At 38.8% G+C, this 144179-nt stretch overlaps 9 protein-coding genes and 1 long non-coding RNA gene across 22 annotated transcripts; 6 read left to right on the forward strand and 4 right to left on the reverse strand.

Annotated features, from left to right (window-relative positions):
* The first annotated feature begins 33080 nt into the window (after nt 1–33080).
* On the forward strand, nt 33081–38068 carry LOC135640732 (auxin response factor 17-like). Its single transcript, XM_065155447.1, has 3 exons — nt 33081–34176; nt 35765–36463; nt 37758–38068. The coding sequence occupies exons 1-2, from the start codon at nt 33118–33120 to the stop codon at nt 36422–36424; spliced, it is 1719 nt and encodes a 572-aa protein (XP_065011519.1). The 5' UTR covers nt 33081–33117; the 3' UTR covers nt 36425–36463; nt 37758–38068.
* Nucleotides 38069–40325: 2257 nt separating this feature from the next.
* LOC135639949 (uncharacterized) lies at nt 40326–41677 on the reverse strand. The gene is made up of 2 exons (XM_065153981.1): nt 41134–41677; nt 40326–40814 (listed from the first exon to the last, which is right to left on the reverse strand). Exons 1-2 carry the CDS (start codon nt 41420–41422, stop codon nt 40522–40524), a joined length of 582 nt encoding a protein of 193 aa, XP_065010053.1. The 5' UTR covers nt 41423–41677; the 3' UTR covers nt 40326–40521.
* Nucleotides 41678–43346: 1669 nt separating this feature from the next.
* LOC135641294 (uncharacterized) lies at nt 43347–43898 on the reverse strand. The gene is made up of 3 exons (XR_010497710.1): nt 43761–43898; nt 43506–43606; nt 43347–43414 (listed from the first exon to the last, which is right to left on the reverse strand). It is a non-coding gene; the product is annotated as an uncharacterized LOC135641294 (long non-coding RNA).
* A 71-nt stretch (nt 43899–43969) lies between these two features.
* Nucleotides 43970–50320, reverse strand: LOC135584369 (uncharacterized). Of its 2 annotated transcripts, XM_065156600.1 has the most exons (10): nt 49880–50320; nt 49680–49800; nt 48734–48819; nt 47459–47870; nt 47270–47370; nt 47002–47068; nt 46176–46403; nt 45335–45784; nt 45046–45118; nt 43970–44508 (listed from the first exon to the last, which is right to left on the reverse strand). In XM_065156600.1, the coding sequence occupies exons 1-10, from the start codon at nt 50260–50262 to the stop codon at nt 44264–44266; spliced, it is 2166 nt and encodes a 721-aa protein (XP_065012672.1). In that variant the 5' UTR covers nt 50263–50320; the 3' UTR covers nt 43970–44263. The 2 variants fall into 2 exon arrangements, with proteins under 2 accessions (XP_065012672.1, XP_065012673.1); XM_065156601.1 differs by lacking the exon at nt 48734–48819 and having other exon boundaries at nt 49880–50284.
* Nucleotides 50321–62470: 12150 nt separating this feature from the next.
* Nucleotides 62471–71610, forward strand: LOC135641303 (polyadenylation and cleavage factor homolog 4-like). Of its 5 annotated transcripts, none has more exons than XM_065156627.1 (8): nt 62471–63053; nt 63758–63859; nt 64169–64432; nt 66336–66580; nt 66686–67112; nt 67969–68961; nt 69040–69575; nt 70893–71166. In XM_065156627.1, the coding sequence occupies exons 1-7, from the start codon at nt 62745–62747 to the stop codon at nt 69571–69573; spliced, it is 2874 nt and encodes a 957-aa protein (XP_065012699.1). In that variant the 5' UTR covers nt 62471–62744; the 3' UTR covers nt 69574–69575; nt 70893–71166. The 5 variants fall into 5 exon arrangements, 4 of the variants coding, with proteins under 4 accessions (XP_065012699.1, XP_065012696.1, XP_065012698.1 ...); XR_010497720.1 differs by adding an exon at nt 71292–71610 and having other exon boundaries at nt 62625–63053; nt 66336–67112; nt 70893–70982; XM_065156624.1 differs by having other exon boundaries at nt 66336–67112.
* A 4402-nt stretch (nt 71611–76012) lies between these two features.
* On the forward strand, nt 76013–78310 carry LOC135641358 (subtilisin-like protease SBT3). Its single transcript, XM_065156718.1, has one exon. It carries the CDS (start codon nt 76013–76015, stop codon nt 78308–78310), a length of 2298 nt encoding a protein of 765 aa, XP_065012790.1.
* A 902-nt stretch (nt 78311–79212) lies between these two features.
* On the forward strand, nt 79213–82242 carry LOC103988173 (polyubiquitin). Its single transcript, XM_065156505.1, has 2 exons — nt 79213–79320; nt 80226–82242. The coding sequence occupies exon 2, from the start codon at nt 80226–80228 to the stop codon at nt 82053–82055; it is 1830 nt and encodes a 609-aa protein (XP_065012577.1). The 5' UTR covers nt 79213–79320; the 3' UTR covers nt 82056–82242.
* A 1114-nt stretch (nt 82243–83356) lies between these two features.
* Nucleotides 83357–98524, reverse strand: LOC135584379 (uncharacterized). 4 transcript variants are annotated; one of them, XR_010497552.1, is made up of 20 exons: nt 98182–98524; nt 97989–98077; nt 97763–97872; nt 97621–97675; nt 94504–94592; nt 92029–92095; nt 91884–91946; nt 91595–91765; nt 91413–91506; nt 91257–91336; nt 91069–91144; nt 90943–90986; nt 90558–90625; nt 88038–88123; nt 87762–87919; nt 86343–87663; nt 85455–85715; nt 84519–84710; nt 84270–84426; nt 83357–83895 (listed from the first exon to the last, which is right to left on the reverse strand). XR_010497552.1 is itself a non-coding variant. In XM_065156039.1 (20 exons), exons 1-20 carry the CDS (start codon nt 98507–98509, stop codon nt 83591–83593), a joined length of 3840 nt encoding a protein of 1279 aa, XP_065012111.1. In that variant the 5' UTR covers nt 98510–98524; the 3' UTR covers nt 83357–83590. The 4 variants fall into 4 exon arrangements, 2 of the variants coding, with proteins under 2 accessions (XP_065012111.1, XP_065012112.1); XM_065156039.1 differs by having other exon boundaries at nt 85429–85715; XR_010497551.1 differs by lacking the exons at nt 83357–83895; nt 84270–84426 and adding an exon at nt 85180–85288 and having other exon boundaries at nt 84573–84710; nt 85429–85715.
* Nucleotides 98525–124373: 25849 nt separating this feature from the next.
* On the forward strand, nt 124374–129645 carry LOC135640114 (uncharacterized). 5 transcript variants are annotated; one of them, XR_010497172.1, is made up of 4 exons: nt 124374–125288; nt 126401–126937; nt 127047–127533; nt 128998–129645. XR_010497172.1 is itself a non-coding variant. In XM_065154254.1 (3 exons), the coding sequence occupies exons 1-3, from the start codon at nt 124392–124394 to the stop codon at nt 127152–127154; spliced, it is 1542 nt and encodes a 513-aa protein (XP_065010326.1). In that variant the 5' UTR covers nt 124374–124391; the 3' UTR covers nt 127155–129645. The 5 variants fall into 5 exon arrangements, 1 of the variants encoding a protein (XP_065010326.1); XR_010497170.1 differs by having other exon boundaries at nt 129060–129645; XR_010497173.1 differs by having other exon boundaries at nt 127047–127512.
* Nucleotides 129646–131810: 2165 nt separating this feature from the next.
* On the forward strand, nt 131811–133342 carry LOC135639597 (uclacyanin-3-like). Its single transcript, XM_065153433.1, has 2 exons — nt 131811–132062; nt 132741–133342. The coding sequence occupies exons 1-2, from the start codon at nt 131894–131896 to the stop codon at nt 133202–133204; spliced, it is 633 nt and encodes a 210-aa protein (XP_065009505.1). The 5' UTR covers nt 131811–131893; the 3' UTR covers nt 133205–133342.
* The last annotated feature ends 10837 nt before the right edge of the window (nt 133343–144179 follow it).

Here is a 144179-nt window from a genome sequence, read left to right on the forward strand (position 1 = left end):
CAATTAACGATGGAATCAAGAGGAATCGAGTTGCGGATGGAGTTTATTAAGATCACTTTTCCATCTTAGGACAAAAGTGTCTTTGTTAGCCAAGGATTTTGCCTATAGATCTATCAATAATTTAAGTCTAAATGTTAGGATGAATTCTATAAGAAAGTTCCCAAGTAAGGAATAAGCCAAGTGCCTTTTGATGATGCCAAGGATATTATAAACTCTATGCTTGACATGTGACAGACTATGTTTATGGAAGAATACAATAAATTCACCCTTATTAATGTTAAGACCTATTAGGGAGAAGTACAACTTTAAGGTGTAGGACAAGTTTTTACATGATTTGGGTGTGATCCTTATATAAATCATGATCTCATCTACAAATACAAGGTGGGAAATCTTGATACTTTTGACCATGAATAGTTTGATTCTATTGTTTCCGACATTCACCTCTAAGAGAATGGATAAGAGTTACTGAACATCTCTTTGACTTCTAAACAATCATGAATTATAGTTGTTCATCGAGCACCTAAACTTAGGAGAAGCAACATAAGCTAAAATCCAATAAATAAATGACGAAAAGTTCATTTTGCGATGCTAGATAAAACAAACCAAGAAAGAGAGTCAAATGCTTTTTTGTAAATATATCTAGATCAAAATGAGAGAATTTTTATCATAGAAATTATATATAGAATTAGTTAATTCTTAAGCAATAGTACTATTATCATTAATGCATCCCGATTAATGAGCTTACATAAAAAAGATTTAATGCAATTATCTAGCACTTTAAGAGGAGCTTATAGATAACATTGCATGAAGCTATAGAACAAAAATCAATAATTTTAAAGGGGCTATCTTTCTTGTGGATGTAAATTAAGTTTGTTTCTCTCCAAGAATCATAGCAAATCTATATAAATACTTATATCCACTCACTTTTGCTTAAATCTATATTTTTAAGGGCATCGTGGATTTCAATGATGGAAAAACTTTTCGTGAAACCTTTCTATCAATCTCTATTGATTTAGGAGAGAGCCAAATAACTAGATTAATCCTCAAAGTTTTTCTAAGATCGATCATCCACAAAATAGAATATTAGTAAGCAAAGATATAGTTGAAAGTATTAGAATCATGTCGACAATTCATATTATCGATATGGAGGATCTTAACAAAGTTGCAAAGCTTCTTGATTCGAACCATGTTATAGAAGTATTTTGTTTTTCTAAAATAGTCCTCTTACAATTAAATCTAGACCACCATTTGATCTAATGTGCTTGTTGTAAAGCCCCCTAAGATATTTTTGGATCCGGGAGGTACTTAATGTCTTTGATCTAGTTTGAGATCAACACAAGGTTCTTCTCAATGCTACTAACATGGGATTTATCTCAAACTGTGAGCTTAGAGCTAAGTTTCCTTATGTTTCCATGAAAGGAATTCATAACATTAAAATTGAAGTCACAAGAGAATTAGTTATCATGAATAATAGGGGTGAGACCAGGATAATCTAGCTAATGAGACTCAAAGCGAAAATGTTTCTTACCCCTCATACTAACCATTTTAGTCATAATTATAATAAGTAATGGGGCATGATCAGAGACAACACAAGGAAGATGAGTGATAGGTACATCATTAATATATAAAATCCAATTATTATTAGTACGAACACAATCGAAATGAGCTGAATTTCAATATTATCTAAATCTATTATTATATCATGTGAAACAAGATCCATCAAAACCACAAGTTCATAAGACTAATAGTGTAAAGAGAGGAGAGAAAACTTCTGTAAGGGTTGTCTCCTAAGCCCGTCAAAAGGAGTGAATCTGTAAGAGGGTAGTTGGCCTTCGCCTATTGAAGGAAGGCTTCTAGTTGACGTCGGTGACCTCGTCGGTGGAGGAAGCCAAAAGTGGAGTAGGTTAAGACTGACCGAACCACTCTAAATCTCTGGTTTGCGTTTATTTTGAGCACTTTATCATTACTGCAAACCTCCTACATAGCTACTGCTCTCTGCGCCTTTATAAGTTTCTAAGTGCTGATCTTTCCGAATCTGCATTCAGACGTAAATCGGTGTTTTCATACATTACAGTTTACGTTTACGTTTTGATTCTGCAAAACTGTCTTCTGCGCTTTTACGAACGAAGTTTCTAAGTTCAGATCCCTTTAAAATTGTGTTTAGACGTAAAACTGTGTTTTAGACGTAAACTACTTTTAAACGTAAAACTACGTTTAGACGTAAAACTACGTTTAGACGCAAACTGCGTTTAGACGTAAAACTACGTTTAGACGTAAAACTGCGTTTAGACGTAAACTGCGTTTAGACGTAAAACTACGTTTAGACGTAAAACTGCGCTTAGACGCAAACTGCACTTAGACGCAATCTGAGTTTAGACGTAAACTACGCTTAGACGCAAACTGCGCTTAAACGCAATCTGAGCTTAGACGCAAACTGCGCTTAGATGCAAACTGCGCTTAGACGCAATCTGCATTTAGACGCAAACTGCAAACTGCGTAAATTGCGCTTAGACGCAAACTGTGTTTAGACATAAACTGCACTTAATCATAAGTAATCTTAGAATTGGCTTTTGCATCAAAATAGTTTTTATCGAATGAACGCAGCTTTCGTTTTTAATCGCTGAAAGATTTCCGCTGCACTAATTCACCCCCCCCCCCCCTCTTAGTGCTCTCGATCCTAACAATTGGTATCAGAGCGGGGTATTTCTCATTTTGGATTTACACCCGAGAGAAATGGCTCTTCAAGAGGGCTTTTCGGTCTTTTGTCCATCGTTCTTTGACGGATTGGACTACACTTATTGGAAAACTCGAATGAGAGTTTTCTTGATTTCTCTAAATCTGGATTTATAGAATATCGTTGAAAACGGTTTTCAACTTCCCTCTAAACCGACGAACGAATGGTCGGATTTAGAGAAGAAGTATTTTTCTTTAAACGCAAAGGCTATGAATGCCTTATTTTGCGCTTTGGACGAAAATGAGTTCAATCGGGTTTCTTTGTGCGAAACGGCTTTCGATATTTGGCGCGCTCTTGAAATCACGCACGAGGGAACTAGTAGAGTCAAAGACTCGAAAGTTAATATTTTACTGCATGATTTCGAGCTTTTTCATATGAAACCAAGCGAAACTGTTGTTGACATGTACACCCGTTTTACGGATGTCGTCAATGGTTTAAAATCACTTGGTAAAAGCTTTTCGGATTTTGAACTCGTTAACAAATTTTTGCGCTCACTTTCTAAAACTTGGGATTCAAAAGTAACTGCAATATAAGAAGCTAAAAACCTAAACAACTTACCACTTGAAGAACTAATTGGTTCATTGATGACTTATGAAATGGTGCACAATGCACATGATGAACATGTTGAACACAATCACCTTCCAAAGAACAGGAAGGATTTGGAACTCTGGACAAATGAATGCCACTTGAGCGATGACTCAAGTGATGAGGACAATGATGAACAAAATAACCTTCCAAAGAACAGGAAGAATTTGGGACATAGAACATTTGAAGACCACTCGAGCATAAGCTCAAGTGATGGTGAACTTAAACTACAAATGAAACGAAAATTAAAAAGCAAAAAGAACGGAACTACTTGCTTTGAACGCAAGAAACAATAAAGTTTTGAAACCCAAAAATCAAAGTATTAAAAGAAAAAAGGGACGTCCACCTAGGTTATCTTCGAGACTAATAATATAATTCAAATCACCACATAACAACAATGGAATATCATATAGATTCAAATTGTTAAGATATAACCAAAGTATTGAAAAATTTATATGCGACATCACATACGCAATGGAAGAATATAAACAAAAATCTTATAGTTCTACCCTTTACAAATCTCATAATTCTAATTTATATCTTGTTAAATATTTATAGTTTTACCCTTATAAAATTGAGAATATCTAATTTATATTCTCAATTATAAAATTAATAAATATGATTTATTATAATTATGATTGAATTTAATCATGATTATATTTTGATTATTTGATTAGATTTAATTTTGATTAAAAAAACTATAAATTACGGTTCACTTTTATAGTTTTCTCAAATGTATTATTGATTATATTTTTACATATGGCAAATAAAATCCAATTATTGTTCTTGGATATTCATTTGGTTATTCACATGTATATATTTGAAATTATGAAATAATATTTATCTTTCATATGAATGCATGATTTATATGTTATCATTGTTTTTATCTCAAATTTTGATGATGAAACCAATTGATAATGTTATGATCTAATTTGCATTTTGAATTATGTAGGACTAGTTTCGATCAAGATAGGCAAATTGATTGAAGCAGGAGGAATCGAATATTGGGCCAGAGTGGAACATGTCATAAGATTGGACGTCGAGTTGGAGGATCGGTCGACATGTCGACAGAAGGCTTCTTGTCGTGAACATACTGATTAGGCAATACGCCAAAGGAGAGAGCGATGTGCCGAATGATCGGGCGAAGCGTCGGAAGAACCAATGACATGCCAGACAACAAATGATTCGTGCTTTGTAATAATTTATCTAGATCAAGTTAGTTTTATGTCTAATTGAGTCGGTATTGGGGTGAAACAATGTCAAATCAATTAGGGGCCATTTGAGTCTGAATCAGGGCTAAATTGGGCCTATTGTTTGGGTCATTCAGTGTACTATAGCAAGGTTTGGCGATGGTACCACCTAGACTTGGCGGTGGTATTGCATAGATACAATCTTCAAAACTATATCAGGCGGTGGTACTGCCAAGCAGTCTTCAAGACTGTGTCAGGCGGTAGTACCTCCAGATTAAGCGGTGGTACCGCACAGTGTCAGTGTTGCAGGTGGTGGTACCACCCAGCATAGGCGATGGTACTGCCAATACCTAGAAGACCCGAGATGAGACTAGTTTTGGCTCCAAGTTTGAATTCATTTGGAGCATATAAATACCCCTCTTATCCCTATTTAACATACACACAACTAAGAGCAAAAAGAAAAGAAAACATTATTATAATTTTGTGTGAACTCCTCTCAAACTCTAAGTGTTAGTGAAGTTTTGTTGGGATGGGGGTCGACACTAAGAGGGGGAGTGAATTAGTGCAGCAGTAAAATCACATCAGTTTAAAACTTTCATTCGATAAAACCAGTTTCTAACATAAAACTGTTTCGTAAATATCTTAACTTGAAACACGTTCATAAATCAATTGAAGGCAGTAAGCACTTAAAGAGGTTTGCAGAAAGGTAATAGCAAGAATAAAATACAAACTAGAGAACACGACAGTTTTAGAGTGATTCGGTCAACGTGACCTACATCCACTTTCGGCTTCCTCCTCCGAAGAGGTCACCGGCGTCCATTAGAGGCCTTCCTTCAATAGGCGAAGGCCAATCACCTTTTACAACTCAATTCTCCTTTTACAGGGTTTAGGAGATAACCCTTATAACCCCACTCACTCCTCTCTCAATCTATTCTAACACTTAGAACTTTGAGAGGAGCTCACATAAGATTGTAGCAACGTTTTTATACTTTTTTACTATCAATACTTATGTGCTTTAACCAGGGATAAGAGGGTTATTTATAGGCTTCAAGTTGATTCAAATTTGGAGCCTAAAACTTTCCCATCCTGGGTTCCCCGGGCACGGGCGGTACCACCGCCTACGTTGGGCGATACCACCGCCTAGGGGCAGTGCTGGGCGGTACCACCGCCTGGCACCCTGCCAGGGGCGGTACAATCGCCCAAATTGATGATACCACCACCTAACACAGTCTTGAAGACTATGCCATGATGGTAAGATTTCTTGGGGCACTATTTGGGCTTCTTATTGGGCCTAACACAGTTCTTACGTGGGCTTAGCTGGCCCCTAATTGTGTTGGCCCAAATCTAAGCCCAATTACATGCTAACTACGAAATCCTAAGACATTTGCTAAGCTAAACAAGTCCCTATGTCTATTCTTCCGACGAGCTTCCGACGAACTCTCGACAATGTTCTTGTGGACTCCGAGCAAGCTCCTAGACTTCACGATGATCTTTTTGGTGAGTTTCGATAAGCTTCTCTCGCAAGCTTCGAGACTTCTCGGCTGGTTCCTCCAGAACATCCGATGAACATCCGGACTTCCGACAAACTCTCGAACTCCCAACAAAGTCGCGTCCTTGACTCTAGTACTTCATTTTGCTTCATGCCTTGCCATCGTAGTTAATTCTGCACATGTAAAAACATACTTTGATCTAGACAATTAATACTAAGCATTAATCATGTTGTCCGGCATGTCATTGGTCCCTCGATGCTTTGTCCGATTCTTCGGCGCATCATCCTCTCTTGCGGCCTATTGCCCAATCGGTCAGTTGACTCTGCAACTCCGATATCTTTGGCGCAATACCCACTCTTCTTGGCCCGACGTCTAATATTCTAACATGTTATCCATGGCCTATTGCCCGAATCCATGGCCCGAAGCCTTCTGTCAATACGTCGACTGTTCCACCGGCCCGACGTCTAATATTCTAACATGTTATCCTCCGGCACAACATGATTTTTCCTACTTTAATTATCTCATCCTGATCGAAGCATCCTGTGTCACTCAAAACGTAGATTAAAGCATAAACACATATCAATTTGTCTCATTATCAAAATACAAGATTCAACAAGTTTAAGAGAGGAGGTTGTGGGGTATAAAGGTTCTCTCCTAGGTTTGTCAATAGGAGAATAGAGTTGTAAAAGGGTGGTTGATCTTCACCCGTTAAAAGAAGATTGTTAGTGGATGTCGGTGGCCTCGACGGAAGAGGAATCGACGAAGTGGATGTAGGTCACGACGATCGAACCACTATAAAAATCTGGTTTGCATTTCTATTTATGCAATTTACCTTTACTACAAACTACATTACTTGCTTTACTTTCTAATTACACTCTTACGAATGCTTTCAAGTTAAATACATTTCCAATATCGATTTTATCGAAATAAAGATTTTTTGAACGGACATCATTTTATTCACTACATTAATTCACACCCCCCCCCCCTCTCCCTCTTAGTGTCGTGATCCTAACAATTGATATCAGAGCCTGGGAGACTATGTTTGGATGGAACCACCACTCAGACTAGCGGTATCACCGCCTGATAGTCTCGGAGACTGAGTCTGGACGGTACCATCGCCTAATAGTCTTGGAGACTGAGTCTGGGGTACCACCGCCTAAACTATCTCGGACACTGAGTCTAGGTGGTACTACTACCTGACATAGTCTCAGAGACTGTGTCACCGATGGTTCCACAAGTTTTGGTCATTGTTTGGACCTTTTACTTGGCCCAACATAGCTCAAACTTGGGCCCAATTGGCCCTTAATTGAGTTTGCCCAATTCCAACCCAATTACGTCTAAAACCTACTTTGATCTACACAATTATTACAAAGCTAAATCAACCGTTGTCCAGCATATCATTGGTTCATCGATGCGTCATCCGATTCTTCAGCGCATCATCCTCTCTTGCGGCTTATTGCCCAATCGGCCAATTAACTCCGTAATTTCAATTTCCTTGGTGCAATTTCTGCTCTTCTTAGCTCGATGTCCGATCCCATGGCCCAAGGTCTTCTATCGATACGTCGACCAATCCTCCGGCTCAACGTCCAATCTTTTGACATATTCCACTTTGGCCCAACATGATTCTTCTTGCTTTAATTATCTCTCCCTAATCGAAGCTTCTTGCGTCACTCAAGACGTAGATTAGATCATAAACACTATCAATTGGTTTCATTATCAAAATATGAGATTCAATAATCTCTCCCTTTTTTATGATAACAATCAATTGATGACGAAGTTAACCTTAACTCCCCATATCAATATGTCATATTGATAGAACCTTAAATTTAAGTCAAAATAAATTTAATCATGAACCAGACTTGGCGGTGGTACCACCCAAACACAATCTACAAGATTGTGTTAGGTAGTGGTACTGCCTAGACATAGTCTTTAAGACTATGTTAGGCGGTGGTACCGCCAGACTCGGTGGTGGTATTGCCAGACTAAGCGATGGTACCGCCCAGCATAGGCGGTAGTACCGCTAGGACCCGAGATGTGACCTTTTTTTGCTCTAATTTTGAAGTCATTTGGGGTCTATAAATACCCCAGCTATTCCTACATGGAGTAGCAAGAATTGAGTATGAAATTAAGTTGAAAAATGAGAAAAAAAACACATGAGAAAAAAATTGGGAAACTTTCTTAGGATTTAGGATCACTTCTTCATAGTATTTAGAAGTTTGTCTAAATGGAGAAGTGATGTCTAAGAAAGAGATGTTGTAAGGGTTGTCTCCTAAACCCGTGAAAATGAGAAAAAGTGTAAAGGATAGTTGATCTTTATCCGTTGAAAGAAAATCGCTAGTGGATGCCGGTGGCTTTGACAGAAAAGGAATTGGGAGTGGATGTAGGTCACGATGACCGAACCACTACAAAACTCGGTTTGCATTTTTATTTATGCAATTTACCTTTACTATAAACTGTCTTACTTGCTTTACTTTCTCATTACACTCTTCCGTACGCTTTCAAGTTAAGCATATTTTCGATACCGTTTTTTATCAAAATGAAGATTTTTTGAACCGATGTCGTTTTTATCCGCTGCACTAATTCACACCCCCCCCCCCCCCCCCCTCTTAGTGACGTTCTTGATTCTAACAATCATGATTATCATATAAGTTTTCTTTTGTTGATTAATGTTCAATAATTATTATGGTTATTATTCTATTATTGAACTGCTTAGCATAAATTAAATTAAAAAATTTTGATGAATATTATTTGTAACTCATCTCCTCAAGTTTTATCTGACTTGTAGCCGCTAAAGTAGCCTAGGATGATAGGCTTTTGTGATGTGAATTACAATAAAAGTTCAATCATTTATAAGATATTTTAAATTATATTTTATATTATTATATTAGTCTTATAGCCACCAAAGTGACCTAGACCAATAACTTATAAAATAATATTAAGGAATTAGTCCTAAATGATATTAAGAAAATAATATTCGTAATGACACACATAATTATGATATTTAGATAATCTCAAAGGAAAATCTACTTTAAATAATTATGTGATGGGGTAGGATGATATTATTTTAGATATCCTTGCGGGTTGTATATCTAAAGATAACAATAATATTCCATAAGGATGGTATTAGTCCTCCATAGATGATCTTGAGTGAACACTAGATATGTCAATATTTCACTCAAAGGTATAATATAGATGATATCAATAGTTCATCAAATTTTTTAAAAACTTAAAGCATTAATGTTATTTTATATTTTACAATGGTACTTCCTTCCATGCATTCGTATGCTTCTAGTGTCCCTATACTCTTTGGATTAAATTATTCAGAATGGTTAGAGCATGTACAAGTTACAGTAAGTGTATTAGATCTTGACTTAGCATCACTTGTTGAAAAGCCCGCAGATTTGATTGATGAAAGTACTATGGAATAAGTTAATGAAATAAAGGCTTGGGAAAGATCTGATAGGCTTAGTTTAATATTCATAAGAATGATGATTTAAAATAACATAAAGACTTTATTACTGATTATAACTAGTACATAGGAATATTTAAAAGTTATTGAAGATAGATTTAAATCTACTAATAAGTCATTGTTGACACACTAATGAAAGAACTAACTACGACTCTATATGATGGCATTCAAGGAATTCAGGATCACATCCTCAATAGGGCTGATAAAGCTACAAAACTTAAAGTATTGGGCATGAATGTTGATGAGTCTTTCCTCGTGCAGTTTATTCTCAATTTCCTTCCTTTTCAGTTTGGCTCATTCATGATTCATAATATAAATAAGGATAAGTGAGACTTGAATGAGTTAACTAGCATAGGAAGAATTAAGATTAAAGCATAAAAGCTTATATAATATCATGACTACTACTCAAAGAGTTGATAATAAGAAAAAAAATTAAAGCATTATCTATCAAAGAAATTTGTCGAGTTTGAAAATGTTAAACAGACTAATAAAAAGAAAACTTTTATAGTAAAATGTTTCTTTTGTGGCAAAAACGAATATGTAAAGAAGGACTGCATTAAACGTAAGACTTGATTCAGAAAGAAGGGTATTAATTCGACCTTTGTATGTTTCGAATCAAACATTACAAAAGTTCCTTCTAACACTTGGTGGATTAATTCTGGTGCTTCAACTAATATCACTAATAATATGCAAGGATTTCTTTCAATTCGGAAACCAAAAGAACATGAAAGATTCATCATTATGGGAAATCGTCTTAAAGCGAAAGTGATATCAGTAGGGACTTATCGTCTTCGCTTAGAGATGGGTCATCTAATTGATTTTGTTGACACATGTTATATTCCTACTATTTCTAGAAATTTAGTCTCTCTATCTAGAATTGATGAGTTAGGATATTATCTTTCTTGTGGTAATGGTAAACTCAATATATTTTATGATTCAATAAAAGTTGGTTATCAAATTCTATGTGATGGTTTGTATAGAATTAATCTGAATCTTGAGTTTGAAAAGGCATTATTGGCCTTGCAATCAAGTGTTTGATTGAAACATAGTTTCAATAATGAAAGATCTTCTATATTGTGGCATAGATGAATGTGGCATATCCCCAAGGAAAAAATTGAAAGATTAGTGAAGGATAATATTTTGGAACATTTAGACTTCACTGATTTTGATGTTTGTATAGATTGCATTAAGAGAAAGTAAACTAAATATATAAAGAAAAATACCACAAGAAGTAAAGAACTTCTTGAGATTAGTCATACTGATATCTACGGATCACTTCATATTCCTTGTTTTAGTGAAGAAAGGTAGTTCATCACATTTAAAGATGACATGTCCAGATATGGATATGTTTATCTAATACACGAAAAGTCTCAAACCATTGATATTCTTGAAGAATACATAAATGAGCTTAAGAGACAATTAGATAGAAAAGTTAAAATTGTTAGATTTGACAAGGATGGTGAATTTTATGACAGATATGATGAATCTGGTCAAAATATTGGTCATTTTACTATATTCCTATAACAACGAGGTATTTGTGCTTAATATGTATTCCAAGTGTGCCATAGCAGAATGGTGTTGTTGAAAGGCGAAATCGTACTCTCATGGATATGGTTATAAGCGTGATGAGTTATTCCTCTATATCTGAGTCGATGTAGGGTAAAGCTCTTAGGACATCTATATACATCTTGAACAGGGTTTCTAGTAAGTCAGTTTCATCAATCCCATTTGAGTTGTGGACTGGTAGGAAACTCAGTTTGAGACATTTACATATTTGGAAGTGTCCTACAGAGATAAGAGTATTCAATCCACATGAAAAGAAATTAGATTGAATAACTATTTTTGGATATTTTATTGGTTATCCAAAAAAATCCAAGGGATATAGATTTTATTATCTTAATCATAGTATGAGGATAGTAGAATCTGATAATACAAAATTCATTAAAAATGACAAAATCAATGAGAGTAAAAAATTTCGAAGGATCAATTTCGATATTGAGATTCAGGTTAATTCTCCAATAGCATCTCCTATTTGAGAGATCGTTGTTCCTTAAATTAATGAGAGCATTGACGAGGGTGAATAACAAAATAACATCGAAGAACTCTCATATGATGTTGATGTCATCGTTGATCTTGTAGAACATGTTGAATCTCGGATTTTGATGATGAAACTAATTGATTGTGTTTAGATGTTTAACTGCATTTTGAGTGATGCAGGTCTACTCGATCAGGATTAGACAGTTAACGCAGGAGGAATTGACGTTGTATCGGAGGAGATCACGTTAGGATATTGGATGGCAGAAGGCTTCGAACATCGGGCATCGGGCCAAGAGCGGAATTGCGCTAAGAATATCGGGGTTGCAGAGGTCAACTATCGATTGGGCAACAAGCCGCAAGAGAGGATGATGCGCTGAAGAATCGGACGAAGCGCCAACCAATGACGTGTCGGGCAACAAAATGTCAATTCGCGTTGTAATAATTATCTAGATCGGAGTAGATTTTTGGCTTGTGTGTGCAGGATTAACTACGATAATGATGAAGACATAAAGCAAAACAAATGTCGGAGTCAAGCACGAAGGATTTGTTGCAAGTTCGAGAGTTCGACGGAAGTCCGAAGGTTCGTCGAGAATGCTGCCAGAACTAGCCGAGAATGAGTAGGGAGCTTGCCGAAGGGTTTTTCGGAAGCTCGCCGGAAGGTTCGTTGGAAGTTCGTGGAGCTCACCGAGAAAGATCGGAGCTTGCCGAAGAAGCTCGTTGGAACTCGCCAAGATCAAATCGTGAAGTCTAGGAGCTTGCCGGGAGTCCGTTGGAAGCTCGCCGGAAAAAGTCTTGACTTGCGAACTTTGTAATAGCTTAGGAAATATCTTTAAATCCGTAGTTAGCACATTAATTAGGGTTAGGATTAGGTGTTAATCCTATAACCCAAGTAGGGACCAATTGGGCCCGAATTCGGACTGGTTTGGGCCAAGTTTGGAGCCCAACTAGTGAGCTGAAATAGTGTAAGCGGTGGTACCGCCAGATTAGGCGATGGCACCGCCTAGAACTTGAGAACTGAGCGGTGGCACCGCCCAGCACCCGAGAGGTCGTGCGGTGGCACCGCCACCGACAAGCGGTGGCATCGCCAACCTCGGAAACCCAAGAGAATTCAAATTTTGGAGCCCAAATTTGAATCCTCTTGGGGCCTATAAATACCTCTCACTTCTTAGCAGAGAACACAACCTTTGAGGAGTAAGAAATTGAGAAAAAGCCTTAGCAAAGTCTTTAGCAAGTCTTGTTTTTCAATTGCTTGAGTGTTCACCTCCTTCTTTCTTGTTGAAAACTTGTAAGAGTGTGAACCACTTGTAAAAGATTGTAAGAGGGGTATTTGTCCTTCCCCTTCAAAGTGATTTGCTAGTGGACGTTGGGAGCCTCTTCGAAGAAGGCTTCGCAAGTGGATGTAGGTCATTTGACCGAACCACTTTAAATTGGCGTGTTCATTGAATGTGTGAGTACTTACCTTTCTGCAACACAGCAGCAAGTTTCTGGTTTTTACTTTACTCAAGTTACAATCAAAGCGAAATCTCCTCGTATTTACGAATTTGTTTTCAAACTTACGAGATTTAATCCGCTGCACTAATTCACCCCCCCCCCCCTCGTAGTGCCGCTCCGATCCTAACAATTGGTATCAGAGCCCGGTATTTCTCAATTCGGATTTACACCCGAGAGAAATGGCTCTTCGTGGCTTTCAAGAGGGCTTATCGGTTGTTCGTCCACCGTTGTTTAACGGATTGGACTATACTTATTGGAAAACTCGAATGAGAGTTTTCTTGATTTCTATGAATTTGGATTTATGGAATATCATTGAAAACGGTTTTCAACTTCCCTCTAAACCGATGAACGAATGGTCAGATTTGGAGAAGAAGTATTTTTCTTTAAACGCAAAGGCTATAAATGCCTTATTTTGCGCTTTGGACCAAAATGAGTTCAATCGGATTTCAACGTGCGAAACGGCTTTTGATATTTGGCGAACACTTGAAATCACGCACAAGGGAACTAGTAGAGTCAAAGACTTGAAAGTTAACATTTTATTGCATGATTTTGAGCTTTTTCGAATGCAACCAAGCGAGACTATAGGCGACATGTACACCCGCTTTACGGATGTCGTCAATAATCTAAGAGTTCTTGGTAAATCTTTTTCGAATTTTAATCTCATAAGTAAGATCTTAAGATCCCTTCCAAAAAGTTGGGATCCTAAAATAACCGTAATACAAGAGACAAAAAATTTAAAGGATTTTCCATTAGAAGAATTAATCGGGTCATTAATGACCTATGAAATGATACTTTTGGAACATTTTAAACCCGATGAACACTTAAACCACCTTCCAAAGGACAGGAAGGATTTGGAACTCCGGACAAATGAATACCACTTGAGCAATGGCTTAAGTGATTAGGACAATGATGAATTTGAACTTCGAACACTAAATCATAATAAGTTCATTAAAAAAAATCTAAAATAAACAATGAACTTGAACGGAGGAAGAGGCCAAAGAAGAGGAAGGCACCCAAGGATGAATCAAGAACTTCCAAAGGTGAAATGGCGAATTAGGCTTTGACAAGCTTTGACTACAAGGTAAGTAACTCAACTATCTTGAATTATTTTGAAATTACTTGATGTTTTCCATGATGCATTTTCTCTTTTTTTTTAATAATTATTTTTCTTGAAAATTGTATGTTTTATGTTAATAGAATAAAATGTTAGATTTAAATAATCATATGTGCTTCATAAGCAAGAATATGTATTTTGATAATTTCCATATTGACTTTCAATGACGATGCATGGTTTTTATATGGAAGGCTTGATGATTTTTTTATGAACCTTGTCTTTGGTTTTCAAACATGATGTATGTTTTTGACATAAGAACAAAACTTGAGCATGCTAATATAAAGTCAATCACATAAATTAAAACTAAAAAAGTTTTAGTTATCTATAAGAATCATTCAAAATTATATTCAATGAAACCATTGCATAATGATGTAATGAAAATACTAAACATTTTGAAACTATGTTTTAGTGTCATGCATAATGATCATGCTTAATAAATTTCGAAATTATGCATGATGAATCTTGTGATTTATGGATTATTGATTTTTACCATAATGAAAGTGCCTTATTAATCTTTGTTGTAATAAATATTGCACTTTCGGTTTTAAACATGATATATATTTTTATTTGGTATAAGTGAAATAAAATCATATGAATTGAAACAACTAAAAAGAGGAAAATATTTTTTCCTTGAAAAATTATTTTTCTCTATCCTATTGATCTTGATGTTTATTACGATAAATCTATGTATACCATTTTGAATCTCTTGAAAGTAATGTTGAGATTTTGATGAATTTGACGATTTGAATTTGAATGAGTTTGTATTCAAATTATGATCTTGATTTCTTGGATTTATTACTTGATTTTCTTTTAAAACAAGATCTCTTCTTTGTACTCCTATGATTTTTCTTGATATTTTATTTAAAGAAGATATTTGATAAAATGAATCATGTCTTTTGTAATTCAAGAGGTCTTATCTTTCATGACATATTGGATTTATGGCTTGTATGCTTTGAAATAATTAAAATATTATACACTATTTTGTTCTTCCCTTATTCTTTCTTGTTTACAATGATAAAATGGGAACAAGTTATGATCATGCATGGCAGGATGCAATTTGATAGATTAATACCATGATGATTTGAAATGTTTATGATTTGGAATGATGCATATGTTTTTTATTATGATGATGTATGTGATGTATTGCATATAATGTGTATCATGAATACTTTATTATCATACATGAAAATAGTGATAAATATTTTAAAAATAAATGTTTGTATCATGTTAGATGATTTTATATTTTATGCATGATGAGTTATAGTGATGATTGAAACAATGATTGAAATAATATGCTTGATGATTTATTTTATGAAATTTACCTTTTCATCTTAAATGTTGATACTTGTTTTATTAAAAGTAAAGGCATGCTTATAAGAAGCAAATCACATGAATAGAAATTTATAAAAACGAAATGTGATCCTCTATTTTATCGACTTTTCAATAAATCTATGCTTGTCATATATGAATTTACTGAATGTGACTTTGAGGATGATTTCGGATTTCACAAATGCTTGATTCATACTTATGACATTAGACACATTTTAAATATGAATCATATTCAATGCTTTAATTATGTTATATCTCCCTTAATTCATTTTGTTCTCCTAAATTTATTTACCAAAGAGGAGAATTTTCTGAATGAATGAAATGATATAAATGAATCACTTATCGATATATCTTTTTGAAATATCCTTTTAATGTGATGTTGATAATTTGAGATGCCTGACATAATTGAGTCCTCGACTTACTCTTTATATGGCTTGAAAATAGATGTTTAAAATCTTGCTTGATGAGTTATTTTATAAGATTTTGCCTTTACGTCTTGAACTTTCATGCTTATCTTGATTTGGCATATAAAGACTAAGGTATGCTTAGATGAAGAAGAATCACTTAAAAAATGCTTTTCCTATCTGATCAAGATTAATGATTTCATGATATTTTATGAATCTCGAAATTGATTTTGATGACTTGATTATGAGTTTCAAGTTAACGATTTGATTTGAATGAATTTTATCTAAATCATAGTCTTGATCTTGCAAAACTAGAATCACAAATAATATCTTTTGGTATTCATGAATTGATAATCACAATATGAAAGTATTGGTATTCATGACTTGAATTTGATTGAAACATTGCATGCTTAAATTAATCATTCTCTTATGTTTCAAAAATTCTTTAAATGCCTTATGTGATGATTGAAAATTAATTTGCTTTATGATGAATTATGAATCATGACTTGATCTATGATATTGATATATTTTAATCATGATCCTTGGTTGTATAATTCTTTTGCTCTATTAAAAAGATTTATCGAATGAATCATGTCCTTCTTGAATTTTCTTGATATCATAACATGATTTTGTAATATGGCTTGTATAATGATTAAAAATTTTTAGCCATTGATTTCTCCCTTCTTTTTGATAATGATAAAGGGGGAGTTCGTTTACTAGCCTGCATATTTCAAAGGAAGGAAAATTTGCTAGCTCGATCATTTCGTTAAAAGAACTTGCTATCATGAACACTACCAATGAATTGCAAATCCTGCAATCTAAAGAGAAGCAAAAAATTGCTATTTGGAAAGAAGCAAAAAAATGTAAAACTTAGAAAACTTGCAATATAATTGCTCTTACCATGCTTTGTATCAAAAATAGGTTGATATCCTTAAAAGCATCATATTAAATTTTTTAGTGTATTGCAATGTATCACATGTATCGCAAATTGAAATTTTTGAGACTATTATCATATCATGTTTAACAATTGATATCTTTCATTGATATGATAAATTATCAATCTCATGATGTATCGCATAATGATATCATGATTTGCGATTGTATCATGTGATCCTTGGTGAATTTTCACATTGATATCCTTCATGAAATGATTTATTTGCATTATTGTCTTGTATGCATATGTGATGATTGAAATATTGATTGATGCAAAGTTGATGTAAAAGTCTAAAGCATCGGTTCCTCTCCTTCTTTTTTTACTTTGACAATGGGAGAGAAAGTTATTGCTAGCTTGCACACTTGAATGAAGAATTTGCTAGCTCGATAATTGTAATGAAGAAATTTGTTATATCAAACATCATAAATATTGTTACTTGCAAAGAAAAGCAAAGTGCAATCTTGCACAAAAATTCAAGTGTTGAATTGCCATGATTGAACTTAAGAATCTTGGTATGCTTTTGTGCTTATAATGTGTGATGAAAATCTAGCTTCATGTTATAAAAACTTTAATATATTTTAAAATAGCTAGAGCTACTTCTCCTTTTTGTTGATGATATAGGGGGAGAATATATTGATGACTCATGTATTGAATTGAATATTTTATATATATTTACATGATGGTTTAAATATTTTTCATAACATGTGATGAATGTTACTTGGATTTGGGATAATCCAAGTGTTCTATCAATGGCATATTGATAGGGGGAGTTTGGTTAAACTCCGGGGAGTTAAGGTTAACTCCGTTAGTCATCGATTAGTTGTCATCATCAAAAAGGGGGAGATTGTTGAATCTCGGATTTTGATGATGAAACTAATTGATTGTGTTTAGATGTTTAACTGTATTTTGAGTGATGCAGGTCTACTCGATCAGGATTAGACAGTTAACGCAGGAGGAATTGACGTTGTGCCGGAGGAGATCACGTTAGGATATTGGATGGCAGAAGGCTTCGAACGTCGGGCATCGGGCCAAGAGCGGAATTGCGCCAAGAATATCGGGGTTGCAGAGGTCAACTGTCGATTGAGCAACAAGTCGCAAGAGAGGACGATGCGCTGAAGAATCGGACGAAGCGCCAACCAATGACGTGCCGGGCAACAGAATGTTAATTCGCGTTGTAATAATTGTCTAGATCGGAGTAGAGTTTTGGCTTGTGTGTGCAGGATTAACTACGATAATGATGAAGACATAAAGCAAAACAAAGTGTCGGAGTCAAGCACGAAGGATTTGTTGCGAGTTCAAGAATTCGACGGAAGTCCGAAAGTTCATCGGGAATGCTGCCGGAACTAGCCGAGAATGAGTAGGGAGCTTGCCGAAGAGTTTTTCGGAAGCTCACCGGAAGGTTCGTTGGAAGTTTGCGGAGCTCGCCGAGAAAGATCGGAGCTTGCCGAAGAAGCTCGTTGGAACTCGCCAAGATCAAATCGTGAAGTCTAGGAGCTTACCGGGAGTCCGCAGAATGGTTTCCGAGAGTTCGTCGGAAGACCGTCGGAAGTTCGTCGGAACTCGCCGAAAAAAGTCTTGACTTGCGGACTTTGTAATAGCTTAGGAAATGTCTTTAAATTCATAGTTAGCACATTAATTAGGGTTAGGATTAGGTGTTAATCCTATAACTCAAGTATGGACCAATTGGGCCCGAATTCGGACTGGTTTGGGCCAAGTTTGGAGCCCAACCAATGAGCTGAAATAGTGTAGGCGATGGTATCGCCAAATTAGGCGGTGGCACCGCCCAGAACTCGAGAACTAAGCGGTGGCACCGCCCAGCACCCGAGAGGTCGGGTGGTGGCACCGCCAGCCTCGGAAACCCAAGAGAATTCAAATTTTGGAGCCCAAATTTGAATCCTCTTGGGGCCTATAAATACCCCTCAATTCTCAGCAGAGAACACAACCTTTGAGGAGTAAGAAATTGAGAAAAAGCCTTAGCAAAGTCTTTAGCAAGTCTTGTTTTTCAATTGCTTGAGTGTTCACCTCCTTCTTTCTTGTCACAAGAGTGTGAACCACTTGTAAAAGGTTGTAAGAGGGGTATTTGTCCTTCTCCTTCAAAGTGATTTGCTAGTGGAAGTTGGGAGCAAGGCTTCGCAAGTGGATGTAGGTCATTTGACCGAACCACTTTAAATTGGCACAGAACAATCATAATCGGTAGTTTTGAGAAGATCTCAAAGAAAAAGGAAATATGTCATTTATGATAATTATGTGATATATCTACAAAAATTAGATTATGATATAGGAATAAAAAGAGACCCCTTATCGTTTTCACAAGCCATAGAAAGTAACAATTCTGAAAAATGGTATGATGTAATGAAAGAAAAGTTAAAATCAATGGTCCAGAATGTTGTTTGAGAACTCCAAAATGTTGTTTGAGAACTCATTGAATTGCCTACTAATTGTAAAAAAGTCGGTTATAAATGGGTCTTTAAGATAAAACGTGACTCAACGGGCAATATCTTACGATATTAAGCCATATTTGTGGCCAAAGGTTTTTCTCAGAAAGAATGTATCGACTATAATAAGACATTTTCTCTAGTTTCTAGAAAGGACTTGTTGAAAATTATCATGGCATTATTAGCTCATTATGATCTTGAGTTTCATCAGGTGGATGTGAAAATAGCATTTCTGAATGGGGATCTGGATGAGAAAATCTATATTGAACAACTTGAAAGATTTATAGAAAAGAAAAAAAGAAAGTTGGGCTTGTAAACTTAAAAAATACATTTATGGCCTTAGACAAACTTCTAAACAATGGTATATAAAGTTTCATAATACCGTTACTTTCTTCGGATTTAAGAAAAATACTATTGATCAGTGTATATATCTGAAGGTAAGTCTATTATATTGGTCTTATATATGGATGATATTTTACTTGCTAGTAGTAATCTTGGTTTTTTTGTACGAAACCAAGATATTTCTCAACAAGAACTTTAAGATGATTGATATGAATAAAGCAGTATATGTTATTGGCATTGAGATATTCAGGAATAGATCTCAAGGATTATTAGGATTGTTTTAAAAAGGATATATTAATTATATCTTGGAGATATTTAATATGCAATTTTGCTCATCTAATAATATACCTATTACTATAGGTGAAAATTTTAACCAAAACCAATGCCCGAAAAATGACTTAAAAGAGAACAAATGAAGAATATTCCTTATAGGTGTGTAGTTGAAAATCTATTATATGCTCAAACTTGTACAAGATCATATATCAGTTTTGCAATTACGATGCTGAGAATATACCAAAGCAACCCAGTAATAGAACATTGAAAAATTGTAAAGGAAGTAATAAGATGTCTACTGAGGATGAAAGACTATATGCTCACATACAGAAGATTAGATTAGCTTGAAGTGACAGGATATTCATATGTTGATTTTGCAAATTGCCTCGACAATAGGAAATCCACTTTAGGATTTGTATTCATGTTGGTTGGTAGGGCAATTTCTTAGAAAAGTATAAAGCAATAGCTTATTACATCATCAACAAAGGAAGCTGAATTTGTGGCATACTTTGAGGCCACAAATCAAGCTTTACGATTGTGAAATTTCATCTAAGGACTTCGTGTTGTCGACTCAATTGCTAGGCCACTGAAGATATTTTATGATAATATCGTAGCAATTTTCTTCTCTAAAAATGATAAATACTTTAGTGGTTCCAAGCACATCAAGATAAAGTACTTGATGGTTAGAGAAAGAGTTCAGAAACAATAAATATCAATTGACAACCTAAGCACCACTATGATGATTGTTGATCCATTGATAAAAGCTTTATAGTATAAAATATTTAAAGAATATATTCTTAGAATGGGGCTTGTGATCAAGTCATAAAAGATATTGTGGTGTATGTTTAAGTGGATGTTATAATTGATATTTTTCTTGTTTAATTAAAGTTATTTATTTCTACTACCCTATTTAAATTTATATTTATGCATATTATAGTTGAATGTAATAACAAGATTGTCTTAACAAGACAAATTACAGAGGTTATTATGGACTATATTAGGAAAGACTAACAATGTTGTGGTACATAGAATGGAGTATGATATTAATGATATATAACCGCTATGACTCGCATTGATAGTTAGACTTAATATAGTATTATTGTGTTTATTGGACTTATTAGTTTATTTTAAAATTCATGGTTATGTATAATTTTTTAAAAAAATTCTTTGGAATCCAATTAGGTAAAATTATTTTTAAACAAATTTTATTTTGTTTATTTTGATTTTGAATATCTTTTTTTATATCTTATCAATTGATGGGCCAAGTGGAAGAATATTAGATTTTGTAACCCTTTATAATTGGATAAGATATATATATAATATAACTAATTAGATTCTGATGATATATATTGGCCAATAAAAAAGAAGTCCACTATGATTCCTTAGGAGATAACCTTGATGGGAGAAACTCTTTAATTACTTATCCTAGATCCTCTACTCTTGCCTATAAATAGATGTGACCTCTAGAGAAAAAGAGAGGTTACGCATCTCACTTAAGGGATTACAATCTCTCTCTCATCTCTTCTCCTTAACCATCAAATCAATTTACGTGGTCCTGTGAAATGATAGGAAGAGAGGAAAAGGATCTAGTTCATTTGCAGATTCATAGTTTCATATGGCATCAAAAGGTACATATCGTAAAATCAGATCTAATTATTTAATTTCAATCTTGGTATAAAAGATTATTTTTGTATTTAATATAGCATATTATAGATTTTATGCTTACATGTCGATCGTAACAGCAATCTGGAATAGGATGTTAGGTTAGATAAATTCAAGGAAAATTCTTAGGGAATTGAACCTAAATAAAAAAGAACCTCACAACCTTAAAGAGAGGTTAGAAGCTCTGATGAGACTCAAGGCTTGCCCCCTCTAAAACCAAGGACCACTAGTTAGAATAATATCTTTCTCATCCTCTTATTAAAATTTGAAATAGAAGAATCTATATCTTTCTTAACTTGATAGAATAGATTGAATCTGTATCTTTCTTAACCTAATTTGAAATAGATTGAAATTTTAAATTTCAAATTTGAAATTTGAAATAGAATAATATCTTTTTTAACTTGATAGAATCAAGCGAAAAAGTTTTACTGAAAATTTTACTTAATCTCCATGCTTGCCTTGTTGCGTCCACTTCCTTATCATTCATATTAAGAACCAGTTTGGAGCTAGTTTGGATTCGTAAATCCTCTCCTATAATACAACATTAACGAAAAATTCCTCTCCAAGATAGGGGAGGTTTTGTAGTAGCATTTTCTTGGGCTAGAGTTGTTATTGGTTGACTAAGAACTAGTAATGAAGTCTATGGAGATTAAGGGGTTGCCACCACTTTATTATCGGTGCCCTATAAGGTTTGGAAACCTTCAATGAGTCAGGAGACTTTGTCAGAGGATTGGGAAGAAAGGATGTATTTGATGAAAAATTTTAAAAATGAGGAGACGATGTATCAAGAGGCATCTTAAGGGATGGGACGATGGAGTTTCATGTATGGGAGTTGTAGCTAATATCATGATCGCTTAGGGGAGTTGCAGTAAGTATAGTCACCTTTCTTGATACTATTAGCATGCTATGGCTTAATGTTGGTTTGTCTATATAGCACTCATATTTAGGAGATTATTTTAACCTTATGCATTGTGGAAACATCTCAATAGCTAATAAGCAAGAACATAGACACACTAATGTCCATTGTGGGACATGTCTATGATAGCCTCTAGAATCATATATTTAATCTTTTATGTAGTGCCACACACGTACATTAGCCTTCGGATTGGGCACCACATGTTTGGTTCTTTGCACAAGAGGGTTCCCAATTATGGGATCCCAATGGTTGTTATTGGATAGGTAACCTGCCCTTTGCTTGCCCTCGCATTGGCCCAATGTACATGTAGCTCCTCTTATATTTCTGTCTTCTAACATAACCACATAAGAAGATAATAAACTATGAATATTTTATCTAAAAAAACTTTTCTATTAAATGGTATCCCTCACTATAATGAAAATATCCTCTTATAGCCTCCATCACTACTATTGAGAGAGGTATTTTTGAACCCTATGCTATCGCAAATCTAGACTTCCACCCTTATGACTGATGGTAATCTCACCGGTAAAGTCCTTAGGTAAGTAGGGAATTGCATCAAGTCTATACCATATACTTACTCCTTAATCATGTACTTTTTATTCTAATCTTAATACATACAATCATCACATCCTAAACTATCCCATTTTACGAATGTCATATTCATGTTTTCGTTTAAAGTAAAAAACTCTCAAAGCATATCGGATCATTGTAGCATTTACTTATATTCATTTAGTTCTTTGATTGGATTTCATGAGTGGTGTTACCGTAAGGGGGGGTCTGAGGCATGGCTTCGGTTTTAAGGAACTATCTCTGTCGAGCGAAGGCCGGTTCACCGCCCAGGGCGTGGGAATCTTGGAGCTTGGCAATTGAGGAAGGTCGGATGTGCAGTAGCGGCGTTGGGCAGCGAGTGGCCGAGGAACCTCGAAGAATGACTCGTAGGTCAAATTGGGCTCGACCGTAGGGGTGGTAGCCCCCTCGGGCGAGCAGGCCACGTGGGTGGGGGCCTCGGGGCTCGGGAGAGCCGATTGCGCGGGTGTGGTCATGGGAGGGATGGGGCCGAGAAGCACGACGCAGGCAGTTATGGTCGAGGAGCTGGACTCGAGCGAGCAGGCCGCTCAGGTGTGGTCTCAGGTGGCATAAGGCCGAGGAGCACGACGCAGGCGGCTGCGGCCGAGGAGCTGGACTCGAGCGAGCAGGCCGCGCAGGTGTGGTCTCGGGCGGCATGAGGCCGAGGAGCACGACGCAGGCGGCTGCGACCGAGGAGCTACTTCGATTAGATCTGTTACGCTGTGCTGCGGGAGGCGCGGGTGGCCAAGTAGCCTTTGGTCTGCTCGGGAGTCCAAGGGACGAACCTTTTCGTGAATCGCCAATTTTCGAGAAGTCCGACGCTTCGAGCCTGTTGTTTGCCACGCGTAGCGCGCCTATTGGCTGCCCTGCCATGTTGCATTTATGGTGGAATGACGTTTGGTCATCCCGACGCGACATGCCTCAGGAGAGGAAGGGTCGCTGTTTTTGGCGGGATTTTGTTTATAAATAATGCACGGCTAGCCTCTTGAAGGTCTCCTCACTCGTTTTATTCTGCCACTTCGGACTCCATCATTTCGTTTGCGTCAATCGTTCTCCTTCCCTCACTGAAGGTCAGTAAGGATGGTGTCTTCTTCCTCTTCCTCTTCATCCTCTTCTTCGGCTAAAGTTGGGCAAACAGCGATTTCGTCGAATCCTAACTCGTCATCCGACGAAAAGGCGGCTCGGGCCCTTGAGGCCCTGATGTGGCCACACGACCTCGACTCCACCGTGAGCGAGTCATCGCTCAGTCGCCTCCGGGATCTCTACGGCATCCCAGAAGAATTTGTCCTTCTTGCTCCTAAGCCCGGCCAACGAGCGTACGATCTAATTCCCAAGGGTTTCGCCCTCACCCTTAATGCTTTTGAGGTCGGGCTACGCCTCCCCTTGCACCCCATTATAACCTCTTGCATCTCATGGTGGCGCATCTACCCGTCTCAGATGGCGCCCAACTCTTGGCGCTATCTGGTGGCGTTCCTAGGGGAGTGCCACTATGCCAACATCACCTCGACCCGATCCCTCTTCCTTTCTTGCTTTCGTCTTTCCAAGGGGTCGGGGGGCTACTATCTGTCTGCCCGAGCGGGCTTCCGAGTGAGCGGGGCTCCTTCCAATAATAAGGGATGGAAGGGGTGCTTCTTTTTCGTCAGCCGCTTGGAGGACTAGGGGTTCGGGCTCTGGTGGGCGGCGCGCGTGATAGACAACACCCCCCCTGCTTTGGACGATGAGGAGTGTCGAGAGCTCCGGAGGCTTAAAGAAATCCTCCCAGCCTCAAGAGTCATCCGGAGTATGTCCGATCAGTGGTTTGTCGAGGCGGGTCTTAGCCCGATGCCTCGAGGTATGCCCTAAGGGGTAGTTTTAGGGTTTCTTTTAGGGATTATCTAGTCAGCTGACCAATGTTAGTGCTTTTGCACAGAGATGGTGGTTCTCCGAGCCCTGCGTAGGGGTAAGACCTCGTCGGCTCCATCCACCTGTTCGCCGGCCGAGGCGAGGGCTCGCTCGAGGGAGGCTCCAGTGGATGTCGAGGCCGGTCGTCCTCAGAAGAAGGCGAGGGCTTCCTCAGCAAAAGCCTCTGGGGAAGCTGTGGCTCAGCCAACGGGGGCCATCGTCGCACCGGCCGGCCGCGCCGGGGAGAGCCTCGGGCGAGGAGAAGCCTGCTCCAGTAGGGAGGCGGCAGGAAAGGCTCCTCGAGAGCCCTCCATCCGTGAACTTTGTCGCCTTCCGACCGGGGGGGAGGATGAGCCCTACTAGACGCGGGCGATGGGTGACCTCCCGCAGGGTGAGACCTCCGACCCGCTGGGAAGGCCTCACCCGAGACAGCCGGGTGTGGGTCGACGGGGATTCCGCGGCCGGGTTTGTCCGCGGAGGGCTCCATCCCGACATAGCTCAGGACTTGTATACTCTGCCCTCTGAGGTCCTTCTTGGCAGGTCTGTCAAGTCGTTGCTGTGGGTAAGTGTCATTCCGCCGATTCGGTTGCATGTGCTCGGATAGTTTTTGTCTTAACTTGTTTGTCTGCAGGGCAATCATTATGCCGCGGTGCTGATGGACCGCGTTCGCGACGCGGGGCGGGTCATCGATATCCTAATTGACCACAATGCCGAGCTCCGGAAGCAGGTGGACGAGGTCCGCGCCGAGGCGGCTCCTGAGGTGGTCGCGGCAGCCGAGCAGCACGCCTCGGATCTGGATGCGGAGGCGATGTGCCTCCGATATGAGCTCAAGGCATCCGAGGAGCGAAATAAGGAGCTTCAGACGCATCTGAAGGCATCTGTGGCCGAAGCCCGTTCGACAAGGGGGGAGTCGATCGAGCTGATCTGACGGCTGGAGGAGGCGCGCGCCGAGGTGCGAGGGGCTTCCGAGGCCCTTGCCGTCGAGATCCGTCAAAGGCCAGAGAAGGACAAGAAATTGCTCGAGGACTACAAAGATTCCTCGGGCTTTCAGCTTGGCCTTGTTCGGACTGGGCGGGTCTCGTACGAATACGGGTACCGGATCGCCCTTGCCCACTTCATGGCTCGCCATCCTAGCCTGGAGGTCGCGGCGGACCCTTTCGACTCCTTCCCCGAGGACATGAGTGTCGATATGCCGGACGAAGTCCCTTTTGACGACAGTCCCGACGCTCCTAAGGAATAAATGTAGGCGTTTTTGTATTTTTCTTTTTTGTTTTGTTGTTCGGGTGTTGATCACTGATGTAATGCGCTTCCCAAAATAATATAGTTGCTTTCACCCTCATCAGTAGTCTTTTTTTCCTTTGTTGTTTGCTGACCACTGATGCGATGTGTCATCTGATGTCGTAATACAATTATGACTTTTGCTAAGTCTCTGTTCATCGCATTATGGAAAGAACATTTTGAGATTTTGCGAGTTCCAAGTCCTTGGCAAAGCATGGCCCTGCATCATCGCGAGTCGGTACGTACCGACCCTAACAACTTCGATCACCCGATAAGAGCCTTCCCAATTAGGGGCTAACTTACCACGTGCTTGGGTCGGGTCACTAACTTCGGCCTTGCATAAGACCAAGTCACCCAGCTTAATAGGTCGAGGTCGTACCCTGCGGTTATAGATTCTAGCAACGGCCCTTTTATAAGAGAGGTCTTTCAGGTGCGTGTTAGCACGCCGCTCCTCGAGTAAATCGAGATCGGCTCACAGTCCCTGGGTCGATACCCGTTCGTCGTAGCTTGCCGTCCTTGGGGTAGGAAAAACCATCTCGGGGGGCAAGACAGCCTCGGTCCCAAACGAGAGGTTGTAAGGGGACTCTCCGGTTGCGGTCTTGGGGGTGGTCCGTAGGGACCATAGGATACTGGGGAGCTCATCTACCCAAGCTGATTGGGCCGTTGATACTCTCCTCATGAGTCCATCCAGAATAGATCGGTTAGTTACTTTGGCCAACCCGTTCGTTTGGGGATGGGCCACAGAGCTGAACCTCAGCTGAATCCCGCAGTTCGCACAGAACTCCTAGAACCGAGCACTGGTGAACTGGGATCCGTTGTCCGTGATGATGGCTTTGGGCAAGCCGAACCGAGTCACAATGTTCTTCCAAACGAATTTCTCCACTTGCCGCTCCGTGATCATTGCTAGTGGCTCGGCTTCTCGCATCTCGGGACATGGTGGGCCAGTAGTATCCTTGACGAAGGATTTTGTAGGCCAAGGTCCGACCGGCAATATGCCCCCCGCAAATCCCCTCGTGGACCTCGATCAAGACCGCCTACGCTTCATCAGGCTCGAGGCACCACAGTAGAGGTTGTGAGAAGGATCACTTGTAGAGCCATCTGTTCACCTTGGAATACCATGCCTGCGTTCGGTGAATGCGCCGCGCCGCGACCTCATTGTCGGGAAGAATCCCATCGCATTTGAAGAGCAGCATCTCCTGTACCCACGTGGCGCGCGCCTCGGCAAGAGTTATAGCCGAAACCGAGATGGCGCGGAATGGGAGCTCTTTAACCTCGGAGTGGTTTACGTGGTCTGGTCCTAAGGCCATCTTTGCCAACTCGTCGCCTCATTCATTTTGGCTCCTCGACACCCTGGATATCGTAAAGTGGGAAAATTTGGAGGCTAGGCTTTTTACCTCCTCTAAGTACTTTGCCATGGTTGGTTCCCTGGCCTCGTATCCGCCGTTGAGTTGCTCGGCCACGAGCTGCGAGTCAGTGAAGACGTGAATGGCGTCCACCTACATTTCAAGGGCTAGCTTGAGTCCTACTAGGAGCGCCTCGTACTCGGCTTCATTGTTGGTTGCTTGGAACTCGAAGCGGAAGGAGCGTTCTAACGAGCGTCCGTCGGGGGTCGAGAGTACCAACCTTGCACCTGCACTGCTAGAGGTAGCCGAGCCGTCCACGTGCAGGTCCCACGCCTCCTCTGGTTGCTCGGAGCTTCCATTTTCGTCTTGAACCAGTTTCACGATGAAGTCGGCCACGGACTGGGCTTTGATAGTCATCCTCACTACATAATGTATGTCGAATTCTTCGAGTTCTACCGACCACTTGAGGAGTCATCCTGCAATATCAAACTTAGATAGAACCTGCCGGAGCGGTTGGTCAATGATTACCTCAATCGGGTGAGCCTGAAAGTAGGGGCATAGCTTCCGGGATGCCAGCACGAGCACTAAAGCGAGCTTCTCGAATGACGGATACCGCTCCTCGGGCCCGTTCAGGACATGGCTGATGTAGTAGACCAGTAGTTGTTCCCCAGAAGCCTCTTTGGTTAGGACGGAGCTGACCGCGTGCTGGGAGGCGGCTAAGTAAATGCTGAGCTTTTCCTCAAGAGTAACCGAGGCAAGGTGGGGGAGGTTGGCCAAGTGCCGCTTGACTTGTCCAAAAGCCTCTTCACACTGCGCCATCCATTGGAAGTCCTTTGGGTTCTTCAATGCCCGGAAGAATGGGAGGCAACGATCACCAGACCGGGATAGAAACCGGGATAAGGCAGCAAGCCTTCCGTTTAGTCGCTGCAAGTCCTTGGCGGTCCGAGGGGCCTGCATGTTGATGATCGCCTGAACCTTTTCTGGATTCACGTTGATTCCTCTTTCATGAACGATGAATCCAAGGAACCTTCCTGAGCTGACGCCAAAAACGCACTTCGCCAGGTTTAGTCGTAGGTCATACCTCCGGAGTGTGGAGAATGTCTCGGCCAAGTCGGTCAGGTGGTCTGCCGCCATGCGACTTTTCACGATCATGTCGTCGACATAGACTTCGACGTTTCGCCCGATTTGTGCGGCAAACATTTTGTTCACGACCCTATGATAGGTAGCGCCCGCGTTTTTGAGCTCGAATGGCATGACTTTGTATAAATACACCCCTAGATCGGTGATGAAAGTCGTGTGCTCTTGGTCCTCGGACGTCATTCTGATCTAGTTGTAGCCGGAGAAGGCGTCCATGAATGACAGGCGGGCATGCCCGGCAGTTGCGTCAACCAGCTGATCGATCCTTGGGAGGGGATAGCAATCTTTTAGGCATGCACGATTGAGACTGGTATAGTCAACGCACATCCTCTAGCTCCCATTAGATTTCTTTACCAGCACTACATTAGACAGCCATCGCGGGTACTTGACTTCCTCGATGAAGCCAGCCGCTAAGAGTCGCTCCACCTCTTCGTGGACGGCGAGTTGCCTATCAGGGGCTTGGCATCGTGGTTTCTGTTTTACTGGCCGGGCATCGGGTGATATATTCAGGTGATGCTGGGCGGTCTTTGGGTCGACGCCCGTCATGTCGGATGGCGACTAGGCGAAGACATCAGTGTTCTCCTGCAAGAAGCCGACGAGCTACTCTCGTTCTTGCTCGGGGAGTTCCGACCCGACCTAGACCGTCCGATCCGGGCGATCCTTCACCAACGGTACGTCGCAAGTGGGCGCCGTCGACTCCGGGTGTGGCGTCGGCCGCTTCTTTTCTCTCGGGTCCTCCAGAGGTTGGTCGGTCTTTGCCCTTTTGTGCAGCGAAACCACCGTCAGGTAGCATCGTCTGGACTCTTGGGGGCTTCCCCAAACTTCCCCTGTCCCAGCGTGGGTAGGAAACTTCACCGTCTGATGATAGGTGGAGACTACAGCTCTGATTCTGTTGAGAGTGGGGCGGCCAAGGATGGCGTTGTAGGCAGTAGGAAGATCCACCACCAAGAAGGTGGACATCACCGTCTTTGTTCTGGGCGGCGCTCCCAACGTCAGGGGCAAGGTAACAGTCCCCAATGGTGAGACCGAATCACCGGTGAATCTCGTGAGCGCCGAGTAGATAGGCTTCAAGGATTCTTTGGTTAACACCAACTTCTGGAAGGCATCCAGATAGAGCACATCGGCTGAGCTCCCTGTGTCGATCATGATTCTCCTCACCTGGGCGTTAGCGATTCGAGCCATGATTACCAGCGCATCGTCATGCTCCGGTCGCTAGACGTCCTCGGGAGGGAATGCGACCTTGGGGTCGGGGTCGCGTTGGGGAGCGTCGGTCCTGGCGGAACGGGCGTATGCTTTCCTCCCGGACGTACTGGTTCCCCCAACCGTCGGTCCTCCAGTGATGACATCGATGTGGCTCTCCACGGGGCCCTCTGGGCGAGGTGAGGGCTCCATGTTCTGTCAGATGTACCGACTGAGGTGACCCCTGCGGACAAGCTCCTCGATCTGCCGTTTCAGTTCGCGACAGTCTTTGGTGTCATGCCTGCTTTGCTTGTGAAAGCGACAATACTTGGACTGGTCAGCGAGCTCTCGCGGGTTTTTCATCGAGACGGGGGCCCTGAGCAACCCTCTCTCCTTTATCTGGAGAAATATCTCCATTCAGGACGCGCCCAGAGGGGGCAGAGGAGGCCTCAAAGCGGGCGGGTCAAATCGGTCCAGCCTGCACCTAATCACGACAGGCTGGTGCCCGCGAGCCGGCTCTGGCCTGACCCTCGTGTGCTCTTCCCGCTTTCCGACCATCCAAGCCTCAGCCGCAACGAACTGGTTCGCCCGCTGAAGCATCTCAGGCACTGCGGTGGGGGATCTCTTAACGAGGGACCAGAAGAATAGGGAAGGTCGCAGTCCCGCCATGAACGCCTGCATCAACAGAGAGGGGTGAGCATCAGATAATCCCTGGATCTGCATTGCAAAACGGTTCACAAAGTGGGAGAGGGACTCGTCCTCCCTCTGGTGTAGTCCGAGAAGCAAGGCAACGGACGGTTTCGGTCGTGCGCTAGCCAGGAAGTTGAGCTCGAAGTCTCTGGCGAGCTGGTCGAATGAGGCGACCGTCCCGGTCCTCAAGCCGCTGTACCACGCGCGGGCTGGTCCTCTCAGAGTTGTGGGGAATGCCCTGCACATCAGAGCATCAGAGGTTCCATACAACGCCATTTGGGCTTGGAAGGCTGCTACATGGTCCGCTGGGTCGGTGGAGCCATCATATGTGTCCAGAGAGGGGAGACGAAAGTTTTGTGGAACTGTCTGATCCCATATTTCAGGGACGAACAGGGATCCCTGATGTACGTCCTCCCCGAGCTCTCCTCTTGACCTACGGACCTCCTTCTACACCTCAAGCCGTTGACTGTCAAGGAGCAACTGGGCTCGCAGGGAGTCCGTCGAGGCCGAAGAAAGGGCCTCGAGTTTCGCGTGGCCTCTCCGGTCCGCCGTCACTCGATCCTCGAGCGGGGACGACGGGACCCGAGGCGAAGCGGGAAGCTCCAGGGGCTGCGCATGAGCCTGAACGGGGGGATCCTGTTGTCGCACCGGTTCGACGGCCAGCGGGTGCAGCATTCGAGAGACGAGTGGAATGATGGACTACACCATACCGGTCAGAGATTGGACTTGATGGGTGAGGTCAAGAAAGGCCTCGGACGAGACGGGCGACGGTTCGGCAGAGGGGGCGTCGGGCGACGACAAACCCGGGTCGTTGAATATCCGCCAGTAGCACTCTAAAGTTGTGGTGGGGTGTTCGTTACGAAGACCCGCCCGTGGGGAATGTTCCCCCGGAGCCCTGATCGGGTGCAACCCCTCAGCTACGGGATCGACCGAGTCGGTATGGCGATCCCTCGACATTCAGGGTCCTCTTTCTAGCGTCAAAATATTTGTGTAAACTACCTTGAGCCGTGGCCTTGGGGCCGACGCGGCTCAGTTCGGGTCTGAATGACGGGGGATCTCTCAAGGGGGTTTCTTGGGATTGCTGAGGTAGCCGGCTCTGGTCGGTTCGGTCGTGGAGGTGGGTCGTCGTTTCCTTCGGGAAGGAGCTCCTCGTCAATGCGTCCGGTGAGTGGCGCCTCGCCTTCGTTCCTGCACACAGGTCGGGTCGGGATGCTCGACCCGACCCCTCCGATGATCAAGTTAGTCAGGAGTTGCTGGGGGTTTTTCCCGTGTTTATCTCTCGTTTTTCCCCTCCTCCCACTTCATTTAGAACGCAAGGGTATTTATAAGGGAGTTTAGTGTCACTTGACGTGCCTGCCCACAGGGAGCAGGATCGTGCCTTCTGATGACGTCTGACATCGCTGTTGGCGTGGCGTGAGGAATCGAGTCTGAGCGGTCGTTAATAGCCTTGGTTGGCGTTTTGGCCTGTGTCGGCCAGGCGATGCCAGCCCGACAAAGACGTGGGGTGTTAGCTAATGTCACGCAAGTCTTATCGTAATTACCACCCTCATCAAGTGGATACCTGGTTTTAATCTCATGGCAAACATCATCAACATATCTCACCATTGCTACCGGTTACCAGATTCATTCAGTTCTTTGATTGGATTCCATGAGAGGGTCCCTTGTCTTAATCTCATGGTAAGACATCACTAGCTTTGGGGCTAATTACATATTACTCCCTTATAAAGCTGATTTTAGCATCCCGATCCTTATATTTTAGAAAGTTACATTGATATTTATATAGTTATGAAAGTGAAACATGTAACCCAATTTATCCTCACGCTGTCGACTCTATTGACGGAAGATACTACACGTGTTATCATGTGCAGAAATAATGTGAAAAATAGGAATAAAAAAATAATTTTGCTATCCTCATCATGCGTCTAAAAGATATTGATTCTGATAACTTATGTAAAAGTTTCGGTATCCTCCCTTCGACTTCACTATCCTTCCAAATAGCCTACCCAACGATGACATCGGAGGTGATCCTCATCTCTTACATATTCACTATCCTCCCAGATGGTCTATCCAATAACAACGTCAATGGTAGAGCTGAAAGAAAGGATAGTAAAGTATGTGAAATGGGATGGTGCATGAGATAAAGATCGCCAAACTGGAGGGATTGGGTAGAATAACAAAGTAAGAGAAATGAGATGGTACAAGAGATAAGGATCATCATCGATGTTGTCATTGGGTAGACCGTCCAAAAGGATAGTGAAGTTGAAGGAGAGGATGAAACCAAAGGGAGAATAGCAAAGTTTTCTTATAAATTATCATTCTACGAAATTAATATCTTTTCTTATAGTAAGAATAACAAAATTATCTTTTTATCTTTATTTTTAATTTTATTTTTATACGTGACAACACATACAACATCTTCCCGTGTAATTTTCTCCGAACCCCGTCCTCTTCGTTCCGTGCCTGATCCCCGACCTCAATACGGTACTTACGCCTCTCTCTCTCTCTGTCTTGTTGTAACTTACTCTATCTCTTTCCCGATCTGCCCCTCTACCATTATAAGTATCCCCTCTTCTCCCCGCCTCGATTCAAATCCATCTCTGTCGCTCTCTCTCTCTCTGTTTGCGATCTCGAACCCTAATGTCGGCGGACGCGGCGGTGTCGTCCCCGAGGGAAGTGCGATCGGTGGACCCCCAAGTGTGGAAGGCCTGTGCCGGCTCCTCCGCGCGCATCCCCGCCATCGGATCCCGCGCGTGTTACTTCCCCCAGGGGCACGCCGAGCAGGCCGCGTCCCCGCCCGATTTCTCCGCCCTTCCCGCCGTCCCTGACGTCGCTCTCTGTCGGATCTCCGCCGTCCGCCTCCTCGCTGACACTGAAACTGATGAGGTTTTCTCCAGCATCAGCCTCGACCCCCGGCCGTCGGTAGCCCTCTCCCCCTCATCGTCCTCCTCCTCCTCGTCTCCGCCAGGGGTCGCAGATGGAGGCGATGGGTTCGTTTCCTTTGCCAAGATCCTCACCCCCAGCGATGCCAACAACGGGGGCGGTTTCTCGGTTCCCAGGTTCTGCGCAGACTTGATATTCCCTCCCCTCGATTTCAATGCCGATCCCCCAGTGCAGACCATCTGGGTGTGCGATGTCCATGGGAGTTTGTGGGACTTCCGGCACATCTACCGCGGGACTCCACGGCGCCATCTCCTGACCACCGGATGGAGCAAGTTCGTCAACTCGAAGAAGCTCATCGCTGGTGACTCGGTGGTCTTCATGAAAAACCAATCCGGCAAGATCTTCGTCGGCGTCCGCCGCACCAGTCGCTCCTGCGGCCCTGTGGACCACTCGCCCTACATCCCCCAATCCACTACCCTGGTGACGATGACGGAGAACTTCTCCGGCAGTGTGGGATTCTCTAGGAACGTTAGGGGTAGAGTTCCGGCGGCATCAGTGGTGGAGGCTGTAAGATTGGCTGGGATGGGCCTCCCTTTCGAGGTCTTGTACTATCCAAGGGCTGGATCCCCGGAGTTTGTGGTGGCGGAGGAGACGGTAGAAGCTGCGATGAGGGTGCGTTGGACTAGTGGCATGCGGGTTAGGATGTCGCTGGAGACTGAGGACTCGGCGAGAATGACTTGGTTTCAGGGTACACTGTCTTCTTTGGGGATGAATGACGTGGAACAGTGGCCACGATCACCATGGCGTATGCTCAAGGTACTTGTTTTATTTTTCATCATGTCTTTTACGTACCTGTTAGTTTACGGTGGTGTTTGTTTATCAATTTGCTTCGGTGTCCAACATGGATTGAAGAATATCTTGTTTGCTTATCCTTGTGAATTGTCACTCCCCTTTGTGAAACTTCGTCGTGAGTTTTCATGCCGGAAAAGTATCAAACAAAGTTAAACGTCTGATGCTAATGTCAGAAGGAATGACAAACCAGTCTGGCCCAGAGTACAAAAGAAATTTTCACCATGCTTGTCACTTATGACAAAAGATCGGAAACATTGGTTAGCAAAATAGATGTTACATACACCCATGCATGCCCTTGTGCCTATAATATAATATGAAATGGTTTGCATGTTGATCGCTGATTTTCTGAAAAAATCTAGCTTAGAGTCATTAGGAAAACAAGAAATGTATGTTTCGTGATACTTGATAATAGCTTAAGACTTTTTGTTATGGCAAGGTGTTGACAGCATGGTGGGGAGGGAGTGTTGTGGTGAAGAAACAATAGGGAAGATTACAGTGAAGGGGGGGGAAGTCGTCGACGGCTATGGCAAAGAAAGGGGTGGGAGGTGGCAATTGCTACAAAGGACAAGGTAGTCGGGTTTTGGGAAAGCTCGGGTGGTAGGGGATGGAGGTAGTTGTAGCTGTTGAGTTCTAGGGAGGGGGCGATGATGGAGGGGAGAGGAGGAAGAGAGAGATACCTCGAGGAAGACATCGTCTGATGAATAGGAAGATGCTGTTGTCATTTGTCGATGGAGAAGAAGATGCTAATCACACTTTTTTGTTCCTCGATTAGGTTTCTGAAGGGGGTAGGGGCTCGTACGTGCACTTGGGGAGAGAGGGTTGCGATGAGAAGGTGTCGATATGGTTCAATCAAACCAAAATCAACGAATAGGATCAAAGAAGATTCCATTTCAATTCGGTAGGTGCTTGGCTTGCTCAATGCTTGGCCCAAGTGCATGCCTAGGTCTCATCCAATTGAAGGCACTTGCCTAGATTTGTTACCAGGCGCTTGGGCCTCGCCTTGCCTGGGTGCCTAGGTGTGTGCTCGAGCGCCTTGTGGCTTCACCACGGCTAGTTTGACTGATTATGGGCAGTTTCAATCTTAATTTACATGGTTATAAATTCTTTTCCTCAAATGATATTATAGCGATATAATTGAATACTTGGAACTATTTGTTTTTAGAAATTTTGCACTTGAGACTCTCTAGGATTTGGAATCATGGATTTAGCTTTTTTGGCAACTGTTTCATTAGGATTCTTCCTAAGAAATTACTTATGCCATCTATGGATTAGATTGGAGCGTGAGCATTTTCCTGTGATAGTATTTTCGTTTTTATTTAGAGATGCAATTTATTGTTCAATATGCTTGCACTTGGACCTTATATACGAAGCGTGCGAATTATATTTTTTATCATTTTGAGTAACCAGTCTAAAAAAATTCATGATTTTGTCTTTTTCCACCCCTTCAACCCACACCTTCAACTTCTTGTTACCCCTTCAATTATTGTCAAAATAGCATTGGTTTGGCATCATGATTTGCTTTCTATATTTTTCTTATTTGTTTTTTCATCAGGTTAATTGGGATGAACCAGAGGTTTTGCAAAATGTCAAAAATGTTAGTCCTTGGCAAGTGGATTTGGTGTCTGTTAGTTCTCAGATAGAAACTCCATTTTCTGTCATAAGGAATTTCAAGATGCCAGAAAATTCAGAATTTCTTGGGAATTCCACGGGGAAGACACTCCAGATGACAGGAACGAAGAGTAAATCAATTGGCAGTGTATCCCCCTTTTTCAGTTACATTGTTCCTGCTGGCATGCAGGGAGCCAGGCATGATTCCATCAGTATACCCCATTTATGTGATTCTGCAATAAATAGAGATAAAATATTCATCGATGGTCCACATGGTGTTAGCACGTTAGAAAAGAATGATGTGTCCGTAGATCAAAGGATCGGTACCACTTCACTAGGAGGTTCATCTCAACCTAGCCAGGATAGCATCCAGGTTTTAGACAGAAGGATTCTCGAAACAAGAAGTAATCCAGTTAAAAAACCTAGTACGGGATCTTTCCAGCTGTTTGGCCAAGTTATCTATATAGACCAACGTACTAATGATGATAACGACAGAAAGTATGAAGACACTGAAGGTGACAAGCCCGGTTCTTCTTTGTCCAATCAGCACAAGCAGTTGGTTGTTCAATGTCCAAGAGTTTCTGCTGTTGGAGCTTGTCAGTGAAAAAATGGTGCCTGTAGTTCTATGATGCTCCATTAACAGGTATGTTAGACCAACTTGTGTTTTTGTCTTTCTCGTATATAGCTAAAGTTTAAATTTTCTTGGAACTATATAGAGTAGACAACATATGACTTTGAAACTCAAAAAGCTTGAATCAACCACATCTTTTTTCTACTTGAGACTTAATAGTATATCTAACACATCCTTTGTGTTAAGATTGAAATGATGAGATTTGGGAGTGTCTTTCTGTTTGGTCTCAAACTTAGATGGATTGTTCATATATTCATGTGTTATCGAGTGACTCATTGTTTGTGCGTTACCCTTAAAGCCAAGATTCCACAGTAAATCATGGTACCTATTACAACTTGATGTCTAATGAGAAAATAACATTTAATTAGAGAAGTATTAATCTATTAAATGTTAAAAATATCTAAGCGCAAACTGGATTAGTTACCAAGTTAGCTGATACGTTAAGATAGTTCTCCTTGAAAATGGACTAATTTGAGCCAAGATTAATAGACATAATCAAGCTAAGATATATGCTTATAAAGAAATGCATTTATCTTTGTTTGCACATATACAGAGAGGTACCAGAATCCTGGGAACTGACCTGTGCAGCTTTGTACTAAACTAAAAGATCACCTGAGAAGGTTAATAAGAAGAAACCATGAGATTTTGAATATATTACAGAATCTGATGACTAACTGAGCTTCATTACAATTGTCATTATTGTTAAATACATCTATTATGATATTCATGTCTTATGTATCCTGTTTACCGAATTGGATATACATATTCATGCATGTGTCAGTACCATGATTCGTACAGAAACTAAACATGAGCAGCTATATTTATTTCTTTATAATACAAATATTTAAATCTGGATTAAGTTCAAATAAAATTATGATGTTGAAGGGAGAATCCAACTAATGAAATAAATCAACTGTCTGATTCTCATTTCATAACAAAAATATTGTGGCAAATAACACGAATTTGAATTCCTTGAGAAATTCTTAAAGATTATGCATACAAATTATGTTGAAATTGCATGAGTTCCATTTTCGTTAGTCAAGAGGTTCTTTAGGCAAATTGAATGATGGACACATGAAAACAATTGTAATCCTAATTCTCTGAGCCATGTTACTACATCAGTGATTGTTGAATTTTCGTGATGGTTTTGAATTGAATAAGTTGAACAATTTTCTGCATCAACAGACTAGTGTTGCTTTTATTGTTATTTTGCTTGTTTGATCATGATAAAATTACTTATTGTCGCTAGCTCAAATGAACATTTACCATAGGTTGGTGCTTGACATTTCCTGTTATTTCTTCACAGGTGTGCTCTTTTGATGGTCACGTCTTACAAGTCATCTCAAAGTGCTGCCCGGACCTTGTCATCTATGCGGATTAACAACCTGACTGACTGCTTCCTTGACTTCTTTTTGATGCTTTGAACCCCATCGTCTTAGTTATGTTGTATTTGCTTTCAGGAACAAGTTGTTTGAAACAGTTTAGCTTAGAATATTATGTTTCCTTGGCTTCTTTTTATGCTTTAGATGATTAAACTTCACTGTTGGAGGCATCTTTACTTTTGTAGAGACTTTTTGATCCACATTTTATCGACTTACTACTGTCTTTTTGTTTGCTTCATCTGTCTGTATATGTTTTTTTTTTTTAATTTCAGAATGACATTTTTGATCCACATTTTATCAACTTACTGCTGTCTTTTTGTTCGATTCATTTGTCAGTATATGTTTTTTTTTAATATTTCAGAATGACAATTTTATTATTTTAAAATATTGTTTTAAGTACAATAATAATTATCAATAGTTAATTAATTGATTTGTTTATATAATGCACATGTTTTCGTTTCTTCATTGAGGCACACTCTTCTTTCATCTCCACAGCTGGGATGATTAAATCATCTGTAATCGTGGCTCTGAGACTTTATATGGTTTACTACTACGTTAAAAATGCAAGCATATGATGATGATAGCTTATTTTTAACTGGTTTTTTATTTTCTGAGAAATCATTTGACTTGCTTCTTGAGTTCAAATATTTTATTTTGACACACTGGTCATAAAGAATTATCCTCATATATGTTGAATGATTAAACTTTAGCATTTTTGCATATTCAAATGGTCTGTATCCTCTAATGTATCTGAAAATTTTTTGCTAGTTCCAGAAAATTGTTTTCAGAAGTACTTCAAAAAAACCATTTCTTTTATTATTATTTTTTAAACAGGAAAAGAAACCCAATCAAACAGGCACAGGACAGTGGCCAGTCTGCCAAAATCTCCTTTCTGCCTCATTTTTCTTAACTAAATCTCTTTACGAAGGAAGAGTTTCCCACTGCCATGGGGCATATGGACTTAGCAGATATGTCAGACGGTTTCAAAAGATCAAAGGTTGTCAAATGATCAGAAACATTTTTAACATTGTCAGAATCCAACTCACACAACATTTGCTCTTCTGTTTGATGGAATGTTGATTTAACAAGTGTGATGTATCCACCGTCTTCAATTTTTTGATCTCTTCTGCCTATAATCGTTGTATAGAGACAGATTCAGCTACTGTTGTGACTTACGCAAGATGTTCAAGTATCATCAGCCTTCAATCTAGATGTTGTGTGTTATTGCTCTCCCAATGCACCATTATCAGGGAGGACCATGACCAGGGAAAAAGCAGGAGAAAAATCTATTCTGGAAGGTGCGGAGGATACATCAGAGAGCGATGTATCGGCCCAGACAGAGGAGCCATTCCACATGGTTAAAGCTTTGTCCTAGCGTGAGATTACCGGAAAAAGAGATTCACAATGTGAGCCCTACATATGCCCTTCCAAGTATGACAAATCTTCTCATGAAGTGGACATCATCCAACATGCTCCCCCCCCCCCCCCCCTCTTCTAAAGGCGACAGACAATCCGACGATGCCCCCAAGGGTTCGTTCAGACGTGAAAAAGGTCGTGCTCTTTTCCCTGCTACCTGCAACTTCAATACGATAATAATTAAGTTTAGCTGCTAACTGCAAATTTTTCGTCTCAAATTTAGCAGTTTATATGACCGATCATCTAATCGGTTGTTTGCTAGAGAGAGACAGAGAGAGAGAGAGAGACATTGCTTTGTTCATTGTTGGCCAGTCTAAGCACGGAATGAAGCCGATACCGGGGAAACAACCAGTGGCTAAAGTGGGAATTAGCATTTCAGGTTCTGAACTATATAAATTTTCTTCCACCTTTCGAAAATGCTGCTTCATATGCTCCATGAATTCATGTTACTACTCTTCACTAGCTTCTTCCGTATGCATTGATGATACCAATTTCACTACACTCATATAAAGTAGTAGGCTTCCATATAGGATAGGACACATGAGAGTTGCATATCTTATGTTCTACGGATATATGCTACATAGTCTTTCTCTTCATTAGAACCCAAGAAATCATCAGAGATCTGTTCTTTGCTTGCATGATTCTTGAGTCAATCAATCCTCAAAAAAGAAGCGTGCAACCCATTATGTGATGCAGAAAGTGAAATGGACCACTTAAAGGAAGAGTGGTCTTCTTCCCCACATGATCTGTGTCCAGGCCTGCACACGTGCATGTCTCCTTCTACCTCCCCGTGGTAGGCCTGCACACGTGAATATTATTATTACATTGTCGTGTGTTACAGCTGAAACATATTTTTCATTCTTCGTCTCTAATTTTTGTGGCTTTTCTAACCCCCCCATTCCGTGAGAATGTGATTAGCGAGCATTCATCTTTTTCATGGCTTTCTTAGATAATTCATGACTTTTTTTATACCATTCATTTCTTTGATAAAAAGTTATGCAAATCTATTTGGATGTGATAATACTTCATCATTATCACATCGTATGTTTTGGGTCCGTAAGAAAGTGAAGATGATATGCATGCCAAAGCAGCGAGATATATGCATACATACGCATGATTAGGAGCAAAATACTCAACTTGGATGGAAAACAAGTACTTACCTCCTCTCTCTCTCTCTCTCTCTCTCTCTACACAAACACACACACACACACACATTCCTTCTCACTCGAGTCTGTGGTAGTTTTCCTCCTTGTGAAGCTTGTTGTTGATCACCTAGAACCCATCATCCACCTTACATCCAAATCCCACATGGCTCGTGCTTGCCTTGTTGGACCTCTTCCATCGTGCCAGGTGGAGGAGACGACCGATCCTCTTGCGCCACCGCAGCTTCGCTCCGCCGCGCTTCTTGTGCTCCGCTATGCTGCTCACTCCCGTTCTGTCCTTTCCCATGGAAATGCCACTGCCACAGGTGATGCTTGTAGAAGGTATGGTCGAGTCGATAGCCCTCTTGTTAGGCCAAGATGTCTGACCGCTGTCCTCCTCGAACTTGAATGAGATGAAGGAATCTGCAAACAGAAATCATATTTCGAGTTCATCAACAGCTTACTGTCACCACCGTCAGCAGAAATGTAGTCTTTGCACGGTCAAGTGGAGATTAGCTTTTTACCAGGTCAGATCCATAGCTATCAGAAACCGATGCACGCTTATAGAATTCATTCTTGTCTTTAGGTTATTCATTTGTCCCTAAGACCGCTGCTAGAGACAATAATTCGTCAATCATACCCTCGCTCTCTCTCTCTGTCTGTGTGTTTAGATCTTCTTCATCTTCCCTAATCTTCTTTGTAGCATACAGAACTAGGGTTTGAGGGTTAGGGAAGTAAGTACCTTCAAGGCTGGCGATGGAGTCTTCACCACTGGAGGTATCTTTGCTCCTGTGGTATCGATTATCGAGTAGCTGCAGGAGAGAGCCCAGCGCAAACACATTGCGCAGGTTGACGCTGGGTGTTCTCTTCAGCGTTCTCGAGGGCCTCTTTGTGCCACCGGGTTGTGGAAGTCCGTTTTGTTCGGAGGCCAAAACCAGGAGCCTCTCCTTCAAGCAAAGAGCACAGATTCCTACCACCACTTCCTTGGGGTGGCAGTAGCAACGTGGGTCGTCTTCTCCATGGCCTCTCATCTTCGCCGGGCAGCAGAAGGCGATCGGGTGAAGCAAACCGACAACGCAGAAAAGAAAGAGGAGAATTCACAAGAGTTGGGTCGGTCGCTGAGGAAGGGGACGGAGGGTGGTGGTGAAAAGAAGAGGAGGTGAGAGAGCATGCACGACAAAAGACACCAGCAAAGCTTGGAAAGCAGTATATGGGGTTGATATGATAAGAGTAGTTGTGCTGGTATGTTTTCTCACGTGCAAGAAATAGTTGCATCAAATTTGGTGATCCGACTTATTATTTTTCCGTTTAGAAAAGTTGTTTTACCATTCAGAATTAGAAGTGACTTCTCCCGATTGAAATCTTTTTTTATTGAAATTATCTTAGTTATCTGATTTTAGTTATCTGATTTTGAGACTGATTTAGAAGAGTCAATTAAAATCATTCTTTACTTTTGTCTCGAGATGTTGATCGATTTATTCGCATTCACCTCACCTCCAAGCTGTCTCGAAATTTATAATCTGCATCCAGGGCATTCCCAACAAGGTCCCATAGAAGCTTAAGTCTGTAAAGAATTTCGTTAGTTTTTTTAGTAGAAAAAAGGTTTTATCTTAGAACACACCTAAAAAGCTATTTTATAATGGGCTTCGAATATAGTTATCTCCAAAAAGTACATGTCAATTATAAAGAATGTGATGCTCTTTTTTTCTAAGTGACAATCATAATGTGTCGAACTCGAGATATGGTAATATCCAACTCACTTAATTGCCCAAGTGTTCAACCATGTGACATCAACATGTCTTACATGTTAACCACATAATACTATGATATCTTATCAATCATATACCGTCGAGATATTAATCACATGACATCGAGATGATGATCATATAAGGTTCCATCTATCATTATTCCATATCACTTCCAATCTTAAACCACAAGAGATACTTCATCCTCCCAATTGGAATCTTCCAAGTCTAGCTTTTGCAAATTAAAGATTTGCGACTTGTGTGTTTGGCTATGGACTCGAGTGATTTTGACATATGAGCTTCCTATGAGACTCTATTTAAGTCGATCAATCTCTAAAGCAGTAGTATTGAATGCGGAAGGAAGAGAGATACTATATCCTTACGCTCTATCAAGAGAGACTTTAATTTATAATGCGATAACTCTGATGTGTACGACTATAAAAAATAATTTATTTACTGTATGATTAAATAGACTTTTGGGACAAACTATGATTCACGTGTTGTGGAGAATGTTTAATGTATCTATTTAGAAGCATCTATCGAAAGTAGAGATGTAGATACAATTAATAATATGAGGCTTAATCGGGGTTAATTACATATTAATATTTGGACCTTGTTAATATCATAATTTTTTTTATTAAAAAATTATATTTAAATCCGTATAATTTAAAAAATAAAATAAAATAATTTATTTTAACACCGTAAACTGTTTTGATAGAAAACACAACATGTGACACCATATGTTGGATCAATATAAAAATGATATATAAAATAATAATTTTAATATTTCTTTCGTTTCCAATGATTTTACTAGTAAAAAGATAATTTTAACATCTCCCGTGCTGAAAACGAAAAGGATATTGAAATTATCTTTTTTTCTATCACTTTCATGTCGATCCAACACGTGGTGTGACGTGTTGTATTTTTCATCAATATAACGGATAACGCTAGGATAAATTAAACTATTTGTTTCACCTTTAGAACTATATAAAAATTTCAATATAAACTTAAGTATATGAACCATGATGTTAATAAGATTCAAATAAAAAAGATAAAAAAGATATCAGTAAGTAACAAATGGGTGAAAAAATAATCAACAAGATATGTTTGAAGTAGTGATTGGTATACCAAGTGGACTCCATGCGGATCATCAAAGTCATATGTGCAACGAAGTAAGAGATGAAAACAAGGAGGTTTGGGGATTTGTGTGTGATCAATAAATCCTTTCTTACCGAGTTTGATTGAATCTTGCGTCGGTATTTTTCATAACATCCCAAACTGTGGCATAAACGATGAACAAAGAAAGAACAAAAAAGGAGTCAAATGGTGGTGTGAAGGATGTCAAAAAAGCGAGCATTCGGAGAGCAACCTGCACATGGGGGGTTGGAGATTTCAGTCAAGGAGGAGTGAGGCGTTCACGTCATAGTCCAAGATGAGGTCGGAGGAAACTTGGCTCCAATGATGTCCTTCCTGCAAGGGAAGGATGGTAAGTATGACCCACTTCTTGCCAAATTCACAGAAAGCGTGTAGAGATTTCAGTCAATCTATTTACGTAGTACTCTAATTAATATAAAGAAAGGACAGTCTTACCATTATATTTAAAGAGATTGTTTTGGAGACTCACTTGTTTCTCGCAGCAAACAAGGCTGCCATTTGTTCGTAGTGGAGGACCATGCACATAGATTTAGCTTGCATTCTGCTCCAGGAAGTTGCAGCAAACCGGCCGGTTTCTGGCTGGTTCACAACTTGGTATCTGCAATATGGTTAGGAAGTTCTGAATCAGTTCACAGCGCAGGACTCAATTCTTGTTGGAATCTGAAGTCTCTGTTTCGGTGTCCTTCAAATCAAGGATAAGCCTAAATGAAGAGAAACCGAGTACAAAAGAAGGTTCCTCAGATATACAATTCCATTCTTCAAGATTTTAAGAACTTTACACCGTAAGAAAGAAGGTTATATGCAGAGCTTGTGTAGATATATATCAGCCTCCTGGCACAGTTTATCTGGCCTGCAATAGGTTATTGATTGATTGGTGGTAGGGAGACTAGTAACCAGTAAATCTCGTATGGGACTGGAGAGATGCCAGGAAACGAAGGAAAGGATATACAGATCGACAGACATCAGGTGACTCTACTCCACCCAGTTGATGTCCAAATCCTTCAATTTCATCAGCCACTTGTGTGTATCTTGTGCGATGAGTGGTTTGTTTGACATCTTTTCTTGACCATTTGGTTCATCGGATGCCTTGAGATCATTTTGCCCTTCTTGTTCAGCATCTGATCTTCTCCTGGGGTATCTCAGTTCAAGGGATAGGAGGCGAGAAACCTCCTGCAGCCCTCCCCATTTTTCCAAAGCTCGAGCTATGTCATAGCGTCCTATCAGTGAGCATTGATACAAAATAAGAATCAACGAGAGAAGAAACCAGCAAGTACATCAGAGTCGAATTCTAATATTAGAACCACAATTGCAGTAGCAACAATAATCTACAGCAAAAATTTTATTTGTCTTGATTATGGGAAAAGAAACTGGACAACCTTAACAGGAAATAGATATGGCAGATTTACTTAAGGATGTCTGCATATGCAACTTAGTCACCATAGATTGAGGTCATTTATAACATTCCTGGGAAGGTTACAAGAGGTAAATGGAGCAATTAAAATTTTTTTGCCATTTATCTGTGTCAGTTAAGCAAATGACCAAGCGGATCGCAAAACTACTACCGTGTGGTGTTTGCATGACTGATAATGAGGGCCATTGGAGAGTCGCACTGTTACAAGGAAGATAATCATTGCATGACCCACTTGGTCAAACTACACACAAATTATAGGGTAATTTCTTTTGGTCTCCATTTATCTAAGTTTAATCTATGAAGCCTAAAAAAACATCAGAGGCATATACTGATTGTTCCTGACCTGCACGTTCGAAAGACTTTCTTGTAGGCATGTAAGCAGGATCCATTCCCCAGTTTTTCTGGAACCGGCTTATCTGCTTGGCAAAAGCAAGTAATTTTACAAACTCGGAACCATGTTTGCTAGAGAAACAATATATCAGAAAAGATGCAGAAGAAGTCTGATGCAAACAGTTGTCATGCCCCTTTACATTGTAGAGGGGGGAAGGTGATCTAGATACTAAACAAACTATAAATGACAATTGAAAAAAGATATATACATCATGGAACTGACGTATGAAAATTCAGTTTACCTCCTCTTGTAAATTTTCCAGGTTATCCCAGTAACCTTTTGGCTTTCGTTGTTTATAGGCAAGGGACAAGTCCATCAAGTCTGCAATCCTTCTGAATCCACCCATGCGTGTTATTGCCTTCTCTATATCCACTCTTCCGTGCAAGCGAAGCTGCTTTCTCATTGGCATAAACCCATCTTGACCGTACTTTGAAATAAATGCTGCAAGCTCTGATTTGAGGACCTCAACATCTCTTTGCAAACCAGGAACCTTTGGTCTTTGTCTTATAGTACACACAGCATTACCATTTGGAGAAGGTTCATTTTGCCCACTCTTGTCGTCATGCAAAGGATCACTATTTGATCCATTGTGCTCATCAGAATAATCACGTTGGTCATTCTTAATACCTACTCTGTCTTCAATGGCATCACGGATGGAACATAAATTTGATGGTAGATCTTCATAAATAACCTGAAATAGAGAGATCTGTATTGGTAGAATTCCAAGATCACATAAGTCACATTAAAATGAAAAAGCCCCTCCCCAGTAATGTAATTGAGATTCAATTTGTGGCAGAAGACCAAGAGAGGATGGCATGTAAACATTGTGGACAGTTAGGCATCAAGTTCAAGTGACCAACATGGGGAAGTGAAACTAAAATAATCAAGCATTTCAAAAGAATTGCTTCAACAATTTCAGATTACCTTCTGCCGAGAATGTGTTGGTGTCATTGATTTCGACATTTTAGTTGACAAAAAAAGCCTCATAACGAACAATAAAGAATTTTCATCAATTGGACCTGATGTTCACCCTGGTAGTACAATTACAGTATGTGAGCACATATAACAAATATAACCCATACCTCTTCCAAAATAGCTTCTGAGAGGAAGGTATCCTTGTGCATTCTTGATTCTACAACATACTTCAATAAAGTATGCTGATTTCCGAGCTGCTCTAGAAGCCATTTCCCCTTAAATGAGTCAAAGTCCCCTTCAACTTGCTCAAATTTGATTTCATGTTCAAAGTCTTCACACAAATCCAATACCACACGTGCATGAAGGACCATATACAGCAGGCCTTTGCACCCCTCCTGAAAGCAGACTTCACTATAATTCCAATCTTTAAACACTGAAGAAGATGCCACTAACGTATCATAGAACCTATATGAGAGATTGCTTGAAGACAAAAATACGAGTAAAGAAGGAAACTAGAACATTTTCTGTAACAGTTGAAACACAATTGTGACATATTATGCATCAGACCCAACATCTAGTGGCTTTGCATCTTATTGTTTACACATTTAACTTTTATATAGTTTTACTACCTGAGTTACTATACTAATGGCAATTTTATTTCCTTCTAACCAGATAATGAACAACAGCAATGAATTTACTTGCATAACCTCTAACATTGCCCCATAGGCAGGCTCTAAGTCTACACACAATATCTTCACAAGACATGAATGTTATTGATAACCTTCCTTTTGAAACTGTTGCAGCACTAATTAGCTTGAAAAGCCAATTAACAGTGATGCTGATTCAATAGATATTTTATCTAATAAAGAAAGCATGCAAGATTGCGAGGATGAGCAGTACCTAACTTTGTTAAGCATAACAATTCTTAGCAAATGAATGATAAAATTTAAAAGGCACTAACACGACCACTACTATGCAAGATATATGTCATACCTGTAAAACACGGACCTTGTTATTATCCCTTGATAGAATCTTACTGATTGCTAAATTAGGGACGATCCTGAAAGAAAAAAGCTTCTTTAGGTGTGAGGTAAAGAGAGAAAATAAAAAAAAAGGGCAAAATAACTTCACATTTAGTAGACTTATGCAAACTAGCAAGGAAACAGTGCACTCAACACTGATATCATATTCTGGAACAAAAGTTAGCCTAGAACATATATTAGTAGATAAACAGTGAAAGTAAAGAGATAAAGATCCTCACTCAGGTAATGCCTCATATGCAGTTAAAACATTCCAAACTTCTCGAACTGGTGCCTTGATGGTAATACTAGCCATGACACATCGATGGGCCCCTTCATTTTCCTTCATTCATACGGTTATTGGACAAACTAAGATATGAAACAATCTGTGATATGTATCATTGACTACCAGTTTATGTTAAATAACTTACCAAGAGACCGTCAAATCTACGGAGATGAATTTCGTCTACCATGCATTGGTTATCAAGTCTGCATGCTTTTCCATAAACACCCCATTTTGCATTAACCTCGGTTGAGGGTGCAGAAAGCGTAGCACCAGGAGGCTTATCATGGTCTTCCTTGAACTTGTTGGGGAGTGTCTCAATTTCAGATGCAGAACCAAACCTACCCAAGGAAGAAGCACACAAGGTCCTAAAGGTTGCACTCATGCCATTCATCTTCATTATTGTCTTCTGATTTTCTTCAAAATTTCTCTCAGCTCTACAGGCCACGGCTCGTAGGTTCACAGGAAGATCGGATCCGATAATCCTCTCAAGAAATATTGCTGGGAAGTTAAATCTGGGCACGACGGTTACTTCATATGATAAAGTTGCCATGGAAGATCTGTGAACCAATGAAATGGATCATATAACTACAGATTGATTATGTTATAGGTATGCTGATATACAGCATATACTTTTTAACAAATTATGTCCAAGAACAAAAAAAAGAGGAAAATGACAGTGGTCTTCAAAGATCTATATAAGCACACACTGATGCACCAAAACAATTCATATGATGCTTCCATAGGACCATGAATAAGCAGAGCTAGGACATTACAGCTTGTTGTTTCATCACTTACATGGACCATGTACAAGCAAAGCAAACATAGTCATAGTATTTGTTTATCTAGTCCCAAATGATAAAGTATAAGAAATTCACTCATCATACAGGCCATTAAAATTTAAAATACTTCAATGACTAGTTCTCGACTTGGTGGCAACTCTCTCATGCATTGGTGCAAAGGTCCCAGGAAGGTTACAGTGGTGGATAAGGAGCTTAGAATTGACGAATTGACCTTTGACTGACCAATTGGCAAGAAAAAAACATTATAGGTGATGGTTCAGCCATCTAATTTGCAGAAATGAAACGTAGCTAGCCATACACGCCCTGAAATGAATGTCTACAAGAATATCCAATCGAGGGCAAAAGTCATGTCCATGAAGCAGATGAAATCCACAGAGCCTAGTTCCAGTCTCTATATTATGGAGCAAAGATGATTTTAATAGTTCAACTGAATTAATGTCATTGTAAAAAATTTACTTGATATAACTAAGATAAAAATTGGATGTAAAGTCAATAATATCTGCAGCTTCACCAACTTATTCAAAGTTATAGGAAGTGGAATTACTAGTAAAGGAAAGGGTACTTAATCACCCTGCACAACTAATGCAAAATCAGATGAAAGCAATGTTAGTCAGACCTACCTTGGGCCAGCTTTTACAGTCCATTTTCCTTCAAACTTACTAAAATCCCCATCAACCATCGAGAAGTGAAGCTCACTCCCATTAGCCTAGACACAAAATCCGGTTATACTAGTTACATTGTTAGTTCAACAAGTAAAATTAGATCAAATATCAAGATGACAAAATTCAAATCAAGAGATTTTTCATCAACCACAGGAGCAAGAACCCTGATTTCATGCAGAAACACTACTGTAATTCTTTGCATCATGAACTATATAAGATGAGCCAACTGAGATAAGTATCCGGTGCAACCTTAAGGAAGTCTTTGCAAACACTCTAAATGATAGATAGAAAAGTAGAAAAATTGAAAGATGCAAGAAAGGCCAGAAACCAATATAAAGCAGCTTTGTCATTGAAACATGACTAAATGAAGAAGTAGAGAAAGTTCTAATGAGCAATAAATATGAAGACTGCTCGATCATGTTATTTCAGTGACTATAAGCAATCTCAACACATGTTACCAGTGTCTAACACAGCTTTTCTTACAGGAAAATAGATAGTCCGATGGGCAATGATAATTTAGTGCAAAGCTAACCACTCAAGATTGAAGAGATCTTTTTTCTCAACAATTTTTTTTTAAAATATTTGTAACCAACTAATGAATCTATTGATTTTAAGAAAATACAGAGAAAATTTTCATCAACCAGAACCAAGAATTACATCAGATAACTAGATAATATATGTTGGTACAGCCATTGATAATATGTTGATTCTTTTAATCTACCAACTTCCTCACATTCATGGTATGACCACTAATGCCCGATTCGACTTAGTTTGCAAATTTACCAAGAATTAAACACTAACAGAGTCCAATTGTAACACCTCCTTCAAGATCAATCCTTTAAAAAAATTTACTTAGGTCATGGAACAGTACAATCTTTGCTCGATTTTTCATAAAGTCGCATACCGAGTTTGGGAACTCCTGAAGGTCCAACACGACCCGAGCTTCGATGTGCCAATACAGCGCACGCTGCAACCCTCGCTGCTCCAACCATATCCTCCCCTTGTGTGGACAAGGGATTCGCCCACTAAACCCCAAAACGTAAGCACTCAGAGGGACAAGTACCAAAACAACAACTAGAGAAACATAAAACCAACAGGGATTACCTATAAACAAGATTGGGGACGAAATCGGCAAGTCGTTCATAATCGGTGAGGACGCTCCACACCGATTCCACGTCCGCACTGACGAGGATCCACGCCCGAACTCGCCTCTCGCGCCACGAGACCACGTCGACCTCGCAATGCACTTCCTCTGCTCCTCCTCCTACTCTTTCTCCTCTTCCAACCCCTTGCTCTTTCCTCTTCCACTGGTGAGCTCTATCCCTGTGGGGGTGGTTCTTGGGGCTCGGATCGGTTCCGGCGAGCGATCTGGAGGCAAAAACCCTGGGATCGGCAAGCGAGGTCGGCGGAGGTCGGAGGAACACTAGGTTTCTCCCGGCAGACAGGTGCGGCGAGGGAAGGCGGCCGAGACAGGCGGAGGCTCTCATGGGCAGAGCTCGGCCGTGTGGACTGTGCGTGCCGTTAACAACAATTCGATCCCATTAATAAACATATAAAGATATATATATATACATATTTATTCGTCCGTGATATTTTTTGTTTATTTGTTTTTGTTTTTGTGTTTTTTTGTTTTCTGTGGCTCTAAAGGAGCGTGGCGGGAATGGAAGCTTCAGAGCCACTCATGACACGTGAACGCCATATGCTTTGCTGCAACGTGGCGCGTTCCGAGCCATCAAGTCACTAGTATTTCGACAACGTTTACTACCTTGTGGGGCCCATAATTGCATCCGTAACCAAGGCCAGGGTGATCAAACGAGTAACGCATCCGTCCGTAGCAAAGTATTTTGAACTCGGATTCGGGTTCCCTGTATGGTCATTGGAACCGAATCGGGAGACGGTCGGGTCGAACCGCGGGTCACTGGTTGGACCGGTGAACCAACTAATTTGACCTTATGTTTGATTTAAGATACTTTAAAATTTTAATCTTATATATGTATTAAAAAATAATCTTAAAGATAAATCAAAGCCAGATTTTTTTAATATAAAATAAGATTAAAAAGAAAAAATAACAATCAATGTTGTAAATATAAAATCTTTATCCAAAGAACAAACAATAATATTTAAAAATTAATTATATTATTTCAACCTAAAACAAAAAGGGTTTTATTCAACATAGTAGTAATGATAATAAGAATATGCATGATCCTAATTTGAAATTGATATAAATAAATATTTTTCTAGATGGTATTCCAGTAACCTTGATTATCTTATAAAATCAGATCGATTTTGTTTGATTGGATCACTTAATTAAAGTATCCAAAATGTGATTGAACCATTTGGTTCATTCCAAATTTTTAACAAAATTAATCAAGTAAAATAGATAGGTCGGTAGCCCAATTTTTTTAATGTTTTTCGATCTAATCATTTGGCATTTGAATCCAATATGTATGATTTCAATCATACTAGCACAAGTTTTAACCAATCAATAATATATATATATATATATATATATATATATATGTTAGTTTTTGCTTTTGATAGATTCAGTATGTTTAATTTAAACCTAGAGGGATAGATATATAATCACTGCTTTCAAAAATATAATTTTATACTTTATTGACTACTATTTTAAGATTCATATATGAATTTTTTTTAATCAAATAATATGATTAGTCAAAGAACTAATATGGGTTGGATGGATGGACTTAGTTGAGCCAATTTAGTTTGACTAGAAGATCAAGTTTGTTTGGGCATCAACTACTAACCAAATGAAGCTAAAACTCTTTAGAGGATTATTTGATAGATATTATCTGAGGAGGAAGGTGGAGTATCTCTATTTGATAGAGTGATTATAAAAGACTAATATATAAGAGTATCAAAAGTAACATATAAGCTCACTTTTGTTACTAATATATAAGAGTATTATAAATGTGGTTACATGTTTAATTGGGTCAATGTTATCATCAATAGTCTCTAAGTTGGAGAGATAAAGTTACTAAGAACAACGTTAATTAAAATGAGTAAGATCCACATGATCGGTTCTTTCTCGAGTCAATTTTATTATAGTAGTTCATGCAAGATAAAACTCATCTAATCACTTAGCCTATCTCGAGTTGGTTATTAAGATACTTCTTCATTTCTTCATTTATTGTAGCAGTTCAGGACACATCCAATTACCTCGGTCTATCGCAATTTGGTTAGGGTTAAATAGGATAATTATCCGATTACTTGCATGATCAATCAGAGTTTTCTATGTGCTTACGACTAACTCTGATTGGGGACCAAAAATTATTTTACCACTATTGTATCAATTATGAGAGAAGATGGATAATATAGAGTATCATCTTATAAAGAATTTTAGAAGAATATTGACTTAATCAAAAATTCTATTATAAAAAGAATCTATGATTTGCTGAAAGAGGATAGAAGATAAAAGAATCTATGATTTGTTGAAAGAGGATAGAAGATTGAAGAAGTTTATTGCATTGAAGCTGTTCTCTTCCTATTTATATAATAAAGGATTTTCCTCAATAAAGTAGAGAGATTTTCTCGTACAGTTAGGGAAATCTTATCTGCTATCATGCTCCTACAAGATAGTGCTCATATCAATCGAGAGGCTTCATGCTTCATGCGGGAGTGGAACACCGGATTAGCGCACATATAGGTAGCTCCGACATTATTACAATATATTATTGAAGGAGAGGAACTAATATTGAGTTCCTTGAGCAAATTTGTGACCTAATTGAGTTCTGCAGTGGCAATGGCGATGACACGGTATTCAGCTTCAGTTGTAGACCGTGCGATTATCTTTTGCTTCTTAGAACTTCAACTGATTGGATTAACGCCAAGGAAGATAATATACCCCGATGTGGATGTTTGATCATCAAAGTTGCCTGCCCAATCGATATCAGCAAAGGCATGAAGATGACGTAGAGAGTGTTTACGAAGAAAGAGACCATGATTGAGGGTCCCCTTAAGATATCGCAGGACTCGTTTGACCGCAGACCAGTGTAGAGTAGACAGCCTCTATATAAACTATGATAATTTGTTGACTGCAACGGAGATGTCTGGATGGGTGAGAGCTAAGTACTATAAGGAGCTAATGACTTGTCGATATTGAGTGAGCTCCGTAGTAGAACTTCTATCAGATAATTTGAGGGAGCCACTAGTAGAGAGAGGAGTTATAACCGCATTTGTATCCTACATGTTTATTTTTTATAATAAATCTTGAATGTACTTTCTTTGTGAGAGAAAGAGACCGGAAGAAGTGAATGTAGCTTCTACGTCTAGAAAGTAGTTCAAGGGTCCTAGATCTTTAAGCGAGAATTGATCTACTAACTATTTAATGAACGTTTGGATTGCTATGGGATTGTTGTCTGTGACAATGATATCATCCACATATACCAAAATATATATTGTGTTACTATGATGTTGTCGTAGAAATAACGAGGTATCAGATTTAGAGTTGAGAAAGCCAATTGAAGTCAGAAAAGAGCCAAGTTCTGTGTACCAAGCTCTTGGAGCCTGACAAAGTCCATAAATAGCTTTTTGCAGTTTGCAAACATGCCTTGGGTACTGAGAATGAGTGAAACCAGGAGGTTGTTGCATAAAAATAGATTCAGTTAGAGTCCCTTGTAAAAAAGAATTATTAACATCTAATTGTCGTAATTGCCAGCCCTTAATGGTGGCCAAACTCAGGATAAGTCAGATTGTAGTCGGCTTGACAATGAAATTAAATATCTCAGTGAAATCAACTCTAGGTCTTTGATGAAAACTCTTTGGCAACGAGGCGTGCCTTATATCAGGCAACATAGCCATTTGGGTTCTACTTAATTCAAAAGACCCACTTATACCCGATGATATTTTATGTATGATGAAAGGGTATTAGATCCCATGTTGAGTTATGGAGGAGGACATTATATTCATCACATATGGCGGTACGCCAATGTAGAGATTTTTGGGCTTGAGTGAAGGTTGTGGGTTCAACGATGGTGGATGAGGAATCCATGATAGCATGGAGGTCAAGGACTTGACGTGATTTGAAAATACTACTCTTAGAGTATGTGATTATAGGATGGTTGGAGACTATGGGATCGTGAGATTGTGTTGTTGGAATAAGTGGTTGAGAGTCATTGACATAGGTCGAGTCAGGTGGAGGTACGTTAGTATAACTTGACCGAGAAGGAGGTAAAGATAACGATTGTGTTTCTGAACTAATTACCCTAACATTTGAAGAAGAAAGAAGTGGAGTAGGAATGGAGGGAATGGGCAATTGCTGAACTGGAGGAGTGATATAGTGTGGATCATGAGAGGAGGAACTAGACGATGTCATGGGAGGCTCGTCCGGTTGGATCGGAGGTATACGCCAATGAGGAATGGTTAATGAAGTGGTCTGTATGGTATGATTGGTATGAGTTTGGAAAGGAAAGATAGACTCAATAAAAATAACGTGACGTGATATAAAGACTTTATGAGTGTGGAGATTATAACAACGGAAAGCATTATGTTCAAGAGAGTAACCAATAAAAATGCAAGGATTAGATCGTGATGTTAACTTATGAGAGGCATATGAACGTAACCATGGATAACATAGACAACCGAATACTCTGAGTTTACGAAGGTTTGGGGTTTTGTGAAATAGTGTGTCAAAAGGGGACTGGTATTGTAGGACTAGCATAGGCATTCTATTAATAAGATAGACGGTTGAAAGGCTGCTATCCAAATGTTTGAAGGCATGGAGGCCTGATGGAGAAGTGTGAGCCTAATTTCTACTATATGCCAAAGTTTACGTTCGGCGAAGCCAACAAGTTGAGGAGTATACAGGGGATACTTGAGGTGTTTGATACCACAAGCTGAGAGATAGGATGCCAGGGCTTGATATTCATCGCCAGCGTAAACCGTTTTGATTATAGACTGAAAGTGGTTTTCGACCAACTTTCGAAAAGTGGGAAAGATGGTCGAAACGTTAGATTTATGGTGAAGAGGATAGAACCATGTATATTTAGTGAAGTGATCTACAAAAATGACATAAAATCTGAATTTATCAAAAGACAGGATTGGGGCAGGGCCCCAAACATCTATATAAATAATTTCAAATGGTTTAGAGGAGGAAATGGAAGATGAGCCAAAGGGTTATCGATGACTTTTATTACTAAGACATGCATCACAATGCGTTATAGAACTATGCGATTTAAAAATAGGAAGAGAGGAATGAGAAAGTAATTTCTGCTGAAAAAAGGATGAGGGATGACCAAGACGATGATGTCACACATCAACTGGGGCAACAACGGAAGAATGAACAGTGGGTTGGGTAATTTATGGAGTTGACAGCCATTCGTAGATGTTGCCTCTATTCGGGCCCTGGACCAAGGATGCCCTCGTGCTCAAGTCCTTAACAAGAAAGGAATCAGGAAAGAATTCAATTGAAATATTTTTTATGTTTGCAAAATTAAGAAACAGAAATGAGGTTGTGTTTAATATGAGAAGCACATAAAACATCATTGAGTGTAAATATGGTAGTATCAGAAGTAAGCGTTGTGGAACAAGTATAAGTTATAGGAAGTCCTTTACCATCACCAATGATGACATCTTCATCGTCGCCATAGGTGTTGTGAAAGACAAATTCTGAAGATCAGCGGTGATGTGATAGGAGGCACCAGAGTTGATAATCCAATTGAGCTAGCTAGTCGTCGGAGCAGTTAGGAGATTTGCCTGAGGCCAATGGGACGGAGTAGGAAGGCAGGCTCGAGACCGATAAACTTTAGCGGAGTGTCTGATTTTATCACACAATTGGCAGACGACCCGTCTTTGGTGGCTTGGTGGGGCATGATGCTAAGACGGACAATTATTGGAGTTGCCACTTTACGAGAAGTTATGATTAGGAGGATAAGGGGGGTTTCGCATGAAATCCATAGGATCAAGATATGTATTGGCCAAACCTTTGGAGGTATTCGGAGGGTACCGAGTGCCCTTCCTCTTAGACTTATGACTGACTTGAGTTGTAATAGTCGGTCCAGGCAGTTTATGCTAGTCATATGTGCCCAGCAAGCTAATCACGTGAGTGATGGCACGTGTGACTTGATACATAATCTTTTTGTTTATTATATTTTGGCGTATATCACTTTATAATAATTGCATATGTGCATATATATATATATTGTGATGTCCTTGGATTTGTGCAATGGGAATCGGATCGTGATGAGATCACGATAATGAGATCGATTCACCTTTAAACACACATCCTAAATAATCCCGGTCATAGGTTACTCGAGAGGGACATCGTGATAACCGGATAGACTGGTGTGCTGTATACCCGTCCATATGATGGATGCAGCTGGTCTCATAGTTGCTCGTATAGGGACACTAGGGATACAGTACAGGTGCTCATTGGAGAATGAGTTCACTGATTGATCCGCTTACGGAATGCTGGATGGTTGATGATGCTTTATTGTCAGACAGCGATTCCGTAGTCCTAGTGGTGTATCTGGTCCTTAGACTTGAGATACCAAGGATGTCCTGTATGAGTGCTCCACTCTTTGATACCAGACTTATAGGTTTGGCTGTCCCCAGATCTAGTACAGCTGGTCATTGGGAGTGGTAGTTGACCTTACGAGGGCTATTGAGTGTCAATAGAGGATCATCCACTCTCGGCGTCATGAGAGGAATATCCTATGTGTTCTTGCTCAGACAAATCCCTGGCCAGGGTCATTCGGGTTGAGAGAGAAAGAGTTCTCCGAGAGAATCCGATTAGAGCGAGACTCGAGTAGAAACCGTATGGGTCTGACAGCACCATGCTCGATATACGGTCTCTGGGATATTATATGGATGAGGGACTATAGGTACATGGTAACTGAGGACAGACAGGTCCAATGGATTGGATTCCCCTGTATCGTCTGGGGACTACGGCGTAGTGGCCTAGTACGTCCGTAGTCGATGAGTCAAGTGAATTATTACAGAGATAATAATTCACTCAGTCAGAAGGAGTTTTGACAGGTATGACTCATGGCCAGCTCGATATTGGGCCTAGAGGGTCACACACATATGGTAGGCATTGCGATGAGTGGAGGTTCGGATATGAGATATCCGACGGAGCCCTTGTCTTATTGGATGCAGATCCAATACCCACTAGGGAAGGACCCATTAGGGTTTGACACGGGATCTCTATAAATAGGAGGGATTCACAGCCTCATAGGCTAGAGTCTTTGCTTGCCTTTCCTATTCTCCTCTCCCTCTCCACCTCAGAGTAGGCCTAGAGTTTTGAGGAGCGTCGTCGCAACCCTGCTGTGTGGATCACCGCTAGAGAGGAGGACGCTTGACCTCCTTCACCCTCTCCTAAGGATCTGCAAGGAAACAGGGATATACGATCTCCCTAGGTAACATAATCTCTATACGCAGTTTTGTGTTTTGCGGATTTTTGCGCACCAATCTTCGCACGACGACGAACATCTTTTTGGGAATCGGGGATTTTTGTTTTCTTGTTCTTCCGCTGCGCATATGATGTTGCCCCCCAATGATTTCCCAACAGTTTATCCTCATGCTTCAAATACATCTCATAATCAATCAACTTGTCATATAGTTCTTCAAATGATACTGGCATATCGCATGCCCGAATTGCAGCAGCCAACTCCTTGTATTCGTCTCCGAGACCATTAAGGGTATGAATGATGATCTCATCATCACATAGGGAATGACCTATCAAAGCCAAATCATCGATGATAACTTTGATATTTTGTAGATAATCAATTATAATACTTCCCTCTTGTTTTATCACCATTAGCTTGGACAAAAAACTGAGCTTGCGAGTACGCGAATGATTCGCCAAGGTAGTTTGCAGTTTAGACAATGCTTCGGCAGCAGTCCCACATGAGGATATTAATAGAGCGACGAATCCAGCAACTAAGGCTTGAATAACTTGGAGGATGAGACGATCTTGACGCAACCACAATTTGTGAGTCGGATTTGGTACTAGATTGGGTTCTCCGGGGATATTGATCATGGTTGGTGGACAACTGAAGGAGTCATCAATGTAGCCGAGCAAGTCATATCCAAATAAGAGATTAGAAAATTGAGCCTGCCAGAATGCATAGTTACCACCCTTTGATAACTTGAAAGGGAGTAACGTAGCAGCATTGATGGAGATAAGCCTTGTAGGAGAAGTACTATAAGTCCCTGCAGAAATAGTAATTGGAATATCAGAATAAGATAAGGAAGACATCCCAGACATTTTTTTTCTCTTTTTTTCATTTTTTTTGCTTTTTTTTTTTTTTTTGAAGAGTGATCTTTACAGAAAAGGAGGAGGGAGGGAGAAGGCTTGAGGGATCTCTTGCTTGTGGGAAGAGCAAGAGTAGATTACTGCTGCTGAGGAAGAGGTTGCAGCGATGCTCGAGGAAGCTACAATGATGCTACAACGATGATAGAGGAGGAAGCAGCAGTGATGTTGTAGCGAAGCTAGAGGAGGAGAAATCTGCAGCGATTAGAGGAAGAAATCTGCAGCGATTAGTGGAAGAAATCTACAATCGACGAAGAGGGTGATGCTGTCGGAGAGAGATATCGCGAGAACAATAGCACCCGAGAGAGATGCTACGAGAACAGCAGCACCCGAGAGAGAGCAAGCCATCTAGTGTGTTAGATGTTAGCTTTCTTTCTTTTCTCTAGGTAGTGGTAGCAGAAAGAAGAAAAGAGGGGGAGGAGGCAGGAAGAGTGAGAGACAAGAAGAAGGGACGAAGCGATGGATGGAAGTCGACCTTCCTCTTCCTCACTCTTCTTGATCTCCTCGCTCTGGATGAGGCCTTCCTCTTCCACGTTTGCGTCGGTAGAGATCGGCCAAGTGGAGATGGGACTGGCGAATGGGGAAGCGGGTCTGGTGGGGAAGCTGGTTCACTTCGTTAGTGCATTTCTACTGGAGGCACCAACAATGATGTCATGGACATAGTTTGCATTGATGTAGTCGATGATGCCTTGGAGATATCATTGTCTTCCGGAACTATCTCCGCATCTGCTCCTCTTGAAGACTATCAACAAAGATCACGTTGCTCTGATACCATGTTGAAAGAGGATAGAAGATATAGATTATGGAAGAAGTTGTATTGCATTGAAGTTGTTCTCTCCCTATTTATTCTCTCTCTATTTATAGAGGGAGGTTTTCCCTCAACAGATAAATTTCCTCAAATCAAAAGAGGTCACTGTATTGATATGTGTGTTGGGTTCAAATTTTCTATAATGTTCTTACGACCTCTTAATAACAAATTGATGTAATAAATTTTGATCATAAAATATGATATGATAAAACTGATTAGACTTTAATCAAGATTTATGATCTTCAATCAAAACGAATCTGCTTTTCTCTTTTTCTACATTTGCTTTCTTTTAGATGTTGTCATGTGATAATTTATTATATATATATAGAATATTTTCTAAACTAATTAAATTTATTTGGTTAATAAATTAATTAAATTACTCTTGCATCAACTCTGCATTAATAAATTAAATTCATTTCCAGTGTCATGAAACTTTATTTCTTTCTTCCCAAATGTGCCCAAAGTAAAAAAACATAAACTATATCACCAAATGCTGATATAAGAGACTCATCCTTTTTTTGACTAGTCAAAGCAAGCATCACTTATGTTGTCAGAGTTTTTCACGTTAATCATTGATAATTCCTTTGAAGGTCACTATAGATCGAAACGATAATTGCTTGCTTGCTTTCTCTCTCTCAACAATCCTCTCAAGGTAACTATGATTGAGATTGGATGATAAATTTTTGTTTATATTTCTCCATCGATAATCCTCTTGAATAAATGATGGTGGAGATCTCCGATAAATCCTTCTCTATTTTTTTCTTTCCCAATAATTTTCCTGAGATGGATGACGGCAAGTTATTCCACAACAACAATCTTGTCTTTCTAATTCTATTATTTTTTAGTTAGGAGAAGCTTAACAATACCCTCCATAAATTAGAGGAGTCCAGGGTTTACATTATTGAGCTAACAGCCCATATTTAGCCCGAGGTGGGCTTATCAGCCCATAGCTCACCCTCTCTTAACCTAATCCTAATTTATATTAGGGGAGGGTGTGGTGGTTATAAAAAGATACAGAAATAGACAACAAAGAGGTAGTTTTTGACAGCTCACCCTCTCTTAGCCTAACCTTAATTTATATTAGGGGGGAATTAGGGAGGATTTAGATATTGTGCACAGTGATATAATCCTTGTATCCCAGTTATTCTCTTGTTATTCTTGCTAGGGTTTTGGACAAAAGATTGAGATTTATATATCATTGTTATTATAGTAGATTATCTCTAGTTTGCCTCGTAGTTTTTACCCTTCACATTGAAGGAGTTTTCCATGTATATCTTGGTATTCTATTTGATAGTGGTTCCATTTAATTCCGCTATGTGTTATAGCCTGCTAGTATTTATTCATGTACAAATTTTTTTTTTTATATATCTCATCATACATGAACCTCTATTTTGAGGAGTTATTATTTTCTAATAAATTTGAGGAATCGAAAAATATTTCTTAAAATCTACTAGGAATGATAGTAAGATATCGAACATAATAATCTCCAAATTATGGAAACAAGTCAAAGTAGTTATCACTTGTGTTCTCGATGCATTTTCACGTTAATCATTGTTAATTCCTCTAAAGGTCACTACAATATTGGATTCGTGCATGCACTTTGTGCTTATTGCCAAATTTTTTATTCTATTTAGATTCCGGCAGAACAATTTCCATAATTTGTATAGACCTTAGTGTCAAAATGTCATGTCCAAAGTTCAAGTAGCTCAACCTTAAAATCTTTACTACAACTAAATCATGACTTATTCTCCTCTAGGTCTAGTTAACATCTACTCAAATAGAAGATTTTTTTTATAAAGAGTTGATGCAAAATGTTGAGAAGAACAAAGAGGATTCATTGAAATCGTCGAGAAAGAACAAGTTATATTCTTGATGACGAAGATCCAATCGATGAATCCTTGTTTATTCTTCTCCCTCCTGATCATCCTTTTGAGTTAATGACAATGATGAATCCCAACTTCCTTGATGAATGAATCCTCTCGAGTTGATGATAGTGAAGGTCAGATCAATGAATCCCTCTTTATTTTTCTTCCTCCCAATAATCCCCTCGAGATGGATGATGAGAAGTCATCCCTTACCAAATTGTAGGAGTCAAAGTTATAAAAAGGTTAAGAATACCCTACACAAATTGTAGGAGTCAAGTTTATATCAACCTACCTCCTGAGGAGTTAGTGTTTTTTGATAAATTGGAGGAAACAAAAAAAATATTTTTTAAAATCTACTAGGAAGGATAATCAAATGTCAAATATTATAATATTTGAATTACATAAGCAAGATTTTATCAAGGTAGTAGCTTTACAGAAGAAGTTGACAATAGGAGAATAATAATCTTGTTGTTAGATTTTTATAGTCAATGAGATATATAATATAACTAATTAGATTCCGTTGAAATATTTTAGCCAATAGAATAGAATAGAATTGCAAAGTATGATTCCATAATCTTGATGGGAGGAAATCTCCTAATATCTTATCTTAGACCTCTCGCCTATAAATAGACAAGACTTCTAGGGATTAAAGACACGCACAAACATACTAATATCTTATCTTAGACCTCTCGCCTATAAATAGATAAGACTTATAGAGATTAAAGACACGCACAGACGTACAAGACGGTACTTTGCAGATCAAACAGAAATATCTGAAAATCAAACAGAAATCTTTGAACAGTTGGCATCAAAATTTTAATCCTAGCATAAAGGTTATTTTCGTATTTTAATACAACATATTACATATTTTTATGCTTTCACTTATGTTTAACTATTACGATTAGATTTTATTTTTTGCTAAAAGAAAAAAAATAGCTTCCTAACAAGCTTTTGTTGAGATCTTACCCAACAGAAGCTCTAATATCAAATTTAATGCAGGGCAAGTAATAACAATTTTTTTTGATAATAAAGGAATAAAAAAAGAAATTTAAAAATAATTAAAAAAGATAATAGAAAAATAAATGGATAACTATATATCAATATCAAGGAGTTTATACTAACTAAACTATCTTTAAGTCTATAAGGGGTATGTCAAAGTTATTATATAAATCTCATGTTATTCTTACTATCATAACAATGTCATATATTTCTTTTATTTCTCATCACACAAAAAAAGATTTGACATATGTGTAAATCCCGTAATTGACGAGATCGATTCGATTGTGTTTCATCTTATAAATATGATTATGATTATATTGCACATAACAGACAGATAATAAAAATATAAGTTTCCTCCTTTTGTAATGAATTTTTAAATCAAAAGATAATTATGTTATTTTTGATGAAAACTAAATTAAGTATGTAATGGAATTATTTCTTTTACGTTTCAAGATCAACAAGGCTCCAATGACAAGTTGATGCGGGTCGGATTCAGCAACGACCGGATGTATCTCGATTCCGTAAGCGGGTCGGATCTCCGACATCGGGCCAAACCCAAAAGCCTAGTATAATTCAAAACATTAACCATACGACACGCGGCGTCACTCGCATCATTCACCCGAGAAAAGAATAAGCACATGGCGACTGGGTCCCACAAAGGATCACGTTTCTCGAGTAGCACGAATCACGGAGCGGTCGAAATAGTGTGTTTAACAAAACAATTCATGATCATACATTTCCCCCCACCAAAAGCACTATAAACTCACCCCCTTTTTCTGTTCTGATACTGCGCTCTGCTCTGCTCTGCTCCTCTTTTCCTCTTCTCTTTTCCAGCGAAACGGTTGGGCTTTACTGAAGAAGGGGGTATGAATAAAACAATTAAATATAATTCTCTTTTCCCTCCCCACACACACACACACTCATTTATTCCCCTCTATGGCTTCTCTCGATCCAAACCCTAACCCGAAGTAGAAATCCTATACAGGGAGCGCGAGGAGCGGGGCGAGGGGCAGCGACTCCGGCCCTCCCATGGAGGAGCGGTTCCCGTCCTCGCGGGAGAACCCGAGGGCCGCGGGGCCGACGTCGCAGCGGCCTGTGGCGCCCTCGATCACGGAGCGGTTCGGCGCCATGCTCCGGGATCGGGAGGAGAAACTCAGGGAGGCCACCGGCGAGGAGACGGTCCTCACCGCCGATGACATAGTCCGGTGCTACGAGGACGTCCTCTCCGAGCTCACCTTCAACTCGAAGCCCGTCATCACGGATCTCACCATCATCGCCGGCCAGCATATCCGGTACGCGGAGGAGGTCGCGGACGCCATTTGCACGCGGATCCTTGAGGTGGGATTTTTCATGTCACGTCGGTTTCGACCTCGGATGCCGCTCCTTGAGTTCTTGTAGACGGTTGATCTGATTGGGTTGTGTGTATTGAAGAAAATTTGGGTTCCGGTCAGGTGGGAGAAGGAATAAAAGGTTACTCCTTGATGGGAAACTTGTGGTCAATTCGAGTTTGTTGGCTTGTTTGTTGCGTAGCATTGCAAGCATCTCGTTTGCTATATTTTATTTTAGCATGATGTTCAATGTAACCCTAACTCCAAGATCTTTACTTTTAGTCTTTCGTGCATGCATATGATTGGCCGAGGTTGATGTGACTTCCGTACACGCTTATATCCACTAAAGCGAGATTTTCTATACAATCAATTTAGGACTCCTGTGGTGATGATAGGAAATGAAAATGGGTCCTGTTTCACCTTTAATTAAACTGGGAACAAGCCCTTTGAGCAGGCTTATATATTGCTTGACGTAGGATTCTTTATGAAAAATAATCTTTAATTAACATGGATTCCGTAGTTGGTTCTTGTTATGGAAGCTGAAATTGTATGGCTTAGACTGCTTTGCTGTTCTTCTTCCTAGAATCAGGGCAATCAGGCGAGTTGTATACTATTTTCTTTCTTTTCTCCCAGCTAAAATTAGAAGCTGTTCTCCATTATTCTCATTTTACTACATGTCTAAAAGGGTTTTATGCTTTATGGATTTGTGTTCAGGTAGCTGTGGATAAAAAATTGCCTTCTCTATACCTTATTGATAGTATTGTGAAGAACATAGGACATCATTATGTGAGAATTTTCGCTGCTCGGCTTCCTAAGGTGAGCATCATGGTGCATTTGGCATATCTTCATCCTCTACCACCATGTTCGTCTTAGACTTTTAGCGGATTTCTTGTAGCTTATATCAATCGAAAGAGGGTTATGTTTATCGTGCTGTTAAGTGTTAGGAAATATCTTTGCTGTCTTACTGCAGTTTTCCATGCATTGGTTTAATGGCACACAGTCTGCTATATTTTCTTAATCGATTGTATTCTGAAACTTGCATTTCTTATTCTGTTAAATGATGATCAGAAACAATAAATCTCATTTTGTTTCTCTTTGGCCCTCTTTTGTTGGTGTTTATTAAAGGTTTTTTGTGAAGCATACAATCAAGTCCATCCTACCCAGTATTCTTCTATGCGTCACCTCTTTGGGACCTGGTCACAAGTCTTCCCCAGTAAAATACTTAAAAAGATTGAGGATGAACTTCGATTTTCTCCATCTGAGAGTAAGAGATCATCAGGGATCACAAGTACCAGGCAATCAAAACCTCCATCTCCTCATCACTCTCGTGGTATTCATGTAAATCCAAAGTACTTGGAAGCACGACATCAATTTGAACAATCTGCTGTGGTAAGATCCAAATATCCAATTACTGTTATGCAAATGCAAGCTCAGTGTCATGATTAAAGAGGTAGACAATCTTGACATTTTTCAATCCTTCGATGCATGTTTCCTCCTCTTTGAAGCTTAATGACACAGACACATTCAGTGGACCCATGCAATAATGTGCAGGAGTCTGATTATGAATTGTAATGTTTGGAGGGACTTGCTTCAGAGAACCTTGAAGCATGGTCTGATTCTACTTTAAAAATTTTCTGTGCACTTCTAATTTTTTTACTTAATGCTTTTTCATGTCTCTAATAAATGTGGAAACATTCTAAAATGACTGTTTTAATCTTAGCTGGAGGCTTGCTAACCAAGATTTATGATGATCTTCAATTATTCATTATGCAGAAGTTTGACAATTATATTAATGTAACATATGTTTTCTCCCTCTGTTGAAACAATGTTCCATTATTTGGCCGGTTACACTGTACTGCAAAAGGGAACATAGTTAAAACATAAGAGATAAAATTGTTGGAGTATTGACAAATGACCAGCTTGAACTGGTATTCTGCAAAAATTTGGGAAATTTCACATTTACTTATTGTCAGCATTATGGTTCAGATTATAGGATTGGTTAAGATTTATACTGGCAATTCAAAGATTCTTTGAACTTTGCCAATCTTTTTATTTGTGTCTAATCTCACCATTCTTTTTGCAAGCTTTTGTGACTTGTTTTTCTTACTTCTACCCTATTTTCTTGGATATTGCCTTCTCTCTTGCTCTCTCTCTCTCTCTACATACACACACACACACACACATATATATACTTACATATGTATATAAAGTATCATGGATTTGAATTGCATAAATAATCTCTCCAGATAAAGTTTTGGTATATTTGACCATACCTAAATCCAACCTTCTTGCTTTTGCTCTGTTCTTGATTCATTTTATTTTTTATCAATTTATTACCTATGTGCTGGAGTAGGGAAAACAATATTCTATTTTATGTGTCAGCATGTAAGGATATTGCTTTGTGTAGAGCTCAATGGGGGAAAAGGGACCTATGTAGCTTGCTATAAATAGTTGGGACATTACAGCTTGATGTTGGTGTTGATGGCAACATATGGTGTTTACGAGGTGGATAAAGCTTTCAACCAAATGAATATAAAATAGTTATGATGGTGGTGTAAGAACGAATCAAATGCTTATTAACCGGATGAGAATATGAAGTTTGAGGATTTCATGCCACTATACAAAAAAAAAACTTTCCTGGGTAACTCTCTTGGGTCTTAGCATGAGACAAACTTAAGTACTTTGCTGGACCACTCTGGTCCAATATACTTCTTCTACACCTCTTCTCTTCCTATACTTGTCCTCCTCCTCTTCCTCCTTGTGCCTTCCTCCCATTATCATTCTCCTCCGTCTACTCTTCTACTTGTGCTGTTTCCACTCCTAATCTACTTCATTGTTTTAAACCTAAACCATAAACTAGTTCAAATTTTGAACTGATTTGATGCAATTTTTAAGAGGCTGTTCAATTATGCTATGAATTGCACCAGTATGCCACCTTTTATGGTCTTGGCTTTATACTGGAAGATTTGATTCTTGAATGGAGGACTCTGAAAGAGACTAACTTTTGATTTCTTTTCCAGTTTTCCCCAAACTGGGGCTCTTATTCTGAAATCCCAATTTTGTTTTATAAATTTTCTAGTCCAGATTGTATTAACCAAATGTGGTCAAAAGCACCTCCATGACTGTGTGCTGTAAGCCTGTGACACTGACAACAAGCTTGTACAAAGAGAACAGAGAGCAGTGGTAATTGGACATCTGATGGTCATTGCTAGTTGTTCTAATTTAATCTAAATGTCTCTTTGTTGTTTCCTTTTCTCTGTGCATAATAGAGTCATATTACTTCTCTTTGCAGGGTATACCACATACAAGTGTTTCTTCTAGTTTACACGTTTATGAGCAGAAACCCTCCAAACAGTACAGTGAATCTGATTTTGATCTACCTGAATTGCTACCCCAGGACCTTGGGACATCGGGGGCAGGTCCACCTCAAACTGCAATGGTGCATGCGTCCTCAGCGATTGGAGCAGGAGGGTCAATGCCTCATTTGAAGAACAAGATATCACTGTCATCATCTCCTCCAAGAATTGGTGTGAGAAGGCATGTTTCACCACCTAATATGAGATTTTATAATGGTATTTCTGCTAGGAAGATTGGTGGAATGGCTTCTCCATCTCATTCTGGATTTGTGTATGGACCTGGCAGAGTTAGTGGTCCTAATAGTCGGGCTGACAGGAGCAGGCCATCCAATGAAGATCCTTATCATGTAGAAGTGTCCATGCAGCACAACCATAAATATGGATATGGCAAACAGCATCCAAGAGACTTGATTGATGCATATGGAAATCCTAGAGGAAGAGTTTCTTCCTATGAGAAGTTTCCAAAGGTTCAACGTCTTGATGTGAATGGCATAGCCAGTGAAGCAGCCACCAGAAAATGGAAGAACTCCGATGAAGAGGAGTATGTCTGGGAGAGTATGAGTCCAACTTTAGCTGATCAGAGCAGAAGGAATAGCCTGCCACCATTTGGACCTAGTTCTGGAAGCATTAGCAACCGAACTGGTATATCCATATCTAATCCTGCAATGCTGGAAACAGATTTTCAAAGGCACAGTTGGCCTGTCCAAACCCAGGTTCGTGCAGCCGATGATTCCTCTTTTATTGTTGATGATAGGATTACTTGCCATTGGGGTATTGACCGTAGCATTATTTTCCTTGTCTACTTTCTGTTGCCACTTTAGATTATGGATAAGTCTATATTATAACTCATATCTAATGCTGCCTCTTCTAGTAGTTCAAAGTTCTAGTACTAGTTATACGTGAAGAATGACTATTAAATGTCTTTTAGATGATCTTTTGGCATGTTCAAAATGTTTAAATAAGTTGCCTTTTAGATGAAACAGCATTTGGCTGCAACTGTTTCACCACAATTTGTTTTTGGTTACCTTTTTTATTTTGATCTAGGACCAAAGCCAGTTTCTATGTAAATTTTTGCACAATCATCTATGCAGATTGGCATATTGGTAGCAACCCATAAACCACTGATATGGACCAGGAGGGATCAACAACATCTCAGCACTTTGCTAACCCACCATTTTTTTTTGTTTATAAGAAAAGATCCAAATACTTATTCCTTGATAATTAGATTTTGTTAAACATTGTCTATCCCATTTTGAATATTTAGGAACTGCTGAAACTAACCTGAAATAGTTGACATCACTGATGGTGTGAAAACAGAAACTTGTCTCTTTGCATGAATTTTTTTCATTTGTTCTTTTCCTTGGGAAATGTGATTGCACAATCAAAGTTTACTAGAAATCTGATTACAAAGGAACCTGGCATGCCCTTTTTTCCTTTTCTTTTTTTCCTGCATTGAAATATCTAGTTTTTTTTTTAACACTAGTCCTTTGAAGCTAAGCCTCTTACTAAGTTCATAAAAACCATAAATAAACAAGTATTAATTGATAGTTGGGATTGTACGTGTTGCAGTCTCATCCTGGATCAATGATGAAGTATCTGGATGGTACAACAAGTCAGACTGGGTCCCCCCCTCACCATCAGAAGTCGAACCGTACTCAAGATTCTGGAAAGTTTAGTTGTCTGTTCCCACAGTCTACGCGGCAGAGCCTTAGCCCAAGATCACGTAGCACGGCTCTTGCATTAGGGGGAGTGGCACCTTCTATTGGTCAGAAACTCCCTGTAGCACATGATAGCTTGCCTGACATAGAACTACCACTCCGGAGCTTATCAAATGCTCATGATGATCCTTTGAAAATAAACACAGCCGTGATAGATAGGCAATCAACACTAAGACCATATTCACCTCCTCAAGATATGTTGCCTTCTGCTCATAAATCTCAGTCACTGCCTTTTCTCTCCATACCTCCAAATCAAAAGCTGGTCAATGGTCAACTTGATATTTCTGAACCTAATAAGTTGCTAATGAACCAAGGAGCCGACCCACGTATATTTGTGCCTGAGAAGCAATATGATATTGTTGATAAGTATAGTTCAGAGTCAGTTAAATTTCTCCATTTTCCCTACCAACCTCCTAGTAACACGCATCTGAATCAGCAAAGTCAGGTACAAGGAATTTCTATGCCAATGCGGACTCCAGAGACTTATTATGGGAGTATTCTCCCACCTGCAACAGCCCTGGTTTCATCTTATTTAATGGGCCAGCCTGTAAAGCACTTGCAAACATTAGGAACTGGGGTTTCTGTGGTTTCTGTTTTGCCATGTTCTTCATTTGCCACACCTTCTGTTACAGTGCACAGAACAATTGATACATCATTACATTTACATGGTAGCCTTTTGCCACCTTTGCCTCCTGGACCACGTCCTGCCTCATCACAAATGGGACCTACCCCTCAAACTATGAGTTCCTCAATATCTAGCTCTCCTGCAAGTGCTTATTCAGGCCTTATTGGTAGTCTCATGGAACAAGGGTTGATATCATTGAAGCCATCTGTCCAAAGCCAGGTACATCAATATTTCTTATGTTGCAATCTTTGCCTCAAATGATGTTTCTTTATTGAAGCATGTGCTGTAATTTTACAGGAAACTTTGGGAATTGAATTTGATATTGAACTTCTTAAGGTGAGGCATGAGTCTGCAATTAATGCTTTGTATGATGACCTTCCAAGGAAATGTGCAACTTGTGGCCTACGTTTCAAGGGCCAAGAAGAGCACAGTAGTCACATGGATTGGCATGTAACGAAAAACCGGATATCAAAGAACCGTAAACAAAAGCCCTCTCGCAAATGGTACGTGAGTGCAAAGGAATGGCTAAGTGGTGCAGAAATACTAGGAAACGATGTTGTTCCTGGGTTTTTGCCCACTGAATCAGTTTCAGAAAAAAAGGAAGACATAGAGGTGGCAGTTCCTGCAGACGAAAATCAAAATGTTTGTGCATTATGTGGGGAGCTTTTTGAGGATTTTTACAGTGATGAGACAGAGGAATGGATGTATAAGGGGGCAGTTTATTTGAATGCTCCAGATGGATATATTGAAGGTTTAGATAGGTCTCAGCTAGGTCCTATTGTCCATGCCAAGTGCAGGTCTGAGTCTAATGAATGTTCTGTACAAGCATGACGGTAAGCATATGTTGTTTTACACTGAGCACTGATAGTTATGATTTAAGATGCCATATTTGTAGTACTGGTTGGACATGAATACTGAAGGATGTTAAATCATGGCTGTCCATGTTGTATTGTTACTATGTGCCCAAATTCTGTTTCTGATTTAAGATGAATGTCAAAAAATTTGATATGAAGCCTGTAAATTCCAAGAACTCACACTAGTTCCATTGATAATTGTTTCTGAAATTTGATTACCTGTAATCATTTCTCTCATTGTGGATATGTCTTATCTATTCGCATGGTAAGTTGAAGGTTTTGTTAATTTTTCTAGAAGAAAGAACAAAGCATTTTCCAGTGTTTTACTTTCAATACATATTGTTTTCTTTTTTGCTTTGATTTTCTAGAGGTATTTGCCTTTTGTATGATGATCTTGTCCCCCTTAGTAGTTGTTTAGTTGGATGAATTTTGTTCTTGTAAAATATTTTAATTTGTTAGAACTCTTTAATTAAGTGGATTAGATGTGAACATCTGATGTAGTTATGTCAATTCCATCAAAATTGGGCCATCGATGGTTTCTTCTAGGGTTCCAATATATTGATGGGAGGCATTTGTAATATGCTTGATATTTATGATGAAGCAATATTGCAAAACATACCTACACTGATCACCAGCCTTCACTTGTGAGGTTTCAGATCCTGAACATTAACATATTACATTAGAGAAACATGTGATGTTTAAAACTCTATAGTACAGTAGTGAGTTTGGGACTAAATTATAGGTTTTCTTTGTCTTTTTCCTTGTGAAATTTAGAACTTGGACATTATATTCAACATCTATTTTAAAGGAATCTGGCTTAATCTTTTTTTTGTTATTAGACAAACAACTTTTTAAAATATTTCCACTATTTGTAGTGGTTATAATAACGAAGCAAGTGCATCAAATGATACATGTCAATTGCTAAAGCTCAATAAACTAGTGTTTGAATGAATTATGTTGTAAAAGATTTTGACGTTGAGAATGCTTGAACAACTTCTTCATGGTTGGGGGACACTGATTGTTCTGTCTCTAGTTTTGAGGGAGGTAGTTATGTAGCAGAGCCAATAATGAATATGACTATTCTTTATTTTGCAGAAGATTACCGTTGCTTGAATGGACTTGTTCAATTAGACCACCCAATGATATCCTTTTGGATAGTTCTGTCCTACAACTTCTCCGATTTTCTTTTGAGTAGCAGTGCCTATTTTAGTATTATGAATTAATAGGTCATATGTTATGTGGCTTGTTGAGGATCATCCCGCTATTGTGACACCATTCATTTCTTACTGTAAGCAGGGAAACTGACCCCAGATGTCATCGGCTCACCAAATTGCAGCATTAGGTTATGTAACCTGTAAATAACTTGGAAGAATTGAGGGCCACATGGTATGCAAAGCTTCATCTCTTTCCCATAATGGTCAAGCCAACCTACCATGGCATAATATTCATTACGGTACATGTAAATTTAGATCTGTGTACCGACTGTACCAAAGTCTATATGTTTAATCCATCTCTTCTTTTACTCTCTTGTGCTTTTACATTATATTATGAAAAGCTTCATTTGATGCTATGTCTAAAATTTTAGTGGTGTGGTGATGTGGTCTAGAGAGTAACATTTCTCTTCTCATAATTTGACTTTCTGTGTCATTATTTTCTTCTATTCCCCGTTTCTCTCTTTTTTTTCCTCTTGTACAGTGTTTTGCAGGGAGAGTAAAAAATTTTGAGTGTAGCAATTTACCTTTCACCGGTTGGTGGATGAGGATATGTAAGCATGGACAATGCCTCTGGAACTGTAGCAGCAGCGGCTATGGAACTATCCTTTCCTTCTTTTTTAAACAAAAAAGCCTGAATCTGACAACCTGAATTTGAAGTGTCATGATTTGTGGCTAAAGATATTGTATGTATTTATAAATCTCCACATCCCTGTCAAATCTTTGCATCTTAAATGCCTTGTCAAGTCTGTCTTTGGTGACAAATGCTTAGTTGTAATGGGAAGATCATTGTTCTACATCAATCAGACAGACTCTTTCTGTTACTATGTCAAAGTACGTGATGCATTAGTTTTTGTTCCACTAAAGGTTGTGGAGCTTCCTCGTTCATGTGCCTCTGTGATGGTTATTCTGTTACTGTGACAAGTGTTCTACATGGTCTTTGGCTGCTGCAATCTGGTAACAGTTTTGGTTTTTACCAATCTCATCTGTAAAGATTACTAGTCAGTAGTTTGCTCTATTGTTGCGCAGTTGAACTTTATGTTTCAGTAACTTGTGTGCAATGGGAAGATCGTTGTTCTGCATGAATCAGATAGATTGTTTCTGTAACTATTTCAAAGTACGTGATGCATTAATTTTTGTTTCACCAAAGGATGGTCAGCTTTCTGGTTCATGTACCTGTGTGATGGTTATTCTGTTAGCATGACAAGTGTTCTACATGGGCTTTGGCTGTGACAATCTGGGAACTGTTTTGTTTTGTTTTGTACCAGTCTCATCTCCGAGGATTACCATGCAGTAGTTTGCTCTATTGTTGCACAGTTTAACTTCATGTTTCAGTAACTTAATTATAGTTACATTTTGTTGCACTTGATCAGTGGTCATGTACACAAAATCGTACGGGGTCTATAGAAGGTTGATGTAGGTAACCTTATCTCAGATGATGTTCTCATGTCTTGAATGCTTAATACTCAAGACAAAGTTTGTTTACCTAATGATGGATCTGTTGCTGGTGTGCCTTTGTTTCAACTGTAAAGACTTTTTTCTAACTGTGATGACTATTTCAGGTTCTTCCAGCCACTTGCTCCCCCATGGGGAATGCTTGCTGGTGCGCCATTGTTTCAAGTCACTGTTCAAAATATTTCAGAGGATTTCCTGTGTGGCATTTCTTCCTCAACATCTTATCATCATTGACTTGGTATGTAGTTGTTCACATTGCATCTTTCTTGGCTTACTTGTCAGTGCCCTATTTATTCAACTGCAAGTAGCTCTCACACAATAAACAACTCATCACTATGTTGTCTCCTTGAACACTAAACTGCCTCAATAAAGGATCATTTGAATAGGACCATGGATCATGCTGTGTTGCTTTATTCATTCCACTGGCACCCGCAACGAATAATTATTAAGATGGTCTCTCGAGTCTAGAGTTGGCATGATAGAGTTTGATTCCTTTACTTCTTGTGGATTGGTTAAGATGATACCTAACATACTGTTTATTGTAGTTATTTAATAGCAAATTCTTCTGAAAAAAAGTCATCAAAATGTTGTTTGAAGTGTAACGATTGATCTTACTAAAGCTCCCATTTTGTTTCAATATATTGCTAAATGCAACTAGATTGCACCAACATTCCTCTTGCATCTAACATTGGAAGCAAACCTTGGTTCATGTAATGTTGTTAATGCATTGGAGCAGCATCAAGTTCATAATTTGGCCTTGTTGCTGATACATGGATTCAGTGGTCCTATGACAAATTTATGATTGAAGGTTTAATATATACCAACACCTCAATGACTTGATACAGCTTTTTTTAAGGATATTGGTAGAAGTTGCTACAGAATCTACTTGATTCCTTTTCCAGTCTCTCACAGAATTTTATCAGATCACTGTTTATGTATACATTTTAATCACGTTATCTGTCTCTTGACAAGATGGATAATGTGAAATCACTGTATTTTGTATGTTAAATATGGATTTTGATTTTATAAACAAAATGTTATAAGTGGCATAATGAGCAAGAGACAAGTCTTTCTGATAATTAAGATGAGAAAGATTTTAATGAAGAAACAGAGAAGACTTACCTGATTAGTATAATCCATTCACATTATCTAGTCTATGGTAAAGACATCTGAAGCGATCCAGTTAAAAGGAGGAAAAAGTTATTTTTAGTCAAGAGTTCTTTTCTTGAGGCAAGATTTTTAAGTAGCATTAGGAACTCAAAATACTACTATTCTTAAAAAGATTCAAAATACTACTATACACACACACACACACACATTACTGACCTTTTCTTCTGCATGTCTTTCCCACCATCCATCATTTGCATATCCACAATCAAGAAGAGTTCTACATCTCATGAGAGACTGCAAGATGTCTTCCAATGAGGTGAAAAGATGTCTTCTTTATAATCTCATTGAGAAAAGATTGATAAGAAAAGGGAAAAGCTGTGGAACTTTGATGGAGTAGAGAGATGATGATTTTTGTTAATTACTTCTCACACATTATATTATGAATCTCCATGGGTTCATAGACACATATTAAAAGATTGCATTCACTGTCATATACCTCACTATAAAATTGGTGCATGCTGAGTGTCCAATTTTTTTCATGCATCTTTTATTGATATCCCTTCCCAATACCAGAGATAAAGAAAATTAAATTGAATTTATTTTTTTAACAAAGGTAAGCTTGTACTCTTGGTAGCTACTGAAACCAATTCTTTTGTTAGCTTCAGGATGTAAAACATTTGATGCACTTAAGAAACTCATCAATGCATATGGAATTCCTGTGGCTGTAGATCCTACAATAATAACACTCTTTTCTGGATTTCATCCAAAGAGAGAATTTGACAGAGGCTGTTCACAAGACAAACTAATGTTATTTCTTTGATAATCCCTAACACTATAATACTCTTTCAAACAATGCCAAAACCCTAAAACAAAATCATTAAAAAAATCAAAACACAATATGAATCCTTGACAAAAAGTGGTGTGGCATTAAACTTCAAAAATTAATTTAACATTACCAGAATCTAATATAGCTCAAAATAATCAGGTGTAAACCTCTAGTCTCAAAATAGATTAGCCAGTAATGCATTTTACAGTTGTTATTGTTGTTAGTGCATGTTTAGGGCTGCTGAATCTGCACCTCAACTCTACCCTCTTTCTTTTATCTTTAGCCTATGCAGTTTGTCACACTTGCCAATGGAGTTGAAGAGTGTGATGCGGTCTAAAAGCACTTCACCATAGTGGTAAGATATTTTCTGTTTTGTTGTCATTGGGAGAAGGCTTAGGTCTGGGAGCTCCTCATGCATGCCTTAAGAAGACAAACATGTAGCAGGTGCTTGAAGTAAAATAAAAATAAAAACAAAAAAAAACTGAGCACTTGATGTTTTCTCTTTTGGATTGTAAAGAAGAAAGCCTTATTTTCTTCAGAAAGGCCATACATACTATTTAGCTTTGAATAAGATGATTCTTTCCAATCTACCTCCTCAAAAACATGTGTCAGTATGAGCCAGGAAATTATTCTTGACATTCCTAACATTGTCCCATCTTTACTCCTATGTTTTTGAATGAGGCTTTATCTTGGCATTTGGAAGCCAATTCTCAGTCTTCATATAAGACTATGTTGCTCTTCCTTCATAGGGTAAGACCCACTGTAGTACATGTTGCCAATTGAATCATGGCTTTGATTCCTTTGGATAAAAACAACTTATGATTCATTCAGAAAAAGAATTAGGTTGCAGTAAAACGGGAACAATATAACATAACCTGGTGCTGGTGCCTGTAGAACAGTACAAACAAGCCCTAAATATACTTCTGATTCACCTAACTCTTGTCAGATGTGCAACACTTTTGCTGCCTTATTACTACTATATTTCGGTCATCACACCAAGTATTTGGTACGGTATGCATGTCATGAGGGTGATGTGTGATGAAAATTGAATCCAGTACATGAGATGCAAGCTCATCTGTGGTGTTTGTATGTGATGTGTGGCTATTTGTTGTATTAGAAGCTTGGTTTTAGTTTGGAAGAAAATTTATGTTGACCTATTAACTTAGGTTTAAGATTTTGAGTTATGTGTTTACACTCAATAAATATGATGGAGAGCCTAAGTTAGATATTATAATATTGCCACATCAAAAGTGGTTAATAATATGATTAACTTACAAGGATTTGATGGTTGATCTTTAGATTTAAATTTATTTACAAGAATTTGATGGGTGTTCTTTAGCTACATCAAAAGTGGCTAAAGAACTTGCTTGAAAAGCCTTAATTTTCACAAGAGATTTCATCAAGTCATTAAGAATGTGCATTTACATATACTGACTATTGAACTGATGTTAGAGACTGATTTGTACTACTGTGGATTTCACTCTGTTAAACTTCTCTTCTTTTAAGCTATCACAAACCCCAACTGCAGCCTTGACTTCATAAGCAGCATCAGAATGTGGCACCATTTGATGTGCTTGCTTCACACATTCTATCTGCTGCAGTCTTAGATATGTTGGTATGCATGTGCATAAAGAGATGGTGTTTTAAGCATGGATCTACTCATGCATGGATTCCACTCATCATACCTCAGCTTACTGATGTTGAACAGCTCTCTCCATCTTCACAAACAACTTGTGACCTCTGATCGCTAATTTCCTATAAAAGCCACTGAACTCCACCCCCCCGAAGCCCAAAAACTATAGCTCCTGTAAGCCATGAAGCTCTTCATGGCCTCTTCTGCGCATCTCCTCCTCTTCCTCAACGCATGTCTTCTCCTTCTTCCGCTTCTCCCCACCTCAGGCCAGAGATCCACCTACATCATCCACATGAACAGTTCCTCCATGCCCGCCTCTCAACCCACGCACCATGACTGGTACTCGACCATCCTGGAGAACATGTCGCTTGCCACCCCCAACTCCACCACCTCGGGCCGCCCTCAGCTCCTCCACACCTACCACCACGCCCTCACCGGTTTTGCCGCCACCCTGACTGCCGACGAGCTGCGAGCGATGGAAGACTCCTCCGGCTTCATCGCTGCCTACCCTGACCTGGAGATCAAGCTTCACACCACCCGCACACCTCAGTTCCTCTGCCTCAACCACGACACCGGAATCTGGCCGTCGTCATCCTACGGAGACGGCATCGTCATCGGCGTCATCGACTCCGGCGTCTGGTCCGAGAGCCCGAGCTTCAACGACGGCGGCATGAGCCCCGCTCCTCTCTGGTGGAACGGCACGTGCGATCTTGGCACCCGTTGCAACTGGAAGCTCATCGGGGCTCGATCCTTCAACGTAAGCTCGAGCACAGCCGATGGCGAGTCCGCGAGGGACAACGACGGTCACGGGACGCTCGTAGCCTCCGTCGCCGCCGGCGCCCCCGTCAGCGGCGCCTCCTTCTTCGGCTACGCCAACGGCACTGCCGTCGGGATGGCGCCGCGCGCGTGGATATCCGTGTACGAGGTCGCCGACGCTCGCACGTTGGTGGCATTCACCTGCAACGTGCTGGCGGCGATGGATGCGGCCATCGCCGACCGAGTCGACGTCATCTCTATCGCCATGGGCCTCACTGACCTCGTCCCGTTGTACGAGGACCCGTTCGCGATCGCCTCCTTCTCGGCCATGAAGAAGGGCATAATGGTGGTCTTCTCGGCTGGCAATGACGGACCGTGGAACTACACAGTCACCAACGCCTTCCCGTGGGCGATCACCGTAGGCGGGAACTCCGTCGATCGCAGATTCACCGGAACCCTCACCGTTTATGAAGACAGTTTCACCGGTGTGTCCTTGTATCCCCTGTCCAAACTGCTGGTTGACCTCCCGCTCGTCTACAACGCTACGATCTCGCACTGCAACTCATCCGAACTGATATCTCAAGCCGCCGCGGGAAAGATAGTCGTCTGCCACGGCCTCGGCGGCATCGGCAGTATGCTCTATCAGATTGCGGCGGTCAATGCGTCGGAGGCTGCCGCGGCTGTCTTCGTGACTGACGACGCTCTGTTTCTTGAAGACGGCGAGTTTGCTTGCCCTGCGATTGCTCTCGACTTGGATACCGGCGAAGTGCTTCTAAGATACTTGAGTTCTCTACCCTATCCAACAGCGTCGATGGAGTTCCAGGAGACGCAGGTGAGCGGATTCCTGGGACCGGTCATCGCCGCTCCGGCAATCGGGACCTATTCGTCGAGGGGGCCGTCGCTGATAAGTCCTGACGTCCTGAAACCGGACGTGGTGGCGCCCGGCACGAGAATCTTGGGTGCGTGGCCGACCAACAAGCCGGCGGCCACCGCCGGGGCGATGAGCCTGGCTAATCCATTCGCCGTGAAGACCGGGACGTCCTTCGCAAGCGCACACGTCGCTGGCATCGCTGCGCTTCTCCAAGCGGCGAATTACCACTCCTGGAGCCCCGCGGCGATCCGCTCGGCGATGATGACCACCGCACACCAGCTCGACAACACCGGTGATCCCATCAAGGATAGCGCGACGAACTCGGAGGCGACGCCGTTGGCCATAGGCGCCGGCCACGTCGACCCCAACAGAGCGTTGCACCCGGGCCTAGTGTACGACGCGGGAGAGGCGGACTACGTGAGCTTCCTCTGCAGCCAAGGGTTCAGCCAGGAGCAGATCATGGCCATCGTCGGCGTCGACAGCTACGACTGCTCGTCCCCGTCGCCCCATCTAAACTACCCTTCTTTCATCGCCTTCTTCCCCCCCCAGCCACTGTGGCCTGGACCGCAGTCCTTCATGAGGACGGTGACAAACGTCGACACGAAGCCGGCGGTTTACCGGGCATTCGTGCGGCAGCCAGTGGGCTTCACCGTCAGCGTCCAACCGGAGGAGTTGGTCTTCAACGCTACAATGGCCACTAACACCGCCAACTTTGTGCTGACGATCGTGCAGAATGAAGAGCCAGTGACCGTGGTGTCGAGCGGTTCCCTGACTTGGGTTCATGAGGAGTTTACGTACACAGTGAGGAGCCCCATAGTTGTGGTCGCTGAGAGAGCACCGGCGTTCCCCTGAAAGCTCAAGTCCCATGGCTTGCTTGCCACAACAACTACTACTACTACTGTTTACGTACTAAACGCTTAACTCTATATACGTTATGATCATTGCATGCATCAGTGATTAGTAGATGGTGTCTGGCCTTACACTGTTCTGTCAACTGGTTTGTTGACTGTCTTCTCCGTTGTTCTTCATCAAATTCTAAGCGATGAGCTGCATAAGCAAACTGACATCAGTATAGAGAATAAGAACCACAATCGGAACAATTTGAAGAGACCAAGAACAAATCTTATTTCACCTATCAATTGGCTGTACACATCGCACAAACTTCAAAGAGAGAGAGAGAGAGTCATTAGCTTGAATGGAACTCTTCAAGGTTACACCTCAAAAGAAGATTCAAGAAGGAATTCAAATAAATATTCACAAAGCAAACAATTCAAAAGAGAATTCTGATTCAAACAATCCTTTCCATTGACTATCTCAAATAGACTTTTTAAAAATGTATACATGATTTATTATGATTACGTAATCTCTTCTAAGAATTAGGTTGATTTTATTTTTTACTATTTATGCCTTGACATTGTCGTATATTTGAAATCCTAACTGCGACCTCGATCACGAAACACCGCTTTTGACTGGTTGAAAGGCCGCAAACTTTTCGGGTCCCACAATTAAAGCCAACAGTCGTTGTCTTTCTTGTGTTTCCTACCTCGGTCGCCACACCACGGGGGGAAAGAGCAAAGACCAAAGAGCGTTACGTTACGACCACGTCAGTTAACGGACCCCCAGTCGGCCTAACTCCGTCTTTGGAGTCAAAGTTGATGGCTGTTGACAGCGTCTCATCCGTCGTTCCGTGTGGGATACGTGTGAGGTCACCATCCGCCGAGTCCGTGAGCGGTAACGTTACAGCAGGGTCATCTTACGCATCCAAATCCCTATAAATTTCTCTCCTCGGCCTTCGACCACTCCATCCTCGCTCATCTTAACCCTCTCTCAAGGTCTAGGGATACCAACAAAGGCCGCTCAAGGTATCGCCTTGCTCTTTCCCTTATCCCATCTTTTCCTTTATTCGTCTTAATTTCGTGTTGTTCGTTTAGTTTCTGGGTTTGATTCGTCTACGGGGGCTTTCTTGATTCGTCACCTGCTATTTCTTTTGTTGAAGTATTAGGTTCCTTTGATCTCTACCGGCGTGATGCTCCTATATCAGGTTTACCGATACTTGACAGGATCTTACGTTTTGTTTTTCTTGTACATCTCTTGATCCCTACCGATGAAATTATGCGACGTGCTACGTTTGGGAGCTGACTAGGTCAAAAGATTGTGGATGTTGGTCTTCCTCTCTCCTGTTGGTGGAGATTATGATCGAATCATTAGGTTTCTGTACCACTTTGGTGATTGATTGTCGAATTATTTGATGATATGGTTTGTAGATCTCTCTATATGATTTCCCTCTTCTTTTTATCGATCTAGATTTCGGATTTCTTAGTTGTTAAAGGATCTTTCGTGTTGATGTTTTTAAGATCTGATGTTCGGTGTTGATTGGATAAAGAAAATTATAAACAAGCATCTTCTGTATGGATCTTTATGCGACCTGATGGTGGGTGTTAATTGGATCAAGAATACAAAATTTTGTCTTGATATGTTTGTATTATGCTCAGGGTTTGTCTCAGATCTAAACTTTTATTCGTGACAGATGTGGGGTTTGATCTGGTGACCTGGTTATTTTTGTTGGATATTTAGATTCTTTTAGGAAGTATTTAGTTTCTTTGTATTGCTCTTTTCTTTGTGCAATGGTATATATTTTTTTCCTACTCCTTTCCCTTTTGTCATCTGTTCATGATGCTTTGGCATTAGGTTGTGTTGTCTGTTTGGTTTTGTGGCTTTCAGCTCTTGTTCTGTATTGATAAGCTGGTTCCTTTGCTGCTTGTTTCAGATGCAAATCTTTGTCAAAACTCTCACTGGAAAGACGATCACCCTTGAGGTTGAATCCTCTGACACAATTGACAATGTCAAAGCCAAGATCCAGGATAAGGAGGGAATACCCCCGGACCAGCAAAGGTTGATATTTGCTGGCAAGCAACTTGAGGATGGCCGCACCCTTGCTGACTACAACATCCAAAAGGAGTCCACCCTCCACCTTGTACTCCGCCTCCGTGGTGGCATGCAAATCTTTGTCAAAACTCTCACCGGAAAGACCATCACCCTTGAGGTTGAGAGCTCGGACACCATAGACAATGTCAAGGCCAAGATCCAGGACAAGGAAGGCATTCCCCCAGATCAGCAAAGGCTCATCTTCGCTGGCAAGCAGCTCGAGGATGGCCGTACCTTGGCCGACTACAATATCCAGAAGGAGTCCACCCTCCACCTTGTGCTCCGTCTCCGTGGTGGCATGCAGATTTTTGTTAAGACACTTACCGGTAAGACCATCACCCTTGAGGTTGAGAGCTCGGACACCATAGACAATGTCAAGGCCAAGATCCAGGACAAGGAAGGCATTCCCCCGGATCAGCAAAGGCTCATCTTTGCTGGCAAGCAGCTCGAGGATGGCCGTACCTTGGCCGACTACAATATCCAGAAGGAGTCCACCCTCCACCTTGTGCTCCGTCTCCGTGGTGGCATGCAGATTTTTGTTAAGACACTTACCGGTAAGACCATCACCCTTGAGGTTGAGAGCTCGGACACCATAGACAATGTCAAGGCCAAGATCCAGGACAAGGAAGGCATTCCCCCAGATCAGCAAAGGCTCATCTTCGCTGGCAAGCAGCTCGAGGATGGCCGTACCTTGGCCGACTACAATATCCAGAAGGAGTCCACCCTCCACCTTGTGCTCCGTCTCCGTGGTGGCATGCAGATTTTTGTTAAGACACTTACCGGTAAGACCATCACCCTTGAGGTTGAGAGCTCGGACACCATAGACAATGTCAAGGCCAAGATCCAGGACAAGGAAGGCATTCCCCCAGATCAGCAAAGGCTCATCTTCGCTGGCAAGCAGCTCGAGGATGGCCGTACCTTGGCCGACTACAATATCCAGAAGGAGTCCACCCTCCACCTTGTGCTCCGTCTCCGTGGTGGCATGCAGATTTTTGTTAAGACACTTACTGGTAAGACCATTACCCTTGAGGTTGAGAGCTCGGACACCATAGACAATGTCAAGGCCAAGATCCAGGACAAGGAAGGCATTCCCCCAGATCAGCAAAGGCTCATCTTCGCTGGCAAGCAGCTCGAGGATGGCCGTACCTTGGCCGACTACAATATCCAGAAGGAGTCCACCCTCCATCTTGTGCTCCGGCTCCGTGGTGGCATGCAGATTTTTGTTAAAACACTTACCGGTAAGACCATCACCCTTGAGGTTGAGAGCTCGGACACTATCGACAATGTGAAGGCAAAGATACAGGACAAGGAGGGCATTCCTCCAGACCAGCAGAGGCTCATCTTTGCTGGCAAGCAATTGGAGGATGGCCGCACCTTGGCTGACTATAATATCCAGAAGGAATCTACCCTCCACTTGGTGCTGAGGCTCAGGGGAGGGATGCAAATTTTTGTGAAAACCCTCACCGGGAAGACCATCACTCTGGAGGTTGAGAGCTCGGACACTATCGACAATGTGAAGGCAAAGATACAGGACAAGGAGGGAATCCCACCAGACCAACAGAGGCTGATCTTTGCGGGTAAGCAGCTCGAGGATGGGCGCACACTGGCAGACTATAACATCCAGAAGGAATCCACTCTTCACCTGGTCCTTCGTCTCCGCGGTGGCCAGTGAACTTCCAGCATTTGCTGCTATTAGTGTGATGCTCCTCTAGTCTTCTGGTGTCTGATGTTTATGTTTGAAGTTTAGTACTAGTCGGTCCTGTATTTGGATGGTATGTTCTGATATGCTGGAGTATTGCATCTATAATTAATGGAATAAAAGGTGAACCTCACCACCTTGTGTTGAGGATTTATGATTATTATTACCATGGAAGTTTGAATGAATGCAGAATCTTTTTGTATGTTCATTCTTTGATAGAGCTGAATGGGGTTTCACCTCGAGAATGCCTGAGAATGACAGTTCAATTGAGCTTCGAATCCATGTTGGTTTCTCACATATTTTGATCATAGTGGATGTTAATTTGTATCAAAAGCCTCTTCCTACATCTACCAACTCTTTTGTTTCTTTTTGAAAGGTTAGAAAGTTAAAATGAATGGTCAGCCAGTAGTGTAGATTCTCTACTCTACTGAAATGTGCTGCTGCTGTTTATGCATGGAAGTTTGTATCCATCTTTCTAAGAGGAAGGAATGTATCATTTCTTGGTTGAAGGCAGCAGCTATGAGCATTTGCGAGCAGCCATCTTGCTGAAGCCCTACTCAAGTACTACTTCCCATCGAATGAATGAATGAATGACTGATAGTTCCATTTACCACTCTTCTTCCTAAAACGACTTCGACTCCGAACTGACTTTTTTGTTTTGGATTTTTCTTCATGAGGCATTTCAAGGACTGAAAGATGAGAAGAAGACCAAATTTGAAAGGAAGAGCTCTGGTTTCCCCACTGCAATGGATGCTGTGGGCATTACGTATGGACAAGTAAACAATGTTCACGATTTTAGACTTGTTCTTACTGGATCATGCAGTGTATATCATTTTTTATATATAAAAGCTTTCATGTCTCCGTTTCTGTTTTGTAAACCTAAAGGAATACGGTGCAATGTTCTGTAAAACTAATCACAAATGGTGAAGGTAGAATTTAATTTAGGACCTTATGATGGTCTAATAAAATCTTTATTAACTAAGATTACTAACTACCACCTTTCTATTGCTCAGACTCATGCAGCTCCGAAAAACCTTCTGTAAGCAGAAAAAACAAATGACCCTATTAGTTTCCTCCTTAAGAAGATATCAATTAGTTTAGTTAGTAAAGATGTTAATTGTTGAACCCTGTTCTCACCACATCATTTGCAACGACCAAAAGAATCTTGCACACTTGATAGATGAACATTGTTCACAAGAACTGAATTATGAGTTGGAGCAATTCTGATGACAGAGTAGAAGACAAACCATAGCATTCTTTCCACAATCCAGCAATGCATAACTAGACCCAATTACTATTTTCCGTCAACTCATAAGAACGATGTTCATCAAACCATGGGGAATAACAAAATCCCTATATATATCTATGGCGGCAGTTGACCTGTTGCTTATTTCAAGCCAGTATGTAGAACAACATTCCCACTTTTATGTACAAAAAGAATTAAGTGAATACAATAGTGGTCAGAATTTTTTTCCTGACCAGAACAAAAAGTCCACCTGGCAACAGAATTAAACAAGAGTCCGCAACCTGGTCAACAGAGTTTGCATGTTCTCGAGCTTCTCTGTGAAGTATTTTACATCTGAAACATGTTCGGAGCCGTCTGAGCTACCTAACTCTGAAATAAGCGAAGAGCACTTGGACTGCAAATCCAAAATTTCTACTTCTAACATGGTAATGGTCGATTCCACGCTTTCATTTGGGCTCTCTAGTATTGCATTTGAAGTCGGAGCCCTGGGGGTGAAGCTGACACTGGCAAAACTACTTCGCCTACTCAGTTTTTCTGGTGTCAGAACTTTGTCTATGCTCCCACTTCCTGCAAGCAAGTCACGGTATGATAAACATGAAAATGAAGAGGTCGAAAGAGGAGGTAAATTTTTCATGGGGTTTTCACACTATAAAACAGATTGTGGATCGGTGACTTCACAAGAAAATGATCACAAGACAATTTACCAGTTTCAAGATACGGTTACAAACTAGTCATAACTGTGAAGATTTATTTTCTTGTTTAATCAAGCCTGGATATCAGTAGGATATCAAAATTAAGGTTCGGTTACAAGCTTTCTCTTATTCATGTCGGAATCTTAACATGTGTAAACTATTATTTCGCCCATTTAAAGACCCAGCTCAATCATTCTTAACTAAGAGAAACATATGGGAAGCACATTTTCCAAAAAAAAAATTGCGTACCTAGGTTTGAGAGCTGATCTATAGCACCCTGGCCGAGTGACTTATCAAGCCTAAGCAAACGCAACATTCCTGCAGCGATTCTACCAACCGAATCGACTTCAGACCTGCAAAGAAAAGCAAGGTGCTCCAGTTCCTCCTTTGTAGCAACTGCCTCGATCTGCATGACAAAGCATTATGCACATCTAAATTTCCACCCCCACACAAAGGGAACAAGAGAGAAAAAAAAAATAAAAGTGCTATTTCTTTTACCGGTTGTTTAACTGAAAACTTTACATTCTCCACACTCCACTTTGCCTCCAGATCACTATCATCCTCAGGGACAATTAAGCAGACTTCAATATCTACACCATTATTATTGATGTTGCCGAATGTCAGATCTCTCTCTACTTGGTTAACATCCTTTGGATGTGGCTTCAATGCCTGTAAACCTTCTATACCTACCTGCAATTATCCCAAGCTACACATCAACAAATATAACAAGTGAACAACAAGGGAAAATTTTACCACATTTTTACAAATCAAAGGAAAATTGTTGTCTTCTACGATGATGGCCCAAGCTTAAGTTTATCTTTTATTGATTAATCAGAAGGATATTACTGATTTTGAAGATCCATTGGGATCATGGAGAATGTATACTGGCAGGTCTAGAAAGCACATTCACTTTGAATTACGCCAACCTGTGATATGTGATATAGATCCCAACATATCTTTAAGCCACTCGCTCATTCTGATGGATGCTAAATCTTTAGCACAAATTTCCAGGTGCATGTATGCCTTTAATGGGAAAGGATCAGATCGCTTGTGGGTTATCAGTGCATATGTTGTAATTCAACTTAGATGCTAATATATGACTACAGGCCCTCCATATATTGAAGTTTCTGCGATACGTAATAACACAGATTATGTTTACCTGCTAATTTACTCAGTATCAAAGTCTAGAATTGCTTGGTAGAATGAGCCTGCCATACTACTGGTCCAACCAGCTATCAGATGCTGATATCACACAGTTTACCACTCATCTACCAAAATTGAATGATATTTTTAGGTTGACTGACCATACATGCTGGACAATAACTTTAAATTTGCAACCAATAAAAAAGATAGAAAATATGTGCTATTTTGAAAGGCAGCAGAAAATTTAAATACACTAAATGCTTACCATGATCAATTCCACAGGAAACTTACGTTTTGTGCCCAAGTTCACCTTGTTTCTAAAATTTGGTTCAGAATTACTCTTTGCTTTTACATGGAAACTTTGGAAGGTTGTATGCCAACATCTTTCTTCTCTGCTTAGATTATCACCTGCACACTGCAACCATCCTTCTTCCATCTCCTGTGTTCCTTCTAGAGCAAATAACCAATTGTTGAATGCTATACATACATCAACATCATCAGGCATCCGCATCTCCAAAAGTCTGCCATGATCCTCTTCCTCGGAAGTTTCATCTGATATGAAAATGATGACCATCAATCTACCAAAAAACACCTATCTAATCTATATAAAAACAAAAGATAGAAGCACAAAAAATATAACTGCCTAATTTCACATACAGGATTTAGAGACTGCACTACTCAGGACAATAATTAGTTGCATGCTCCTTAACAGTAAGTAGATATTGAACCAGATCTTTGCATGGCCACATAATAAGATATACAATATTATACAAGCAATACACATTAGTGTCTTTCTTCTGTTATTTCCATGAACAGAGGCATATATCAGTATAGACGAGCAACAAGTTACAAGAGTTACCAGAAAAAAAGAAAACAAATTAAAAGGCACTATAACTCTATATTTTAAGAAGCTCAGAAGTCAGAAGCCACTATGTTAATCTCTTTCTGGAAGACAACAGGATTCTTTATAAGCACTTTATCAGCATCACTATTCCATGGTTAGGCATTTACCCTGATGTTCCAATAGTTACTGTGCTATTGTACAAGCAAAGATGCACTTCAGAATGCAATCAAAAGCTGCACCTAAACATGATAAGCTAGTTCCTGTACTGTATGACAATTCTTTAGGTATCATAGAGAATATGTAAAAATGTATCGTTCTAAATATAATTGCCTTACTTTCTTCCTTAGTGGCTTCAATGGGAGGAGGTGATGTTTTGAAAAGTTTTGCTAGTGGTCCTGAGGATAAATTCTTTAATCCTTTCAAGAGTCCTTCTCCTGGGCCACCATCTGGCCCAAGTATACCAAATCGATGCAGCAACGACTCAGTATAATGCATTCCTCCACCTAGACGTACACCATTGACCTTAAAAGATGCATTCAGACTATGACTTTCTGTATCTTGTAGATCGTAAGGCATCACATGGACCATGGTCATGTCAAGAAATGGAACTGGTTTCTTTTGACGCTTGTTTTGATTATCAACCCAGAAAACAGCTCTCATTTGGGTATATCCATTGCCATTAGCTAGACTGTCATGTTCACTTGGTGTCTGTATGCCATTCTCTTGAGACAATGCATCCATTCCATCCAAACAGTAAATGGAAACAGTCTCCCAGAGTAAGCTAGTTGATACTGCAAAAGCACCACCTAGAGTCCGGTGAGAAACTTTTAGGAACAGATCTTGTCCATCAAACTGAACTAAAGGCATGCCATGAATATCGATAGATGAAGATTCCAAAAATTTAAGGCGGAGATTGTTTATGGTTAAGCTTACTGCAGTATCACTGGGCATCTTTTTCATCATCTTATCACCAAAATAATCACCACTCCTCTGTTTGTTACCTTTGCTAGCTTTTCTTATTTTTTCACTGACACCGCCAAAATAGGCATACAGATCTAAAACGAAGAATAACTGCTCGACTGAAGCGTTTGATATATAATGCTGGCAGAAAACTCCAATTCTGACTACACCTTCTGGAGGAGGTACTTCTATCAAAGGGCCCCCATCTGCAGTTGCCATAGCTGCCTCAAAACATACTTCATGGAGCTCAACGCATCTCCACAAACCAGCATGCCAATCAGTGGAACTTAACTGTATTGTTGAACTATTGCAGGTTTCCAGTGAAACACTAAGATGTGAAGCTCGAGTAGTCCACTTCTTCTGACTAGCATCAATTGGTTGATATTCCCAGAGGCTAAAGCAAGCTGGATCTGCTTCCAGATTTAGCAAAGTACATTTTATTGATGGTGATATAGCAAAATACAGGTCCTCAACATGAAGTCTTGCTCCAGAAAAGGATGCATGAGAACCATAATTTCCATTTCCGGACAAGTTACTAGTTTTTTGAGCTTCTAAAGGTACAGCAAGGTCAAACTCTTTCAGGCTAAATTCAAAGGAGTTCACTGAAAAATCAGGCAGCACAGCACCAGGATTGACCATGATTCCATCAGCTAAGAAAGAGGAAATCCTTAAACAGGATTCTTCCTGAAGAGTAATCTGAAAATAAAGAAATCCTATTTTAATTAACTAACTAAATGTACAAAATAAAAACAAGTGCCAACAACATGAAACCTTATGGTTGGCAGTAAGTGTACCATAAGTGGTTGACAATCAATAACCGTCTGTGAAGCAAACTTTGGAGGGGTAGGTGAAGGATTGATTTGAAGAGAATGGAGAGAAATCAAAGGAATGCCAATACTGAAGTTCATGTGCTGATCTTCTAAAGGATAAATTGGAGGGCAGAAGTTCTGACCTGCTCAAAATATGATGAAAATAATCAGTTTCAAGTAAAAGTCAATGCAACCCTAGTTTGACAAAAGATAGTTGAATAAATATGATGGTAAAATGTAACAATGAATTCAGGTAACAACCAAATGCTGGGACATGTAGAAGTTCCTCTGGTGTAGCCCTCAGAGACGGCTGTATTAATGTGCATGGAGGGTGTGAAAAGGTGTCCCTGCAAATGAGAAAACAGTTTGCATGTTTAACTCAATAGTATAGCACTAGAAATGGCAAAAAAGAAAAACAAAGTTTGACAAGATCTATATAAGATATCAGTTGCAACTTTCAACAGTTGTCCCATATTTTTCATCATGCCTTAAATCAACAAGCAATTTGATTAATACTTTGAAACTCCAACACCTAACCCAGTATCATAGAATTAAAAAGAAATAAGCAAATTACTAATGACATCTGGTAATGATATAAAAAGGATCCATATGTTGAAAAAACAAAGAGAAGTACCATCATGAAATTCAATGTTCCACTGAAATTATTACTAAATTAGCATGGATGCTAAAGTGTAAAATATGCAGGTAGAATTGCTCTAGTATGTCTTATAGTTTACCACTACTCAGTATTCTATTTCTGGCAATATAAGTTTTTCAACTCAAAAGGGAAAGTTAAGAAATGAATGATGACAAAACACTTGAACAATCTTAACAGTTATCTCAGGCATCAGATAAAGCCATGGCATTGCAAACCAGAGAATCAGAAATCTACACATGGATTTTCTCTCTTTCTTTAACTAAAGAATCAGAAGTCTATACCATAGATTTCTTTTTTTTCTTTCATATTCCTTTTCCTGAATAGAGCAGTAGGCTATGCTTAGGAGTTCCATTATCAAAGTCTTGGACTCCGGCATATTCAAGTGGTGCTCAAAATCATGACTGGGTGCTGGAGTAGCAGTAGAAGTTCAGTGTTGAAGGCCATAATAGTAATTTGGCTATGCCAACCAATATTTAGAAAACACGAGGATTGCTTTATCGTAACAGTGATGACTAATACTCCAAAGGCCAGATATAATGTCAATAGGCAGAATCTTACCAACAAGAATCTTTTCATGGCATGAGGTTGTGCTAAATGCTAATAACCTTTTACCATGGTAGCTACCATGCCATGCTGATAAACACCCCCTGTGCCAACCGAGACATGCCAAAAGTTGGAGTGTCTGTGTGTTGACACTATCAACACCAACTAGCACAGCAATCCTTTCCCACAAACACAAGCAATGATGTATTGTACAAAAGAATGCAAAAGATTAATATTAGCATTTGCTTCTATGCAAACTTGTAAACTCCAGAGCAAACCAATAAAACAGATTGTTTAAGTATCAAACTGTGGCAACTGCTCAATTAATCCCAAGTACATGAACGTCATGGAGATGATTGGCTCGAACTTATGGTAGTAGCAATGACACATAGAGCCAACATATGTTCGAGAGAGAGCACTCTTCGGCATGTGCTCTTATTATGAATTTCCATGATGCACCTAGAGAAAATGTTATTTAACAGAAACCAGCTATTTAGAAGCTATACACTGAAGAGTAAAAGGATACCATTCCATTATTGCTTGGTCTAAAAGCAGATTTAGAAAAACTGAAGTCTGCTTTATTTGCTTGTTACAGAAAAAAAATCACATGCTATCACGTCCTGCATACATTGTCTAAAAGCATATACCTGTCGTTTCCCGTAAATATGAGAAAATCTAATAACAGAGTAGGAAGGCACAAGAATCCCAAGCCACTACCACCATTTATCCTTTCAGCTTCTCGGAATCTTAATGACAACTCTAAATACAGAGACTGAGTTCTCTCACAAACTTTAATAGTTCGTGAAGCCAGTGGCATCTTTTCGGAGTTTCTATCATTTTGGACAAATTTTCTTTTTAATTAGAACATTTAGCATCCAACTGCTTCAACTCTCATGATCTTCTTCTAGTCAGTCCTTTTACTTGTCGAAATCGTTCACTGAGTGAAAAGTTAGTAATGAGTAGAAAATATCAGCAATATACTGATACACAACATGCAAACTAACAATCTTGAAACATTTGCCATGAAAATTAAAAATTAGTGCTCAGCTACCAGTCAAGGCAAAATAAGTCCCTTAGATGAAAAGATGAATCCATTATAATCTCTCTTTCAAGGGACCCAATTTCACTTTAATCACCCTCTATCTTTCTCATCAGTTGCCTAACACTCGAAAATAATACCGCATTTCACCTTTGTTAGTCTAACTTATAAAGTGAAACTCAAACAAAATTTAGAATTGCAACAGTATCTCCCTACAAGAGAACTCAACATTTTACATCTAGTACCAAGCTTCCACTTCAAGAACATTAACACAAGACATCAAAACACATTGCAGTTTTCACCTATATTTACTTAATCATGGCATGTCTCAGAACATCTCTCTCCCTCACTCTCACGCACACACATCATTTGCCAGATGTGCCAATTTTTCAATAATGAATATGGTCCACTGATCCACAACTTCCTAAGCATGACCAACTATGGATTTGTTTGAAAGATCATTTTAAAATGTAAAGGGAAAAAATAGATTTCTGATATTGAATGTGTGAGAATTTTTTGGAAACAGAAGCACTGGAATTACCTCAGAAATAGTCCACCGAGCATAATGCGAGACAAGGTTTTTGTAGTTTCTCCATCAGATAGACTAGCCTATTAGACAACATAGCTCCAGATGAGTTCAACAAACATCACAAATCAGGAACACAGAGGTATTAGCATGCTTTAGAAACAGACTTATAAACACAGGAATCAGCAAATCCTCATAGAATTCATAAAATCATGACATTCTTCTTTTTCCTACATCCATGTTGCACACGACATAAAAGCAAGAGAACTGGAAGATAGCATCTATAATAGCCACACAAATTTTGTCCTAAAGCAAAGTGGACTATTATTCTAAGAAATAAGATTTGAACAAGAAATTATTCAAGATTAACCACAAAAACTGAAAATGAAGAAGTTTTTACCCTTGAGAAAAAGAGTGACTGCATCAAAAGTTCAAGTTGGAAGTCTGAAAAACAAGACAATTGTGTGTCTCAGATTCATGATAGCAGAATGGATAACATTCTTACAGATTCTTCAGTGACCCTCACCAGCATCTTTAATACAGAGAAAGATATGATCGATGATAATAGAAACCAGTGAACATCCTGCTGCTTCAGTACAACGCTGCCCAAATGAGATTGAGGTTTGAGGCTCCTTATTATATTCCAAATGTCTAACTGTATTTCAACAAAATTTCAGACTATAATAATAAGAAAATCATAAAATTAGTAGAAACCTGTTGAGCCTTTGGATCCACATCTCCCCTATTTAAGCAAACATAGAAACCAGTCATAAAACGGAGAAGAGCTCGTAGGCCTGCTCAAACATAAATATGTCAACAAAATAAGCACAAATTAAATTATAATTGAGCTAGATAATGATCATTCATCACCTGGTTCACTTAAAGCAGGACAAACAGCTTCAGGAATATGCAACTGAACCTCAAGCCCTAGTGGACTATTATGTTCTGTCCTCTGCACTGTGATCTGAAGTATAATGAATAATCAATAACTTAAGAGTGCCATTGTGGTCCAAATAATTTAATTTTATATCTAGAAAATGATATTGCATTACATGAGCCTCTCCAGAAATTCCTTCTAGGAACCTTTCACCGCCAAAAAACAATCGCTTTGCGCCATCAGCATCTCGCTTATTCCCTTGGTTGCTAGAAGACGCCATACGTGCATCCATGAACATATCTGGATGTGGTAAAAGGTCCACCGAAAGTGATTCCCATTCCAACTTCTGCAGTACATAAGAAATTATGATTTCAGTGCAAAACAGGAAAAAATTTTCTGACTTGCAAATATAACAAACATAACAAACTGTGGAACAAGTTGTCTATATCAGCAATAATGAAAACCTTGAAAACATATATGAATTTCTTGTTATTGGAAAAATCCCGCGCTTCCTTGAGATTGACTACCTGTTACCAGGAAATGAATGAAATGGAATTTAGTCATGCAACCTTAGAATAAATGGATGCTACATCATTCTAGAGTTAATACCTGCCAGCTTTCGTTTGTTGTATATAGCAAAAGGTTGCGGATGGTAATAGATGCTAATGGAGATGACCTAATCAGAGAGACAGAAATCATAAATTAGTTTTGCACAAGAACCAATGCATAGAGTCGGATAAATTTTGCGAGGAATAAGTAGCATTAGCTTGACGAAGAACCATTAATTCTTATATGAAACTGATCAGAAAATGTAAAGCTTGAGGATGCCGAAATGCAAACATCCTTGATAAATTACTAGAGTACTGGAAGCACAGGAAATACAAATATGAGAAACTACACTACAAGAATGGTCATTAACTAGTCACTTATTTCCTCCCATAACTACAAACGCATTGGTAGTCCAACATTTCACTATGCTTGCTCAGGTTATGTATCATGCTTTGATGAAATATAGTGGTCATTACAAACAATCTTCACATTGCCCATTTCATGTGAACATTTACACACTGAAATTGTATATATATGAAAATATCCTTATGTGGCTCTATCTTCAGAAAGGACTAAGGTTTGAGGATCTAGACGAAACTCCAAAGTTCATGTTTATCTTTATTTATGACGAGCCTATGATTTCTGTTTTGAAGTCTTGGTGACCATAAAATGATTTCAAGGATTTTTTCGGGTCAATTAAGGGGATTGATCCTAATCTTGAACAGAGTGGGCTGATATGCATCCTTTTATTTCTGTGTAGGAAGGTCCTTAAGGAATCCTTGTAAGAGCTGAATGTAGAAATCAAAATTTCATAAACATGATTGATAGGATTGTCTTACAATACTTAATAATGAACATCAAATGAGGAGTTTGCTTAATGAAAGACAATCCTTACAAGTCAGATGGATTCTTTCTGATGGTTTCATAATTAACATTGGCTGCCTAAGCAATGAACCTAGGTCATTTAGCTACCCCCACAACCTATAGGTGTGGGATTTTTTTTTTGTGTCCCAACCCTAGATGGACCCTAGGAAGCTTAAGACCTTAAGGCCCACTTTTTCTTTTAAGATGTAGTTTGTTACAAATAATTAATTATAAAGAATAATAATAAACTAAAACATATAAAAAAACTCTGATTCTTAGTAACACAAGGTGCAAGTATATTTTTAATAACAAGATACAAGCAAAAACAATTGCTTTACACACTTGTGCAATGAACCATAACAACAATGATTCAGTGAATATGTTGTTTTGGTAAATCTTCTATGTTATGCTTGTTTTTTCAGCCCTGATGCACACCACTATATCTTAATTGCTATAACATAATTTGTTTTCTTATTATGGTTACATTAGTATTTTAGGAAGTATGCAACACTTGTAATGACACGATAGAGTGAAAATTAAGTCTAACAATTATAATTAGGATATCCAATATGAAACAATGATACCTACTTTATCTGCTCTTTATTTGAATATTCAATAAACAATGATACCCAATATGAAACAAAATTAAGTGCATATGATTTTTGTATAATTCATGAATCATTGAAAAACTACTTAATTTTACATGTCTATGAATTTATATTAGTTTTATGGTATTTCTTTCATATGCTTGCACATATGCAAATAAGCCTTTTGCCTATACCTTTCAAGGAGTTACCACCTAGGTGTTCTGGTTCTCTCTCCTTCCCCCCTCAACTTGACTATTCCTTAGTTTTCTCTTTCCATTTAGTATATACCAAAGTTTGCCGTACCGAGACATAATGCTCGGTATGGGTAGTACATACCGGTTCGAAAAGGAATCGGTAGAGGCAGTACATCGATATGCCCCATCGTACCATGTGTTAGTACACTTAGTATGGTTCAGTACGTACTGTGCCAACAACTGGTCGGTATACCAGTACAGACCGATAAGGCGAACCATGGTATATACCTTTTATTTTTCCTTTAACTTTCTATATGTCTTTTATTTTACCAATAGTTTTACATTTCCTCCATAACATGATCAGAAAACCTCTTGTTGTCAAGACTTATAGTCTATTTCAATTATCAATCACTGTGGCCTTGACCACAACCACAAAATCTATTGCTATGGTAATCAAGTGCCAGCAGGCTGAAAACTTTATAATGAAGAACCTAGTTATACAATCACTATCAAAAAGCAAGTTATTCTGACTTGTTAAGACAGTGGGAAACCATAGAAAAAGAACAGGTAAACAAACAGAACTGAAGCAGAAATCATTGCATGCAAAGTTTAGACCAAAGCTAAACAAGGAAGAATTTTGATACTCCTTAAACTAAATTAAGCACAACAGTGGGAAAAGATTCACGTAGCCAACCCTATGTAGTGACAATATAGCTTCTTCTTTTTTATGTCAATTGATTTAGATGATTATTATCACTGCAAATATCACGAAGTACTGACATGAATTAATCCTGAAAACTGTTCTTCCACGTGAAAAGTCTAAAGGTGGCAATATAAATGCAAATTTGCAACATATACACTTCGAACAATGAGAGAGACCAAGAAATTACCAAATTGCACCTCCCTGCTGCCTAGTGCCACCACGTGTCTCAATCATAAGATTAACAGTACCTACTTCCAGAGTCATTCCATCTGCAATCTAAGACACAAATTAAGAATTACATCTAGTCAAAGATCGATAATCGTCCATCAATGTAAGTTAAATGAATGCCATGAAGGCAAGCTAATGGCCTAGTCTCATCCTGAGATGATCCAGTACATCCTTTGTTAAAGCCCATGGTAAACAAGATAAAGATCCTCAGAAATGAATGGCTCACCGTATAGTTAATGTCTCATAGCTTTTACATTATTAGAATATCTTTCAACAGTTAAGAAATATAAATTCTTTACAAGCAAGGATGACATAAGAGTCTCTCCTCATGATGCTAGATTTGTTACGAGATATTAATTATGCAATAGAAGTTATTCTATTTGGAATTACTAGCCCACAGGCAAGATGAGCAAAAATATGGCAACTAGCTATTTTGAATATGCACAAAGTTGTTTGCCAAGAGATAGTCCATCATATATATGTGTGTGTGTATATACAAATAGTCCATCATACCAATTGCTTAAGAAATAATTATGAAGCATTTAACTGGTTTCAGTTACTTGCCTATTGATATTAATAATTCTAGAAAACAGAAAAAAATAGTTCAACCTAAATAAGATATTTTCAAGAAGTTATATATATATGTATATATATATATATATATATATATATATATATATATATATATATATATATATATATATATATATGTATATTCTTTTTAAATGGTGTTTATAGTGCATCTCCTAAAAATATATGTACCATCTCATGAAAGTCTCCACTAAAATAAGTATTGTATTAAATCTGGCTTCCGACCAAATCTTAAACCCTTCTAATATGTGACAGTCAATTACATGAGATGCACATGGAAGCTTGCCTACTTGCATCATTAAGTTATCCAGGGTTCAAGCATCTTTTCAAGAAGGTGCAGATAAATAAATGATCGATTATTGTGTATGAGGAAACCAAACAAGCTGATGATGGCATAATATAAGCCATATGTTTGGACACCAATACTTGGTCAAACTAGTAAATATCGATTGACACGAATTAGTTCGGGAGGTATGCAAAATTGTGCTTCACATAAAACACATGCTTCTTAAATTTTTTTAAACATAAAGTATATAGTATAGTGATTAACTTCGATCAGGTCAAAAAACAATATATTTTATATATCAATAAAGATTTGTGCAAGTATTGAAAATTTATGCCTTCAAATTTACCATGTCTTGCAAGTTTAGGTAGCCATGTCTGCAGTTTAAATTCAAATTCAAACTTATTGGAGCATATAGCAATAAGCATTTTCATCGGACATTCATATTATTCATTTACAATGTATTTACATGATTTCATTAACTCTCAAGGGGGAAATAGGACTTTACTTGATAGAACATAATAGTGTCTTCTTTGGAGAAGGAAAAATTCATCCAAATAAAAATACCATATTGAACCTTAGAACAAGAGTAACAGTGGGCCTATATTTAAATCTAGATTTATATGAGGAGGCTATAAACTTGTAGGACTCTGATATTTGGTTTTCCTCTCATTATAGTTTATTGCTTTTCCATGCAGTTGTCTAAAACCCACCCTGATAACTGCTAGTAACTCAGTATGGTATTACTAAGTGTGCTTTCACCAAATTATATTCACCTACTTGTATTTTTTAAGATGTCAATTACTTAGATGGTAGAACTTCAACTGTTAACTACAACATCCTGGATTCAATCCTGCTTTCACGACTTACAACTTGAGAGAGAGAGAGAGAGAGAGAGAGAGAGAGAGAGAGAGAGAGAGCTTAGTATGCTATTCATACCTTTGTCTATAGTGTCATATTTATAGTTGTAGATGACACATGTAAACTCTATTTGGAGCAAAAATTCTCGTTCATTGTTTCTCCCAAAACCTTAACGTAACATTTTGAGTCTGACTCACAGTAAGGACTAAGCAGATGAAAGAGAGAAATTTAGAATAGCTAGAACATCAAAAGTCCTCCTATGACTTGTATATTAACGTGCTCAGGTTTCACCTATGAGATCTTCCCTATCTATCATCATTCTACTTATTGTAGAACTCCATAATGACACTCACTAGTTGCTTTAACATGTCCCTTATTTCATATATAGTGATCCAAATCAAGGTATGCAATTTCGTACCGTTCCGGAGTTTCGATGTTTGCTCGGTATGGTACAAAACTGTATACCGAGCGGTATACCGCTCGGTATATATGTATATATATATATATATATATATATATATATATATATATATTTTTTTTTTTTTTTTTTTTTTTTTTTTTTGGTTCCGTCTAGTAAGGGATGGTCTGTGTACCGGTAAACTGACGAACCGGTACGTACCGGACGGTATTATTCAAAATTACATACCTTGATCCAAACCATCAATGTCGGATTTTACAACCAAGTCATACCAAATTCCTTACACTTCCAGATATCTATGTATGCTAGGAATGTTAAAGCCTCCTTGTCATGGGAGTCAAAAATACTGGATCCTGAAACAATTTGACCAAACTCGAAAAGGCAAGAAATCAATCTAACCATGTAATATATGCTGATTTTAATTCAGAAATATGACCCCCAATTGGGAAGCTCAGAAAGCAAGAAACTCAATTGTGCATGATTCTTTTCAAATTTCATATACTTATCTAGAATTACTTAGAATCCCTTCCTTCAGCCAAAATTAATATATATTTTACTTAGAATCACTTCCTACAAAGGGAGGCCAATTTGTCTTCATTAATTTATATTTTAATTTCTCCCACTTCTTGTTCTTATGTTTCTTCTCTCCCTTGTTCTTTCTTGTGTGTGGCCAAAGGCTCCCCTAGGGCAAGAGTAAGAGATGACACATGTTCACAAACAAATAGGAACAATGACCAGATTCCATCTTGGCATGAAAACCTCATAAAATTTCCTTCATAATATTCTTCCATTAAGCTTTAAACCAAACCACCAATCACCAATCACCAACACCAGGTAGCTCAGATCATAATATCACCAAACAAAATAATGCTAGAACCAAAGTATAACCCAGAAAAACGAAACCAACAAATTAGAGCCTTTACCTTATCTGCAAATCCGTATCCACTGCCTTTGGATGAGCTAGTTGAGGCTGGAGCACTTCAAGAAACACGAGGAACATGAAAATTTCGACCAAGATTGAACATATCGATCAAGAATTCAAGCCTTAAAACAACCAAATATCACCTTTTTGGGTTCTTTGAGTTATCGGCGTCCACATTCTCTTCAAGAACTAGATCGAGCCTGTCGATCTGGACCAGAATCGGCTCATATTGCACATTTGAAACAGACGGTAGCTGGACCCAAAAAAAAAAATCCAACAACCACAATTCAGCAATAAATCAAATATTCCAGTCAACAATTCACCTCTCAATTCCAAACATATAAATCGTAAAGGCCCCATCTTGATCACCGTGATCTCAAGCTTGCCGACTCTAGCAGTGGTCACATCTAGCGCCGGCGGAAACCCAACGCTCGCGTGCAGGGCATCCCCATTTATATCTTAAACAATCAAATCCCATTCAAAGAAACCCAATCAACAAGGAGGAATTAAATTAAGGATTATTCAAGATCCAGTTCTCGAGGAGGAGACGAGGGATCCAAACCAAGGTTAGAGAGCTGAGCAGTGTGGCCTTGGAGCTTGAACTGGTCGCGAGAGAAGGACTTGAGCCAGTACTTGAGGGTGTACTCCAGCGCCCGCGCCAGAATCGACTCCATCGCTGTCACCGCCGCGCCGCGCCGCCGCCGGAACGGAGCCTTCAAGGATCCTCTCGTGCCTTCGAGATCCGAACGAAACCCGAAGAGATCGATCTCGGCAGTAGAATTCTCGACGACGCCGACGACGACGAAGAAGAAGAAGAAGAGGAGGAAGAAGGGAAAGCGGGAGGCGATGCTTAGAAGAGGAGAGCAAAAAAGGGGCAGAAAAAACAGCATTTTTCCCTTTTTTCTTTTTTATTTATTTATAAGCAAATAAATATATATGCGGACCTTAAGATCGACCGTTCCTTTCGTCAGAGGAATCTCATCTCAGCCGTCGACGTAACGAGAAGCAGAGCGCATAGGAATATGAATGCGGTACAAGTCGTTGGATCTCAAGGAGTACGAATCCGAAGGGCGTGTCCGGCGACACGTGACGTCGGTCCCACCTGCTGCGTAATTGCGCAACTAATCGGGGCGGAGTTGGAACGGACGGTAGAGTTTTGGGTCGTCGGACATGGGGAAGACTGATGTGAAACCCGACCTTGGATTAAGGCCGCAGATACAGACTGTGAGATACGTTCGACGTGACGTACACTCGATATTGCACATGCATTGCACGTGACGTACAAATGTACCATCAACAGAACTGCACTCTGTTTATGTTCCAAATAAAAAAGATTATTTGACATGGAAATTACACTCGATAGTCCACGTGTCATTTTCTCCGGCTGTCACCTTCACTGTGAAGAGAACCAAATCGACTCACATCTTAAGGATCATATCAGAGATTCATCAATGCTGTGGTTTGTAAATAAGAAAGGTTTTACAAAGCTGATGCGTTCATTCAGCAATCACCAGCGAACCTTTTCTGCTTTCTTTGGGAATCCAAAGTCAGACGATGGGCGGTGTGCCGGCCATGTGGTGGGGCAAACTATTTTCTTGTACATTTCTTCCCATCTCGGCAACTTCTGTGGCTTTTTCTTTTGGTGGTGGCTGTAATATGTACCTCTGCTTCATGTTTTCGTACTGCTCATCCATGCAAAATGTTCCTTGAGGAGGAAAAAGGGACACAGGTGGTAGATCCAATACTGTGGGCTGTGTTCTCCAGAAAGTAGGATCTGTGTTCATCCAACACTCATGAAAGGATTGGGATTTTGACTATGATCTTAGTAGCTGGAGATTTGATTGAACTATTATCAATAATGAACCAAATTAATGGATATTTATCTGTAAAAAAGATGGACATATGTACATGTATGTTACTGGTCTTTAAGATGCAGAAGAATGCACTCTGAAGTCTGAACATACTAAACTGATTCTTGTATTATGTTTCTTCACTGCAACATGAAATCAAAGCCAACATGATATAATTAATTTTGATTATTACATATTCTGATATTAGAGTTATTTGATATCATCAATTTTGATCGTCAATCCGATGTGTCAAAATAAAGATAATATAGATGTGAATATGTGTCAAAATAAGTATGATCAAGATACATGTGCAGTGATGATGAAAACATCAATCATTCTTTCCTAAGAACAAAGTCTGCTGAAATCAAATTAAACTGCAAATGCCACTACAGCAATTAGGAATGATTACAAACATGATATGATTAATTAGGAATGAACATGAATGATGTGCCCGTTTCAGTCCCATGAACAACACTTGGCATGTTCTACAGTATTAAGCACTGCATCCCTTTCTGATGGTGCTGAATTCTGCAGCTTAAGTACGTGGTAAAGAATGAAATGTTTCCCAGTCAGAGTCTGCACATAACTGATAAAAGCAGATACCAATTCAACAAAGAACTCGAAGACAAATGTAATTGGAATATGTCATAATGAACTATAGAAAAGTTTATTTGCCTTCTAATAGTTGGCATTGGATCACTACAGAAATCTAATAATCAGCCATATTTAGATTGCATTCTATCTAGAAATTTAGCTGCCAATCTTGACAGAGTTATCATATTTAAATTCCTTCGTACAACCAAATTATGAATATTGTTAACAGTAATGAGAAAGCATATATATACACCTTCATGTTATAATTAAGTTTGTCGAGGTATCATACTGATACTGAATTGTATTAAGAGGAAAAATATATTAAATGCTTATAAAAGAATAAATCAAATTAACTATTAATTCTTAAAAAAATCTTAGAATTAAAAGAATGATTCATATTAAATATAATAAATATAATATATCTATATGGACTATATAAACCTGGGTAATGAAAGATAAAGAGTTTTTGAAGCTAAAGAGTGTTTTGAGTGAAACATGAAATACTTTGTCTTGTCCTACTTAGCTTTGTATGATAGCTCTATTTCTTCTACCTATTTAGTTTAATATTTAGTATTAAATCTCAGGTTAAACTAACCTCTTTCTGAAGCACCATCTAACTTCGAATTCCTATATTGAGAAAAGAATATTATGATGCATGGTGTATCTAAATAAAGGTCCTTTTAAGCTCTCAAGATACATAGGAATTTGTAGAAGATATATTTGTTGAATCAAGTTCAATAGAAGAAGAAGCAATCAATACAGAAGTAAGAAAATAACTTAAAAGGAAGAGGGAGAAAAAATTTTTACTCATGATTTATTATGGGTTTGATGATACAATATTCGAGATCATTGACTCTAGTAAATACTTCAAAAGAGGCTTAAAAAATGATTTAAAAAGTATTTGGTGGTGTGAAGAAGGTAAAAAGGCTTTGCTTATAAGTTTTTAGAGTTGAGTTAAAAAAATTATAGTAAAGTGCTTCTAAAAAATCATATCTATTGTTCATCAAGATGAAATGGTAAACAAATAAGTGATCAAGAAGTAATAGAAAAAATATTGAGATATTTAGATCCAAAGTTTTATTATTATAATGATTGAAGATTCAGAACAAATATCTTTAGAATAATTAATGGGTTCTTTTCAAGCTCATAAATAAAGACTTATAAAAGGAAAAGAAGAAAAATTCATTGAACAAGCACTACAAACCAAGCTTATTCTTAAAAACAAAAGTGAATCAAAATCTTAAAGATGAAGAGGTCGTAGATAAAAAGAAAAAAGTAACAAAAATTAGACCAATAAAAAATTTCAAAATAATAAAGGTGATAGAGAAAATTTTAGCCAAAGAGGTCGAGGCCATGAATGTCATAAAATTCTAAAAGGTTTGAAATATAACGTTATGTTTACAAATATATGGATACTATTCCTTTGAATGTTATTATAATCCTAATAATCAAGATTATAAAGTAAATTTTTCTCAGCCTAACTAAATTCTCAAATTTATTCAAAATAATTTTTCTAAATGTCATATGAACATGCTCTTTATATGAATTTAACTTTGATGGAAATATCTTATTTTATACGTATATATGGATGATATAATTTTTACAGGTAATAGTATCTCTATGATTAAAGATTTTAAATACTCTATGAAGGAGTTTGAGATGTCCGACTTGGGCCTAATGACTTATTTTCTCGGTATCAAAGTTATATAAGACAATGAAAGAATTTTCATCTAACATAAAAATTATGCAAATGAAATTCTAAAGAAGTTTTCCATAGAAAATTGTCACAATATAGATACACCTATGGAATATAATACCAAGTTGATCAAGAAAATGAAGGTAAATCAATTAATCCAATTTATTATAAAATTTTAGTTAGATATTTAAGATATTTAATATGTAATTAACCTGATATACTATTTGGAGTTAGTTTAATTAGTATATATATGGAAGCTCCTAACATATTTCATTTAAAGGTCGCTAAAAGAATTTTACAATATATTAAGGAGACAATTGAGTATGAAATGCCCTATTCATAATCTAAAAGGTTGGTGTTCATTGGATACAGTGATAATGATTAGGCGAGAAGCTACGATGATAAAAAAAGTATAATCAAATTTGTATTTTATTTTAGTGAAACTATATTCATATGGTCTTAAAAAAATAACACATCGTTGCTCTATCAGATTGTGAAGCAGAATATATAATATTATCTTCTTATGTTTGTCATGCAATATGGCTTAAAAGACTACTCCAAGTACTTCATATGTCATAGGAGAAGTCAAATGAGATTTATGTTAATAATAAATCAATTATTATCTTAACTAAGAATCCAGTTTATGTTAATAATAAATCAATTATTGTCATATCAATACAAAATTTTATTTTATAAGAGACTATGTCAAAAACAAAGAAGTAAAGTTTTTTCATGCAAAGACAAATGAACAGGTAGTCGATATACTTATAAAACCTCTCAAATTTAAAATATTTTAATAACTTCAAAAGAAATATGATATATTAGATAGAACAAGTTTGAAGAGAGAGAATATTGAAATTAAACTTGTCAATATATATATGTTCATTATATTAAAATGTGAAATATATTAAAGATCTATAAAAGGATAAACAAAATTAACTATTGATTCTTGAAAAAATCTTTTGAAAAAAAATTATATTAAATATAATATACTTATGGGGACTATATAAACCTGGATCACGGAAGATAAATTTTTTTAAAAGTTATAATTTTTTAATAAAATATAGAATATTTTATCTTATCTGACCTTTTATCTATCTTTTGTCGTTATCTAAGCAGTACATTTTTCGATGTTGATGGTTAAACATAGAATATTTTATCTTAACTTACAGTTTGTGGTGCTGATGGTGAAACATAGAATATTTTATCTTACCTTACTTTTTTTCTCTATCTTTTCTCGGTATCTAATTCAACACTCCACCTTCATATTGTTTTTGCAGTACAGTTTGTGATGTTGATGGTTAAACATCGAATATTTTATCCTGTCTTGCGATTTTTTCCTATCTTTTCTCGTTATCTATTTCAACACACCATTGATATTGGTTTTGCAGTTCTGCTTGTGGTGTTCATGGTTAACTATCAAGTGTCAGACTTCATCCAGTCTTCACCCATTCCAACCTGAGAATATTACTAGCTTTGGATTGGTAAGGCACGGAGTGGCAAGTCTGGTCTCGAAAAGGCTACTACCTTGTGATGACCTAACAGACCTTTGGGTTGGTGACGATCAAATGCAGATGGAGTTGGATGCTCGATCGAACACAAATGCTTGATGGATAAAGATTGAGATCGGATTCCCCGACAATAGATATATCGCGAAACAAGTAAAGGAATCTCAAATATGTATATAGAGACGCCAAGGATTAGCTCATGCAGCCAGTCCTCATAGCGCTTGAACGCAACAAACAGGGAGAGAAGAAGGCGGAGCAGTCGCAGGTTTCAGTTACCTTTCCGGCCCCAGCATGAGCTCGAGCAACTCCTCTGCTGCCACCAGCAGGCAGCACCATCAATCATGCATCACGACGCGGTGCCGGTGCGTGCACTTGACGCTGCGGAGGGCGCGCGCTCCAGCCGATGACCCCGTTTGCGTGTTGCAGAAGAGGGTCGCCTACAGCGACAAGGACAAGGTGCAGCATCGCCTCCTCCTGCCCAAGAATCAGCTCGACAGGCTCGTGCTGGAGCAACGCATGACCGCGGCGGAGAAGACGCAGACGAGAAACAATGCCGGGTTGCCGGTCAAGGTTCTTGGTCGGTTTGGAAGGGAGTACAACCTCATCCTCAAGTTCGTCACCTCCATCGATGCCTACCGCGTCATGGGACGCGAATACATGTGGCTGGGGAAGGACAACGGGTTCCAGATCGGCCACTTTCTTCACCTCTGGGTGTTCCGTACCCAGGAAGCCGAGGGAGCATCGACGAGCACCAACCCCGGCGGGCTTAGGATGGCCATGATAAACCATGGGAAGGCTGAACAAGAGGAGACGGTAGATATGGACGATGATCCTGAAGTGCTGTTAGCAGCAGAAACGCTACTGTGGATGAGCCAGAGGCACAGGCAGTCTTCTTATTCGAACTGTGGTCACTGATGTCAGTTGCAGCCATGGCTCCGGCCCCAGCGTGAGCAAGAGCACGAGTACCTCCTCTGCCATCGTCAGCGAACAGCGCCGTCAACCACGGGTGATGCCGCGACAAGGAGGCCACCAATTGGCGCTGCAGCCGATGGCAGCTCGAGACAATAACCCTGTTCGCTTTCTGCAGAAGAGGATCGCCCACATCGACGTTAGACGTAAGCAGCAACAGCTCCTCCTGCCCATTATATATATATATATATATATAAGAGATTATTGAATATGGTTATGATGTAGAAATCAAAGTCATCAAAGAAATGATTTGTATGTCCTTTATTCACTTCAACAAGCATTTGATGAGGCTATCTTTTCTAGAATTTTTGCTGCAATAAATTATGAGGCTTGGGTGATGTTGAAGTACAAATATCATGACAACTTTAAGGTATTGATTATTAAACTTCAAACTCTTTGAAGAAAATTTAAAAATTTATTTATGAATGAAAGTGATACTATGCAAGTTTATTTTTCAAGAGTTTTGGAAATAGTAAATCATATGGGAAGATATGGAGAATTAATTTCTAATAAAAATTATTGAAAAATTTTAAGGAGCCTATCAGATAAATATAATCATGCAGTTGCTATTATTGAAGAATCAACATATCTATCTAAATTATATGTATGCAAATTAATGATTTATTGAACAATGTTTTGTATGTGGATAGTGGTTATAGTAGTCATATGATATAAAAATCTTAGCACTTCAAAATCTTGGGACAAGTTGGTGAAAAGCCAAGTAAAGATAGGGAGATGGTAAAGGCACTTTTGAAATAAACATGATAGGTTTTAAAATATTTGAAAATATTCTTTATACTCCTGACTTGGATTCCACACATAAAAAGTGTTTCCTGTCAGTATTGTTTCAAAGGTCTTGATCTACTATATAATAAAAATATGGTACATGGATTACCCATGATTCAAAATAATGACTCTGTTTGTGAAAGTTGTGTAAGAGGAAAGCACCATAGAGATTCTTTTCCAAAACATAGAAATTGACAGCTAAAAGAACCATTAAAATTGGTACATGCTGATATTTGTAGGTTGATGTAGACACCTGAACTTAGTGAAAATTATTATTTTATAGTATTTATTGATGATTTTAGTAGAATGACTTGGGTTTATTTTATTAAAACTGAAGTTTTTAGTGTTTTTCATAAATTTAAAAAAATTATGGAGATAGAAATTACTTTTAAAATTAAAATTTTGCATACAGTTTGAGGGGGATAATTTTTTTCTAGAAATTTTGAAAAGTTTTGTGAAACTAAAAAAATTCAGAAGTAATTGATGGTTAGCTACACACCTCTTTAAAATGGTATTATAAAGAGAAAGAACAAGAGTTTATTAGAGATAGCTAAAAGTATGATAAAAGTAAAAAAAATCTTCCTGATAAATTTTGGGCTGAGGTATGATATACCTTGAATCAAAGTCTTACAGAAGTACTGAATCATATTTCACCTTATGAAGCTTGGATAGGTTTTAAATTGAAGGTAAAATACTTTTAAAATATTTGGATTCTTAGGGTTTACTCTTATTCCCTCACAAAATAGACAAAAATTGGATGATAATACTGCTAAGTGTATCTTTGTGGGCTACTGTAAAGAAAAAGTAAGGCTTATGGATTTTATAATCATGTCAATAATTCCTTAATTATAAGTCATGATTCTATTTTTTATGAGTATGAAGCTTGGGATTTGACTTCATCTTCAAATACTTCCTAAGTATTTATTTGTCCCTAATTATGTGCATACATAAACAGATTATAAAGGCTCTGGTGGCAGTTGTTTGAGCATTAGTAGTGATTTTTTATCACCTTAAACTTCACCTATTTCTTCATAAGTAACTCCACCAATAAAGGTATGATATTTAGCTAAAATTTATAAAAAAAATATAAGTTTGTTCAAGTTATTGAATCTCATAATTTTGAAGAAAAAGAAATTGAATTATTGAAAAAGAACCAAACTTGGGGCTTTGGTAAAACTTCTATAAAAGAAATAAGTTATTGGATTGAAGTGGATTTACAAAATTAAATACAAACCAAATAGTTGTAGAGTCAGACTTGTAACAAAGAAAAATTTTGCAGCAATAATGTATTGACTTTGAAGAAACTTTTGTTCTAGTTGTGAGATATATGATACTCTTACAATTTATAGCTACTTATAATAATTGAAAAGTTTATTAATTTGATGTGAAATATATTTTTCTTAATGATTATTTGGATGAAGAAGTATATGTTGAGCAATATTTTGATTGTTTGTTTATACAATTGATTTGATTTATGTTGGAAATAATCAACACCTAATTGATGAATTTAAAAAGAGCATGATTAATGAATTTAAGAAGATTGATCTTAGCATGTTGAGTTATTTTCTCCGCATTGAAATGGAATAAGTTAAAAGTAAAATTTTTATCTCTCAGAAAAGATATATATATATCTTATTTTCTTCTAAAGTTTAAGATGAAGAGTTACAACGCACAAGATGTTTACGCTCTCCGGTGACCTCGCGATCTGGACTTTGTACGACAGCGCCGACAATGATACCTACGCTCGGGGCTTCATGTCGATGAATGAGAGAATGCAAGTGATCTTCCATGATGTTGGGATTGAGGAACGACTGGCGTGTGGACTGCTGTTGGACAAGGAGCTCTTCCCATCGATGCCCACGAGAGGTAAAAGTTGGCTTATTCGGGTGGTTCGCCGTGGAGCTGGTCGTCAGAAGAGAAAGCAGCAACACCTAGGTTATCAAAACCATTAGCAACCGGCTCTACGAACTCAACTTTGTGGTGGGCAATGCCGAGAACGGTTGCCATGGATTGATGATGGCGGAAGCTTTCCCAAACAATCAAATGGGGAAGGCACGATTCCAGCCTCAGGGAAAAGGTGGATACGAAGGCTACAAGCTAGTGGTTTATGGCACCGGCGAATAGGAGTCGGATCACATTCTATGCTACGACGTCCTACCTCACCAGCGTCAACTATCGAGTGTGGGCCATTTAGATGTTGAGGGGATGAGCAAAGGTGCAAGTTACTTGCGTGTGGCTTCAACGTCCTCGACGATGCATGGTTTGAGCTGCATATGAGTTGGAGTATCAGCTTAAAACTTATATTAAGTGTGACAACTGAGGAGCAGTTCACTATTTCTCGATCCCTCAATCATGTATCTTTTCTCCATGGAACTTCCACATTATGATCTCTATTATCTACATTTGTATTCAAAGTGTTAAGTCCACGTTTAATCTTTTTTTTCTTTTTTTTTTTGGGTTTAATGTTTTGAATATGGGTTAATGTCGAATGACATGTTAATAAATCACTTGTAGAAACAAGTCTATCATTATGCTTGTAGCCTTTGTTGCATTCCAGCCGAATTCGATGAACAAATCAGCACCACGAGCAAAGAAGACAATTATGCATGCAACTAAAGAAACAAACGGAAGAAGGAACAAACCTTTCTCTTTGTTTTGGTCTCGCAAGGGTACATACCAAGAAGAACAATGCACTAGCGAATTAAAGAGCCCATGCAGAATCTAGAATCCAAGAAATCGATGTACGTATTCGAAGACACATGCAAGATCTCAACGGAAGAACACCGAGAAGAAAGAGTTCCGACACAAGAGTTCCAGAAATCGAGAACAAGAAGGACAACTACAGATGCGGGCAAAGAAATCGAGAAAAGAAATGAATCAACCCGAAAGCACACAAACGATCCGACACGAGTTCCAGAAACGAGCAATCGCGAACGTAGATAGCGAAATTAATATCGCCAAAACAAGAAGGACAACTACGGATGCGGGCAAAGAAATTGTTAACCGGAGGTTAAAACCGGAGGCCGGGGCGGCAGCGGGAGGAGCCGGAGCAGCAGAATCTCGGCAGATCTCAGTGGCGAATGCGTCGACCGGGTTCCCGCAGGCGGAAGGGAGGGAGAAGAGGCGTGAAGAGTCGATCGGCTTCCCCAAGAATGCTTTCTGACTGGCCAGAAGGCATAGGCAGGCGGCGTCGGGACCTTCGATGGCGGCGGAGAAGGCCGCGCAGCATTGTAAGGTCGGGGGAGGGAAGGCGTGCCAGAACAGAGGACGCGACTTCGCCAAGTGGGGCAAGCAAAATCGCATGGCCGCCATCGCACTCGGACAGGGATCCGGAGGAGGCAGCATTCTAGCTGAGGAGGCTTGGAGGCGCAGGCAAAGGAAGACGAAGCCGAAGAGGGAGACGAGCGGGGAGAAGGAGAGCTTCATCTAACAATGTTTGTAATGCGGACAGTAGTTATAATTATTGGACAAGTGAGTGAAAAGCCTAAGTAAAGATGGGAGGGAGATGGCTTTATACAACAAGTTCATGGTAAAGATGCTATTGAAATAAATATGTTAGGTATTAAAATAATATAAAAATATTTTTTTATTCTCTTGATTTAGATTCCAATTTATTTAGTGTAATGATGGATATTCACTTGTTTTCGAAAATTTGAAATGCTGTGTCTTTGAAGATTAAAGTAAGCAAAAGTTACTTTTTAAAGTTCCTATGACAAAACAAAAAAAAAAAAGTGTTTCCGTCAATATTGTTTTGAAAATTACTTTAGAAAAACAAAATTGGCTATGGCATTATAGATACGGTCATCTAAGTTTCAAAGGTCTTGATCTACTATATAACAGTCAAAGTGAGCCCATACTTGATTTATGTTGGAAATAATCAGCACCTAATTGATGAATTTAAAAAGAGCATGATTAATGAATTTGAGATGATTGATCTTAGCATTGTTGAGTTATTTTCTCAGCATTGAAGTGGAATAAGTTAAAAGTAATTTTTTTTATCTCTTAAAAAAGATATATATCTTATTTGTTTCTAAAGTTTAAGATGGAGGGAGAGTTGCAATCTTAGTACAAAATCCAATGGGTACATATATGAAATTTTCCCTGAAAGATAGTGAAGAAAAAGTTAATGGTAATCTATACAGAAGTTTAATTGAAAGTTTACCTGATATAATATTTGTAACATATTTATTATTATGATTTATACACAATATACTTTGAGATGTAGCAAAAAATAATCTTTTGTAGCACTTTCATCCTCAGTAGTTGAAATAGTTACTACAGTAGCTTATCAAGCTATCTGGATGAGATGAACTCTAACATATTTGAAGCATTATTAAAGGGAACAACGATAATTTATTTGACAATCAATTATTATGGGAAAGAATCCAACAAAGCATTATAGTCAAACAAAGCATATCGAGCTACGATATGTTTTGAATTATTTTGATTCGTTCTTTGGTACTTGGTGTTTTTTTTATTCTGGTTCTTAACACTACAACCTCATTCGACAACGAGTTTTAGACGGGTCACTTTCTTGCTCTCTGGGTGCACCGAGTGGGGCAGCGAGGGATTGGCGGCGGCATCGGCATCGCAGCCGGCGAGCTCGGGATGGCTACGATAAATCATGAGGAAGGCTGAAGAAGAGGAAGAGTACGTCGGAATGAGGGAAGATGATCGAGGGTGCGCCTCGGCCGACGAACCAGCAAGCACAGGACAGGAGGCAGCGGCGCTTCCATCGGTCTGCTACACCAGCCCAGTAGTGAAGAGAAGGCGGCGGCACCCGCACGGGAGAGTCGCGCTGATGTGCATGCCGCACGAACACTAGTGGCACCAGCCAGGGGAAGTCGGCTTGAAGACATTGTGGTTCTTGAATCCCAAGAGTCCACGTAAGTCAAGATTATGTGTGCAGATAAGCCCAATCAATCACACTGGCAGAAGTTGACAGTAAAATTCAGATCTTATCCGATAAATAAAGGTTTTTTCCTTTACAATTTTGCATTACATTCCATCCAATACTAGTTATTATTATGTTCTAATTAAACTCCAATTCATGTGATTCTTATATTTATGGATTTATTAATTTGAAAAAAAAATGAACTGGTGCTTATTCTCGAATATATATATATATATATATATATATATATATATATATATAAATAATATATATATATATATATATATATATATATATATATATATATATATATATATATATATATATATATATATATATATATATATATATATATAAAGCATTTTTTGATGAGTTTATTAATTAGTTTATTATTTCAGACCGAGTTGGATTAGGAAATTAAGTCGATCTTATTGGATACCGAATCTTATTAGGAAGCCATCCTCATATAATCTCCGAGAGGCAGAGCTCACCATTCTTGTTCTACTTCTCATGGCGCGCTAGCTTCCTTCCCTTCTCATGGGTCTCGTGGGTCGCCAAGGCAAAGAGCGGATGACGGTTGAAGGCGGAGTAGACGAATGATAAGATTTCCTCAAGCAATTGAGGAAATCTATAAGCAGTTGAAAAAAATCCTTTATGCTGAATGTGTATAACCTCCCTACCGAGTATGTATAAATAGCTATCAAGAGCTCACTATCAAAATGAACTAGACAATTATATCTTATACATTTCTTCTACAATTTCTATCTTTCTATATTCTTTATTTAATTTTTATATGGTATCAAAGCTTTCTTCCTTGCAGATGTAAGCAACTCTGCCGAAGCCTTCTACTACTCCTCCTCTTTTCTGTTCAGTTGGAAAGGGCAGTGCTGCTGCTTACCTCTCCTCCGATGTCGCTGCTTCCTGTTCCAGAGTCGGAGACTGCTTGGCCACCTCCTACCTTCACAAGAACCTCGCCTACACTACCGTGGTGGCCGCCGTACTTGCAACTGCTCCTCGGCCAGCGACCTCTCCTCCTCGTTCCCACATCTCACTCGAGCGAGAAGTGCTGCTGCCACCATCCTTACTGCCACAGCCACCACTGCCTTCCTGCGGCAATAGGAACGATTGCAGTTTTTACAGCTTCCATCTGCAGCCGCTTCCCTCTGCTGCAGCAATTTCTCTGCAACTGTAACTGCTGCAGATTTTTTTTTTCTTTCTTTCTTTTCACCTAATCACTGTAGATTTCTTGCTCATCGATGCAGCTTCCTTGCCCATCACTGCAACCTCCTCTGTAGTGCATCGCTGCAACCTCCTCTATAGTGCATCGCTGCAGCCTCCTATGCAGTGTATCGCTGCAGCCTCCTCTGCAGTGCATCACTGCAGCCTCCTCTGCAGTGCATCGTTGCAGCCTCCTCTGCAGTATCACTGCAACCTCCTCTGCAGTTCATTGTTGTAGCCTCCTTTGCAGTGCATCGATATGCTTTTCTCCTCCTCCCTCCCTCCTATCTTTACATCTTTTGTAAAGATCACTTAAACCGCCACAAAATATCTAGGATGTCTTCATTTTCCTCTTCCGATATTCCTGTCCCTGTTTCTGCAGGGACTCTGAGCACTTCTCAAAGTCTTATTACCATCAATGCTGCAGCACTCATTCCTTTCAAATTATCCAAAGGCAGCAACTATGCATCTTGGCGGGCACAACTTTTTAATCTTCTATTTGGCTATGATCTCCTAGGTTACGTTGATGGCTCTCTCTAGTGTTCACCTGAAATGATCAACATCCCAGGTGAACCCAGTCCAGTGCTAAATCCAGCCCACAAACTATGGTTACGTCAAGATCGCCTCATCCTCCAAGCTATTCAAGCTTCTGTTGCTGGATCCATTGCCCCGCTGATATCCTCATGTACGACTGCTGCAGAAGCATGGTCCAAGTTACAAACAACTTTGGCAAATTGCTCGCGTACTCGCATGCTCGGACTTCTCTCCAATCTGATGAAAACAAAACAAGAGGGAAGTACTATTGTTGATTATCTACAACATATCAAAGTTATCATCAATGATTTAGCTTTGATAGGTCATTCTCTCAGTGATGAAGAAGTCATAATCCATACCCTTAATGGCCTAAGAGGCGAGTACAAAGAACTGACAATAGCACTTCGGGCACGCGACTCACCAATATTATTCGAAGAACTTTATGATAAGTTGATCGACTATGAGACATACTTGAAGCGTGATGATTGGTTGCCCGGACCACCTATTACAGCTCAGGTCAATCAAAAATCCAAGACGAAGGGCAACCAATACAATAAGCACGTCAACAACGATTTGGCTAAGTTACCTCCTAGCCCTATGGGGCCCAGACCAAACCCCCCTTATCCATATCAAGGTGGTAACTTTCATAATCCTCAACCGTCGCGTCCTGACTTCACAAGCTACCAACGAGTCGTTTGCCAACTATATGATAAAGTCGGACACTCCACGAAAGTCTGTTGGTCTCGCCCCAAACTCCCTACTCCATCACAGTGGCCTCAAGTGAATTTCATGGCTACTTTAACTCCTACTTTTACACTCGATGATGTTCTGTGTGCACCTAACATTAAAAGAAACCTCATTTCCGTTTCTCAATTCTGTAAACAAAATAATACCTCAATTAAATTCTTTCCTAACTTTTTTTTTGGTCAAGGATTTGAGCATGGGGGCATCTTTGATCCAGGGCTAGAACAAAGACAATATTTATGAGTGGCCATCCGCTTTGCAAATTACCCTTCCTACTGCTCACTCTTCAGTCACAGCTCCGGTTGATGTATGGCATTATCATCTTGGTCATCCCTCCACTTTTATCCAGCAAAAATTACTTTCTCGTTATTCTCTTCGTACCTTGAAAATCAATAGCACTGTCAATTATTGCGATGCTTGTCTTTGCAATAAAAGTCATAAGCTGCCTTTTGGGACAACCTTCATTTCTTGCTCTAAACCATTTGAAATCATTTATATCGACGTGTGGGGCCCTGCCCCAATTCCTTCTTTTGATAAATTTTGTTTTTATATCATGTTTTAGACTATTTTACTAAGTACACATGGTTATATCCTCTCCACCATAAGTCTGATGTTTCCATAATATTTACCAACTTTCGAAAGTTGATCGAGAATTTTTTTCAATCTTCCATTAAAATAGTTTACTCTAATAGCGGAGGCGAATATCAAGCCCTCGCATCCTGTCTCTCTGCTTGTGGTATACAACACCTCAAGTCACCCCCACATACTCCCCAATTGGTTGGCTCTATCGAACGCAAACATCGACATATCATTGAAACTGGTATCTTCCTTCTACATCAAGCATCCATGCCACCACCTTTTTGGTCAGTAGCTTTTCAAACTACAGTTTATCTCATTAATCGTATGCTCACTCCAGTCTTACAATACCAGTCACCATTTGAAAAATTATTCCATAAGCTTCCAAACCTTCATAAACTCAAAGTTTTTGGTTGTTTATGTTATCCATGGCTCCATCCCTATGCGTCACATAAGCTAACACCACGATCTAAGCCTTGTACTTTTATAGGTTACTTTCTTGAACATAATGCTTTTCGATGCTATGAACCTCAAACTAAAAAAGTCTTTATATCACGTCATGTTATTTTTGAGGAGTTTGTCTTTCCTTTTCAAAATAATCCTATCATGCAAGCTACTCTGATAAACATACATCACTGGAATATCCCTCCGATCTCATCACACAAACCTCCAATGACACCATCCAGTCCTTACCCTCAAGATCCGCATACTACTATTACTCCAGTTCAATAGCTTCTCACTCTATCTATTTCTCCACTCCCTTCCTCACAAGTTTTCCTTATTAATGAAGTAATACTCTCGGCAACATTGCCACTGACTTTACCTTCTCCTAGATCTAGTGACATTGTAGTGCCGATAGTTATTGTCGTACCGATGGTTGGCCCGGTCCATGACAGTGACTCGCCCTCGGCTATACCACCAACACAATCTACCACTTATATCCCTCCTAGACATCTAATGACAACACACTTCAAAAGTGGTATTGTCAAACCACGTCAAGTCCTTGACTTACATGCTATAACAAGTTCCTCCACTGAGGCCAATGAACCCACTACAATCACTCAAGCTCAAAAATCTTCTCACTGGCGTAAAGTCATGTGTGATGAATATGATGCTCTCCTTCATAACTCTACATGGACCTTAGTACCCTTTCATCACACACAAAATATCATCAGGTGTAAATGGGTCTTTCGAATTAAGCGGAACCCAAACGGATCTGTTGCCAGATATAAAGCATGTCTAGTCACCAAAGGGTTTCATCAACGACCTGGTGTCGACTTCACAGAGACATTTAGTCCCGTTATTAAATCCACAACAATCCGTCTTATCTTAAGTTTGGTCATCTCAAAGGGCTGGCATATATGATAATTGGATGTTAACAATGTCTTTTTACATGGGACACTTACTGAAGATGTCTTTATGCAACAACCTCCTGGTTTCGTTCATCCTCAATATCCGAGGCATGTCTGCAAACTTCAAAAAACTATTTATGGACTTCGTCAAGCTCCAAGGGCTTGGTATAACGAGCTTGGCTCGTTTTTGACCTCAATTGGCTTCATCAATTCCAAGTCTGATACTTCGTTATTCATTTGCCAGTACAATGGAAGCATAATATATCTTTTAGTATATGTGGATGATATTATTGTCATAGGAAATGATCATTTGAAGACTCAGGCATTTCTAAAGCACTTGGTCGATCGATTCTCCCTCAAAGATCTAGGAACTTTAAGCTACTTTTTGGGAGTGGAAGCAATATTTATATCTTCAGGTCTCTTCCTATCACAAAGAAAGTATATTCAAGATTTATTATCAAAAACAAACATGCAGGATGCGAGGTTACAACTCCTCTCTTTACCAGTGAATCACTTGAATTATGTGATGGAAGTCCTACTACATATTCGACTCAATATCGACAAGTCCTTGGCTCCTTATAGTACTTGGCTCTCTCCCATCCAGATATTTCATTTACTATCAATAAATTATCACAATTCATGCATCGACCATCTACTACGCATTGGTCTGCGGTCAAACGAATTTTGTGGTATCTTAAAGGGACTCTTAATCATGGCATTTTTCTTCGCAAAAATACTTCACTCCATCTCCATGCCTTTGCTGATATTGATTGGGCAGGTAACTTTGATGATAGAACATCTACATCAGGATGCATTGTCTTCCTTGGAGCTACTCCAATCAGTTGGAGTTCTAAAAAATAAAAGATGGTTGCACGATCTACAACTGAAGCTGAATACCGTGTCATCACCACCGCCGCTGAACTCAATTGGGTCACAAATCTGCTCAAGGAACTCAATGTCAACTCCACAGTTATTTCTACAATATATTGTGATAATATTGGAGCTACCTACTTATGTATTAATCCAGTGTTCCATTCCCGCATGAAACACATAGCCATTGACTTCCACTTCGTGCGAGATCAAGTTGTCAGACATCAACTCCGTGTTTCTCATATACATACAGCTGATCAACTAGTAAACTCACTCACAAAGCCTCTCGCCCGTAAACTTTTTTCATCTCATCGGTCCAAGATCGACATCCTTGATGGAAGCTCAATGGGCATGATAAGCAGATAAGATTTCCTCAAGGTAGTTGAGGAAATCTCTAAGCAGTTGAGAAAAATCCTCCATGCTGAATGTGTATAACCTTCCTGTTGAGTGTGTATAAATAGCTATCAAGAGCTCACATCAAAATGAACTAGACAATTACATCTTATATATTTTATAGTTTCTTCTACAATTTCTATCTTTCTATATTCTTTGTTTAATTTTTATCAACGAAGAGAAGACGAGCGACGAGATGACATTGAAGAAACTAGGGATCAAGAGAATCATTTGGAAGTTGAACGGTAAAGTGGAAGGTATCTCGAAGCTATACGATGAAGCGGCCGAGGAGGAGTGCAAGAAGAAGGGTTCAAGAACTGCTAAGCGCCAAAGGACTGGGGCGGCCATGATCGCTGATATCAGTTGCAACCATCGCTGTGTCTCTAGCGTGGGCAAGAGCACGAGCACCTCCTCTACCATCATCAACGAACAACGCCGACAACCACGCCATATGGCGTCGTTGCCGATGGGAGCTCGAGTCAATGACCTTGTTTTCATTCTACGGAAGAGGATTGCCTAGAGCGACATTGAGAGGAAGCAACGTTTCTTCCTCCTGCCCATAAATCAACTCAACAAGCCAATGCTCGAAGGCATGATGACCGCCGCGGAGAACATGCGGACGATGGAGAAGAGCGGCTTGCCGATAAGATTCTCAACAAGAAGGGGAGGGAATACAACTTCACCCTCAGGTTTGTCGCATCCATCAACACCTTCCGCATCATGGAGGCTAACTACATGAAGCTGGTGGACGACAACGGGATTCAAACGGGCCACTTTCTTGATGTCTGGGTGTACTGAGTGGCGTAGCGAGGGAGCGGCGATGGCATTGGCAACGACGCCAGCAAGCTCAGGATGGCCATAACACATGATGAGAAGGCTGAAGAGGAGGAGGAGGATCAAGAATGCGCCTTGTCCGACGAAGCAGGAAACGCAGGATGCGGCGCTTCCGATGATCTACTGCATAACCCAGTGATGAAGAGATGGAGGTGGCAAGCGCGCTAGTGAGCTTGAGCCATGGCGATGGTGGCGATGAAAGGAGGCAGACTTGCATTGGTGTGGATTGATGGGATATAAAATAAAATAACTTTTGTATATGAACAAATACTAGCAGGCCATGATATGTAGGGAATTAAATGAAATCACAATCAAATAGAACACCAAGATATATATTAAAAACCCCTCCAATATGAAGGGTAAAAACCATGGGGCAAACTAGAAATAATCCACTATGAGAATAATGAATATACAAATCTCAATCTCTTGCTCTAAACCCTAGCAACAATTACAAGAGAACAACTGAGATACAAGGATCACGTCATTGTCCACAATATCTAAAACCTCCCCAAGTAATCACTGCAAGAGTCTACTGTAGATTTGATCTAACCTAAGATGAGAACATTGCTAAATGATTGAGAACAATCTCTCTGCATTGTCCTTATTTTCTTCCCTTTCTTTCTCTTATTTTTCTGTCTATTTCTTCTCCTCTTTTCTGTTGTAAAGATCTCACATTACTGCCCTCGTTGCAGCCCTTTTATAGCCTTTTTCTGCCTCTAAAACGCAGTCACCCACACCCCTTTAACTTTAATCTAAGGTTAGGTTAAAGAGTGGTGAGTTGTGGGCTGATAATGCCCACTTTGGGATGAACATGGGCTGTCAGCCCAACAACCTCTCCCTTCAGCTCATAAGGGAGGCTGTCCCATGACTTCTCAATGTGAAGCCATTCCGACTAGCTGTCGGTATATCTCTTGTCTTTCTTTTGGCAAAGTCTTTGTCAACATGTCTGCTCCGTTGTCATTTGTGTGAATTTTCTGAAGCTGCAACTGCTTCTCTTTCTGCTCACTTTCAACTACTCCCTGGTAACTCTCTAGTTCACCTGCATCAGTAAGCATCACATACTCATCTGTAGAGTATCTTCTGGAAGGTTGACGTTGTCTAGAAGATCTTCTCAACTAACGTTCTACGGGAAGTTGCTCTCCAACTTCTTCTCGCTCAACATGTCCTGTAGGTAGATCAACATCAGGCTCTACACTATCTTCCTGCACATCTCCCCCATCACCCTGATATACTGAAGGAGTAATTGGGTCACAATCTTCTAATCCTTCTGTAGAAGTCTTGGCCGGTATCTTCTTCTTCAAATCTTCAAAGGTTTGATCCTAAAAAGAGACTACATCCCTACTTTTGAATACCTTATGCTTTTTTAGATCCCAAAGCCTGTAACCAAACTAATCATATGAGTAACCGAGAAAAATACATTCTTTAGTCTTACAATCCAGCTTAGACCTCTCATTGTTTGGAATATATGCAAATACACGATAACCAAACACTCTTAAATGCATGTAGGAAACATCTTTCCCTGACCATACATGCTCTACAATATCACCATATAGGGTTGTACATGGTGATAAGTTGATCACATCAACTGCAGTCCTCAAAGCCTCATCCCAAAACCTTTTGGGTAGCTTGGCCTGTGAAAGCATACATCTTATCTTTTCCATGATGGTGTGGTTCATCCTCTCTACAATTGCATTATGCTGAGGTGTACCAGGAACTGTCATCTCATGTTGGATCCCATGTGACCTACAATAATTATTAAATAATCCTGTATACTCACCACCATTATCTGATCTTATACATTTCAATCGTCTTTCTGTCTCTCTTTTAACCCTAGCATGAAACTCTTTGAAGACATTAATAACCTGATCTTTGGTCTTCAAAGCATAGGCCCAAACTTTCCTGAAAAAATCATCTATAAAAATGATAAAATAAAGTGCACCACTTATACCAAGAACATCAACAGATCCACCAGGAGTTTTTGTCCTCAAAGGACCACATACATATATATAAACACGATCTAAAGTATGCATTTTTCTAGATAAAGTAGGACTAGCAAATGAAACTCTATGTTGTTTACTAGCCAAACAAAATCAATACAAGGGTTCAAATATATACCTCTGAGATATGGCAATACCTCTCTCTTGGAAAGAGCTTGTAGCCCCTTCTCGCTCATGTGTCCCAGTCACCTATGCCACAACTCCATACTAAAGTCTTTTTCTGTAGCATTTAACTGCTCACCATAAGCTTTAGCCTGCAATCTGTACAAAGTATGACATTTCTTTCTACTAGCTATAACAAGAGAATCCTTACTAAGCTTCAATTGCCCTCTGTGAAATCTACTATCATAGTCTTCATCATCTAGCCTTCCAACTGAAATTAAATTCAGCCTCAAGTCAACCACATGCCTCATATCCTTAAGCACTAACTTGCAGCCAAGGTTGGTCTTTAAATGAATATCACTCATGCCTATGATGTCTGCTGTGTCATAGTTGCCCATCTTGACAACACCAAAATTTTCAGACCTGTATGTAGCAAAAAAACTCCCTCTGTGGTGTAGCATGATAAGAAGCACCTGTGTTAATCACCCATTCAAGATCCTAACACACAAGAAAAAATATCATCAAAAGGAGACAAAATCAAATAATCACCACCCTACACTATAGCTGTGATATTATCTTTTGACTCTATAGACTCCACTTCTTTTCTTATTTTCTTGCTCTTCTTATGTTGTTTATATTGGTTCTTGTAATGTCATTTCTCACCACAGTTATAGCAAACAATATCTTTTCTTGATCTTGACTTGCTCCTACTTATGCGTGAACTACTTCTAGACTTTGACCTTCCTCTGTTCTTTGAGATAAGTGCTTGTGAATCATTTTGAGATGTTGCTGAACTCTTTCTTCTCAACTCCTCATTCAACAAACTACTTGTTACTTGACTCATGATGATAATACCATCTGGCGCAGAATTACTGAGGGAAACCACCAGTGTCTCCCAACTTTCTGGTAATGAACTGAGAAGTAACAATACCTGCAACTCATCATTAAGAGATATTTTCATAGAAAATAACTAGTTAGTAATACTTTGCATTTCATTCAAATGCTCAGCAATAGAAGCACCCTCTCTATATTTTAGGTTCATAAGTTTTTCTGATAAAAAAAGCTTTGTTGCTAGTTGTTTTTCTTTTATAGAGACTTTCTAACTTTTTCCAAAGAGAATATGCAGAATTTTCAGTAGAAACATAGTGAAAGACACTATCATCAAGCCACTATCCAATAAACCCAATTGTTTTTCGATCTAACCTCTTTCACTCATTATCTGTCATAGTTGTGGGTTTTGCACTATCCCCCTGTAAAGGTCCATATAAATCTTTGCAATACAAGAGATCTTTCATTCTTGGTTTTCATATCATCCAATTTTCTATTCAAACTATTCATGCGAGAAATATTACTGGCCTCCATATTCAAATACAAAATTAAATCACCAAAATCCTTGCTCTGATACTAGTTGATGGGATATAAAGCGGAATAACTTTTGTATATGAATAAATACTAGTAGACCATGGATATGTAGCGAAATTAAATGAAATCACAATAAAATAGAACACCAAGATATACGTGAAAAACCCTTCCGATATAAAGGGTAAAAATCACAGGACAAACTAGAGATAATCCAAGAATAATGAATATACAAATCTCAATCTCTTGTCCTAAACCCTAGCAACAATCACAAGAGAACAACTGGGATGCAAGGATCACGTCACTATTCACAATATCTAAAACCTCCATAAGTAATCACAACAAGAGTCTACTGTAGATTTGATCTAACTGAGAACACTATTAGATGATTGAGAATAGTATGTCTATGTTGTCCTTATTTTCTTTTCTTTCTTTCTTTTGTTTTTCTACCTATTTCTTCTCCTCTTTTCTACCGTGAAGATCTACCCTAGTTGTTGCTCTTTTATAGTCTTTTTCTGACTCTAAAACATAGTCACCTATACCCCTTTAACTTTAATCTAGAGTTAGATTAAAGAAGGGGTGAGGTGTGGACTGATAAAGCCCACTTTGGACTGGGCTGTCAACCCAACATGGATGAGCAAAAGTGGACTTGCACAATGACATCGGGGCTGTGGAATGCAAAGACTCCACACAAGTTTAGTGTTACACGTCCTGAATACTTTCAGGATTAAGAGATTTGCTGTGTGGTGGACATGAGATTATTTTCTAATAAAATCAGCAATTTTCTTCCGTCACAATTGTCATTCTGTCAAAGTATCTCACTGCAGTTATCAGAGTAATTAATGTTCAAAATATTCACTATATTATATGAGCAGAATCAATAAGAAACCCCTCAAGAGTGTCAGAAAGATCCATGACAAGCTACTACAGATAATATAGTACCATGAACAAATTGTTAATATTTTACACTCATTCCACTTGATTTACCTGTATCTCAATCATAAACATATAAGAACAACCAGCCTGACAACTGAACTTAATTGATGCCAAAGTTTTCTGCCTCAGCCATGGTTCCTCAAAATCCTGTACTTCCTCTGTTCACCATACCAGCTGAACTGTGCCATAATTGTTCCTTTCTCCTCCAATCCAAGTTGTTCCATGGAGGGAGACGGTAGGCATGACAAAGAAGAAACAAAGGTCACCCAATAACACAAGTCATCGGCATCATCTTCTCAAACACGCCACTACACTTCATAGGCACAACAACTATGTGCAAAGGTGCTTGCTCCACATATATATAGTTTGCACGATGCTCGTAAGATAGGATAGGAATAAGTTGGTATAGTATTGATCTTAAAACGACTGCAGGCGGTGGCCTAAAGATGTGCTCCTCTCCACTCTCATCAATCTTCACCCATTTGCTCTTCTTGCGAGACCACCACCTTCTCCCTCCTCCCATTGTCACCCTCTTCTGTTCCGGGCTGCCTCAGGTGCCCATCGTCCCGGATTCATCAATCTTTCCTATCATCGTCACCTCTATCCCCTCTCCTATCGGAGAGAGGAGTCAGCCTCCGGTTTGTGGAGCTACCGCAGCAAGGGCCACTGTTGATTTGATGCTTCCGGTGAGACCTGGACTATTACATTGGCACCGGTACCACCTGTCAAGGCAGATATGAACTCGATGCTCTCATGTTCTACTGATTTCTGGCATCATCCTAATACTAAATTAATTATGATATCATTTGTTACGATAAGTCGGATGGGCTAATTGACACATGATCAAAATAGAAATTAATAATAATACACCCATATCATATCCTTATAAATTAATTTTAATCTTATTCACTTTCACTAATCAAAAGTATTATAATCTCCCCTACTTGATCTCATAATAAATCCATTGATGAATTACCTTGTGCGAGATCACATAATGACCATTTATAGCTCGTTTGGTCCGTTAAACTATTTGGAGCTTCCAACTTTAGATGCCTATCTCAAGATAGGTTATATATGAATTTCTCTATGGAGAATAGACTTATCGATATAGATACTTATCCCATTAGAGCAACTTTCCTTTTTTACATCTTTTCCTCTAAGTTTCGGAGACCACCTTGCTGAATAAACCGTGCACCGTTTTATCGTTATGAATGCATTTGTTAGATTGTGACTTTTCACTAATATATCCACTTTTACGCTCCTCAAGTCCTAGCAACATTTTTAGCTTACTATACACTTAAACCTCTTATAAGCATATTCTTCTCATATCGAAAAGAAAGCTTTTATATTTCATGATATTGATTTTTGATCGATTTGGGATAGTCAAGAACAGTTCATCATAGGCATACAAGCCTTTATATAAGTGTCAAATTCTTCGAGTTAGCAATTTCTCTCAAATTTGTGAGCTATGCAGAATTATTTTAATTATCGAGCAACTTATCCTTTTTTATATGGTCTCATCCATTGCTAAGGGTCATTTCTTGCATAGAGTATTATCAAATTTGGTTGTTAATGTGAAGTTATAGCTCAAACTCAGTAATCCCAACTTTTGTACATCATATATCATATGTTTTTCTCAACTTATTTGTTCTCGTGATACCTATTGTATAAAGTGTTGGTCATTTATCGAAATCTCAATTTTAGATGTTTATTCCTAGAGTGATTGCATTCCTTATGTCTCTATACTCATTTCCCTCGAACAATTATACAAGCTACCCTTAATATAGCTTTATTAGGTCTTCGCACGTTTGTATATTAAGTATTTATAAATATGTTTATCTTACTCTAATATCAAATGGTGATGAATATTAAAAGAGTCTGATTATATATATATATATATATATATATATATATTAGATTTGACATATAGATTGAATTGGTCTATTATATGATATATGTTCATCTTGATTAGTTTTATTTTGACCAATAATACAAGATTTTTAATATGGTATTAGAGCTAAATGGACAAAAATAAGTAAAAGAAAAAAGATTAAATAAAAAATAAAAGATTGAACCAATCAAACCATGGTTTGACTAAATGAAGATGCTGATGTGAAAATCACCCCATTAAAAAATATATGAACTCAAAGTTTGAACTCTTGAAAATAAAAGATATCATAAACCCACAAATGAAACGAGGAAGATGTTTGAAATAATATGTGTGAGATGAAAAAAGATATCCTAACAGTATAATCTCATATCATTAATAATTTAAAAAGTCTGTGTTATATCTATTAGGTTTGATCTTTAATATAGAAGCATAAGCTTTTGGAATGAATTGATATTTCTGAATTCTTATCTACTTTACATTCTAAAAACATCAATAACAAGCTGTGCCATTAAGAATTCAAGCTCTTATCCACTTTAGATTTAAAAATATGAATAATAAGAAGATTCAGGAGAATTAAAGGCAAATCTTCCTCTCTAATGAAATACAATAATATGTTGAATCATAAAAATGAATGGACAAAAGAAATAGAAAAGATAAGCCCAAAATTCTTGCTTTGTTATTGGGTACCCAAAGAATACATTCTATTCCAAATAAGATCTGCTTTTTCTTTTTGTGGAGAAGAGAGAGATTATTGCTTGAAACAAGAGAAAGAAAAGGGTATAATTATGATTTAGATTTTAGACCGCATATTCCTATCAAAAATATTATGATTGGTATAATTATCAATTGCTGTTGATGTTATTCTTTGTAGTTCTCCATGCAAAAATTATGACCATTTTTCTATTTATATAGATATTTTTCAATATTGAAATTAGAACCATGACTTCATATTTTTCATATAATAATAAATAATATTGAAATTAGAACCATGACTTCGTCTAATATTCATCTACTAATCTCCATATTGTCACACGCATATTAAATAATATTTATAATTATGTAACAAAAATATAATATTTTTTTAATTAATATTTAATATTTTCAATAATATTAATATAAATAATTATGGGAGATTGTCTGAAAAAAATTATCTTTTTGTTTTTTTAGATGTTACCCTTTTCAAAATTCCTAAACCATCAATCATCCTATATTTTTAAAGTTTCAAAAACATCTCTTAAAAAAATGACATTTTATTCTCACCCAAATATAATTTTTTTAAAAAACTATTTACAGTGTTTTGTGGGTTTATTTTTATCCACAAAACACCATATAGTGTTTTAAAAATTACATAGTATTTTTGATGTCATAATATTTTTAAAATAAAAATATTATATAATATTTTTTAATATAGTATTTTGTGGATAAAAAATAACTCATTGAAAACAGTTGGTGAATTTTTTTTTTGGATTTGGATGAAAAAAAATATATAAACAGTTTTTAGACGGTATTTTTAAACTTAAAATAAGAGATAATAATTTAGAATTTTGAAAAGGGTAGCATCTGGAAAAAAAAAAATCAAAATCGTCCAATAATTGTTTTATTTATTTGTAGTAGAAAAACACTGCAAACTCATCCAGACAGGTTTGCTGGTGTCACACCTTTGTCTTAAATGTTCAAGAACTGGATCCGCTCACCTTCCATTCCCCCTCACCGGGCCCCACAACTCCACCACGCCCCACTGCGCCGCCTCCGACGCCAGCCGATGGCATCGCCCCTTCTCCTCCTTCGAACCATCTCCTCCTTCTCTCCCCTCCGAGTCCTTCTCCTCCTCTCCGCCGTCCTCATCCTCTCCTTCCTCCTATTCGTCCCCAAACCCCTCCTCCGCCCCCCGGACGGTGCCGCAACCCCGCGGCCGCCGGCGCCCACCCCTACCTCCCCCCGCCACCTCCTCTTCGGAATCGCCTCCTCCTCCAGGTCTTGGCCTCGCCGCAAGCCCTACCTCCGCATCTGGTGGCGCCCGGGCCTCATGCAAGGCGCTGCCTTCCTCGACTCCCCCTCCGCCCCAGCTTCCGGTGACGACGATGACTCGCGCCTCCCCCCCGCCCGCGTCTCTGCAGACGCCTCCAACCTCCCGTACGCCTACAAGGGCGGCCTCCGCTCCGCCGTCCGCGTCGCCCGGATCGTGAAGGAGCTCATCGACGGTGTTGTCGGCAATGACTCCTCACCCGTCGCCCGCAGCGACGACATCAGGTGGGTCGTGCTCGGCGACGACGACACGCTGTTCATCCCGGAGAACCTCGCTGAAACCCTGGCGAGGTACGACTGGGAGCAGTGGTACTACGTCGGCGCGGGGTCGGAGAGCGTGGAACAGAACGCGAAGCATTCCTTCTCGATGGCATTCGGGGGAGGGGGCTTCGCGATCAGCTATCCGTTAGCGAAGGCTTTGGCTAGGGTTTTGGATTCTTGCCTTGTGAGGTATGCCCATTTGTATGGGAGTGATGATAGGGTCTTCTCCTGCTTGGCCGAGCTTGGAGTTGGGTTGACACATGAGCCGGGGTTCCATCAGGTAAAAGCTTCAAATTTTCTCCCACTCCTTGTTCATAGTGATCTAAATTTGCATCCTTTTGGTTGCATAAATTCGGGCACTATTGATGCGGCATTTAATTTGAATTTTGAATCTTATTAATTTTAACTGATCAAAAAATTAGTTCATTGTCAAAGAAACTTCATACATTTAGAGCAAATGGATATATTGTATGATAAAAAGCAAAGTTCCTTCAATCCAGAGATTAAGTATCGGGGAATCAGAGGGCAACAAATATAGTTACTGCAGTTAAATGCTAAAATTTTCACACGTTATAAGAAAGTTGATGTAATCGACTAAAGGAAAAAATGGAAAATTACTATGTTGATATGAGCATGATATGGCAGTCATTCTTCGGAGTTTTGCTGTATCAGCATGTTCATCCACCATTATAACTGGTTCCCTTTACTTTGTCCTCCACGTAGTAGGAAGCTTGCTTATCCATCAAATTTTTGTGCAGTTCTTCATGACTTCATCCTCCACTTATGGTGTACTTGTGCTCCCTTTGATGTAGCCTTTCATCGTCATGTGTGTGTGTATGTTTTCTTCACGGATCAAGACATTTACACCTAATGTCATTTTGTGATATGTTTTGTCTAGGGCACATCTCTGTTCTTTTACGTTCTGCAATAATCAAAGTGCCCCCGGTTCAAGTATTATGATGACCTTTAAAGAAACAAGATGCACTAAAATGAAACTTCATTTCTTCCTTGTTGGTATGAAAAATAAACTTAAATACAACTTATGGCTTCTAATTTATGTTAGGTTTTGATATATGTCACCCTTTTAATATTGTTCGATGTCCTAAGTGAAAAAGAGAAAGAAAAACCGAAAGACAAGGCTCGAAAAAATGCAGATAGATGGAACAATGCAAGCAGTAAGGCCATCGTTGTTCCCTCCTAATCTGATATCCAAGATATCTATAAACCATAAATTGATTGTGTAGCTAAATTTAATACATCAAGAATCACATATCACATTGACTGTATTGGGGTAACCTAGCGGTGAGTAGTTGTTTCTGTTAGCTTTTAAAATTATATTAACAAGACTTTAAATAGATTTTCTGCTGAACTATTTTTGTTTCAACTCATCAGTTTGATCTTCGTGGAGATATTTTTGGGATTTTGTCAGCACATCCATTGTCTCCTCTGATATCACTTCATCATATCGATCGTGTGGAACCAATATTCCCAGGCATGACTCATGTAGCAGCCTTGGATCATCTATTTAAAGCTGTAAACATTGATCCAGGCAGGATTTTGCAGCAAACTATTTGTTATGACAGCACAAAATTGCTTACTGTTTCGGTTTCCTGGGGATATGTGGTCCAGGTTTTTGAAGGCAATCAACTTCTTGTAGATCTGCTTTCTTTGCCACAAACATTTACTCCATGGAGGAGAGGTCGTAATTCTTCTTTAATTCCATATATGTTGAACACCAGGGAGCTCAACAAAGATCCATGTAAAAGACCAGATATTTTCTTTTTTGAGAGTGTGGCTTTGAATAAGGAGAAAATACAGAGCAATTACACAAGGCATGCATTTGGAAATTGCCAACAAAAAATGAGTCCGGCCAAGGATCTTAAACAGATCAGGGTGTTCTCACAACAACTCCGTCGTCAGTCTGGGCTGGTACCATGTCTAACTTTTAGTGATCTACTACTCATTGTCCCTAAGTTCTAAGAGTTATATATCTAATTGAGGTGCTGGGTTGTCATAATAATTCTTTTGCAATTTACAGGCCATACGACGAGAGTGCTGCGATGTTTCACAAACATCTTCTGAAACAGTCATGGAGATAAATATCAGGAAATGTAAAGATGATGAGTTAATCGCGATGCATTGGTAGACAGGATGAGAATAGCTTAACCAAACAAGTTTGGAGAAAAACTGATATGGTTAATTTGAGGAAAAGAATGAAAAGAATATGTTTTTTGTTGAAAATAGTCTAGACATATAAATTTTTCATTTATACATGAAGTTTATGCTTTTGGTGTCAATTTTCTTTTTGAATTTTTGAACCATTGTATTTGTCTACATTTGTCTGTTGCTGGCACATTGTGTCATGAACCTTTACCATGGCTACAAAGACGAAGGCATTTCATTACCACACAAATGCAGCACTTTTCAAGTTAAGGAAGATGTCAATCATCGGAATATAGTCGGTCATACGATGCAGATGCCTGATGCCTATCAAAAGGGAGAAGGTACTTCTACCTGCAATTCAGGTCATAACCTACATAGTTGCTAAGTTATATTCTGTCTAGTATTAGTTTATGCTTCTCTTTGGAATGAACATTTCTTTTGTTTATCATGTTCTATTTTTCCTACTTTTATGCTATTCTTTAAATCAAGCAAAATGTCAGTGATGATGCCAGGAGACTTGCTTTGTTTTGGTGGCAAATCGCTCCTACCTGTATTGAATAAAACTAGCCAAAAATGATCTGACCTTTTAGGACAGGATGTGATAGTTGGATAGCAGCAATTAAGAGTATATTTCTTTTGCTATGTCATGATGCTAGTCATCAGTGTTACATGTCTTTCTGATTTGGAACTATTCTGGATGAGCTGGTGTAATTAGTTTAACTTTGCAATTAGTTTATATATATGGATAAATAACTATTATATAAGCCTTTTGTTTATATCATATACTTTGGAAGACATTAAGATGACACAAGTATTTTGATTCAAGAATAGTCATATCCCTAGATGACATTGAGATCCATAATCCCCCCTCCTAGACACCTCCTGCCCTAAAAAATCCTTCAGGCTTTAGGGGGTCGTATTTGGTCTGCTCACTCAAAATTGCATGGCACCCTTGCAAAAAGAGACTTGTGTACTAGAACAAAGAACTGTGCCCCCTGGACGGTGGGGCAGATTGTTGGGATGGGTAACAAAGATATGAGCTCAAGGGGTGACCAAATAACAAGATGATAATGACTTACTGGTCATACTTTTGACTGGAGATGGTGATTACTAAAAGAGTTAAAATTTATATCAAGACAAGAGATGTGCACTTGAATATGATTTTGCACAAAAAAAGCGAAGGGTGCAAGGAGAGCATGATGAAGAAATGGGAAGCATTAGATTCTTCCCCCTTGAGCAAGAAGAGCATGATGATCATTTTTAAGTGCTTGTCAAACAACTCTTTGTCATTACTGTTGTTAGTAAATCACTTAGCCTTCTTATCTCGATGTTTTCTGATTATTGAACTTCATAATCCTCATGAACATTACTTTTTAAAATGACTATGTTTATCTGTTAAATTTCCACGAGTTCTCTGTCTTAAATTGCTAGTCTTTTATTTTCTTTTAGATTTCTAACGTGAGAGTCGAGACAAGTTGCATTTATATTGAATTAGTTGCAAAGATACCTGTATAATTCCTCTTCATAGAAGTAACAGAAAGAAATATGCACCTATGCTTTATCTTATTCTTCATGTTAGCTGCAAAAGAAGAGATTTCCGTCGGTTCTTTCCATTTTTTGTTGCTTGCTTTTTTGGCATGCTTTGATTTTGTTGTCATCTTATTTACGGATTATCGTCCATCAGGAAGACTATTCTAATTGAATCTGCACAATCAAGAGTTTCACATGTTGGACATAGTGTATAACTATTTCTACTTTTTGAACCCATATATTGGATTTGCAGTATGATTATCATATCATTTGCTTATGTTGCTCTTTTAACCCAGATATTTTCTTACAAGCCAAGAATTCAGTTCAGTCTCCTGACCCTTTTTCCATTTGTGATTAGCTGACATTATCTTCCATCATGGAATGCCATTTGGGCTTTTATAAATGGCTACAAGACTGATTCAGATTGTTGTCCTTTAAAGAAAGATTGGTTCGTTCGAGCTGCTTATAACATCTCTGCATTTGCTGACTGATGAAAGGCAAACCAACCTTCAGAGAATAGATTGACCTTCATCGAGTAGCATTGTTCATTCTTTGTTCTTAAAGGAGTTACTGATTCATCAATGAAGAAGCAAACTCATGAATGAGCTGGACGAGTACGAGACATCCAAACCAAATATCTGGCTGGGTAGATCAAGATTCATCTGAGACGGAGAACATCTGCTGGACTTTGTACACTTCAAACCATGTCTACAGGTCTGGTTTTTCTCAGTTCAGAATTTGGACAGCAAAAAAGATTCACAAACCAGTTTGTATGTGCCAGTCCTTTTGATACATTTTGTATCCAGAGACCAGAGTTCTATAACTTTTTAAGATTACATCAGCTTCTTTTAGTTCATGCTTCTAAATGGTTGACAATGGAACTGTATCATCAATCTATATTATGTTAATGAAATGCTTTACCATTCTGTGACATCTTGACATCATCTTAGGGGTAAGTCATGCGTTCTACAAGTTGGCATCATCGACTTAGTGTTGTTTCAATGATATTTTTGGCCATGTTGGAACATGTTTACATCATGAAGCTCCTAGCTACAAACAGTAAATAATTGCATTCTAGATCTTGTCATGGGGATATAATATTATTATAATCATCATTGCTAAAATGATATCTGATATGTAATCTTAGTAATGTAAAAAAATACTTAAAAGTTATTCTATTATAAATATATGATTTGCATGATATATGAAGCTCAGTTTTGATTAGCTCTTTTTATGACTTGTTATAAATAAATAAAAAATGTACATGTTGTTGTGTATTTGAAGCAAGAAGTGATTGAAAATAATTTATAAGTTCTGATATGAAGATTTATTTTTATATCTGGTTTTGTTAGTATGTTACTTGCTCATATCCTGTTACTCAAACAAGTAATACATGGATATACTTGGAAGAGCCATTCAAATATTTTATATATTTTTGAAGTATAGATTTGGTTTCAATAATAATGTTATATAGATTTAGATATTATTAACCATTGAGGATGTAATTAAATTTATTGAATATATTATGAATATGTGAGATCAATGAAAAAGTTTTATATAAGTTTTGACCTTGCTTTTCTCATAAGGAAGTTTATGGGGAGGATCATAGTTGCTTTTTTTTTTTAACTCAGATATTTTCTTAAACTATCTGTTGGGTAGAATAGATTGACCTTCTTTGAGCCTAGCATTGTTCTTTCTTACATGAATTAATTTGATCGGGTTAAGATTAATATATATCGAGTTAGACATCAATTTAGTGTAGACTTGAGCTTATTATTGAGTCAAGCTTAATATATGTATGATTATTTTTTAGTTATTCTTTTAATCTCTCCTGAATACCATAATTAAGTTTGACTTTGGTTGTAAAGTTCATATTGGTTCAAATCTCTCTCCTTTATTATGGTATCAAATTAGTCAAGATTAATACATATCGGTTCGACTGGAAATGTTTAAACCAATATTAAGTCAAACTTAATAGTCTCTCCATAGTTACCGATGTGAGATAATTTATGAATAATTTCTAATATTCAAGTTTGATCGATAATTTATCAACTTAAATTTTTGGATAAAATTAATATCGGACTCAATATATATTAATCTTTATTAGTTTAACTCGTATTCATTATTGATGGAAACCGAATTTAGTAATTGTCGAATCAAGATTCCAAGATTCTATCCGAGGCAAGAACATCTCCTGGACTTTTGTAGATTGTGGTTTCAATACATGCCCCTACAGGCTTTTCATAAGTCAGAATCTGGGCAGCAATATGATGATCACAAACCAGTTTGTGCGTGCCAGTCTTTTTGATACGTTTTAGCGGAGAATAGAATCGTATCACATTTAAGATTACATCAGCCTCTTTTAGTTCATAGTATCACATTTGAGTCAGTCTTATCAATGGCATTGAAATTGAAGCTATTTAAAAATCCCGTATATCTTAGAAATGCGAGACTGCTCTTTAACATAATTTTATTTTTTAATAATTAATTTAATTTGACATGGATAAGGGAGTCTAATTTTAAAGGGTCGTTTTAAAATTGCCCATTCCATCATTATTTTTTTTAATCTCAATCGGCCATTTATTGTATCAAATTAAGTTCATGATATTTAGTGTTTTTATTCAAACAAAAAATACTTTATCAATGATAAGAAATCTAAATAGTCGATTCCAAATTGGTAGGATGTTTTAACCTTATTATTATTGTGTAATAGTGCCCTTTTAATTTAAGTTTACTTTTTGTTTCCCCGCAAAACAAATTCTAACAATCTTGACCTCGTGGCTAATAGCAACAACTTTTGACTTGGATTTGGAAAACGCGTGACGTTTATTTAATTCATCTCATCCATATTAAAATCCCAACAAGCTTCCAAGTCAATTTATACATCATATACACACATTGAAAGCTTCCAGACTACACATGGCTGGGTCAACTTCCGGCATACGACACAGTCTGTCACCCGCGTTTTGTTTGGCAGCCCCAAATCGTTGACTATTTTTGGTGAAGACTTAACGATCACTCTCTCCTCTTCCATGAATCCTTCTTCCCTCACCAACTCTATATAACCACTGCAAGCTTCCCATCATTAGCACGCAATAAGCACATTCTTCTTCTTCTTCTTCTTCTTCTTCTTCTAGCTCATCAAGCATCTCCACCTCCTCCTCCTCTGCAGCCCCTTCTGTTTCTGTGACGATGGCTGCAATGATGAGAGCTGTAATGGCGATAGCGACGGTGGCAGCCATCTCTGCGATTGCCATGGGCGCCAACTACGACGTCGGCGGCCCCGCCGGCTCTTGGGATCTCGCCACTAACTACACGCAGTGGGTCTCCGGCAAGGCATTCCGCGTGGGTGACACACTGAGTGAGTCCTCTCCTTCCTCGTTTTCCTCTCCTTCCTGGTTTCCCCCCCTCCACATTGCTTATGATGTCAAAGTATATGATGTTATGCACATTCTCGCTGAGGTAATTAAGAAGTAGGATGTGAGGGAGTTGATAGCTTATGAATGCTCACAAGTAGTGCAGTTCTTGATCTTGGCATGCATTGGCAACCAACTCTCATATTCTTCTCTTCAGTTGTTCTTTCCGTAACAATAGATTCTTTCATGTGATGATGATGGTCTCTTGGAACGTAATAAATGAAGCAATGAATGCAAGTAATGTTTATTGATAACTCCTCTAATCCATATTATTTAATAAATAGAGCTAAAAACTATAACATTTATAATTATTTACATTAGTATATTTTAGGATTATATAATTAATCATGTTTATAAAAAACTAATGATTGTATACACTTGTTAGCTTATCAGTAGAGGAGTAAGGGGTGTCAGCTTGCTTAGCTAGTAAACACTTTGATAGTTAAGCGTAAAAAAATAAACGTATTAAATTGATCGTTTAATCTAAAATTTATCTTTTATTAAAAATATAATTGTCTACAACTCAATATCTAATCAAAATCATATTCAATATTGTATATAATTAAATTCACATTTTTATTGCAACATAAATATCTTAGAAGCTATACTCCTTTTGAATGCAGCATTCAAGTATGCGTCGAGCCATGACGTGTTGGAGGTGTCGAGCGCCGCCTACAGCTCGTGCACGACGAGCAACCCCATATCGACGAGCACCGGCGGCAACACCGTCGTCACGCTCAACAGCACCGGCTCCAGGTACTTCGTCTGCGGAATTCCCGGACACTGCGCTGGTGGCATGAAGCTCCAGATCGACGTCGCCTCCCCGACCTCAACTCCTCCTCCTTCTCCCTCCTCCACCCCCCGCTCCCCCCCTGTTGCTCCCTCCCCGCGCTCGCCTTCTGCGCTTCCGCCGTCATCTTCGACCCCAGGCTCCGTCCCTCCGCCGGCATCTTCGACCCCAGGCTCCGTTCCTCCGCCGTCTGCCCCCACAGCGTCGCCGCCGACACCGAGCGGCGCTTGCCTGAAGGCGAAGGCTACTCTCGGACTCGGTTCGGGAATCGTCATGCTGATGCTTATGGCCCTGTGAGAGATGATGCCATTCGCTGTCATCAGTTGTTGCTCTTTCTTTGTCCTCTGTGGACTCACAGTGACAGTGAATCATAGGAAGCATTGTTATGTATTGATTCATTAGATCAATAAGAAATAAAAAACATTGTCATGCATCGATTGTTGCATCAGTGGATTATGAAATAGAAAACAAAGCTTTGATAGTGATTGCTACTGTGCCAAGAAACAGCATAAGCTTCTAATAGCATATGTTATTAGGAGCAATTATTATAAGGCCTTATTCACTCTAAATCATGTCTCTCAATCATTCGTTTCTAACTACATCACGATCCGAATCGATTGGATAATCGACTCTCGTTATTTGATGATCTTAAACAGAAGTCTAAGTCAGTAAAAGTAGGCTCATTTTAGTATATACAGAAATTTAATATTATAGTAAAAATAAATATTGTTATTAAATAAGTAAGAAAAAATCAATGATAGTCTTCACTTAAATATACATCACTATTAGTTGCTCACAAACCACATCCTCAGAATAATTCTTAATTGATATTTGTTTTCGGGTCTCTTTCTCTGACTAGCAAATATTTTATTTCAATATGCTGAGAAAAATTTATTTCCATATCATCACAAAATATCTTTAATGGCTTGCTATCCATACTAAATCTTGAGATAAAATTTTATGATTTATAATCTCAAAGCATATTATAAATTCAACTTTTATTATTGATAATGCAATAAATGATTATTTTATATTTTTCTATGAAATTTCTCCTCCAACTAATATGAACATGAATACTGAAGTAGATTTTCAAATATTAAGGTAATTTATAAAATCAATATTTGAATAACCTATCAGTTGATTTGATCTCTTATAGATGAGCATATAATTTTTTTGTCCATCACAGATATCTCATCATTTTCTTTACAACTTTTTAATGTTTTATTTTGGGTTGTTTTGGTATCTATCAAGTATTCCAATTACAAAATTGATATATGAGCTCGTATAAATTTAAACATATAATATACTTCTAACTACGCATATTATTTGATTCTTTTCTATATTATTCTTAAGATACTAGTTTGGATTAAATTTTTTAACTTTAGTAATAGATATATCATCAATAGAACAAAACTACATACTAAATCTCTTTAAGACTAGGCCAATATATCTTTTTTGAGATAGTCATAGTAAATCTTAAAATTTCTAATGAGAAACATCTTGGTTTAATGCAATAAACCATGATCACTGCTAAGAAAAATATCATTTATATATAAGACCAATATAATAAACTTATTCTCATTGATTTTTAGATAGATACACTAACAAATAATATTTTTTCTTAAATTTAAATAAAGTAATAATTTTATAAAACTTTATATACCATTGAAAGTTTGTTTAAGGCCATAAATAAATTTTTAAAGTTTGCAAGCCCAACTTTCCTTTCCCTTATTTACAAATCATTTAGATTGTTCAATGTAGATATTTTCATCTAAATCCCGATTCAAAAATATTATTTTAATATCAAAATGATATCACTCAAGATAATAAGCTACTAATATCATAATAATCCTAAATGAGCCCTTTTTAAAAATTAAAGAAAAGGTCTCATTATAGTTCATTCTTTTTTGAGAAAAATCTTTGGCCATAAGTCTAGCTTTATATTATTCGATATTGCCCTTGTTAGAAATGAGTCGATACTAAGAGAGGGGGGGGGGGGGGTGAATCAGTGTAGCGGATAAAATTATGTTGGTTCAAAAATTTTGTTTCGATTAAACCCGTTTCGGAAAGATGTTAACTTGAAGAATGCAGAAGCGTAGTGAAAGTAAGAATTTAGTTTGTAATAAGGTAAATATCAAGAAGTAAATGCAAATCAGATTTTATAGTAGTTCGGTCATCGTGACCTATATCCACTCTACCGATTCCTCTTCCATCGAGGCCAACGGCATCCACTAACGATCTTCCTTCAATGGGAGAAGATCAACTACTCTTATACAACTCAATTCTCCTTTTGACAGGTTCAGGAGAGAACCTTTACACCCCCTTTACTTATCTCTCAAACGACATTAACACTTTGAGCTTTAAGAGGAGTTCTCATGAGATTACAAAAATGTTTTTCTTCTTTTTTACTCTCAATTCTTGTGTATGTTAACCAGGGATGCGAGGGGTATTTATAGGCCTCAAGTGGATTCAAACTTGGAGCCTAAAAATGTCTCATCCCAGGTCCTTTGGGTACTGGCAATACCATCGCCTGTGCTGGGTAATACCACCGCCTGCAGCACTAATACTGACACTAACACTGAGTGGTACCATAACCCAGTCTAGCGGTACCACCGCCTAGTCTGGCCGTACCACTGCCTGACAGTCTCTTGGAAACTGTGTCTGGGCATACGATCACCCAGACTAGCGATACCACCGCCTGACATAGTCTCAGAGACTGTGCCACGATGGTTCCACCTATTGGGTCACTGTTTAGGCCTTTCACTTGGCCCAACATAGCCTAAACTTCGGTCCAATTGACCTCTAACTGAGTTGATCAAATTCCAACCCAATTATGTGTTAACTATGAATTTTAAGATATTTACTAAGCTAAATAAGTCCGTAAGTCTAGGTTTCTTTTGGCGAGCTTTCAGCAAACTTCCGACGATCTCTCGGCAATGTTCCAATGGACTCTTGGCAAGCTCCTAAACTTCACGACGATCTTCTTGGCGAGTTTCGACGAGCTTCTTTGGCAAGATCCTAGACTTCTTGATCAATTCTGACCGAACATCCGATGAACGTCTAGACTTCCGACGAACTCTCGAACTCCTAAAGAAATCTCGTTCTTGACTTTGGGACTTTATTTTGCTTTATGCCTTGATTGATATTGTAGTTAATTATGTACACTTAAAGCCTATTTTGATTTAGATAATTATTACTAAGCTTGAATCAAATATTATCCTGCATGTCATTGGTTCATCGACGCTTCGTCTGATTCTTCAGTGTATTGCCCAATAGGCTAGTTGACCTCTGCAACTCTGATTTCCTTAGCGTAATTTTCACTCTTCTTAGCCCGATGCCCGAACCCATGGCCCGAAGCCTTCTATCGATACGTCGACCGATCATTCGACTCGACGTCCAATATTCTGACATGTTTTTCTCCAGCACAACATGATTCTTCATGCTTTAATTATCTCTCCCCGATCGAAGCTTCCTATGTCACTCAAAATATAGATCAAATCATAAACACTATCAATTAGTTTCATCATCAAAATCTGAGATTCAACAATCTCCCCCTGTTTTATGATGACAATTAATTGATGACGGAGTAACCTTAACTCCCCCTATCAATATGCCATATTGATAGAACCTTGAATTCAAGCTGAATTAAAGTCAAAGAAAATTTAATCATGAGTCCAAGCAACATAAAATCATGCATAATCAAAATTTTAATATTTCATTCCATGTATGATCATTATAACTTTTCCTCCTTTGTCATCAATAAAAAGAAGTGCATTTAGCAAGTTTCAAATCATTACATTATAAACATAATATCAAGTTTTATCATCATGTAAGCTAGCAATAATTTTGAGTTTTTCAAGTTCATAAATTTTGCAAGATGTGCAAGTTAGCATGTTTTGTATTTCTAGCAATTTTTTTCTCCATACAATTTGCAAGCTTAGTAAATTTAGTGAGTTTTATATAATTATAGAACATGCAAGCTAGTAAATTTTACACATATGAAAGTTGGTAAAATTTTACATATTTTGAGATGAGCAAGCTTTTTGCTTCTCTTTATGATATATATCTTAGCAAACATTAGATTTGCAAGATAGCATTTCTTGCTTATCTTTTGAGATGAGCAAGCTAGCAAGTTTGTCTCTTTTCATGATGTGCACACTAGCAATTCTTTCTCCCTCTTTGTCATTGGCAAAAAGAGGGCAATAACAATACAATAGTTTAATTTATTTCTCTTTACTTCAATCTTCAAATCATGACAAGGATAAATAACAAAGATGAAGAATCAAGTCATGAATGTCAAGAGATCATATATTATTTTTTTACAAATTTTTCCTTTTGTAAATAGAAAGCATGATAGCAAACATTCTTGATTCAAAAAAAAGACTCAAGTTATAATTTCAAAAATTCACAAGAAAAATCATGATTCATTTGATAAAAATATTATCGATTCATGCATTTGAATAAATAATTTTAAACAAACATCACTTCAACTCATCATGCATAATTTCAAATTATAAAATCATCAAACATGATATAATTATGTATTTTCAAAACATTCATCATTATTTTCAACTCATTCAATTTATCAAATCAACAAAGTCCCTTTCAAGAAATTCAAAATGAAATGAAGAGATTTATCGATCTTTTGAAATGCTAATGATTTCCTTTATCCCTTTTGTTATTATAAATAAGAAGAAAGAAAAGGGGAATAATATATAACAAAACTCAATCATAAATTATCAAGATGTCAAGTAGTATATTATGGTTTATTGGAATAAGTCTCCTTTTTAGTGAATAGCAAAAAGAATCGTAGGAGAACAAGATCTCAATTCATACATATAAAGTCTTCAATCATCAAAATCATTTACATAGTCCAAGAGATTCATACAAATAGATTCATCAATCTTTTTTTGAAAACTCAATAAGATAGGGATTGAGAAGTTTTCAAGAAAAATATATTTTCTTTTTATTTCATAGCATGCCTTTATTATTTATGTGAAATCAAAACATGCATCATCATTTAAAACCAAAAGACAAAGACAAGATTCATCACAAAATTCTTGATGACAAAAAATATAACACATTAAACATAAGGCTTCTTTAAACAAGAGATTTAATTTATCATTTTAATTCAAATGATAATACATTTTTCTTTTTATATGTTTCGTTTTATGTGATTGGTTTCATATGAGTAAGCTCAAGTTTTTTCATATGAAAACCATCCATCATGTTTAAAACCAAAAATCAACTTTCATTATGACAAGGATCATTACTTTGGGCATGATACCAAAATAATAATTTTTTAAAACATCATTACTTGGGTATGCATGATACCAAAATATGGTTTCAAGTTTTCAAGGTATAACATGCACAATTTCAAGCTATAAACTCATTAAGCATGATTTCAAATAATCAAGCATGGTTTCATAAAGTATTTTTATTTTTAAATGAATCTAACTTTTCATGCTTAGAGCTAGGAGTTAACATACAATTGTCATGCTTAAATTTTTAATTTTTTTTTTTAAATTAATAGAAAAAGAAGCATGATAATTATATATATATATTTTTTATTTTTTTACTAACTAATTAAAAATAACTCATGAAAAGCATCAAATAATTTTAAAATAAATTAAAGGTGTTTTGTTTGAGTTGTTTACCTCATTGTCGAGAGTCACCAAAGCGAAGCTTGCCACTTCGTCTTCATCGGTTTGCTCCTTATCTTCGAATGCACTCATTTCGTCCCAAGTCACCTTGAGTGATTTCTTATTCCAACTTCTTCTTTTTAAGTTCATTTTTACTTTTTGATTCATGTTTTAAGAACTTTTTAAGTTTTATTGTGAGAAGTTCAAGGTCATTATCATCATCACTTGAGTTATCACTCAAGTGGTATTCTATTGTTCGAAGTGTTAAATCCTTTATGTTCTTTGGAAGGTAGTTCTCATGTTCATCATGTTCAATGCAAGTCATTTTATAGGTCATCAAAGACCCAATAAGTTCATTAAGTGAAAAATAGTTTAAATCCTTCGCTTCTTGTACTGCGGTTACCTTTCGATCTCAATTTTTAGAAAGAGATTTTAGAATCTTGTTTACAAGTTCAAGATTAGAAAAAGATTTACCAAGTACTTTTAAACTATTGACGACATTCGTAAAATGGATGTACATGTCAATAATAGTTTTACTTGGTTCCATTCGAAATAATTCAAAATCATGCATCGAAAGATTTATTCGAGACTCTTTTACTCTATTCATGCCTTTATGAGTTACTTCTAGTGTGTGCCAAATCTCATGTGTAGTTTCGCATTAAGAAACATGATTAAACTTATTTTTGCTCAAAGCGCGTTCATAACTCTAGTATTCAAAGAAACAATTTTCTTTCCAAATCATTCCATTAGTTCATTGGAGTAGAAGACTTTTGAAAATTATTTTTAATAATATTTCATAAATCAAGGTTCAAGGAAAGCAAAAAAACTCTCATCCAAGTTTTCCAATAACTGTAGTCCATCCCATTGAACATAGGAGGACGAACGATAGAAAAGCCCTCTTGAAAGTGTTGAATCTCGGATTTTGATGATGAAACCAATTGATAATGTTTATGATTTGATATGTGTTTTGAGTGACATAGGTAGCATCGATCAGGGAGAGATAATTAAAGCAAAAAGAATCATATTGGGTTGGAAACATGTCAAAAGATTGGATATCGAGCCGACGGATCGATCGACGTATTGATAGAAGGCTTTGGGCCATGAGTTGGGCATCGGGCCAAGAAGAACGGATATTGCGCCAAGGAAATTAGAGTTGCGAAGGTCAACTGGCCAATTGGGCAATAGGCCGCAAGAGAGGATGATGCGTCGAACAATCCGACAAGGCATCGATGGACCAATGACATGCCGGACAATATCTGATTAGCTTAGTATTAATTGTCTAGATCGAAGTAGATTTTTATGTGTGCAGGATTAACTACGATGGCAAGACATAAAGCAAAATAAATTCTCAGAGTCAAGAACGCAATTTTGTTGGGAGTTCGAGAGTTCGTCGGAAGTCCGGACGTTTACCGGAAGTTCTACTAGAACCAACCGAGAAGTTCAAGAGCTTGCCAAAGAAGCTCGTCGGAACTTGCCAAAAAGATCATCATGAAGTCTATGAGCTTGCCGGGAGTCCGTTGGAACATTATTGAGAGATCATCGGAAGTTCGCGTAGAAGATCGTCCGAAGCTCGTCGAAAGAAACCTAGACTTATGGACTTGTTTAGCTTAGTAAATATCTTAAATTTTGTAGTTAGCACATAATTGGGATTAGAATTGGGCCAATCCAATTAGAAGACAGTTGGGCCTAAGTTTGGGTTGTGTTAGGCCAAGAGAAATGCCCAAACAATGATCAAACAGGTGAAACAATCGTGGCACAATCTCTGAGACTATGCCAGGCGATGGTACTACCCAGACACAGTCTTTTAGGTGGTGGTACCGCCAGACTAGGCAGTGGTACCGCTTAGTGTCGGGCTACAGGCGGTGATACCGCCCGTACCCCGAAATTTCAAAGATTTGAATTATGGCTCCAAGTTTTGAAGCCATTTGGGGTTTATAAATATTCCTGCATGGAGTAGTAAGAAAAGTGAACAAAAATTCTATATTTTTAGTGTTGAAAACTCTTGTAAAGTATAAAATCCCTCTTCCTAAAGTTTAGAGACCATTCTAAGGGAGAGTGTGAGGGAAGCTTTATAAAAAGGGGGTGTAAAGGTTCTCTCCTGAGCCTGCAAAAGGAGAATAGAGTTGTAAGAAGGAGGTTGATCTTTGCTTATTAAAGGAATATTGATAGTGGATGCCAGTGGCCTCGGCGGAAGAGAAATCAGTGGAGTGGATGTAGGTCACGATGACCGAACCACTATAAAAATCTAGTTTGTGCTTCTTTTGAGCAATTTACTTTAACTGTAAATCACTTTACTTGCTTACTACTTTCAATATATTTATGAACATTCTTTCAAGTCAAGCATATTTCCGGGATCGATTTTTATCGTACAAAGTATTTTTTAGAACTTACGTTTTTACCGCTGCACTAATTCACCCCCCCTCTTAGTGCCGACTCATTCCTAATAGTTGGTATCAGAGCCTTGTTATTTCTCATTTGGTTTAACACCTAAGAGAAATGGCTCTTTTCGGCTTTCAAGAGGGTTACTCTCTCATTCGTCCTCTCTTATTCAATGGGACGGACTACACATATTGGAAGACTCGAATGAGAATTTTATTACTTTCTTTGGATTTAAATTTATGGAGTATTGTGGAAAATGGTTTTTGAAGGTCTTCTATTCCAATGAACCATTGGAATGATTTGGAGAAGAAGACTTTTTATTTAAATGCTAGAGTTATGAATCATGTTGGGCCGGAAACGTGTTAGAACATTGGATGTTGAGCCGACGGATTGATTGACGTATCGATAGAAGGCTTCGGGCCATGATTTCGGGCATTGGGCCAAGAAGAGTGGATATTGTGCAAAGGAAATCAGAGTTATGGAGGTCAACTGACCGATTGGGCAATAGGCTGCAAGAGAAGACGATGCATCGAACAATCAGACGAAGCATCGATGAACCAAAGACATGCCGGACAACATCTGATTAACTTAGTATTAATTGTCTAGATTGAAGTAGATTTTTATGTGTGCAAGATTAACTACAATAGCAAAGCATAAAGCAAAATGAAGTCCTAGAGTCAAGAACGTAATTTTGTTGGAAGTTCAAGAGTTCATCGGAAGTCCAGACGTTCGTCGGAAGTTCTATCGGAACCAACCGAAAAGTCCAAGAGCTTGCCAAAGAAGCTCGTCCGAACTCACCAAGAAGATCATCATGAAGTTCAGGACCTTGTCGGGAGTTCACTGGAATATTGCCGAGAGATCGTTGGAAGTTCACCGGAAGATCGCTGGAAGCTCGTCGGAAGAAACCTAGACTTATAGACTTATTTAACTTAGTAAATATCTTAAATTTCGTAGTTAACATATAATTGAGATTAGAATTGGGCCAACCCAATTAGGAGACAGTTGGGCCCAAGTTTAGGTTGTGTTGGGCTAAGAGAAATGCCCAAACAGTGACCAAACAGGTGAAACCATTGTGGCATAATCTCCAAGACTGTATCAGGCGGTGGTATCACTAGTCTAGGTGGTGGTACCACCTAGACATAGTCTTCTAGGTGGTGGTACCGCCAGACTGGGTGGTGGTACAGCCTAGTGTCAAGCTGCAAGCAGTGGTACCGCCCGTACCCCAAAATTTTGGGGATTTGAATTTTGGCTCCAAGTGAAGCCATTTGGGGTCTATAAATACCCCAGCTATTCCTGCATAGAGTAGTAAGAAAAATGAACAAAAACTCTGTGTTTCTAGTGTTGAACACTCTTGTAAAGTATAGAGTCCCTCTTCCTAAAATTTAGAGACCATTTTAAGGGAGAGTGTGAGGGAAGTTTTGTAAAAAGGGGATGTAAAGGTTCTCTCCTGAGCCTGCAAAAGGAGAATAGAGTTGTAAGAAGGAGGTTGATCTTCACCTATTAAAGGAAAATTGATAGTGGATGCTGATGGCCTCGACGGAAGAGGAATCGGTGGAGTGGATGCCAATGGTCACGACGATCGAACCACTATAAAATTCTAGTTTGTGTTTTCTTTTGAGCAATTTACTTTAACTACAAATCACTTTACTTGCTTACTGCTTTCAATATATTTACAAACACACTTTCAAGTCAAGCATATTTCCGGGATCGGTTTTTATCATATGAAGTATTTTTCAGAACCGACGTTTTTACCGCTGCACTAATTCACCCCCCCCCCCTCTTAGTGCCGACTCATTCCTAACAGAAAGTCGAAAAGAGTCATTTCTCTTGGATGTTAAATGAAGTGAGAAATAACATGGCTCTGATATCAATTGGTAGGAATGAGTCGGCACTAAGAGGGGGGTGAATTAGTGCAGCGGATAAAATTACGTCGGTTCAAAATTTTCATTTCGATTAAAACCATTTCGAAAAGATGTTAACTTGAAAGCATGTGGAAGCATGGTGAAAGTAAAAATTTAGATTACAATAATGTAAATAGAAATAAGTAAATGCAAACCAGTTTTTATAGTGGTTCGGTTATCATGACCTACATCCACTCCGCCGATTCCTTTCCATCGAGGCCACCGGCATCCACTAACGATCTTCCTTAAATGAGCGAAGATCAACTGCCCTTTTACAACTCGATTATCCTTTTGATAAGTTCAGAAGAGAACCTTTACACCCCCTTTACTCCTCTCTCAAACTACACTAACACTTAAAGCTTTGAGAGGAGTTCTCACAAGATTACAATAGCATTTTTCTTCTTTTTTGCTCTCAATTCTTATTTATGTTAACATGGGATGAGAGGGGTATTTATAGGTCTCAAGTAGATTCAAACTTGAAGCCTAAAAATGTCTCATCTTGGGTCCTCCAAGTATTGGTGGTACCACCGCCTGTAGCACTGACATTGACACTGGGCGGTACCACCACCCAATCTAGCGATACCATCACCTGATACCACCACCTGATAGTCTCTTGGAGACTATGTTTGGGTGGTACCATCGCCCAAACTGGTGGTAGTGGTACCGTCGCTTAACATAGTTTCGGAGACTGTGCCACGATGGTTCCACTTTTTGGGTCACTGTTTGGTTCTTTCAATTGGCCCAGCATAGCCTAAACTTGGGCCCAATTGATCCTTAATTGAGTTGGCCCAATTCCAACCCAATTATATGTTAACTACAAATTTTATGACATTCACTAAGCTAAATAAGTCTATAAGTCTAGGTTTCTTCCGGCGAACCTCCGACGATCTCTCGGCAATGTTCCAGCGGACTCTCGGCAAGCTCCTAGACTTCACGACGATCTTCTTGGTGAGTTCCGATAAGCTTCTTTGGTAAGCTCCTTGACTTCACGACGATCTTCTTGGTGAGTTCCGATAAGCTTCTTTGGTAAGCTCCTTGACTTCTCGGTCAATTTCGATAGAACATTCGACGAACGTCCAGACTTCCGATGAACTCTCGAACTCCCTACGAAATCTCGTTCTTGACTCTGGGACTTCATTTTGCTTTATGCCTTAATCGCTATCATAGTTAATCCTACACACTTAAAGCCTACTTTGATCTAGATAATTATTATAAAGCTTGAATCAAATGTTGTTCGGCATGTCATTGGTTCATCGACGCTTAGTCTGATTCTTCGGTGTATCGTCCTCTCTTACAACCTATTGCCCAATTGGCCAGTTGACCTCCATAACTCTAATTTCCTTGGCGTAA

This window comes from Musa acuminata, chromosome BXJ3-6, assembly GCF_036884655.1.
Source record: "Musa acuminata AAA Group cultivar baxijiao chromosome BXJ3-6, Cavendish_Baxijiao_AAA, whole genome shotgun sequence".
Taxonomy (NCBI): Eukaryota; Viridiplantae; Streptophyta; class Magnoliopsida; order Zingiberales; family Musaceae; genus Musa; species Musa acuminata.

Bases quoted from the DNA above. Each gene is read 5' to 3' on its own strand.
- LOC135639949 (XM_065153981.1), bottom strand. From the start codon at position 41,422: ATGAGAGGCCATGGAGAAGACGACCCACGTTGCTACTGCCACCCCAAG. The intron at 40,815-41,133 runs GTACTTACTTCC...TTCTGTTTGCAG, and splicing joins CTCCATCGCCAGCCTTGAAG to ATTCCTTCATCTCATTCAAG.
- LOC135584379 (XM_065156039.1), bottom strand. From the start codon at position 98,509: ATGCTGTTTTTTCTGCCCCTTTTTTGCTCTCCTCTTCTAAGCATCGCC. The intron at 94,593-97,620 runs GTAAAGGCTCTA...TTTGTGTCTTAG, and splicing joins GATACGGATTTGCAGATAAG to ATTGCAGATGGAATGACTCT. The intron at 91,507-91,594 runs GTAATGCAATAT...ATTATACTTCAG, and splicing joins GAATTTCTGGAGAGGCTCAT to ATCACAGTGCAGAGGACAGA.
- LOC135640732 (XM_065155447.1), top strand. From the start codon at position 33,118: ATGTCGGCGGACGCGGCGGTGTCGTCCCCGAGGGAAGTGCGATCGGTG. The intron at 34,177-35,764 runs GTACTTGTTTTA...TTTTTTCATCAG, and splicing joins CACCATGGCGTATGCTCAAG to GTTAATTGGGATGAACCAGA.
- LOC103988173 (XM_065156505.1), top strand. From the start codon at position 80,226: ATGCAAATCTTTGTCAAAACTCTCACTGGAAAGACGATCACCCTTGAG.
- LOC135639597 (XM_065153433.1), top strand. From the start codon at position 131,894: ATGGCTGCAATGATGAGAGCTGTAATGGCGATAGCGACGGTGGCAGCC. The intron at 132,063-132,740 runs GTGAGTCCTCTC...TTTTGAATGCAG, and splicing joins CCGCGTGGGTGACACACTGA to CATTCAAGTATGCGTCGAGC.
- LOC135640114 (XM_065154254.1), top strand. From the start codon at position 124,392: ATGTTCAAGAACTGGATCCGCTCACCTTCCATTCCCCCTCACCGGGCC. The intron at 125,289-126,400 runs GTAAAAGCTTCA...TCAACTCATCAG, and splicing joins ATGAGCCGGGGTTCCATCAG to TTTGATCTTCGTGGAGATAT. The intron at 126,938-127,046 runs GTACCATGTCTA...TGCAATTTACAG, and splicing joins TCCGTCGTCAGTCTGGGCTG to GCCATACGACGAGAGTGCTG.
- LOC135584369 (XM_065156600.1), bottom strand. From the start codon at position 50,262: ATGAGAGCCTCCGCCTGTCTCGGCCGCCTTCCCTCGCCGCACCTGTCT. The intron at 48,820-49,679 runs GTATGCGACTTT...TTTTGTGTCTAG, and splicing joins TTCAGGAGTTCCCAAACTCG to GCTAATGGGAGTGAGCTTCA. The intron at 47,069-47,269 runs GTGAGGATCTTT...TTTTTCTTTCAG, and splicing joins GCATATGAGGCATTACCTGA to GATCGTCCCTAATTTAGCAA.
- LOC135641303 (XM_065156624.1), top strand. From the start codon at position 62,745: ATGGAGGAGCGGTTCCCGTCCTCGCGGGAGAACCCGAGGGCCGCGGGG. The intron at 63,860-64,168 runs GTGAGCATCATG...TGTTTATTAAAG, and splicing joins TCGCTGCTCGGCTTCCTAAG to GTTTTTTGTGAAGCATACAA. The intron at 67,113-67,968 runs GTTCGTGCAGCC...TACGTGTTGCAG, and splicing joins GTTGGCCTGTCCAAACCCAG to TCTCATCCTGGATCAATGAT.
- LOC135641358 (XM_065156718.1), top strand. From the start codon at position 76,013: ATGAAGCTCTTCATGGCCTCTTCTGCGCATCTCCTCCTCTTCCTCAAC.